This window comes from Ahaetulla prasina, chromosome 7, assembly GCF_028640845.1.
Source record: "Ahaetulla prasina isolate Xishuangbanna chromosome 7, ASM2864084v1, whole genome shotgun sequence".
NCBI classification, from domain to species: Eukaryota; Metazoa; Chordata; class Lepidosauria; order Squamata; family Colubridae; genus Ahaetulla; species Ahaetulla prasina.
The window spans coordinates 10,983,904-11,105,799 of NC_080545.1; the positions used below are offsets into that span (position 1 = coordinate 10,983,904).

The 121,896-nt window shown below is 44.2% G+C and overlaps 1 protein-coding gene across 8 annotated transcripts; it reads left to right on the forward strand.

The window, feature by feature from the left end:
- The first annotated feature begins 2,299 nt into the window (after positions 1-2,299).
- NTF3 (neurotrophin 3) lies at positions 2,300-104,113 on the forward strand. 8 transcript variants are annotated; one of them, XM_058191053.1, is made up of 5 exons: positions 3,730-3,887; positions 73,818-74,023; positions 96,887-96,973; positions 102,416-102,521; positions 103,240-104,113. In XM_058191053.1, exons 4-5 carry the CDS (start codon positions 102,519-102,521, stop codon positions 104,020-104,022), a joined length of 786 nt encoding a protein of 261 aa, XP_058047036.1. In that variant the 5' UTR covers positions 3,730-3,887; positions 73,818-74,023; positions 96,887-96,973; positions 102,416-102,518; the 3' UTR covers positions 104,023-104,113. The 8 variants fall into 8 exon arrangements, with proteins under 8 accessions (XP_058047033.1, XP_058047034.1, XP_058047036.1 ...); XM_058191052.1 differs by lacking the exon at positions 96,887-96,973; XM_058191050.1 differs by lacking the exons at positions 3,730-3,887; positions 96,887-96,973; positions 102,416-102,521 and adding an exon at positions 2,300-2,610.
- Positions 104,114-121,896: the final 17,783 nt, after the last annotated feature.

Sequence of the window (121,896 nt, forward strand, 5' to 3'; positions counted from 1 at the left end):
GAGACCCCTGCCTTAGACTGTCTCCTGTAGACCTCACCCCATTCCTAAGAGGTCTGTAAGGGGCGTGCATAAGCGCACCAGCCTAATGTTTTCTTTTATTTGTATCCTTTACATGTGTTTATAATTATGTTTACACTTGAATCTGTCATAAAATACATGCTTGACAAGTAAAATAAATAAAAATAAATAAATAAATTGTAGGATAACCAGATTTTATTTATTTATTTATTTACAGCTGATGCAAAGGAAAACCATTCGGTTGTTTTGTCCTTGCAGGGGGTAGAAAACAGGCTCATCTTAAAGGCTGAGGATCCGGTTACAAAACTTCTTGTGTGGGGGGGGGGGGATAGGAGACGCTACACATTAGCCGAATATTGCTCCCTGCCCCTTGGATGAGACGGGCAGCTCTGGGCTGCAAAATATCAGATTCTTCACGGACTTTTTGCTAAAACAAGAGTGGAAGTTTCTGATCTCTCTTTTGTTGCCATTTCAAAGTTCCACAAAATTTTTACAATCTGGGGGAGTGCGGGGGGCGGGGGAAGGATTTCTAAAGAAAAGCCAAAGAAAACCGGTGGAATTGGGAATTTTTGCAAAAACTTTTCTTCCCTCTAATGATTACGTTTTTGGGTTGTAAAGAGGAATGTAATCCTCAGTCTCAGATAAGGTTCTAGTAGAAGAGTGAGGTATATACAGTAGTGGCCAAAATTATCGAAACCTTTTGGGAAAGTGTATTTTTGAGGTTTGATGGCTAATAACGCCACTTTTTTTGGGGGGGGGAGTTTCAAGATCATCCTATTCCACTGCTGGAATGGCCTGGGATTAGCCCAGACCTTAACCCAATTGAAAATCCATGGAGCTCACTAAAGTAACTTTATTTATTTATTTATTTACATTTATATCCCGCCCTTCTCCGAAGACTCAGGGCGTCTTACAGTGTGTAAGGCAATAGTCTCATTCTATTTGTATATTTACAAAGTCAACTTATTGCCCCCCCAACAATCTGGGTCCTCATTTTACCTACCTTATAAAGGATGGAAGGCTGAGTCAACCTTGGGCCTAGTGGGACTAGAACCTGCAGTAATTGCAGGCAGCTGTGTTTTAATAACAGGCTTCTTACAGCCTGAGCCACACTGCCACTGACTTGTTAGTCAGAAGTGACCAAGCAATAAAATTCAGTTCATAGAAGCCATCCTTCAATCCTGGTTTCACATTAGAACAGCTGCAGAACTAAAAGACTTGCTTCACTTCATGGGAAGATGTTGTAAGGCTGTAATTCATGCTAAAGGTTACCCAACTAAGTATTAACTGACAGGGTGATAATTTTTGTATATCTCATTTTTTCTACGTGTTTCACTTTTCTTCTTTATATTATAACTGCTATTCTAATAGCAAATCCTTTGTAAAAGTTATTGCATTACATTTTTGATTAAATTATCTTTCCATTGATATATCATTTTATGGTCCTACTAAAAAAAAAAAAGTGGTGTTATTAGCTAGTTTTAGAAAAGACACTTTCTCTTAAAGGTTTCGACAATTTTGGCCACTACTGTATAAATGGTGGGGAGGATTCTTCATTTTTGGACCCAGCAAACATAGTTAGTGTATTCGGTAGAAAGATGGGGAGTAGACCTTTCAAAAGGAGTAAAATAAAGAATACTTCTGGAAAAAAAAAAGATTTTTTGCTCACTTGAAATGAATGCACAAATCTTTCTCTGCTTTGAGAAATGTTTCTAACATCCCCCCCCTTGAATTAAGTATCAGAAATGTGACAAATGACAATGGAAAAGTAACTGGGAAAAAAACAACCTGCTTAAATTAATGGCAATTGTCTACAGACGTCAGCAGTTCAAGCCTTTTAATATTTGCGATGGCCCTGATCCAAGGGTGAAATCCAGCAAGTTCTGACAGGTTTTCTGAAGAACCGGTAGCGGAAATTTTGAGTAGTTCGGAGAACCGGCAAATGCCACCTCTAGCTGGCCCCAGAGTGGGGTGAGAATGGGGATTTTGCCGTATCCTTCCCCTGGAGTGGGGTAGGAATGGAGATTTTGCAATATCCTTCCCCCTCGAGTGGTGTGGGAATGGGGATTTTACAGTATCCTTCCCCTGGATTGGGATGGGAATGGAGATTTTACAATAGCCTTCCCCTACCACGCCCACCAAGCCACACCCACAGAACCGGCAGAAAAAAAACCTGAAACCCACCACTGACCTAGCTCCTAATTCTAACCACCAGGCTGCGCCACCTGTCTCTGGCTCAGGGTTAACCCCACCCCACCCCACGGGGGGCGGAAAGTTGTGCCTGCCGCAGCTTTCTGCGAGATGTCCGCTTGGTTGGCAAAGCAATGATGGCTAAGGGGAAAATCGACCCTGGGTTATTGGGTCCGCGCCTTCCGCACGTGTAAATGAAGCGAAAGACCCAGGTTGCTTCTTAGAAGATGCAGTATGGCTCTATTCGGCTCCCCCACCCCACGCCACCCCAAGCCTCCTCCCTGCAGGGGATGCCCGGGGCGGCCATGGCGGGTTGATCTCACCCGGAGGGGCAGACAGACCAGCCTCCGGCAGAAGGCAGGAAAAGTCGCGGACATTTCTCGGTGGAAAGGAGACCCCGAGGTGAGTCAGAGAAGCGTGGCTGCTCCCGGAGCAGACAGCGGGAGCCGAACGAGAGAATTAGAGGGGCGGGGAACCCCTCCGCTCTTCTGGGTGAGAAACAGGGGTTGCGTGGGGGGGGGGTTGCGGAAAGGGGCTGCTCGGTCGGGCCGGATCATCCTCTTTCCCCCGGGGGGGCGAATTTTCTCTGCTGCGAATCCGTGGTTGGCCCGCGAGGCGATGGGTCGATCTTTGAGGCCAGAGAGAGAGAGAGAGCGAGAGCGAGCGATCCAGTAACAGTAACAGAGTTGGAAGGGACCTTGGAGGTCATCTAGTCCAACCCCCAGCTGGCGCAAGAGAACTGCCGACCTTTCCTCATCAACAAGTTTTCCTCCACCTAGCCGGGCTCCGGGGCTCGATCGGCCAAAGAAAGCTGGGGCCACCGCGTCCGGTTTTCCACGCTGGTCGGACAACGCCGCCCCTTGGAAGGGCAGAAAAGAACGGCTGCCTGCCCCACGGTCAAGGCGGCAGTAGCAGCAGCTTCGGAGCGAGGCTTGGCTTGGAAGAGAGCGGCGCCAAGCCGGGCGATCCTTTCCTCCTGCCCCGTGGGTGGGTGGGTGGGTAGAAGCAGCCTTTGCCCGGTGGTCCGTCTTCTTCTTCTTCTTCTTCTTCTTCTTCTTCTTCTTCTTCTTCTTCTTCTTCTTCTTCTTCTTCTTCTTCTTCTTCTTCTTCTTCTTCTTCTTCTTCTTCTTCTTCTTCTTCTTCTCCTCCCTCTCCCTCTCCCTCTCCCTCTCTCTCTCCCTCTCCTTCTCCCTCTCCCTCTCCTTCTCCTTCTCCTTCTCCTCCTCTTGCGCCGGGCTCGGGGCTTCCCTCCCTCCGCCCCTTCCTCCTCTTTTCATGCCGCCCCCAATCCCGGCGAGGTTCCCCACCACCCCGGATGCCAGGCTCGCTTCTCCCGCGGTAAGACGCCCCCCACCCAAGAAAAAGCCGGTCGGTTGGGAGGGGGGAAGATCCCGAGCTCTGGGGGCGCGGGGGGGAGGGGGGGAGAGGGTCTGGGGAGGGGGGAGGAAGGGAGGGAGGGAGGCGCCTGACTGCCCGCCCGCCCCTCCTCAACTTGGAGGCGGGGGGCGCCCTCGTCCCCTCCGATAGGCTTCCAAGGGAGGCCGGCTGGCAGGCAGGCGCGAGTCGGTGAGCGGCGGGCCCGGGCAGCAAAGGGAGCCTCGCCCGGCCCGCCAGCCTCCCCGGTTGAGTCTCAGGCAGGCGGGTGGAGGTTGCTCCTTCCAAGCTTCGCGGGACTCCAGGTAAACTTCGCTTTAAGCTCCGCCGCCGCTGCTTCCCTTCGTCCCTTGCCCCAGCTGTGGGGGATCTCTTCCCCTCTGAGAGGCGGGAAATGCGATCTCCCTTTGGATCGCTTCCCCTCCGTCCTGGCGCAAGGTCGAGCGAAGGTTTCCAACGGGGAGGAGGAGACCCGGGAAGGCTTCCCTTCTCGGGGCAGCCTCGGAAAACCCAACTCGGGAAGGGAAGGACAAGCGAGCCCACCGCGCTGATCTCTCTCCAGAATGCCCTTCTCTTCTTTGGTGCTGAAGACTCGGATCGGATCCCGCGGTAGAAAACAGGCGCAAGGACGGGGGCGCTTAGTCAGGGGGTTTGCAGGGGCTGGGAGTAGTGTGTGTGGGGGGGGTCTTTCGTGGTGGTACGTGCAAATGAGCGCAGGGCGGGGAGGGGGCCACAGGGCAGGTCCAAGGAAATGAGTGCAAAAGTGCGTGGGGGGGGGCGAAGAGACCTCCTGATGCCCGCCCTCCGGGGAAGTCCGGCCGGGCGCGCTGCAGGGTTTAGTATGGGGTGGCTTGCGCGGAGCGCCCAGCCTCGAAGGGGTGGGGATGGGGATGGGGGGTTCGTGCGAAGGCAAAAAAAAAAGAAAAGAAAAAAGAAAGAAAGAAAGAAAGAAAGAAAGAAAGAAAGAAAGAAAGAAAGAAAGAGATTCTACAGCTCAAATCCCCAGCTCGAAGACTCAAATGCTCCTGGAAAAAAACACAAAACACAAAATCCCGCTTTTGATAGCTTGAAGGGAGTTTTCTAAGGATCTCAGGAGGCTGTCGCGAAGTTGCGCCTGCTGGAAGGGCCAAGGAGCGCGCAAAGAAGAGCAAAACCCAACTTTGCGCGCGGGAGTTTAAGCGGCGCCGCCCTCCTCTCCTCCTCCTCCTCCTTTCCCTTCCATCTTCACTTTCTAGGTGGAGCTTTGGGGGAGGGGAGGGGAGGGGAGGGGAAGGGAGAGGCGCTTTCACCTCCTCCAATCCCTTCCTCCTTCTCCTTTTTCCACCTGAAAACCACAGTCACCAACGCGAAACTATTCGGAGAAGTTGCCTGTCCGGGATCTGCCAGCCACCTTATAAAGGGCGCAAGGGAAAGCTGGGGGGCGGTGGTGGTTTTCGGTGGAAAAGCCGAAAGAGACTTTGAATGGGAAACGGTCCCCGAGCGAAGGCTATTTGCGGGGACCGCCGCCGGGCTGGAAGGTTATGGCTGAGAGTCGGAGGTGGAAATGAGCAAGGCGGCGGCGCAGGCTCGGGGTAAGCTTTGCGCCTTTCGCGCGGAATCCTTTCAAACAAAGCGCTCCGGGCTGAACTCGGCGCGCGGGGAAGGTTGGGGGTGGAGTGGTGGGGGGCGCAGGGCCGTCTTCACAGCATTATGAGCCCCCCACGGGCAAAGCAGTCTACTGGGACCCGCTTAAGACAACGTCTCGCCGTAAAAACAACAACAACGTGAAATGGTCGATACAATTAAACATCTATTTATCAGTGTTGATTTCCATTCACGCATGTTAGTATTATTATTATTATTTTTAAATGCGGTAAAAGGTAAGAAATACGTGGCTGCATTTCTATGAGACAAGGTGCGCTGAAGGGTTAACTTATACACAGATAAGTAAGGGGGCCCCTATGCTTGTGTGGGTCACGGGGCAAGTGCCCATCAGGCCAATGCCTTAAGATAGGGTTCACCTGTGGAATCCTTGCAGTGGGGGAGAGAAGCAGGAGGGGTGGGTGGGAGAAAGAAGAGCATCTCAATTGGGGGTGGGAGACAGAGAAAAAAAAGTGTGTGTGTGTGTGACATTGCTGAAAGCGATTTTGCGGATATTTTTTTTTCTTGAACATGCCTTCCAGGCTGTGGATGTGGAGGGGTGGAGGCCTTATTTAGTTCCCCTCCCCTACCCCGGAGAGCTCAACAATTCTTGCAAAACTTCCCGCCCGGGCGAGTAACTCGGGATTCGAACCAGCAGTGGTTCGTAAAAGGCGCAAGTTATAAAGCCCAGCCGTATTGAGAAGGGCGCTCCTCCACGTGTAAAACAGGTGGTTTTGTTCTGCCCCCCCCCCTTCCTCCACCAGTCTGTGAAGTCTCTTTTGTTCCTTAAAAAAAAAAAAAGGTGACTGGCGTTTCTAGAGAGGAATCTTCCAGGCAGGCTAAGAGTGCAGTTCCTGGTAGCTATTTTCGTAGAAATGCCGCCCCCCCCCCCCGCGTAAGGAGATTGTCTGCCTTCTAGGCTTGGATTAAGACCTGGTCTCAGGTCTTCGCTGCTCTCTCGCCTGTCATGTTTAACGGAGGATTTGGTGTGTGTGTGTGTATGTGTAGATTCTCTCTTGGAGATGTGCTCTCAACTTGGAGCTCCGGTGGGACGGACAGAAGTGAGGGAGGTGCAAGAGGTTACAAGAACCTAAATGGTGGTTCTGAGTATGGTTCTGCTTGGAGCCGAAGAGTGTCGGATGGTGTCATTTTGAGCTTCGACTCCGTGGCTACCTTGGTTTTAATTCTTAACCATAGCCGGTTAACATCGATCGGCTGTCAAGCTCAGGAAAGAAGGAGTCCAGGCATTTCAGATGAATATGGGTTGATTGTATGCTAATGCTCTCTACAAGAATCTGAGCTACTAAAGGTCAAAGCAAATTGGAAGGGGATAAGAGACAATGGAATTCAAGGTGGGTTGGACTTGAATCTCTTGTGGGGGCGAAGGGACTCGAGACTGATGACACACTTGATCCCACCCTCTGGTTCAAGCCTGATCATCTCCTACACCCAGTTCCATTTCAGTTGCTATCGGCCGTGTTTGGCAGGGAGAAGGGAGAGCCAGTCCTGGCTGCCCCAGCATATGAGTTGATGAAAGTCACTCTCGGATGCCTCCTGTAGACAAACTGGCTGCTTTTCTTTAGACAAATATTTGGGGGGGAACAATTATAGCTCTTGTGTCCATTTTGGGCGTGTTGCTGTGTTGTGTTAGGAGGTGTGTGACGTAACTCTGAGCCCTGACAATATTACAGGAGTGTTGCTAATAATGCTGACAAAAGTCTTCCGACTGGAAAATGAAAGCCCGTGCTGCCTGGGTATTGTGGTGGTTGTTGAGGTTTAGAACGTTGTTGTGGTTGCTGCTGAGGACTAGTGTGCGACGTCGGGTGGGCGTGGCCAACTCGACGTCACTCACTTCCACCAGTCACATGACCGCCTACCCACGCCTACCCAGCCTCTCATTAGGGCAGAGAACCGGTTTTTAAAAAATATCGGGAATCACGAAACCCTTTTTTTAAAAAAATTTGCATTTATATCCTGCCCTTCTCCGAAGACTCAGGGCGGCTTACATTGTGTAAGGCAATAGTCTCATCCATTTGTATATTATATACAAAGTCAACTTGTATTGCCCCCCCCCAACAATCTGGGTCCTCATTTTACCTACCTTATAAAGGATGGAAGGCTGAGTCAACCTTGGGCCTGGTGGGACTCGAACCTGCAGTAATTGTAATTGCAGGCAGCTGTGTTAATAACAGACTGCATTTGCCTGTTGAGCCACAAGACATCTCTCCCTCCCTCCCTCCCTCTCTCTCCCTCTCCCCCTCTCTTTGTTTCTCTCTGTCTCTGCCCTGACCGCTTCTTCATCCCCTGCCATCATCCTTACCTTCTCAGGCCAGGCAAGAAGTGACTGGGAGGGGAGAGTGAGGGGTGTGGCCAGCCAGTGGTGGGATCACCTGACAAGGAGCCAAAGCAGAGGGCCCAAAGAGCCGCATGCGGCTCCAGAGCCGCAGGTTGCTGACATCCGGCATAGACAGCAAAGAGTCTAGAAAGCAGGAAGTACTTGACTTCATCCGGTACCTATTCCTTACTCTGCAAAGAAGGAAATACTTTTTATTCAGGGTCTCTGTTCCCACTACAGTTGAGTTTGGGGCAGGACCCAAATCACAGGGGCACACCAGATGTTTCTGTTTACGTCCTGTAACTCAGTGACCCACAAACTTTGAGGCACCAGGGATTTGTTTCTGTGGAGAGATTTTTTTCCGTGGACCATTGGGGAGTGGTTTCGTGTGCTGCCTGCATCCAATGGATGGGACTTCATTTGTTTGCGTGGACAGGTTGCTGGTCCGTGGACCGGGGTTTGGGAACCACTGCTGTAAATCATCCCAACATACCATCCCATCATATTCCAAACTAATATGTGGCAAAAATACAAATACAAGTCCTCAACTTACAAACACAATAGAGGCCCACAGTTCTGTGGTTAAGTGAGATATTGGTTGGATGAGTTTTTCCCGATTTTATGACCTTTCTTGCCACAGTTAAGTGAACTTCTTCTTCTTCTTCTTCTTCTTCTTCTTCTTCTTCTTCTTCTTCTTCTTCTTCTTCTTCTTCTTCTTCTTCTTCTTCTTCTTCTTCTTCTTCTTCTTCTTCTTCTTCTCCTTCTCCTTCTCCTTCTCCTTCTCCTTCTCCTCCTCCTCCTCCTCCTCCTCCTCCTCCTCCTCCTCCTCCTCCTCCTCCTCCTTCTGTCCTCGGACATTGGCAATCATGTTGGTGATCCTATTTTTGTCAACAGCCGCATGAAAAAATGCTGCTGAGTTTTGTCCAAACCGGTCCCTTAGGTTTTGAAGCCATGATGTTCTTCTTCTGCCTGGACCTCGTTTGCCTTCAATCTTTCCCCGGAAGATTAAGTGAAGGATGCTGTATTTTCCTAGGTGTCGCATCCCATGTCCAAAATATTCTAACTTTTGCTTTTTAATAGCTTTGATGATTTCCTTTGGCTTTCCCAGGCAGCTTATCCCCTCCTTATTTGTGATTTTGTCAACCCAGCTAATACGTAACAGCCGCCTGTAAGTGAACCACTCCAGTTGGTAAATTAGTAACCCGGTTGTTAAATGAACCTGGCTTCCCCATTGATTTTGTGTGTCAAGTGGTCGCAAAAGGGCGGGTTATCTGAGCTTGGGACACAGTCGCTGTGTGTCCCACAGTCCCATAAATATGAACCAGGGGCCAAGTGTCTGAATTTTGATTGTATGATCATCGGGTTGCTGCAACGGTCATCACTGTGAAAAACGGTCCTAAGTCGCTTTTTTTCAGTGCTGTGTAACTTTGAATGGTCAGTAAAGGAATGGTTGTAAGTCGAGGACTATCTGTATTAGGCTGATGGAAGGGAGGACAAAAAGAGGATTCTTGTTGTTCAGCTCTTATTGTTTGAAGACTTTAAAGATGCATTAGCAAGAACTTGGCTGGCTGGCTGGCTGGATAATTGTCCAGTAGGCTCAGAGGGTTGGTTATAGAGTAGAGTAGAGTAGAGTAGAATAGAATAGAATAGAATAGAAAAGAAAATATGGAATGGAATGGAATGGAATGGAATGGAATGGAATGGAATAGAATAGAATAGAATAGAATAGAATAGAATAGAATAGAATAGAATAGAATAGAATAGAAAATGTGGAATGGAATGGACTGGAATAGAATAGAAAAGAAAAGAAAATATGGAATGGAATTGAATGGAATGGAATAGGATAGGATAGGATAGAAAATGTGGAATGGAATAGAATATGGATCTCCAACTTTGGCAACTTTAAGATTTGTGGACTTCAACTCCCAGCAAAGCTGGTTTAGGAACTCTGGGAATTGAAGTTCACAAGTTTTAAAGTTGCCAAGGTTGGAGACCCCTGGAATAGAATAGAATAGAATAGAATAGAATGAAATGGAAAATGTGGAATGGAATAGAATGGAATGGAATGGAATGGAATAGAATAGAATAGAGAAGAGAAGAGAAGAGAAGAGAAGAGAAGAGAAGAGAAGAGAAAAAAGAAAATGTGGAATGGAATGGAATGGAATGGAATGGAATAGAGAAGAGAAGAGAAGAGAAGAGAAGAGAAGAGAAGAGAAGAGAAGAGAAGAGAAAAAAGAAAATGTGGAATGGAATGGAATAGAATAGAATAGAATAGAATAGGGATCTCCAAACTTGGCAACTTTAAGATTTGTGGACTTCAACTCCCAGCAAAGCTGGTTTAGGAACTCTGGGAATTGAAGTCCACAAGTTTTAAAGTTGCCAAGGTTGGAGACCCCTAGAATAGAATAGAATAGAATGAAATGGAAAATGTGGAATGGAGTGGAGTGGAGTGGAATAGAATAGAATAGAATAGAATAGAATAGAATAGAATAGAATAGAATAGAATAGAATAGAATAGAATAGAATAGGAATAGAATAGAGAAGAGAAGAGAAGAGAAGAGAAAAAAGAAAATGTGGAATGGAATGGAATGGAATGGAATGGAATGGAATGGAATGGAATGGAATGGAATAGAATAGGGATCTCCAAATTTGGCAACTTTAAGATTTGTGGACTTCAACTCCCAGCAAAGCTGGTTTAGGAACTCTGGGAATTGAAGTCCACAAGTTTTAAAGTTGCCAAGGTTGGAGACCCCTGGAATGGAATAGAATAGAATAGAATAGAATAGAATAGAATAGAATAGAATAGAATAGAACCTTTGAGGTCTTCTAGTCCACCCCCCTGTTCAAGCAGGAGACCCTATACCATTTCAGACAAGTGACTGTCCAGCCTTTCCTTAAAAGCCCCCAGTGTTGGAGCATCCACAACTTCTGGAGGCAAGCGGTTCCACTGGTTAACTGTCCTCCCTGTTAGGAAGTTTCTCCTTAATTCCAGGTTGTTTTTCTCCTTGATTAGTTGCCCTCCATTGTTTCTTGTCATGCCCTCAGTTGCTTTGGAGAATAACTTGAGCCCCTCTTCTCTGTGTCAGCCCCTCAAATACTGAAATACTGCTATCCTGTCACCCCTACTTCTTCTTTTCTTTAGCCGAATCTTAGAGCAGGCCAGGGAAATATTTATTAGTTGTTGTTTTTTTATTAGTAAATGTAAACCCTGCCTTTCCACTTAAACAAGTTTTTTTTTTTTGAGTAGCTTATAGTAAGTGGAACAAAATACAGAACCTGGGGGCAAAAAAACCCCAGTGCCTTTAACAGTAGCGTCATTAAAGTCAGCCAACTGTTCAAAGCTCGGAAGATCGATGAGATCTTGCTCCTTGTCTCCATCTTGGGAGCTTGGGGTCCAAACGCATTTTCCTTTGAAGCCCCTCTTAACTGTCTGAGCTCTATGAGCTCTAAGTTGTACCTTGATGAACGTATCTTTTCTTTTATGTACACTGAGAGCGTATGCACCAAGACAAATTCCTTGTGTGTCCAATCACACTTGGCCAATAAAATATTCTATTCTATTCTATTCTATTCTATTCTATTCTATTCTATTCTATTCCATTCCATTCCATTCCATTCCATTCCATTCCATTCCATTCTATTCTATTCTATTCTATTCTATTCTATTCTATTCTATTCTATTCCATTCTATTCCATTCTATTCTATTCTACAAAGGAGAAGATACTCACCCTGGATACTAGAAAGTGAAGTTTCTTTTCTCCTAGTAAGAAGAGAGCCCGTAGGTCGTTACTTGAAGAAGTGCTCCCTGTGGATCATCAGGCTCCCAGCTATATTATTTAATTTGTATCTTGCTTCTGTTTTTTGTTTTTTTTAACAAATAACTCAAGGCGGCAAACATATCCAACACACCTCCTTCCTCCTATTTTTCCTCCACAGCCAGTGGTGGGATTCAGCCACTTCGCACCACTTAGGGAGAACCGGTTGTTAACTTTCTGAGCAGTTTGGCAAACCGGTTGTTGGAAGAAATCAATAGGGCAGAGAACCGGTTGTTCAATTACTTGAATCCCACCACTGCCCACAGCAACAACTCTGTGAAGTGAGTTTGGGCTGAGAGAGAGCGACTACCGTATTTTTTGGACTATAAGATGCACTTTTTTGTCTCGGAAAAGGAGCTGAAAATGTCTGTGTGTCTTATAGACGGAATATTGCCAAAGCCCCGCCCACCCACCGGCTGTTTTTTTTTTGGCCTCCGCATGCCCCGTTTTCGGGCCTTCTGTAGGCCTTTTTTGGGGCAGTTTTTGGGGCTTTTTCAGCTCATTTTTTGAGGTTTTTTGGGGGGCCATTTTCAAGGCTCTTTTCGGCCCTTTTGGGGGGTTTTCTCAGCCCATTTTTGAGGCTTTTTTGGGTCCTTTTTGAAGTTTTTTTTAGTCCAACTTCGAGGTTTTTTCCAGCTGTTTTTTTTTTCTCCCGGCCCATTTTCGAGCCTTTTTTTGGCCCGTTTTTGGGGTTGGGACCTGTATGACTGAGAATCTCTACAGACTTTTAGCTATCCAATTTGGGATGGACACCCTTGGAATGGTGTGGGAGTAGGAATGGATTCCCAGAGGAAAAAAATTGCAGACTACAGGAACCAGGAGCACCACTTAGGTGACCCTGAGGACACATATAAACCTCCAAGTGCTTCAACAACCCTCTAAAAGGATGCAAATGATCAGCTGTCTACAAGGAATATAAATCTTTCCATTCCCCACCGTTGAGGCAGAGCGGAAGAAGCTTCTTGGATGAGAAGCGAAATGTCTTCAAAACAAAAAACGAAACAAGAAAGTCCAGTTGCCTCCTGAAAAAACACCTTTGGGACTTTCAGTTGTTCTCTCTTATTTGGCCCATCGTCAAGATTAGAGAGTCCTTTATGGTTGGAATTAGATGGCACAGAGGAGGTGAAGATTGGTATCACCACCAGCCTATTCCAAAGATCTGCCTGACCTCATCCGACAGCTTTCTGTGGGTGCCAGACAGAACGGAGATCAAGACGGAACCCTGTAAAAAACAATAATCCAGATACTGAACAAAATTATTATATCTGTCATCTAACTTCACATATATCTCTTCTCTCGGTCACCGATGCCCTGGTTATCTCCTGTATGGACTATTGCAATCCGCTCTATGTGGGTCTACCCTTGGAAGAGTATCCAGGCAGTGGTGGGATTCAAATAATTTAACAACTGGTTCTCTGCCCTAATGACCAGCTGGGTAGGCGTGGCTCGGTGGTCATGTGACCGTGTGGGTGTGGCCAACTCAACGTCACTCACGTTGATGAGGTGCTTCGCTTTAGCTGTTACAATGTAATAAGGGTTAACCCGAGAGGCAGTTTCTGTAAGCAGGGCAATAAAGATGAGGCTAGAAACACTACCAGAATGTTTCCTTCCTGCCTTCCTTACAGGATTAGCCCTGTAAAGTGAAAAACAAAACAAAACAAAATAAGATTTCTTCCAACAACCAGTTTTCCAAACTGCTTAGAAAGTTAATCTTAACAAACGGTTCTCCCGAATAGGTGCGAACTGGCTGAATCCCACCACTGTATCCAGGGCCACACAAGCAATTTTTGGCACACCCCCACCCCCACCCAAGGATGGCACATGTAACAGCTTAGTTGTGGGAGCTACACTGGGTGCTGGTTTGCTTCTGGGTCCAATTCAAGGTGTTGATTATTACCGTTAAAGCCCTACATGGCATGGGGACCAGGTTACCTGAGAAATCAACTCATCCCCATCATGTCAGCCTCTTCCACCTGGTCAGGAAGGGAATGATGGACCCTATCATTTAAACTCGTGTCAAACTCGTTTTCATTGAGGGCTGCATCAGGGTTGTGTTTGACCTCGGGGGTGGGGGCGTGGGGGGAGTGGGCAGGGTGGGGGTGGCCAGCTAAACATCACTCATGTGGTGGTGGGGGGCTGTGGTGTACCCAAGTGCTCTGCCAGCAAAAGCAGGCTCCTGAGCTCTGTTTTCAGCTGCGACAGCCTCCTGCAACCCTGTCGGTGAAAACGGAATTCTGGAGGGCTGCACATAGCCCCCCCAAGCTCGATCTTTGCTGGCAGCACAGTGGTGGATTTCAATTTTTTTTTACTACCGGTTCTGTGGGGGTGGCTTGGTGGGCATGGCATGCCTTGGTGGGCGTGGCAGGGGAAGGATATTGTAAAATCTCCATTTCCTCCCTATTGTTGTGATGCAGGCCCAAGTAGGTAGTAGGAAACTCAGTCAATGTAAAAACAAACAAACTTTATTAGCACAGCTGAGAATTAAATCATTCTCAGTGTAGTCCAAACTAAATTAAAGCAAATTCCTCCCAACACAAATTCTTCAGCCTTATCACCAACCTTTGGTTCCAATTAGGCAAACTGCCAAAGGCCCTTCTTGGCAAAAGTTCAGAAGATGCCGATACGAAACAAAGGCAACAAGACAAAAGCTATCAACGTTGTTTTCCGGCAAAGAGCCCAAACACCGTTGCTGGTCTTTTAACCCTTTGGGAGGGGCCAATCATCTCTTGGCCCTACTCCCAAGTCGTCTTCTTTGCTTGAGCTGCTCTTGCCTTCTGACAGCTCTTCTCATGCGTGCATTAGGAACAGGCTCCTCCTTCCTCTGCCTCACTACTGTCAGCCTCTGGAGGTTCTGGAGTCTGCACATCACTCCCCAATGGCCCTGGCTCCACCTCTGCCTCCGGCACAGAGCCCTCATCCGGGCTTTCCCTAGCCTCCAAGACTGGCCCATGCTCTTCCTCAACTTCACCACTGTTTGACTCCGTTGCCAGCTCCGCAGGCTGCTGGCGGACCACAACACCAACCAACTGGGACTTGGGAGGCAGAGAATAGATGGGGGCAGGGCCAGCCAGAATTTTTACTACCGGTTCTCCGAACTACTCAAAATTTCCGCTATCAGTTCTCCTTCTCCAGAACTGCTCAGAACCTGCTGAAACCCATTTCTGGTCATAACGGTGAAAAAAAAAACAGTCAGAAGTCTCATTTTTCAGTGCCGTTGTAACTTGGAACAGTCCCTAAATGAGCTGTTGTAAGTCAAGGAATAATGGTATGTCTCCTGCTTGAGTTTCAATTCATCGGGGTAGTGGTCGGCCAAGCGGAGAGAGTTGGCTGTCAGATTCTCAGGAACGAGAATAGTAGGATATTGTACGGATGGACCGTTGGTGGCTGCAGGTCACAATGTTGATCTGAACGGCGATCAGACACTAATGAAACGAGTGTTGAGTTTTTTGCTCAGGCCTTGAACTGGCAGGTGTCTGGTTGAAAAAAAAATCAATCTGTCACATACTTTTAACGGGGTCAGAGCCCTCTTCCAATCCATGAAGGTTTTATAATCCTGTTTAGCCTGCTCTGATTGTTCTTTTCGGGAGTTTTGAGAACTGCTTCCAATTCCTGAAGAACCTGATTGACTGCAAGATACTAAAGTCAGGGGTGACTATTTATTTATTTATTTATTTTATTTATTTTGTGAAGTACAAATATATATAGAATATATATAAGTATAAGCATGAATTGAATACAAAAAATGAATACAACTAAAGGGAATATTAGGACAGGGACGGTAGGCACGCTGGTGCTCTTATGCATGCCCCTTACAGACCTCTTAGGAATGGGGTGAGGTCAACAGTAGACAGTCTTAGGTTAAAGTTTTGAGGATTTTAGGATGAGACCACGGAGTCAGGTAGTGCATTCCAGGCATTAGCAACTCTGTTACTGAAGTCCTATTTTCTGCAATTGAGATTGGAGCGGTTCACTTTAAGTTTGTATCTATTGTGCGCTCGTGTATTGTTGTGGTTGAAGCTGAAGTAGTCATTGACAGGTAGGACATTGTAGCAGATGATTTTATGAGCTATGCTCAGGTTATATTGAAGGTGGCGTAGTTCTAAATTTTCTAAACCCAGAATTTCAAGTCTGGTGGCATAAGGTATATTTTATTGCGAGCAAAGGAGTGGAGGACTCTTCTCGTGAAATATTTCTGGACGCGCTCAAATGTATTAATGTCCGATATGCAGTGTGGGTTCCAGACAGATGAGCTGTATTCGAGAATTGGTCTAGCAAATGTTTTGTATGCTCTGGTTAGTAGCGTAATCTTACTGGAGAAGAAGCTACGCAAGATTAGGTTTACAACTCTTAATGCCTTTTTGGCAATGTTGTTACAGTGGGCTTTGGCACTTAGATCATTTGGTATGAGTACTCCAAGGTCCTTGACAGAGTGAGGGTCATCTGTGATTATGCCGAGGGAGAAAGTGTGGGAGCTGGCAATGAGTGTGCATCATTGAATGGGTCGTTGGCTGTGTTGCACAGCTGGGAGCAAAGAGGGTGACCCAATTATCCTGGGATAATTAGCAGCAGAGGTATTGTTCCGGCAAATCATGAACACGCTCTGTTTGCGTATCTAATTGGGAAAGTGGAGACATGTTCTCAAGATGGTATCTTCGATAGGCTGCACCAGAACTCCGCGTTGAATGGAAACCTTCTCCACCAGGGATTAATGCTGTCTCGCAAGCCTGTTATGCAATTGGAAACTGTGCTTCAGAAAGAATTGGGCCATGTTGCAAACTGAGGCCAGAGAGGGAAGAAAAAGAGCTTTGAACACAGAACATAGAATAATGGAAGGGAACTCAGAGGTCTTCTAGTCCAGGGGTCTCCAACCTTGGCAACTTTAAGACTTGTGGACTTCAACTCCCAGTTGAAGCAAAGCTGGCTGAGGGATTCTGGGAGTTGAAGTCCACAAGTCTTAAAGTTGCCAAGGTTGGAGACCCCTGTTCTAGTCCAACCCCATGCTCATTGGTTGTCCAATCTCTTTTTCCAAAAGTTAAAATACACAATACAAAAAACCCACAATACACAAAAGCAAAAAATATATAAAACAAACAAAGACAGATGCATCGAAATTACAATACTCAGAACAGCTTTTTCTACATCGGTATCTCTATTTAACCTCTATGTGCAGATTATACTTCTAAGTATCTCTGTCTTAAATTAACATCCTTATTTAAATTATCTTAAACTCTATTCAGAATTCAATCTCATAGCAAAAATCTCCCTTAAGTTTTATGGTTACTCTCCAGCCAGGAATACCATCTATTCCATATTCAATAGTACTCAGTATCTTCCCTCTCCTTCATTTCCATAGATAATCTATTTCTGCACATTCATATAAGGTAAAGGTAAAGGTTCCCCTCGCACAAACATGCTAGTCGTTGCTGACTCTAGGGGGCGGTGCTCATCTCCGTTTCAAAGCCAAAGAGCCAGCGCTGTCCGAAGATGTCTCCGTGGTCATGTGGCCGGCATGATTCAACGCCAAAGGCGCACGGAACGCTGTTACCTTCCCACCAAAGGTGGTCCCTAGTTTTTCTACTTACATTTTTTAAGTGTTTTCGAAACTGCTAGGTTGGCAGAAGCTGGGACAAGTTGTCGTGTCCCACTCCTCCGCTGATGGCCGGGTCAGGGAAATCCGAATCAGGTGTGCCTCTGCAGCTCTGCCAAAGTCCTAGCAAAGTCCTCAGGGCAGGCAGGAGACCAGAAAGTGACTTCAGCAAGATATGTTTAGACTTTGCCTGACTCAGAGACTGCCAGAAAGCAGATCCTTTATATAGGCCATGGGGTGTGGCTCCATGACTCAGCACTTATCCAGGCCTGCCCCTCCCTTCCTTCTGTTGCCTCCGCCTATCAAGTCTTCTGACGCGAGGGTCACTCCAGTCTGCAGCTGTTGGCAATTGACCTTCCTCAGGCTCACATGCTGTGGAGGAGGGGGAGGGGTCTAGTTGCTCCGTTTGCCTGGGCATGGAGCCAGAGCTGGGGGCTGGAGGTATTTCTTCCTCTTCAGCCTGTCTGGGCATGGAGCCAGGGCTGGGGCCGGGAGGCATACTAGGACATTCCTCCGTGTTCGGAAGCAGATAAGAAGACCCCGGCTGAGGTGAGATTGGACGAAACACAACACAAGTAACAGGAGCTCACCCCGTTACATGGCAGCACTAGGGATTCAAACCGCTGAGCTGCCGACCTTTCGATCGACAAGCTCAACGTCCTAGCCCCTGAGCCACTGCGTCCCTCCTGCACATTCATATTATAATTTGGTCCGGTGGGATATCTGGATGTTTCCAATTCTGTGCTATCACAATTCTACTTGCCGTCAATATGTGTAATGTGATATATTGTATATTTTTTTCCCTTTCCCCCTCCAATCTGTTTTTGAAAGCCTGAGGTGATGGAGCTCCCACAACTTCTGAAGGCCAGCTGTTCCGTTGGTTGACTGCTCTAACCATTAGGAATTGTCTCTTTAGTTCTTGGTTGCTTCTCTCCTTGCTTAGTTCCCATCCATTGTTTCTTGTCTTGCCTTTTGGTGCTTTTGATGAATAGCAAACATCTCCGGTGGCTCAGTGGACATGGAACCACTGATCGGTTCAAATTTGGGAAAGGTGTCCGGCAAGGCTGTATACTATTGCCCTGCCTATTTAACTTATATGCAGAGCACATCATGAGAAAGGCGGGGCTAGATGAATCACAAATTGGAATTAAGATTGCTGGGAGAAATATCAACAACCTCCGATATGCAGATGATACCACTCTAATGGCAGAAAGTGAAGAGGAACTAAAGAGCCTCTTGATGCAGGTGAAGGAGGAGAGTGCAAAAGTTGGCTTGAAACTCAACATTAAGACAACAAAGATCATGGCATACGACCCTCTCAATTCCTGGCAGATAGATGGGGAAGAAATGGAGGTAGTGACAGATTTTATTTTCCCGGGGTCCAAGATCACCGCAGATGGGGACCGCAGACATTCCTCTGAACTTTAGAACTCCGTCGCCTCCGACAGGACCTGTGTTTAACTCATAGAATCATCTATTACAATGTCCTTCCTGTCAAAGACTACTTCATCTTCAGTCACAACAATAGAAGAGCAAACAATAGATTTAAACTTAATATTAACTGCTCCAAACTTGATTGCAGAAAATATGACTTCAGTAACAGAGTTGTTAATGCTTGGAATACACTACCTGACTCTGTGATCTCTTCTCAAAGTCCCCAAAGCTTTAACCAAAAACTGTCTACTATTGACCTCACCCCTTTCCTAAGAGGTCTATAAGGGGCGTGCATAAGAGCACAAACGTGCCTACCGTTCCTGTCCTACTGCTTCCTTCATTATATACAATTTATATAGTTATTACATGCTTATACTCATATATATACTTATATGTTGTATAGATACTTCATGCTTATGCTTATGTATACTGTTATGACAAATAATAAATAAATAAATAAATAAGAAATTAAAAGATGCTTGCTCCTGGGGAGGAAAGCTATGGCAAATCTAGACAGCATACTAAAAAGCAGAGACATCACCCTGCCAACAAAAGTGCGTTTGGTCAAGGCTCTGGTTTTCCCAGTTGCAATGTATGGCTGTGAAGGTTGGACCATAAGAAAGGCTGGGTGCCAAAGAATTGAGGCCTTTGAACTCTGGTGCTGGAGAAGACTCCTGCGAGTCCCTTGGACTGCAAGGTGATCCAACCGGTCAGTCCTAGAGGAGATCAACCCTGACTGCTCTTTAGAGGGCCAGATCCTGAAGAGGAAACTCAAATACTTTGGCCACCTAATGAGAAGGAAGGACTCACTGGAGAAGAGCCAAATGCTGGGAAAGATTGAGGGCAAAAGAAGAACGGGACGACAGAGAACAAGGTGGCTGGATGGAGTCATTGAAGCAGTTTGTTATGTCTTGCCCGCCCTCAGAGCAGCCGGGGCCTTCTTATCTGCTCCCGAACACGGAGGAATGTATGCATCCCGGCCCAAGTCCTGACTCCATGCCCAGGCAAACGGAGCAGCTAGACCCCTCCCCCTCCTCCACAGCATGTGAGCCTGAGGAGGGTTTATTACCAACAGCTGATTGGAGTGACCCTCGCATCAGAAGATTGGATAGGCGGAGGCAACAGAAGGAAGGGAGGGGCAGGCCTTAATGAGTGCTGAGTCATGGAGCCACACCCCATGGCCTATATAAAGGATCTGCTTTCTGGCAGTCTCTGAGTCAGGCAAAGTCGAACTTATCTTGCTGAAGTCACTTACTGGTCTCCTGCCTGCTCTGAGGACTTTGCTAGGACTTTGGGCAGAGCTGCAGAGGCAAGCCTGATTCGGATTTCCCTGACCCGGCCGTCAGCGGAGGAGTGGGACACGACACAGTTGGTGTAAGCTTCAATGGACTCCAGAGGATGGTAGAGGACAGGAAGGCCTGGAAGAACATTGTCCTTGGGGTCACAATGGGTTGGACATGATTTTGCAACTAACAGCAACAACCGGTGGCTCGTGCAGTTTACTGGCACCATTGCATGTACCTCAGGTTAGGTTATCAAAACCCTTCATCTTCAAACGCTTCCTCATAAAACAGGTTCACCCCAGGTATGGTGTAACAGCTGGAACTCAGGAATATCGGAGGCAACAGAAAGTCCGTTCCTCTCGTGAAACCACCCACACCTGTGGCCCAAGAATTCGGTCAAACGCCGTGAGGTCTATTTAGTCGCAGAAGCCCAAAATAGGCTAGGGAGGAATGCCATCCAATTGCCGTCAATCTGTCAGGAGATCCAAAACCGCATAGAGCAGAGGTGTCAAACTCAAGCCCGCGGGCCAGATGTAGGACAGAGTTGAGTATTCTAGTAGAGTACTCTGTTATTCTAGTAGAACTAGAATAACAAGAGTTGGAAGGGACCTTGGAGATCTTCTAGTCCAACCCCTTGCCTAGGCAGAAACCCTACACCACTTCAGACAAATGGTTATCCAACCTCTTCTTAAAAACTGCCAGTGTTGGAGCATTCGCAACTTTTGCAGGCAAGTTGTTCCACTGATTAATTATTCTTATTGTCAGGAAATTTCTCCTTAATTCTAAGTTGCTTCTCTCCTTGATTAGTTTCCACCCATTGCTTCTTGTCCTGCCCACAGGTGCTTTGGAGAATAGCTTGACTCCCTCTTCTTTGTGGCAACCCCTGAGATATTGGAACACAACTATCATGTCACCCCACTCCTTCTTTTCATTAAACTAGACATACCCACTTCCTGCAACCGTTCTTCATATGTTTTAGCCTCAGCCCCTTCATCCTCTCTGTTGCTCTTCTCTGCACTCTTTCTAGAGTCTCCACATCTTTTTTACTTCGTGACGACCAAAACTGGATGCAGTATCCCAAGTGTGGCCTTACCAAGGTATGATAAAGTGCTATTAACACGTCACGTGATCTTTATTCTATCCCTCTGATTATGCAGCTTACAATTGTGTTGGCTTTTTTGGCAGCTGCTGGCCTATGATGTGGTCAGATCTGGCCCGTGGGGCTCTCCTGATCTAACCAGTGCGAAGAAGAAAAATCAGGCCAGCGTAGCTTCGTCCCTGTCTACTCAATACGAAGAGGAAACATGCCAGCAGTTTGGGGAGTGGCGTCAAGCTGGCCACGCCCACCCAGTCAGCCACGCCCACCTGCCCCCCCCCTCCAAGGTCAACCACAACCCTGATGTGGCCCTCAATGAAATTTAGTTTGGCACTCCTGGCCTAGAGGGCGTCGGCCAAGAATTTTGGCCATTCGTAGCTCCATTTGCCTTCCTTTTTTTTTTCCCCTTGAATTTATATCCCGCCCTTCTCCGAAGACTCAGGGCGGCTTACACTATGTTAAGCAATAGTCTTCATCCATTTGTATATTATATACAAAGTCAACTTTTATTGCCCCCAACAATCTGGGTCCTCATTTTACCTACCTTATAAAGGATGGAAGGCTAACTTCCGGTTTGGCACCGTAGGTGATGGCGGTGATCTTTACGATCACCAACCTCTGGATTATGTGGAATCGCTAGGACAGCTTAAATCTGCTGTCCAGCGGTTCGGAAAACCCCCTCTTCGGGAGAAGGAGAAGGGGTGAGCTGAGGGCAGAGGTTGAATTTCCCTAAAGCCCCTGAGAAAAAAGGGGTTTGAAGGGTTAAGTTCCCTCCAGTAACCCGAAGTGCTCCAGATCCGAGGATTCTTCTGCTTTGGCGGAACCAATCACCACGACCAAACGCCGAGATTTATTTTGGACAATAAAGGATTATACCGGACAGAACGAAAGTGGGAGAACTTTATGCAAGTAGCCAAGCCGATTCCCCGATACTTTGTAACAAGCTTGAAAACAGTAAAAAAATGGAGGCGAATTGTTAACAAGTTATTGGAAAGCGAAAGCGATACTTTCAGCGTTTGTCTGCAGTTGGTAATTTGCATGTTACTTGCTGCTTTTACTCTTTAACTCTTTGCTGCCTGCTGATAGAATCTAGGGGAGATTTTTAAATACTGCTTTAAAAGACTGTGTTTTTTAGAGGTTAAGAAGATTTAAAGTGAATATTAAGTTGGAAATAAATAAATATATAATTTTATAGAAGATGGCAGCCAAACAATTAAAGTCTACTGTAACAAAGAGCTCTGGAACTTTATCAGCTGGTGCCTCTCCAGCTCATACAGCAGAGACTAGAACATTGAATTTAGAGGCGTTACAAGAGAACTTAAAAGGCTTTATAGAAGAAAAATTTAAAGTAATAACTGATGAGATGTCTGAAATGAAAGAGCAGATATCAGAAATTCAAGTGGGAAATAAAGAAGTTAAAGAAGGATTTGTAATGGCAGTACAAAGTTTGGCAACGAATGTGATTTTATTGGAGGAGGAGGTTGAAGAAATTAAGCAACATAATTTAAAATTAGAAAATAAAATGGATGAATTTCAAAGTAAAATGGAAAAACAGAGGATGAAATAGTTTTGATACAATATAGAAATATGGAATTTGCTCTTAGAATTCGAGGTTTGAAAGAAAATAAGGAAGAGAATTTAAGGAAATTTTTCTGAAGTATTTGCTGAGATATTAGCAGCTCGTCCAGCAGATGTGGCTTATCAAATTGATAAAATATATCGTGTGAATTCTTGGATAGCAAGGCAAAAAAGTTGCCAAGGGATGTTGTTATTTATTTTACAAACAGAACAGTGAGAAATCAGATTTTGCAAGCTTCATATAAGGGGAGAAGATTCAGATTGCTGGTCAAGATATTTTGATATTAAAGGAAATTCCACCAAAATGTTAAGGGCTAGGAAGGAATTTGCCTTCCTGGTGAATGAACTTAAAAAACATCAGATTGAATATAGATGGGATATTCCAACTGGTATAATAGTATATTATGCAGGGAAAGTACATCGTTTCAATACGGTTGGAAAAGCAAGAGAATTTTATGTTGAGGTATTAAAAGTTGGAAGTCTTCCCCCATTGGAAGCTAGAAGAAGGGAGGCTGAAGTGAAGGAAAGAGAAGTGAAGCAGGTACAAGAACAGATTGTGATGGAAGAAGATTTATTACAAGTGTTGGAAATACCTACGACGGGTTTAGATTCAAAAGAACAAAGGTTGACAAGAGCTGCTGCTAAACGCAAGGAACAAGAGATGAAGGCACAACAACAACTGGCAACTACTACAACGGAAACAGTGGAGGAGCAAGGCCTAAAGTAAAATGTGATCTGCGGCTGGTGTTCCAAAAGTTTCCTATCTTGGAATGTTAATGGCCTGAATTCACCGTAGAAGAGAAGGAAAGTATTTCATTATTTGAAACAATTTAAAATGACATTACCTGTTTACAAGAAACACATATTAGATCTTGCTAAATGTTGAGATGCGATTGTGAAGATGCTACTTATTACCATATATGGTGGACTTGTAAAAAAGTTAAAGCATTTTGGATTAAAGTATGGTGGATCATGCAGAATATTTTGAAAAAGAAGATTAAGTTTACTCCGCAGTTCTTTCTACTAGGAATAATTATGGACTATACAGCTATAGAGACTAAATTGATTTTGAACTTAATAACAGTCGCAAGACTTTTGATTGCTCAGTATTGGAAGAAAGAAGAATTACCTACAATCAAGAATGGACACTCAAAGTATCAAATCTGGCAGAGATGACAAAAATCTCCGCTTACTTGAAAGACTATACACTAGAAAAATATATTTTAGAATGGAAAATGTGGATTGATTATATTTAAAATAAGTATCAGATAAAAAAAATATCGAATAGCATATGAGTAAATTTAGGAAATATTTTGTATTAGATATATTTTTGAAGGAGAGGGGAATTGAGAGTGTGACTAAGTGTGGTGTGACTAGAGATTATAATTTAGGAATTATTTTGGATTATGATTGTTAGTTTTGATACCCTGCATTTTGTTCTGGGAAGTCGGGATGGGGGTGGGGGTAAGGGGAGGGAATTGGGGGCCTTGGTAGAGATGGAGTGATGGTTAATGTACAGGGATTATTGAAGAAATATAATTAATGTAGGATCGGGTCTGCATAGTTACCATTTTAGAACGGTGAGGAGGGAGAAAAGAGAGAGTAGGAGGTAGGAAAGAGGAGAAGAGGAAGGAAGAGGGATAGTAGAGGGAGAAGGAAGGTGTAGGGTGGAGGGAGGAGCGGATGTAGATAAGAGAAGGAGAGGAAGGTTTGGAAAGTAAAAGAAGGTAGAAGAGGGAAGAGTGTTAAAAAGGGGGGTGGTGACTGGGCAAGCCCGACTAATTGTATATAACTGTACATTGGATGAATTATTTGATGTGATTGTAAAAATAAAACTTTTTATAAAAAAAAAAAAAAAAAAGGATGGAAGGCTGAGTCAACCTTGGGCCTGGTGGGATTTGAACCTGCAGTAATTGCAAGCAGCTGCTGTTAATAACAGACTGTCTTAGCAGTCTGAGCCACCAGAGGCCCTGGTTCTTGATGGTGTAATAAGAGCATTTGCATCTACGTAGCCCAGATGTTGTTATGCTTTAGTCTGGATCTATGCCGGCTTCGCCTGTGCATTCTGACTCTTGGCTGCTCACTTACCTGTCTCTCCAGGACTCAGTTTTCATGTATCAACATCTCCATTTATGAGAAAGTCCCAAGGTTCAAACCAGGAGGCAAAAGCCAATTGGCCAGTCAAAAGCTAGTAGAGAATACTTAAAACAGACATTCTTGTCCTCAAACTCCAGAGTAAAGCTCAAATGAAAAGGGTCAGCAGTCAGAGCTGTCTACCTAGCAGTGAATTTTCCAGAAGTGTAGGAGTGTTGCCTAAATAACATGCTTGCATCAAGAGCTTCTCTCCCATCCATGCCCAGAAGCATTTGAGGATATTTGAGAGCTGCCACAAAGAAGAGGAGGGCAACCTATTTTTCCAAACTACCAGAAGGCAGGACAAGAAGCTACGGATGGAAATCAATCAAGGAGAGAAGCAACCTAGAACTAAGGAGAAACTTCCTAACACTGAGAGCAATTAACCAGCGGAATGGCTTGCCTTCAGATGTTCCATCACTGGAGGCTTTCAAGAAGAGACTGGACAGCTACTTGTCCAGAATAATATAGGATCTCCTGCTCAAGGTGGACTAGAAGACCTCAGGGGTGAAATGCTACCGGATCGGACCGGATCGGGCGAGTAGGTAGCAGAGTTTGGTTCTGGTTCGCCAATCTGGTAGCAATCGCTGGCTGGCCACGCCCCCGAACCAGTCCACGGCCCGCAGTCCAGCCTTCGCAACACCGGAACACCGGGAAGGCAGCTCGCCACCTTCTCGCCCTCAGGTCAGGGGCCGGGACCCATTCCCCGAGGCCCCGGAGCCGCCGCCTTCCCCAACCGGGTCAGGGAATGCACCATTCCCCAACTCTGGCCTTTCCCCGGAGCTGCTGCCTGCTCTTCCTTCGCCCACTTGCTGCCCGCTCGCCGCCTGTTCCCCCTTCACCTTTGGTCAGGGCCCAGGGATGCCTCATTCTCCTGAGATCCCGGAACCACCCCCTGCTTGCCGCCTGCCTCAACCGGGTCAGGGACATTCCCTGCATTCCCTGACACCAGCCTTGTCCCGGAGCCGCCACCCACTCTTCGTCCGCCACGCAGCATATACTTACTTTCTTCCAGCGGCTGGCTGCCAGGAAAGGCAAGAGTCCAAAAGTTAGAGTCCTTCTCCTTGAATCTGCCACCACCATTGCTGTGTGTTCCATGCACCGACTGCGCAAGCGCACACCTGTTTATTTCATTTATTTATCAGCGGCAGGTTGGGTGTGCGCTTGCACAGCTGGCGCATAGAACAAGGCGGCATATTCAAGGAGAGGAACTCCGGTAACTTTTGGACGCTTGCCTTTCCCGGCAGCCAGCCACTGGAGGAAAGTGAGTATATGCCGCGTGGCGAAGGAAGAGCGGGCAGCGGCTCCGGGACAAGGCTGTTGTCGGGGAATGGTGCATTCCCCGACCCGGTTGAGGAAGCGGCGAGCAGAGGGTGACTCCGGGGCCTCAGGGAATGGGGCATCCCTGGGCTCTGGGCCCTGACCAAAGGCGAAGGGCGAGCAGACGGCGAGCGGGCAGTGAGTGGGCGGCAGCTCTGGAGAAAGGCCGGAGTTGGGGAATGGTACATTCCCCGACCCTGTTGAGGCAGGTGGCGGCTCCGGGGCCTAGGTGAAGGGAGAACAGGTGGCGAGGGAAAGGGAAAAGAATTTTTTTCCCCTACTGGGTTCTGTGGGCATGGCTTGGTGGGGGAGTTGTGACTGAGTGGGCATGGCTGTGAGTGACATTGAGTTGGCCACGCCCACTCAGTCACAGGACCCACCCACCCACCAAGCCACACCCACAGAGTAGGTAGCAAAAAAATTTAGATTTCAACCCTGGAAGACCTCCAAGGTCCCGTCCATCTCTGCTATTCTATGGTCTTACGCTTGATATATAAAGACTCAGATGCTTTTAGAGGCCTTCTTGTAAGGGATGCGATGGCTCAGGGGCTAAAACGCTGAGCTTGTCGATCGAAAGGTCGGCAGTTCAGCGGTTCGAATCCCTAGTGCTGCCGTGTGATGGGGTGAGCTCCCGTTACTTGTCCCAGCTTCTGCCAACCTAGCAGTTCGAAAGCACGTAAAAAATGCAAGTAGAAAAAATAGGGACCGCCTTTGGTGGGAAGGGAACAGCGTTCCGTGCGCCTTCGGCGTTGAATCATGGCGGCCAAATGACCATGGAGACGTCTTCGGACAGCGCTGGCTCTTTGGCTTTGAAATGGAGATGAGCACCGCCCCCTAGAGTCGGGAACAACTAGCACATATTAGCACCTTTACCTTATGGCGGGGATTTCAATAGTCTGTTCCTTCATCTCCTGAACTTTTGTCTTCCAGAGGGCAGCAGCATCAACATATCTATGAACTTGAGTTTTTGCTTTAGTTTCAGGGCCAGAATTGCCCAAATCTGAGAACCAGGAATGGGAAGGAGGTGGGGGGTGTGTGTGTCTAACTACTAGATTCAAGTACCGTTAGATCAAATTTACCAATTGCTTTAGTTCAGGGTTACCAGATCCAGGCTGAAAAAATCTGGACTATAAGGGTGAGAAAGAATTTCTGGTACAGTATGTCTTTGTTGCTATCTAGTGGACTCCTGGACTAATGCTACTCAGATCTCTTTCCCCCTATTTTTCCCCCCTCCTCTTCTTTTTTTTTAAATTTGAATTTATATCCCGCCTTTCTCCGAAGACTCAGGGCGGCTTACATTGTGTAAGGTAATAGTCTCATCCATTTGTATATTATATACAAAGTCAACTTGTATTGCCCCCCCAACAATCTGGGTCCTCATTTTACCTACCTTATAAAGGATGGAAGGCTGAGTCAACCTTGGGCCTTGTGGGACTGGAACCTGCAGTAATTGTAATTGCAGGCAGCTGTGTTAATAACAGACTGCATTAGCCTGTTGAGCCACAAGAGGCCCTTAAGGAAGATTTGGCTAATGGGGCAGTGAACAAGGCTGTAGAGTTGGCAAAAGTTCAAGAATAATATATTGGATCTGCATGAGAATTGAGTGGAGAGGGGGACTAGATGAGCACATGGAGACCTAGGCTGCATGAAGGAAGGAAAGAAAAAGAGAGAGCGAGGAAGGGAGAAAGAAAGGAAGGAAGGAAAAAAGAGAAAGAGAGAAAGAGAAAGGAAGTAAGGGAGAAATTAAGAAAGAGAAAGGAAGGAAGGAAGGGGAAAAAAAGAGAAAAAAGAGAAAGAGAAAAAGAAAAAGAAAGAGAAAGAGAAAGGAAGTAAGGGAGAAATTAAGAAAGAGAAAGGAAGGAAGGAAGGAAGGGAAAAGGGAAAAAGAAAAAGAGAAAGAGAGAAAGAGAAAAGAAAGAGAAAGGGAGAAATTAAGAAAGAGAAAGGAAGGAAGGAAGAAAGAAGGAAGGAAGGAAAGAGAAAGAGAAAAGAAATAAGGAGAAATTAAGAAAGAGGAAAGAAGGAAGGAAGGAAGGAAGGAAGGAAGGAGAAAAGAGAAAGAGAAAAGAAAGATAAAGGAAATAAGGAGAAATTAAGAAAGAGAAAGCAAGGAAGGAAGGAAGGAAGAAAGAAGGAAAGAGAAAGAGAAAAGAAAGAAAAGAGAAAGAGAAAGGAGAAATTAAGAAAGAGAAAGGAAGGAAGGAAGGAAGGAAGGGAAAAAGAGAAAGAGAAAAGAAATAAGGGAGAAATTAAGAAAGAGGAAAGAAGGAAGGAAGGAAGGAAGGAAGGAAGGAAGGAGAAAAGAGAAAGAGAAAAAGAAAGATAAAGGAAATAAGGGAGAAATTAAGAAAGAGAAAGCAAGGAAGGAAGGAAGGAAGAAAGAAGGAAAGAGAAACTAAAATAAATTGCTGTGAGTTGCCCAAAAGTGCCAGAAATATTTAAACAGGGAAAAACCACATCATGTGAAGAATGTCCTTAGGCTTAGTGGAACATAACATCCTCCTTGTAATCCAGCAAGAGTTGGTTTCTGAAGGTCACCAGTTAGTCATTTCTGAGTATTCACAAGTACATTCAGAGCCTGATAATAGACTTATCTTCTTCCCTGACATCTGGAAGCGAACTGTCCTATTTTGACGATAAATGGTTATGGAAATAATATACTTCTCTGGGGCAAAAACTGAATGTACCCTTCGGGTAAACCTAGTAATGTCAACTTTGGATATTGTACTCTACATCAGGGGTCTCCAGCCTTGGCAACTCTAAGACTTGTGGACTTCAACTCCCAGAATTCCTCAGCCAGCTTTACTTGTGGACTTCAACTCCCAGAATTCCTCAGCCAGAATTCCTCAGCCAGCTTTGCTTGTGGACTTCAACTCCCAGAATTCCTCAGCCAGCTTTGCTTGTGGACTTCAACTCCCAGAATTCCTCAGCCAGTTTGCTTGTGGACTTCAACTCCCAGAATTCCTCAGCCAGCTTTACTTGTGGACTTCAACTCCCAGAATTCCTCAGCCAGCTTTGCTTGTGGACTTCAACTCCTAGAATTCCTCAGCCAGCTTTGCTTGTGGACTTCAACTCCCAGAATTCCTCAGCCAGTTTGCTTGTGGACTTCAACTCCCAGAATTCCTCAGCCAGCTTTGCTTGTGGACTTCAACTCCTAGAATTCCTCAGCCAGCTTTGCTTGTGGACTTCAACTCCCAGAATTCCTCAGCCAGTTTGCTTGTGGACTTCAACTCCCAGAATTCCTCAGCCAGTTTGCTTGTGGACTTCAACTCCTAGAATTCCTCAGCCAGCTTTGCTGGCTGAGGAATTCTGGGAGTTGAAGTCCACAAGTCTTAAAGTTGCCAAGGTTGGAGCCCCCTGCTCTACATCTGTTAGGGGCTATTGTTCTAGTCACGGTCACTAAACAAACTTTGTAAATCAAAAGTTCTGTACTACAAGTGGTCCTTGACTTACAACAGTTCATTTAGTGACCGTTCAAAGTTAACAACAGCACTGAAAAAAAAAGCCATTAATGACCATTTTTCATACTTGCAAACAGTTGCAGCATGGTCATGTGAATCAAAATTCAGTAGCTTGGCAACTGATTCATCTTTATGACCGTTGCAGTGTCCCGGGGTCACGTGATCACCTTTTGTGACTTTCTGGCCAGCGAGGTCAATGGGGAAAGCCAGATTCACTTAACAACCGCGTTACCAACTTAATAACTGCCTCGCTTAGCAATGGAAACGTTGGGCTCAATTGTGGTCGTAAGTCGAGGACTAGCTCTATTTATTTTTCTGCAGTTTCTACGCTGTTGCTTATATCGGTGGCTAGGATTGAGTAGATATTGGAGAGATCAACATGTGATTATTTTATGTGGCGTGTTCGTGTTTTGTTGTAGGGAGCAAAGCGTCGTGTCTATAATTACAACTGGAGAGAAGCCATCAATGACCTTCTCACAGCTGTTGTTTGTTTGTTTGTTTGTGTGAGCTGATGCTCTTCCATCCTACTAAAGGTCATGGCATAGCTATTCCTCTCTGAAGCAATGGGTCCCTCAAATAACATTTGTCGGAAAGATTGGTTGGGTTACTCATTGAGTTTCCACAACTAAGTGGGACTCGAATCTTAAGCGTCGCACCCCATTGGCTCTTTCGTTTCCAATCTGCTGAGGTTCCAGAACATCTAGAATAGGGGTCTCCAACTTTAACAACTTTAAGCCTTGTGGACTTCAACTCCCAGAATTCCTCAGCCAGCTTTGCTGGCTGAGGTATTCTGGGAGTTGAAGTCCACAAGTCTTAAAGTTGCCAAGGTTGGAGACCCCTGATCTAGAACAGAGGTCTCCAAACTTGGCAACAAGTAGACTTCAACTCCCAGAATTCCTCAGCCAGCTAACTCTCCTTGGCCATGCTCTGGGGAGTTGGCTGGTTGAGAGGACTTGGAAGTTGAAACCACGCTGGCTGGGGAATTCTGGGTGTTTAAATCCACTGATGCCATGTGGAAATATACCTGAGTTCTAGATCAGGAGTCTCTAAATTTGGCAAGTTTAAGACTTGTTGACTTCAATTCCCAGAATTCCTCAGCTACAAACTCTCGTCAGCCACCCCAGGGGGAAGTTGGCTGGCTGAGGGGAGTTGGCTGGTTGGGGAATTCTGGGAGTTGAAGTCCACAGATGCAGTGTGGAAATAGACCTCGGTTCCAGACCAGGGCTCTCCAAACTTGGCAACTTTTAAGACTTGTAGACTTCAACTCCCAGAATTCCTCAGCGAGCCATGCTGCATGGATGAGGGGAGTTGGAAATTGAACCCATGCTGGCTGGGGAATTCTGGGAGTTGAAGTCCACCACTGCATTGTGGAAGTATTCCAGGGCACTCCAAACTTGGCAACTTTAAGACTTGTAGACTTCAACTCCCAGAATTCCCCAGTCAGCATGGGTTGAACTTCCAACTTCCTTCAGTCAGCCAATTCTCTCCCAGCATAGCTGAGGGGAGTTAGCTGGCTGAGGAATTCTGGGAATTGAAGTCTACAAGTCTTAAAAGTTGCCAAGTTTGGAGACGCCAGATCTACAACCTAGGTATACTTCCACACTGCATCTATGGACTTCAATTCCCAGAATTCCTCAGTCAGCTATGCTAGCTGGCTGAAGAAAGTTAGACGTTGAACCCTGGGGAATTCTGGGAGCTGAAGTCCCCAAGTCTTAAAGCAGCCAAGTTTGGAGAGCCCTGGCCTAGAACCCAGGCAGTGGTGGGATTCAAATAATTTAACAGCCGGTTCTCTGCCCTAATGACCAGCTGAGTAGGTGCGGCTCAGTGGTCATGTGACTATGTGGGCGTGGCCAACTCAACATCACTCACGTCGATGGACACTTCACCTTAGCTGTTACAATGTAATAAGGGTTAACCAGAGAGGCAGTTTCTGTAAGCAGGGCAATAAAGATTAGGCTAGAAATAACACCGGAATGTTTCCTTCCTGCCTTCCTTACAGGATTAACCCTGTAAAGTGGAAAAAAATAAAATAAGATTTCTTCCAACAACCGGTTCTCCGAACTGCTTAGAAAGTTAACAACCGGTTCTCCCGAATAGGTGCGAACTGGCTGAATCCCACCACTGAACCCAGGTATACTTGCACCCTGCAGCTGTTGAACATGTGAAGCGTCTTTTTTGTTGTTTTTTTTTTTAAATTCCCTTGACTTGTAATTAAAATGGAACTTCCAAACAGCATGCAAACCAGAACCATCGTGATTCCAACAGCCACTTGCTGTGTTTCTGGAAAAGGAAATGAGCTGATGAGTACATTTGGTATTTCGAAAGGATGTTGCGGGCTTTTTGCAAAATGCCACATGCAGCCGCAAAACATTCTTTTGCCAGATGGTCTGCGCGGGTCCCTTCTGCATCCTTGAGGCCGCTGATCGCTCCTTCTCTGTTACTCCGAGAGAGGCCAGGCAGGAATACTTGCGAAGAAAACCAGCGCTGGATCCAGCCAGCTTTTTCGTTTCCCCAAGAAGGTTCCCTCTGGGGACGATAAGGTTTCGAGGAGGTCGACATACAATATGACTTTTTAGAATTAAACAAGATTTAGGCCACCCACTGTGAAGAGACGGGCATCGGCGGAGATGCGGAGAGGCCTCCTTTGCTGATTTGGGGGAAAGAGTGCAACGCGGTTCGAACCGACTTGAATTTCGGACAGGCACCTCGTTGGTTAAATGGGGCCGCAACCAAATAGCATCCTTATGATGTCCACAAATGGCTGTCCGTCAGTTTCCAGCCAGAGCTGAGAGATACTAACCAGGGGTGCTATTCAGCAGGTTCTGACAGGTTCTGGAGAACCGGTAGTGGAAATTTTGAGTAGTTCGGAGAACCGGCAAATACCACCTCTGGCTGGTCCCAGAGTGGGGTGGGAATGTGGATTTTGCAGTATCCTTCCCTTGGAGTTGGGTGGGAATGTGGATTTTGCAGTATCCTTACCGTAGAGTGGGGAGGGAATGTGGATTTTGCAGTATCCTTCCCTGGAGTGGGGTGGGAATGGGGATTTTACAATATCCTTCCCCAGGAGTGGGGTGGGAATGGGGATTTTGCAATATTCTTCCCCTGGAGTGGGGTGGGAACGGGGATTTTGCAGTATCCTTCCCCTGGAGTAGGTGGGAATGGAGATTTTGCAGTATCCTTCCCTGCCACGCCCACTAAGACACGCCACGCCCACCAAGACACGCCCACAGAACTGGTAGTAAAAAAATTTGAATTCCACCACTGAAACTAACTCTCAAAAAGAGTTGAGGGTTGGTTAGTTGAAGGGCCACCCCTTCCTGCCAACATTCACTCATTGGAACATGTTTTCCTATTTTTATTTTTGTTTTCTTATTTTATTTACAATTTTTATAAATAACTTAAGGCAGTGAACATAACTCAATACTCTTTCCTCCTCCTACTTTTTTCCTACAACAACTCTGTGAGGTAGGTTGGGATTAGAGATAGCGACTGGCCTGAAGTCACCCAGCTGGTTTTTAGGCCTAAAGAGGGATTAAAACACACAGTCTAGCCGGTGCCTTAACCGCTAGACCGGACTGCTTCTCCTGTTTGCCCTTTGAGACAGGAGAGCGATTTGTTGCTCCTTCCTTCCTTAGTTGCATCCTGTTAAGGAACTTTTGCAGTCCTTGACCAAGATGTAAAAATGCTTTACCAAATGCACCCAAATGATACGCGTAGAATGTAAATGGGAGCTGGAAGGGACCTCAAAGATCATCCATTGTGCAGGAAAAACAACGAACGCCAGACAATCTTACTTTTTATTCCACTTCCAGTATAAGCATCATCAGATAATTGTCCTGTCTTGTCCTGTCCTGTCCTCTTTTCTGACAGCTCCAGTTGAGATCATTTGTGTGAAATGGCATAGAGTTTCCTGCTTGAGCAAGGGGTTTGACTTGAAGACCTCCAAAGTCTCATCCAACTCTATGGCTCTCTTCTCTTCTCTTCTCCTCTCCTCTCCTCTCCTCTCCTCTCCTCTCCTCTCCTCTCCTCTCCTCTCCTCTCCTCTCCTCTCTTCTCTCTTCTCTCCTCTCTTCTCTCCACTCCTCTCCTCTCCCCTCCCCTCCCCTCCCCTCCCTTCTCCTCTCCTCTCCTCTCTCTTCTTTTCTCTCCTTTCTTCTCTTCTCTTCTCTTCTTCCTTCTCTTCTCTTCTCTTCTCTTCTCTTCTCTTTTCTTCTCTTCCCTTCCTTTCCCCTTCCCTTCCCTCCCCTCCCCTCCCCTCTCTTCTTTTCTCCTCTCCTCTCCCCTTCCCCTTCCCCCTCCTCTCCTCTCTTTTCTTCCATTATCTTAGTTCCTCTTAGTCCCTGTGGTTGATTTAACACTAAAACAATCACTCCAGTTGGCAGTTCTATATTTCATCAAGTACTGATCTTCCAACCATTCCTTCATAGTCCACCCCACTGGGAAGCTATTCTTGATATGGTCCATTGAAATAAAGGATAGCAACCTAGGAAGACCATTGCAATTATACATTTTTTTTCCCTGAATGCCATTTTCTTTCTTTCTTTCTTTTTTTCTCTGTTGTGCAGTTTCATATTGTTTATTTGGCTCTGTTATCATTTGCTTTGGAAAGCTTTCCGCAAAAGAGCGTTATTATTTTTTCCCCTGTGGCAGTTTTGTCCATAATAGTCAATTTTAGATTGGTGCAAAATAAGGCGCAGTTGCCAGAAACTTGAGTCATGGAGGTTTCATTCCTTCAGAATAATTGCTATAATTCCCTTGATTTGATGTCATCATCCTTTTTTTTTTTATTAATCTAGGAATGTGCCAAATATTTGGTTTCAAATGATTTCAAGTGTGTACAGTGGTGGGTTTCCATTTTTTTTACTACCGGTTCTGTGGGTGTGGCTTGGTGGGCGTGGCAGGGGAAGGATACTGTAAAATCCCCATTTCCTCCCAATCAGCTGGGACTCAGGAGGCAGAGAATAGAGGGGGCGGGGCCAGTCAGAATTTTTACTACCGGTTCTCCAGAACTTCTCAAAATTTCTGCTACCGGTTCTCCAGAACTGGTCAGAACCTGCTGAAACCCCACCTCTGAATGTGTAACTTCCTAAGACTTCAGAAAAGTCTCCTTTTGCCTGAAATACCCTTGCTGTCAGCCTCCACTCCAAACTTCGTATCTCTTTGTACTCCTTATATTCAGTTGTTAGATAGCATGGGATTGTATTTCTAATGTAAATAGATATTGGATTCAAGTTAAGTAGAGAGGGGCCTTTAAGAGTGTCGGTCTGACATAATTAAGGTGGGTGGGGAGATTAATGTTTTGAATTCAACAGGAATGTTTGAGCGCGAACTCTAACGGACATTGCATTCCTGATATGATTGACAACCAGAGACCTGCGGAAGAAGAGTACCATGGGATCCCAGGAAGGAGCTGGCATTGGACCAGACCTGATGATCTTTTGGGAAAGAGGAGGGAGGAATAGGGTGATACAGATTGTCAGCCATATTTTGTCTCAGATTCAACTTAGCACTGCTGCTATCCAGATGTAACTAGTAAAAGTACTTTTCTTTATTTGCAAATGAAGTCAAGGTGTATTCTTTCCTAGATATAATCAGAGGCAGCCTGACACTTGCTTTAAATGTGAAATGGGCTGTTCTAAACATTTTGGAAGTACAGATAGTCCTCGACTTACAATGTTTCATTTAGTGACTGTTCGAAGTTCCAACAGTGCTGACGAAAAGTGATTTATGATCGTGTTTCCACGCTTAACGACCATTGCAGCATCCCCATGGTCACGTGTTCAAAACTCAGACGTTTGGAAACTGACTCGTACTTATGACGATTGCAGAGTTCCCAGGGATCCTGTAATCCCGTTTTGCGACCTCCTGACGAGCAAGGTCAATGGGGAAGCCGGATTCGCTGACCGTGTTACTAAGTTAGCGACGGCAGCGATTTGTTTGACAACTGTGGCAAAGAAGGTCATAAAATGGGGCAAACCTCGCTTAATGAACGTCTCACTTAGCAACAGAAATTTTGGGCTCAGTTGTGGCCCTAAATTGAGGACTTCTTGTATTCTCAGTCGAATACAGAGGCCCTCAAAGAACGTCGGTGTTTCAAGCTAGAAACATGTCCACAATTCTTTCAATATGATGGTTCCTGCTTGAAGGTCTGCAGCAAAATATTTTATGCACTCCAGTCATTTGTCTCAGTTGTCCTTTATTTGCCCTAAAAACCGGGGAGCTGGTGGAGAGAGAGATAAAAGTATTATGGCAAGCACAATATCTTGCTCAAGAGAAGCGGGAAATGCAATTTTGAATGTTGAGGGCACAAGGTGCTAATATACCACGAGGAGGCTACAACGGTCGCAAGTGTGAAAAACGGTCATAAGTCCCTTTTTTTCAGTGCCGTGGTAACTTCAGACAATCACTAAATGAATGGTTATAAGTCAAGACTACTAGACTCTGGCAAATATTTTTTTTTAACACGCAGCTGAAGTTGAAGTCAAAGAAGGAACAGCAGCAGCAAGAATTGTATTTGTGCAACATTGGGAAATATCTAGGGAAGAAGATATTATTAAAAAAATATTGGACTGTGCAGAGATGGACAGATTAACACTAAAGATAAAAGCAAAAGAAACACAGAATATTTTCGAACTTGGGACTTGTTTTATCAATGGCTGGATAAAAGGGATAGAAATAAGGAACTTAATAGGTATTAGAACTGCAGAAAAAACTATTACTACCAACCTGCCTTCCGTTGAGGACCTGTATACAGCACGAGTCAAAAAGAGGGCTGTGAAAATATTTACAGATCCCTCACATCCTGGACATAAATTGTTTCAACTCCTACCCCCAAAACGAAGCTATAAAGCACTGCACACCAGAACAATTAGACACAAGGACAATTTTTCCCCAAATGCCATCACTCTGCTAAACAAATAATTCCCTCAACACTGTTGAACTATTCACCAAGCCTGCATTACTATTACTATTAATCTTCTCATCGTTCCTATCACCCATCTTCTCCCACTTATGACTGTATGACTGTAACTTGCTGCTGTATCCTTATGATTATATTGATTGTTTCCTAGTATGATTCGATTGCTTATTTGTACCCTATGACTATCATTAAGTGTTGTACCTTATGATTCTTAACGAACGTATCTTGTCTTTTTATGTACGCTGAGAGCGTATGCACCAAAGACAAATTCCTTGTGTGTCCAATCACACTTGGCCAATAAAGAATTGTAATCTAATTCTAATCTAATTACTAGGTAAATGAATTGACCCAGGCAGTACGCTGCTCATTAAACACATATTGTATATAAAGAGAAAATAATTTTTTTTATATATATATATAGGTCTTTGGTTGTTCGGGTTTTCTCCCGTGTAAAATTGGAAGTGTCTTGGCGACGTTTCGACGAAGTCTCATTCGTCATCTTCAGGCTTCAGCTTCGTGCTTCTGGGAGCAATGTGTGATCGCAGCTGTTTCTTCCTTTTAACTGCTAGTGGGGGTTTGAACTGATTGGGTGGGAGCTTGGCTGTGCTCTGATTGGATGGGGGTTTTCTGTGCTCTGATTGGCTGGGGGTGTGTCCTGTGTTGGTGGGGGCTTGGTTGTGCTCAGTCTAGTCTGTGCTGCAGGGGGATTTGAGCTGGTGAGCTGCATAGCTGTTGTTTGGCTTTGTGGTCGTGCTACATCTTCATAGTGGGTGTCAGTCTGCTGCATGAATGGATTGGAGGGGTTTGAAATGGCTAATGTTGCAGCTGCGGTCTGGCTTCTGGTCCTTGGTCGTGCTTCATGATCAGTGTGGGTTTGGGTCTGCTTTCTGGGTGGATGTGCGGTGGTGACATCCTGTGTGGACCTTGTGAGTGTGGGTCTGGTGTCATTCCTCGTGTTAGGGACTCGTTTGTCAATAAGGGCGGGTTTCCAAATGGCTGGTAGGCGGGAGGTGTCATCTCGTTTGTTCATGCTGTGTGGGCGTTTTTCTATCTCAATGGCTTCTCTGATTATTCTGTTGTTAAAGTGTTCAGTTTTGGCGATAGTTCTGGTCTTTTTAAAGTCAATATCATGTCCTGTGACTTTAAAGTGTTGGACCAGGGAAGAAGTTGGTTCCTCTTTTTTGAATGAGTTCTTGTGTTCTTCAAAACACCTGAGGGTAGAATAAGAAGCAATGGGTGGAAACTGATCAAGGAAAGAAGCAACTTAGAACTAAGGAGAAATTTCCTGACAGTTAGAACAATTAATCAGTGGAACGACTTGCCTGCAGAAGTTGTGAATGCTCCAACACTGGAAATTTTTAAGAAAATGTTGGATAACCATCTGACTGAGGTGGTGTAGGGTTTCCTGCCTGAGCAGGGGGTTGGACTAGAAGGCCTCCAAGGTCCCTTCCAACTCTGTTGTTATATTATATTATATAAACATGATTTATTTATTTGTAAGGGGTTATTTTTATATTTAAGGCATGAAAAATTAAGTTTGGTCTACGTGTTATTTACAAATCAATGCAGAAAAAGGGTGCTTGCTCATATACAAACGTCTATCCAATCTCGGGCTCACAGTTAGTTTGATCTGATTTGGGAGTTTAGCGCCTTGGTTGCAATCAAATGGTTGAATCATCTGAAAAGCCAAACTTGTGTGGCCCACAATAGAGTAGTCTTTTGCATTTCATTAAGGCCTAGTTTGAACTCAGCCTGAAGTCTCAAGCGTTCTGAAAACACGGCACTCTTGCTCATCTGCTGCTCTACATCTGGCTGGTTTCACAAGTTCATGGGAAACATCTGAAAAGCAGCTGCAGACTTTTTTTAAAATCTAAAAAACAGTCCTCCACTGAATCATGAGGCTTCAGTTGCTCTTCCTGTATATTTTCTTCCGTCAACAGAAGGTCAGAAACGGAGATAAAATATCCTTCTTTTCTTGGTGGAGACAAAAATTAGTCCCGTGAATTAGGAGGAAGGCAGTTTAGGATCAATCATCTAATCGTCTGATTTTTTTTTTGTTTTGGGGGGGGAAGGGAAACTATTTTTCTTTTGGTGAGGGGAAACCTTGCGTTCATGCGCCTAGCTTCTTACGGGGGTGCGGCCCCCATTGTCTTTTCTTCTGGATCCAATTTTCTGCTTCTGTGTGACTTATGGGGCCCTTTGCAATGAGATCGTATTGTCTTTAAAAAAATGGGTTGAAGTGGAAAAAAAAAACCCACTATCAAAGAGATTTAAGAAGAGTATGTGAAACGTACAGCTTGCAAAAACACTTAAGGCAAAAATCAAACTCAGGGCATCGTGGACTTTGTTCTGCCAGATGAACTTCTAGGCAAGGAGTAGAAGTGGAGTCTACGCAGCTTCATGAATTAACCAGTAAAGGAGGCCAGTAAGACAAAAAGATACTACGACCCTAACTTGCAGGATAAGACGATGCAATTCAGGTAGTCCTTGGCTTACAACAGCCCGTTTAGTGACCAATCGACATTATAATGGCCCTGAAAAAGGTGACTTATGACCAGAGTTATTGTATTATTGTATTAATTTATTATTTGATTATTCTCTTTTATTCGTTTTATTTTTTCGATATGAGGTTTTTATATTCCTGTAAGCGGTGGTGGGATTCAAATAAGTTAACAACCGGTTCTCTGCCCTAATGACCGGATGTGGCCATGCTGGGTGTGGCTAGGGGGTGTGACAGGCAGCACTCAGCCTCCTGCACGCCCCCCTGGGAGCAAAAACCGAATACCTCTCACCGACCCGTGCGCTCTCACAGAGAGGGACTCCTCAGGGTGCCGTCGGCGCGACAGTGTCGTCTGGCGACGCCCAGGGGAAGGGCCTTCTCTGTGGGGGCTCCCGCCCTCTGGAACGAACTCCCCCCAGGACTCCGTCAACTTCCGGACTTCCGAACCTTTCGCCGCGAGCTTAAAACTCACTTATTCATCTGCGCGAGACTGGGTTAGTTTTTTAAGTCTATGGGTTTTTAATGGGTTTTATTTTAAATTTTTAATTGTGGCCAATTTAATAAGTTTTTTAATTGTATTTTAATCGTATTTATAGTGTATTGTGTATTTTTACCTGGCTGTGAACCGCCCTGAGTCCTTCGGGAGAAGGGCGGTATACAAATTTAAATAATAAATAAAATAAATAAATAAATAAAAAACGGGCCACGAGGGGGGGGGGAACACGCCACCCTCCCTGCACCCCATTTTTGGCCTAGTAGGTGGGGGGCGCTGCATCCCCCTTGCCCCGTTTTTGGCCTAGTAGGCCACCCTGCAGCCTCCTGGGAGCAAAAACGGGCCACGGGAGGGGGTGCACTCCCCTGTGTCCTGTTTTGGGCCTAGTAGGCCTTCCTGCACTTACCTGGGAGCCAAAACGTGGGGACTTCTGAAAGGGGCGGGGCATGGAGGGGTGGGGCGGGGCCAGCCAGCAATTTAACAACCAGTTTGGCCAAAGTGGTGCGAACCGGTTGAATCCCACCGCTGCCTGTAAGCCACCTTGAGTCGCCATGGGTGAATAGGTGGCAATATAAATTTCCTAAGTAAATAATTCCCATGGTCACTTGATCAAAATTCAGATGATTGGCAACTGGATTCATATTTATGATGGTTGCGGAGTCCCAGAGTCACGTAATCCCCTTTTGTGACCCTCTGACCGGCAAAGTCAAAAGGGGAAGCCCAATTCGCTTAACAACCATGTTACTAACTGAACAACTGCGCTGATTCCTTTAACAACTGTGGCAAGGAAGGTTGTGAAAGGGGGCAAAATTCACTTAACAGACGTCTCACTTAGCAACGCAAGTTGGGAGCTCAATTGCGGTCATAAATTGAGAACTACCTGTACAACAGGGCACTTGACGTAATTTTTCCTCTGGTTCTGTTCATAAACTTGCTGCATCTGGTAATCATATTCAATTGAAGGTAGGATCAGAAGGTGGACCTGCTTCGTCATGGACAGAGTCTTTCCTGATCTGAAAACTGAGGCCATCTTTAAGGATGGTGGAAAGCTGCTTAGAATGATCTAGGCCAGGCCTCTGATACAATATACAATATTGTTAATCCTCTTGATTTTTCAAGAGGCTCCAGCACTACTTGGATTGATGTCCCCAAAAGTGCTTTTTCAAGAGGCAGCTGGACTTCCTGGTTTTTCCCGGAAGGCGTTTCACTTCTCATTCAAGAAGCTTCTTCAGCTCTGACTGGATGGTGGGGAATGGAAGGATTGATATACTTCAGGGGTCTCCAACCTTGTCAACTTTAAGACTTGTGGACTTCAACTCCCAGAATCTGGGAGTTGAAGTCCACAAGTCTTAAAGTTGACAAGGTTGGAGACCCCTGATATACTTGGATTGATACCTTGTAGATTTGGGTCTCCAGGAGTCACACGTGGCAGTGAGAGTTGGACTGTAAGGAAGGCTGAGCGCCGAGGAACGGATGCTTTTGAATTTGTGGCGTTGCGATGGCTGGATTCTGTTTTTCCAACCGTCCGAGGGTCTGTTGTCGGCGATGGTTTTCCGATGGAGCAGATTGTTGATCAGCCCCCATCTCCTGCCTGGTCCAGTCCCCCCAGAAAACGCCTCACCTTGCTTCAATCAAAAGGAGCAAACCCCCTACCCCTCCCATAAGCTTCCGTATGGCTGGATGGATCTCCTCCTTCTCCATGTGTTTTAAGGTTCTTAATTGCCCAGAGAAAAGGCCCTTCGCGAACACTTGGAAACAATGTTTGAAGTGCCAGGATTTTTTTTTTAAGACCCAAAAGGAGTGAATCTCTTTTTCCAATTAAACGCTGTGTAAAGATTGCACGTAGACACAGCCTGGGTCTGCCTGAGGCGAGAGGAAGGGAGCCAGAGAGAGGTGCTGAATGCTGCAGAAGAAGGACGTATGAGATTCAGAGAAGGAGGGGCCTTTGTCCTGGGCCTGCAAGGGTCTTGAGATGACCCTCAATCCAAGTGCTGGAGATGGTGTTTTATGGATGGGTTAGGATAATATGTAATGCAATATCGGTATATAGCAGATTTCAATTCTTGGGATGGTCATTCTGAAAACCGCTCGGCAAAACATGTCAGCATTGCAATTCTCATGATTTTGTAAGCTTTGACAGCAATTACCAATTTCCTTCCTTCCTTCCTTCCTTCCTTCCTTCCTTCCTTCCTTCCTTCCTTCCTTTCTTTCTTTTTCCTTCCTTCCTTCTCTTTCCCTCCCTTTTCTTTCTTTCTTTCTTTCTTTCTTTCTTTCTTTCTTTCTCTCTCCTTCCTTCCTTCCTTCCTTCCTTCCTTCCTTCCTTCCTTCCTTCTTTCTTTCTCTGTCTTTCTTTCTCCTTCCTTCCTTCCTTCCTCTCTTCCTTCCTTCTTCCTCCCTTTTCTTACTCTCTATTTTCCTTCCTTCCTTCCTCTCTTTCTCTTCTTTCTTTCTTTCTTTCTTTCTTTTCCTTCCTTCCTTCCTTCTCTTTCCTCCCTTTTCTTTCTTTCTTTCTTTCTTTCTTTCTTTCTTTCTTTCTTTCTTTCTTTCTTTCTCCTTCCTTCCTTCCTTCCTTTCTTCTTTCTTTCTCTTTCTTTCTCCTTCCTTCCTTCCTCTTCTTCCTTCCTTCTCTTCCTCCCTTTTCTTTCTCTCTTTCCTTCCTTCCTTCCCTTCCTCTCTCTCCTTCCTTCTTTCTTGAATCCTTCAGTCATTAACTGGCATAATTTAACATCTGTACATAACTATCATATTTAATACAGCAAAACTTCAGTATTTACAACCCAATGCCTTTTCCACCTGGAAGGATTAACTAATTATTTAAAAAGAATCGTCTTACTTGAAAAAAAGAAAGAAAGAAAGATCAAGCAAATCCACTGTTATTAATAGAGGACTCCTATCTGTAAAACATTGGAAAAATATTTTTGCAAGCCTATATAGGATAGTTTTCAGTAAGAATATCCAGTGTGTACCAGTTTATTTGAAACAGAGTACTGTGGTGCTTGATTTATAACAGGACAAATAGAAGGGGAAAAAATACATTTTCCAGACAATGAGATTACTTGACCTTATTAGAGACATTTTAAGGAATACTTACAGAAAGGTAATATTAGTGATCGATGCAGAAATTACAATTTCTGAATAATTGTATAATATTATAGAAATATATAATACATGTATAAATGTTTAATAATTGTATAATAATAATAATAATAATAATAATAATAATATTTAAAAGATTTCACTCTTTTTCTTCCCCGGGAATTTATATTTAATGAAGAGCTTTGGGTGATTTTATTATGAAGACGTTACAATATCATTGCAGGCCATATTATCTGATTCTTCCCAAATCATGTTAATAATGCAAAAGACTAGATAGAAAGGAGAAGATATAAGAGAAATTGATTGAACAATATAAAATAATTATAATATTTTTTCATAATAGGAGAATTGGAAAAGAGACTAGGAAATTGCTCTAAAACAGTAAAAAAAAAAACCTAGAATAAAATAAAAAATAGAGAATTTCATTTTTGGGGGGAGATTCCTAATACCCACTTTTGGCCAGTGTGTGTTTGGATAGACATTGGAAATGGATGCCAAGGCCATCTGTGAGGTGTAGACCATCAACAAGTTGACATGGACACCTGGAGTAAAGGAGGAGGAAGAAGAAGAAGAGGAAGGGGAAGGAGGAGGAGGAGAAGAAGAAAAAGAAGGAGGAGGAGGAGAGAAGGAGGAGGAGGAGAAAAGAAGGAGGAGGAGAAAGAGAAGGGGAAGGAGAAAAGAAGAAGGAGAAAAGAAGGAGGAGGAGGAAGAAGAAGAAGAAGAAGAAGAAGAAGAAGAAGAAGAAGAAGAAGAAGAAGAAGAAGAAGAAGAAGAAGAAGAAGAAGAAGAAGAAGAAGAAGAAGAAGAAATAATTCTTCAATATTATTCAGGTCTTACACATCTTACTTATACATCTCTTCTGCTTCTTTAACTAGAGGTATAATCACATCCAATTAATATACAGCCCAGCCTCCCTGCGCATTAACATCTTGGCACAAACATAATTATAGGAAGTATATTAAGGAATGTACATCTCTATCTACACGTAAAAGTGGAATTTAGTTCCTTTTCTTCCAAAAAACTCTCTCCATGCTTGCATACTTCGGAGCTGGCAAGCCCATGCCTGTCCCTTGGATTTGTGGCCTGAATGGAGGCTTCCACCCTCAATGACTTCACTGTTTAACATCCAACATCGCACAGTAGGAAGGAAGCGTGTTTGGATCCTCCTTGGACCATCTCAGCCAACTTCAGCACCCTGCTGTGTGGCCAAGTGTTTTGTGTTGCTTTCTTTCCCGCCACCTCCGGGGAAAACTTTGGATGATGGAGATAATGTGCTTATGACAAACCAAGTTCTTTGGAATAGTTCTTTGGAATATCCCTTTTATTTTGTTTTGGATACCAAGGCGTAGACTGCCACTCTCAAAGGCAACAAACAGGATAAATTGACTCGGAGAAGCGTACATGATAATTGATGTATCGAATGTTACACTTGTTTTCTCAACTTTTTTTTCTTTCTTTCCTTTTTTTTCCCCTCTTTCCCTTCCCTTTTGCTGCCTGCTTCAGAAATTCCTTTCCCTTTGTCCTCATATGTTCCACATTAATGGGCTCCCCTGCCCTCCCTCCTCCTTTCTGTGCCCAATGTTTTTCTCATCTTGAGAGAGTTCATTGTTTTTTGCTGTAAAAATGTTTGGCCGCAAACTTCAAACCACTTTCGTGGGATGGCACTGAAATTTCAAGGAAGCCAATCCGAGAGGCACGTTTTAGAATAGAATAGAATAGAATAGAATAGAATAGAATAGAATAGAATAAAACAGAACAGAACGGAACAGAACAGAACAGAACAGAACAGAACAGAACAGAACAGAACAGAACAGAACAGAATAGAATAGAATAGAATAGAATTTATTGGCCAAGTGTGATTGGACACACAAGGAATTTGTTTTGGTACATACGCACTCAGTGTACATAAAAGAAAAAGAAAAAAACATACCTTCATCAAAGGTACAACATTTACAACACAAATGATGGTCATAGGTTGCAATTTAACCCTTAATGATAGCAACAAAAAGTTACAGTCGTACAGTCATAAGTGGAAAGAGATGGGTAATGGGAACGATGAGAAGGTTAATAGTAGTACAGATTTAGTAAATAGTTTGACAGTGTTGAGGGAATTATTTGTTTAGCAAAGTGATGGCGTTTGGGAAAAAGCTGTTCTTGTGTCTAGTTGTTCTGGTGTGCAATGCTCTATAGCGTCATTTTGAGGGTAGGAGTTGAAACAGATTATATCCTAGATGTGAGGGATCTGTAAATATTTTCACGGCCCTCTTCTTGATTCTTAATTAATTAATTAATTAATTAATTAATTAAGAGGAAGAAAAGCAGCTTGGGAAGGTGTCTTCGGCAGTGCAGACCCTTCTCGTTGACAAAAGTCTCATGTGGTTAAGGGTCGCAACTGAGCCCAAAATTCCTGTTGCTCAGCGAGACAGTTGGTAAGTGTGTTTTTCCCCGTTTTACAGCCCGAGTTGTTAAGTGAACCACTGCAGTTGTTAAGCTAATGAGACTGTTGTTAAGAGATCTATCTATCTATCTATCTATCTATCTATCTATCTATCTATCTATCTATCTATCTATCTATCTATCTATCTATCTATCTATCTATCTATCTATCTATCCTATCTATGTCATCTATCTATATCCATGATGGTGAGCCTATGGCACGCGATAGCCATATCAGTGGGCATGCGAGCTCAGCTCCGGCACGCATGTGTGTGCCGGCCAGCTGATTTTTGGGCCTTGTGGGCCCAACCACAAGTAGGGGCTGTTTCCTGCCTCTGGAAGACCTCAGGGTGGTGGTGGGGAAGGCCCATTTTTCTCTCTCACCTGGTTCCAGAGCCTCTCTAGGAGTCGCAGGGGGTGGGGCGGGGAGAAAACAGCCTTCCCCATCCCCCCTGAAGATTCTCCAGAGGCCGAAAATGGCCCGTTTGCCAACTTCCGGTCCCAAATGGGCCATTTTTGGCCTCCGGAAGATCTCCAAGGGGTGGGGAGTGGAGACCATTTTCACACACACACACACACACACCCCGACTCCTAGAAAGGCTCTGGGGCCAGGTGAGAGAGAAAATGGGCCTACCGGGCCATTGCGTGCCAGGAGTCGGGGGAGTGGGGAGGTCGTACACACAAGTGCGGGGGCGGGGTGCATAGAATTATGGGTGTGGGCATGTGTGCTACCCCCCCTCATCCTGGCACGCGATGACAAAAAGATTAGCCATCACTGATCTATCTATCTATCTATCTATCCATCCATCCATCCATCCATCCATCCATCCATCCAAGTATTTTTTAAAACCTCAAATTAAAAACTAGAGGAAGGAGAAAAGTAGAAAAAAGAAACATGGAATAAAAAATATCAGTAAATGAACAGGAAGCTTACAATCAACGTGAAATTTGAAGTGCGTCATTTCATTAACTCACAGATTAGCAGCTGATTGTGTAGAACTAAGTTTGATTTATTTATTTATTGGATTTGTGTCCCGCCCGTCTTGTCTAGATGGGAACTCTGGGTTCAAACCCTCCCCACCACCATTTTAATACCATTGTCCTCTATCGTTATCATTATTTCAAATATAAATGACAGTAATCATATAAAAAGGGAAAAAAAGAGAAAGGAAAAACAGAAAGAAGAGGAAACGTTTCAATACAAACAGTAATGATTTAATTTTAAGTTCCGTCCCATTGTACGCTGGCTGATAATTACATCAGGGTTTATAAATGTTGGAATTATTTCTAGTTGCAGTCCTTACGTCAATTGTTTGCTCTTTAAAAATCAGCCTGTAAGTGTATATCTTGCTGTGTGATGTATGATATATATGGGATATTATCAGGCATGAAAAAAACAGGTCCTTATTTGAAAGTTCAGTTTAACTGATTTATTGCTTAAAGTCTGTGCACAGAATCTTCTCAACTAACAATCCGCACCTGGTTACGGTTATGTTTTTAGTGGCAATCAAGGTGGTTGGATTTTGTTTGTGGCTACCTAAGGATACCTAAGGGACGCGGTGGCTCAGGGGCTAGGACGTTGAGCTTGTCGATCGAAAGGTCGGCAGTTCAGCGGTTCGAATCCCTAGTGCTGCCGTGTAATGGGGTGAGCTCCCATTACTTGTCCCAGCTTCTGCCAACCTAGCAGTTTCGAAAGCACGTAAAAATGCAAGTAGAAAAAAATAGGGACCACCTTTGGTGGGAAGGTAACAGCGTTCCGTGCACCTTTGGTGTTAAGTCATGCCGGCCACATGACCACGGAGACGTCTTCGGACAGCGCTGGCTCTTCGGCTTTGAAACGGAGATGAGCACCGCCCCCTAGAGTCAGCAACGACTAGCACATATGTGCGAGGGGAACCTTTACCTTTACCTTTAAGGATATTAGGCAAGGGTGGAATTCAAAAATTTTAGTAAGGGGTTCTCTGCCTGGTAGCTCGGTGGGTGTGGCCATGTTGGGCGTGGCCTAGTCAACCTCCTGCACCACAGCGGGAGGGGGGCGTTTTTGCCCTTCCCGGGCTCCAGAGGCTTTCCTCAAGCCTCCAGGAGGGCAAAAATGGCCTCCAGAGGCCCTCTGAAGCCTGGAAACAGGCCCATTTTCCCGTTTTTAGGAAAATGAACTTCTGATAGGCCCATTTTTTGTCCTCCCTGAGCCTCCGTGTGCGCCCTGCACTTACCTGCATCCAAAACGGGCCGTATGGGGACTCCTGGAAGGGGCAGGGCAGAATGGAGTGGGATTTGGGGGTTCTCTGAACGGCACAGAATCTTAGCTAGAGGTTCTCCCGAACCCCTGCAAACCCCCAGCAGCCCAGCCCTGGTTCTAGGCTGATACCTCTTTTTAATCCTCCACAGCTCTGCCTGCCCTTCTCCGACAGATATATATTCTTGCTTAAATTTTGGTCCAGGTTCTCTGCTGAACAGTGTTAATTTTGCCATTGCTGCATTCAATCTTTAATTTCCCCAGTCTAATTTTGTTAGCAAAGAGTTTCTCTTCTAATATTGTGCCAGATTGAGCCTTGTAGCTGTCAGCCTACATCATAAAATATTACAATACTGTTATTTAAGCGTTCCGGGACATTTCCCTAATTTTAAAAACGAGGTTTCAATTCAAACTTTGCTTTTAACATGTTTTGAATAACACCATATTTCTTCCCTGTTCTTTTAATTTTCATGCAGCTACCACATACGTTAAAATGCTCCTTCTGCATCATAACATTACACATATGTATTATACAATGTATTCATTTTTTTAAAAACCCGTTGACGGGCTCACACGGTGTCTATAAAACACTTTGCGTTTCTCTTGAGTTATTGTGTGGGAGGAAATTTTATTGATTTTTGTTCCCCGCATCATGCGTTCCGTTGTGGCACTGTAATTGTTTTGTCAAAATTTTGCAACCACTTTATCATAACCTTTTAACTTGTTCTGTCTCCGGGTCATAATTTCATCGTACTGTGTATTTATGAGTGTGTGCACGCGCCTCTATCTTAGTAGGTGGTCTTGGTTCTGGGTAAGTGTTTTTTTCATTTGCCTTATTCTTAAGGATCATTGTTTTTGTTCTTCCAGCAATTGGTAAATTCATTAACGATGCTAGATTTCAGACTTGAGCGGATAATTTCGGCTGTCTCTCTAGATTGTTTCTAGGAGTCTTGGATGCATCCTAGCGAGACTCATTTCAATGGGTTTTCGAGCCAAACTGTAAACTGTTCAGCATCCCTACTTTTCCGTTTGAAACAAACTTATAGGATGTTGGGGAAACCAGGATTTGTTTTGAAGGAAGCGTATTAATTCTTCCTCAACCGCTTTCTTTGATATTTCTTTTCTTTTTTTTTTAAATAAAGAGCCTCACAGGAATGGAGAATGGCCGGCCTACGCATTCCTCCTGTGTTCCCTTCAGTCTGTTTGGGTTTTTTTGTTTGTTTAAAAAAAAAGTGAAATTCCCTTGTTGTTTTTCCACTTTCTGTCCTCATTTATCCGCTCTTTAATTTCATCTGGCACAGCTGTTGTTCCTTTTTGTCTCCTCAGTTGGGAAGACGCCATTTTTCCCCCCTCTCAAGGGACCGGTCCTACCTCTAGCATCCTCGCTAAATCTACTGGTATCAGGGCTGAATTTTCCCTTCGCACGAAGCCCCTTGACTTCTGGCTGCCCTTAAATTCATTTTCACCTCATTTCAGGGGATTTAATCCACTGGGTCTCCTTGAATATTGATTGGGTTACCTGGATTTGCTTGCCTTATAGCTCAGAAAATATCCAAAGTGTGCCTCTGTGGTCTCTTCCCATAATCCTAAAAGCTTTAACCAAAAACTGCCTACTATTGACCTCACCCCATTCCTAAGAGGACCATAAGGGGCGTGCATAAGCGCACAAACGTCCCTACCCTTCCTGTCCTATTGTTTTTCTTTTCTTCTTCCTATATATATATTGATGCTTATACCTCCTAATATTTACTCATATATATGTTTATATACTATATCATCTTTTTGTATGATACTTATATATATTGTTGTGACAAAATAAATAAATAAAATAAATAAATAAATAAAATCTGTTGGAGAGTTACGGTACATCTCATTGGTCAGTGCCAATGCTTGGATCTAGCCATCGCAAAACTTTTGTCTCTTATCCACAAATGAAGTGTGTAGCTCCAGCTAGACCTTGACTTAGGACCACAGTCGCGCCCAAACTTTCTGTGGCTAAGCGAGACATCGGTCAAAGGGGATTTACTTCATTTTACAACCTTTCTCGCCGCAGAGTGGTTTATTTATTTATATTTATTTATTTGATTTGATTTTTATACCGCCCTTCTCCCGAAGGACTCAGGGCGGTGTACAGGCAAGATAAAATCAGCAATACAAATATACAGGTTAAAATACCATTTAAAAAACTTATTTAAAATTAGCCTGAAATTAAAATTACCGTAAACTAAAAACCCCGTTTAAAAATTAATAAAATTTCACATTAAAAATCCAATTTAAGCCAGCCCTGCGCGAATAAAGAGATGTGTCTTCAGTTCGCGACGGAATGTCCGAAGGTCAGGTATTTGACGTAGACCCGGGGGAAGCTCGTTCCAGAGTGTGGGAGCCCCCACAGAAAAGGCCCTTCCCCTGGGGGCCGCCAGCCGACATTCTTTGGCGGACGGCACCCTGAGAAGTCCCTCTCTATGGGAGCGTACGGGTCGGTGGGAGGCATGTGGTATCAGCAGGCGGTCCCGTAAGTACCCAGGTTAAGTGGCTCACTGAAGTTGTTAAGTTAGTAAGACCGTTGTTAAGTGAATCTGGCTTCCCCATTGACTTCGCTTGTCAGAAGGTCGCAGAAGGGGATGACGTGACCCTGGGATGCTACAACCGTCAGTTGCCAAGGGTCTGAATTTTGATCACATGACCTTGGGGATGCTGCAATGGTCATAAGTGTGAAAACGGTTATAAGTCACTTTTGTCAGTGCCGCTGGGACTTTGAACGGTCACTAAATGAACTGTTGTAAGTGGAGGACTCCCTGTGTTCTGTTTGTAGGGTCCTTGCTGCTCTCTGAGCTTGGTTGTTCTTTTTACATTTCACTACCCAACTAGGTAATTTCATCAGCGTTAGTAGGGAGTGAGGTTTGCTTTCACTTTATATACCAGTGGTTTGTTCTGTCAGTGTTGGTGAGAATATTTTTGGTGGTTCCTTATTTAGGCTGTTGTTTGCTGTTTAATTGTTATCTATATTGGCTAGTTCCTTGATTGGGTATTGTTTGTTTCTTGATTGTCAGTCTAATGTTAATTAATTAATTAATTAATTTTGTCACAACATTATATATAAACACATATAATGAAAGAAAACAATAGGACAGGAACGGTAGGCACTGTTGTGCATTTATGCACGCCCCTTATAGTCCTCTTAGGAATGGGGTGAGGTCAATATTAGACAGTTTTTGGTTAAAGATTTTGGGAGTTTGAGAAGAGACCACAGAGTCAGGTAGTGAGTTCCAAGCATTAACAACTCTGTTACAGAAGTCATATTTTCTGCAATCAAGGTTGAAGCGGTTGACATTAAGTTTGAATCTATTGTTTGCTCTTGTATTATTGCGATTGAAGCTGCAGTAGTCTTTAACAGGAAGGACATTGCAATAGATGATTCTGTGTGTTAAACACAGGTCTTGTCTGAGTTGGCGGAGTTCTAAGTTTTCTAATTCCAGGATTTCAAGTCTGGAGGTATTTCAAGTCAATATTAAGCTTTGTTTATCTGGGTATTGATTGCTGCCGAGGAGGTGGTGTTGTCTTTGTGGGGGTAATAAGTTACATATTTAGTATGCTTACTTCTTCTACAGATGCCCGTTTCCATCAACTTTCTGTTTGAAGATCACTCCACTGGATTACAAGATTTTTAGAGCCTGGATTGAATCTCCATCCTGGCTTTTGTTCTGGATCTCTTATTTGCTCAGGTTTCAGTTGTAGCTTGTTGGAACCTATTGCCAATGGAACGCACATTCCCTTGTAGGTTTTCTGGCTTTCAGCACAACTTGTACCTGGAGATAATCGTATTTTCTTGAGGTTTCTGCTGGGTTGACTTCCTATTACCCAGCAACTCTGCTCTTGTGTGTAGTTTTTGAGGCATGAACTTTTACCTACATGTCCTCCTTCTAATCTTTCTGACTTCGGTAGGCCTGATAACGCTTGGTTCCTTCCTGCACTCTCATTGCCAAATGGCCCCTTTTCCCATGTTGGATATTCAGAAACCGTGTCTCGTCATCCTGTGAGAATTGATCTACTAGATGTTTCTTACTTTTCTCAGGTAATGCAGTCAGTCCTTGGCTTACAACCAAAATTGGGTGCAACATTTCCATGTCTAAGTAATAGCAACAGCACTTAGACTTATATACCACTTCACAGTGCTTTACAGCCCTCTCTAAGCGGTTTTACAGAGTCATCCTCTTGCCCCCAACAATCTGGGTCCTCATTTTACCCACCTCGGAAGGATGGAAGGCTGAGTCAACCTTGAGCTGGTCAGGATCAAACTTCTGGCAGTGGAGAGAGATAGCCTGCAACATTGCATTGTAACAAGTCCACCATTATGGCTTCCTTCCTTCCTTCCTTCCTTCCTTCCTTCCTTCCTTCCTTCCTTCCTTCCTTCCTTCCTTCCTTCCTTCCTTCCTTCCTTCCTTCCTTCCTTTCTTTTTCTTTCGTTCACAAGCAATAGCACTTAGATTTATATACTGCTTCACAGTGCTATACAGCCCTCTCTAAGCAGTTTTTAGAGAGTCATCCTCTTGCCCCCAACAATCTGGGTCCTCATTTTACCGACTTCGGAAGGATGGAAGGCTGAGTCAACCTTGAGTTGATCAGGATCAAACTTCTGGCAGTGGGGAGAGATATCCTGCAACATTGCATTGTAACAAGTCCACCACTATGGCTTCTTTCCTTCCTTCCTTCCTTCCTTCCTTCCTTCCTTCCTTCCTTCCTTCCTTCCTTCCTTCCTTCCTTCCTTCCTTTTTCTTTCGTTCACAAGCAATAGCACTTAGATTTATATACCGCTTCACAGTGCTTTTACAGCCCTCTCTAAGCAGTTTTTAGAGAGTCATCCTCTTGCCCACAACAATCTGGGTCCTCATTTGACCGACCTCGGAAGGATGGAAGGCTGAGTCAACCTTGAGTTTGGTGAGATTCAAACTGCCAAACTTCTGGCGGCCGGTGATCAGCAGAAGTAGCCTTCAGTATGGCATTCTAACCACTGCGCCATCGCTCTACTGTAATTACCGTAATTTTCCACTGATTAACTGTTCTCACTTTTAGGAAATTTCTCCTGCGTTCTAATTTGGTTCTCTCCTTGCTTAATTTCCATCTGTTGTTTCTTGTGCTGCCTTCAGATCAGAGATGGGGTTTCAGCAGGTTCTGACAGTTCTGGAGAACCGGTAGCGGAAATTTTGAGTAGTTCTGAGAACTGGTAGTTCTCCGACTGGCCTCGCCCCCATCTATTCTCTGCCTCCGGAGTCTCAGCTGATCGGGAGGAAATGGGGATTTTGCAGTAACCTTCCCTTGGATTGGGGAGGGAATGGAGGTTTTGCAGTATCCTTCCCCTGACATGCCCATCAAGCCATGCCCACCAAACCCTGCCATGCAATGCCCACCAAGCCACACTCACAGAACCGGTAGTAAAATTTTTTGAAACCCACCACTGCTTCAGATGCTTGGAAAACAGATTAAGCCCCCCCCTTCTTTGTGGCAGCCCTTCAAATATTGGAACACTGCTATCATGTCTCCCTTAGTTCTTCTTTTCACTAGACTAGACAAACCCAATTCTTGCAAATTCCAGCCCCCTAATCATCTTTATCACTCTTTTCTGCATGCTTTCCAGAATCTCAACATTTTTTTTTAATAATATGGTGACCAAAACTGGATGCAGTATTCTAAATGTGATCTTACTAAGACTTTATAAAGCTGTATTAACAATAGCAATAGCACTTAGACTTATATATATCGCTTCACAGTGTTTTACAGCCCTCTCTAAGCAGTTTTACAGAGTCAGCATCTTGCCTCCAACAATCTGGGTCCTCATTTTACCGACCTCGGAAGGATGGAAGGCTGAGTCAACCTTGAACCAGTGAGAATCGAACTGCTGACAGTGGGCAGAATCAGCCTGCAATACTCACTGTGTCACCAGGAAGAAGAATGAGAAAGGGAATTATAGAGAAAGGAAGGAAGGAAGGAAGGAAGGAAGGAAGGAAGGAAGGAAGGAAGGAAGGAAGGAAGGAAGGAAATATTAGCAATAGCACTTAGACTTATATACCACTTCACAGTGCTTCACAGCCCCTCTCTAAGCAGTTTACAGAGTCAGCCTATTGCCCCCATCAATCTGGGTCCTCATTTTACCGACCTCGGAAGGATGGGAGGCCGAGTCAACCATGAATCGGTGAGGCTTGAACTGTCAAACTGCAGGCAGCCGGCAGGCAGCAGAAGTACCGCATTCTAACCACCACGGCTCAGTACTAGTCCTTCCTGTGATCTTGATTCTATCCTTTTGTTAGGAAGGAAGCATTTCAATGATGGGATTCAGCCAGTTCGCACCCCTTCGGGAGAACCGGTTGTTAGCCTTCTAAGCAGTTTGGAGAACCGGTTGTTGGAAGAAATCATATTCTCCATGCTTTGGAGAATAGGTCGGCCTCCTTGTCTTTAACCGCCCCTCAAATATTGGAAGACTGCTCTCATGTCACGGTTAGTCCTTCTCTTCATTAACATATCAAACGTATTTCCTCTGCCAAGTTTTGCAGTCGCAATCATATCTTGAAGGGGGTGAGAATCTTGCTTGGCTGCAAGGGAAATAGCTCTGCTCTAACAGCCTGTCTGCATTTTTCATGTCAGAATCCAAAGTATGTGCGTTCTTTGCCAGAAAGTGAGGACTTGCATTTTCCTCAGTGAAAACTGTGAGCCTCTTCCTGTTACTCACCCATCCTACAGTCTTTGACATGAGATGCCATGTTCTGCTCTGCAAGGCCCGGGCAGAGGATTGGCACAGATGGTGGCTTTGGGCCAGGCCAGGAAGACCACCAAAGAAGGAACTGGATCTTAAATTCATGAGAAAGAGCCGACAAGCTGTTCAGAAGCAACTTCATGCCCTCTACATACACGTAGCCCTCTATAGCAGGTCTCCAACCTTGGAAACTTTAAGACTTGTGGACTTCAACTCTCAGAATTCCTCAGCCAGCTTTGCTCTATAGAACAGCATCAGCAAGATATATATAATATAATATAACAACAGAGTTGGAAGGGACCTTGGAGGCCTTCTAGTCCAACCCCCTGCCCAGGCAGGAAACCCTACACCATCTCAGACAGATGGTTATCCAACTTTTTCTTAAAAATTTCCAGTGTTGGAGCATATCTAAGGCCGAAGGATTGAAATTAAATTTAACAATTTAACCTGGGTTTTTAGAATAGAGTAGAGTAGAGTAGAGTAGAGTAGAGTAGAATAGAGTAGAGTAGAATAGAATAGAATAGAATAGAATAGAATAGAATAGAATAGAATAGAATAGAATAGAATAGAATTTTTTATTGGCCAAGTGTGATTGGACACACAAGGAATTTGTCTTTGGTGCAGATGCTCTCAGTGTACATAAAAGAAAAGATACGTTCATCAAGAATCATAAGGTACAACACTTAATGATAGTCATAGGGTACAAATAAGCAATCAGGAAACAATCAATATCAATATAAATTGTAAGGATACAAGCAACAAAGTTACAGTCATACAGTCATAAGTGGAAGGAGATGGGTGATGGAAACGATGAGAAGATTAATAGTAGTGCAGACTTAGTGAATGGTTTGACAGTGTTAAGGGAATTATTTGTTTAGCAGAGTGATGGCATTCAGGGAAAAACTGTTCTAGTGTCTAGTTGTTCTGGTGTGCAGTGCTCTATAGTGTCGTTTTGAGGGTAGGAGTTGAAACAGTTTATGTCCAGGATGTGAGAGGTCTGTAAATATTTTCCCAACCCTCTTTTTGACTCATGCAGTATACAGGTCCTCAATGGAAGGCAGGTTGGTAGCCATTGTTTTTTCTGCAGTTCTAATTATCCTCTGAAGTCTGTGTCTGTCTTGTTGGGTTGCAGAACCGAACCAGACAGTTATAGAGGTGCAGATGACAGACTCAATAATTCCTCTGTAGAACTGGATCAGCAGCTCCTTGGGCAGTTTGAGCTTTCTGAGTTCTGGAGACCAGGAGAGGAAAAATATTTCATATTGTATTTGTTTGCTCCGCTAGTTTTGTTTCTTCATATGTAGGTTTCTGTTTCTTCCATTTTTTGTAAGGCACTTAGGTTTTTTTGGGGAGCATCTCTGAATGTTAAGGATTTGTGAGGGTTTGAATTTATTCAACAGATGTATGTTTTGCCAGGCTTAAGGGAAGTACTGGTAGTCCTTGAGTTATGACCATGATTGAGCCCAAAATTTATATTGCTAAATGAAACATTCGTTAAGTGGGGTTTGCCCCATTTTACACCTTTTCTTGCCAGTGTTATTATTTTATAAAGTTTTTACTGATTTTATTACAGCAACACAACACAACACAAACATAGGTAACATAAACACATAATATGTGCTTTCTTTTTACATGTCAGTTTCATTCCATCTACTCTCTTCTTTATATATTCCCTTTTTTCCTTTATTTTATTGTCTTTCTCTATCGTCTCTTTATATCTCGTTCTATTTATTTACAATAGTTTACACGTTTGTCATCTTCTCTTCTCCATCATTTATTCCGATTTATTTTTCCTATTCTCTAACCACTCGTACCACTTGGTCCCTACTTGATAATATTCTGCCTCTTCCTTTCCTTTTATTTCTTTCGTTGGTTTATCCATCTCTGCACTGTCCAGAATTTTCTCGATTATTTCTTCCTCTGTTGGTACGTTTTCCTTTTTTCCCCAAAACTGTGCATAGACAGTCCTTGCAGCCGTGATTATGTGTAATATCAAATGCTGAATTTCTTTACTGCAGGTTCTGATTAATATCCCAAGTAAAAACGTCTCTGGTTTCAAGTCTTGCCACCGTTGTTAAGTGAAGCGTTGCATTTGTAAAGTCAGTACGATGGCTGTTAAATGAATCTGGAGTCCCCATTGACTTTGTTAGTCTGAAGGTCACCAAGGGGGATCACATGACCCTGGGATACTGCAACCGTCATAAGTATGAGCCTGTTGCCAAGCACCCCAACTCATTCTTTTCAGTAGACTAGACATAACTCAGTTCCTGCAACCGTTCTTCGTATGTTTTAGCCTCCAGTCCCCTAATCATCTTTGTTGCTCTTCTCTGCACTCTTTCTCACCATATGGGCCTCTGGTGGCTCAGCAGACTAAGTCTGTCTGTTATTAACACAGCTGCTTGCAATTACTGCAAGTTCAAGTCCCACCAGGCCCAAGGTTGACTCAACCTTCCATCCTTTATAAGGTAGGTAAAATGAGGACCCAGATTGTTGGGGGGGCAATAAAGTTGACTTTGTATATAATATAAAAATGGATGAAGACTATTGCTTAACACAGTGTAAGCCGCCCTGAGTCTTCGGAGAAGGGCGAGATATAAATTCAAATAAAAATAAAAATAAAATAAAATACGAGATTTCAGCTGCCTCAATAGATCCTCTCAGAGACAAAGTAGCAAAGTCTCACTATATACCAGTTACTTTATTGTAGTTTCCGTTCTATTCCCTCCCCTTTAATTCACCTCTACCGTTTTCACAAAGAGGACAAACTAAAGAAGATTTCAACAGAATTAGTTTTAAGCATCTTCTCCCATTCCTACATCCAGTTGCCACGATGTAAAAAAGATGTGGAAACTCTAGAAAGAGTGCAGAGAAGAGCAACAAAGATGATGAGGGGACTGGAGGCTAAAACATAGGAAGAACGGTTGCAGGAACTCAGTATGCCTAGTTTAATGAAAAGAAGGACTAGGGGAGACATGATAGCAGTGTTTCAATATCTCAGGGGTTGCCACAAAGAAGAAGGAGTCGGGCTGTTCTCCAAAGCACCTGAGGGTAGAACAAGAGGCAATGGTTGGAAACTAATCAAGGAGAGAAGCAACTTAGAACTAAGGAGAAATTTCCTGACGGTTAGAACAATTAATCAGTGGAACAACTTGCCTGCAAAAGTTGCGAATGCTCCAACACTGGAAATTTTTAAGAAAATGTTGGATAGCCATTTGTCTGAAGTGGTGTAGGGTTTCCCACAGTGGTGGGTTCTAACTGGTGTTACCACCGGTTTACTTCACGCATGTGCTTTGCGCGTGATCGGTTCGCACTAACTCATTCAGAGGCTGAACAGCTGAGGCATTGCAACCCACTCTACCGCGAGGTTCAACTGGGCTAAAAATGGAGGAATAAAGGTAGGTATAGTGCAGTGGCAGGTGGGATGGCCCAGATGATGGTCGGAGTGAACCGGTTCACAGTCACTTCACCATCTCTGCTACCGGCTCTCCCAAACTGGGGACAACCGGTAGCAACCCACCAAAGTCTGTTATTCTATTCCATTCCATTCCATTCCATTCCGTTCCGTTCCGTTCCGTTCCGTTCCGTTCCGTTCCGTTCCGTTCCGTTCCGTTCCGTTCCGTTCCGTTCTGTTCCGTTCCGTTCTGTTCTGTTCTGTTCTATTCTATTCTAATCTAATCTATTCCTTCCATTCCATTCCATTCCATTCCATTCCATTCTATTCTATTCTATTCTATTTTATTCCATTCCATTCTATTCCATATTTTCTATTCTGTTCTGTTCTGTTCTGTTCATTACGGCAAGAAAATAAAGTTGAGAAATCTACATATGTGGGACTATTGGCAAGCTTTAGGATGGTAACAGACCAAGTCATGAGGAAATCCTCTTAGCTTTTCAGTTATTCCACTTTTTGTGTATGTGTGTGTGCAAGGAAAAGTTTCTGGTCTGTTCCAGCTGAATTTTTCAGTTCTGGGATATTGGAAAGGCTTGTGGAGCTCATTGCGAAGATGTACCAAGATGGCCATGTTTGTGGGGCAGCGACTTGATTCCCACACTTTTTATTTGACTTGAGCATAAATGCCAACTGGTTGCCTTAATGAGAAACCACAGTTCTATTTTCAGTTCCTTCTGTGTAGTTCGATTTTAACGTGAGGGGTAACATTTTGGACTCTTCCACTTCACAAACGATCCGCATTAAAGAGCTGCTACCTGGGAATTAATGGCCGTCGTAGCTGTTTTTGATATGCACTCGTGGAAAAGTTACGTTCTCTTTGAGACAAGTCAGCTTCGGAATTTACACCATGTGAAAATACCATAGACAATCTGTTAACTTTTTACCACAACCCTGTGTTTTTTTAAAAAAATAAAATTTATTTATAGAAGGCTGGAGAGCCCACTTCTAGTCTAGCTTTCTTGGCACAGCAGTTTCTGTGAAGAGAAATGTGGCCGTTGGCGTCCTTAGATGGGACGAGAGCATTCAGTCACGCAGCTTCGCTATCTGAGAGCTAAATTTGGACAGCCAGAGGCTCCGAGAAGACGCTAAAGAGGACAGCTAAAATAATAATAAAAAAAATTGATAAGTTATTCCCATTAAAGTAGAAGTTCACCCAGAAACCATTGAATATTACAATGAAAAACAAGACTAAAAATAAAAGTCAACTTAAAAATAGCAAAACGTGAAACAGGAATAATAAAGTATAGGTAATCCTCGGCTTGCAGCCATTCATTTAGTGACCAAAGTTACAACAGCATTGAAAAAAGTGACTTATAAAAAGTATAAACATAATTTGGATACGTGAAAAGAGTACGTAAAAAGGAATATTAGGACAGGGACGGTAGGCATGCAGGTGCGCTTATGCACGTCCCTTGCAGACTTCTTAGGAATGGGGTGAGGTCAACAGTAGACAGTTTAAGCTTAAAGTTTTCAGTTTTTTTTTAATACTTACAACTGTTGTAGCATCCCCCATCGTCAAAATCGGAATGCTTGGAAACTGGCATGTCCTTATGATAGTTGCAGTGTCCCGAGGTCATGGGACCACCATTTGTAAACCCAGCTGGCTTCTGACAAACAAAGTCAATGAGGGAAGACAGATTTGCTTAAGGACCCCATGATTCACGTCCCAACTGCAGTGATTCACTTAACAATTACGGCAAGAAAGGTAATAAAAGGCGGGCACAACTCATTTAATGATTGCTCTGCTTAGCAATGGAAATTTTGAGCTCCCTTGTGGTCATAAGCCAACCTGTACGGTAATTTGAAGCAGCAGGATAGGAGAGGAGAAGAGAAGAGAGGATAGAAAATATGGAATGGAATAGAAATATGGACTAGACGGGACTGGACTGGACTGGGATGGAATAGGAAATATGGACTGGATTAGACTAGACTAGACTGGACTGGACTGGACTTGAATTATTGACCAAGAGTGATTAGACACATACGGAATTTGTCTCTGATGTAGAAGTTTTCAGTGTGGATGTAAAGTAACAGCAACAACAACAACAATACCTAAATTAAATTGAATTTTATTAATTTTAAATTCTTATTAATTAATAGGGTTTTTAGTTTATTGTATATTTTTACTTCTCAGGCTAATTTTAAAATAAGTTTTTTAATTGCATTTTAAATTGTATATTGTATTATCTGTTTTATTTTTGCCTGTACACTGCCCTGAGTCCTTCGGGAGAAGGGCGGTATAAAAATCAAATAAATAAATAAAATAAAATAAATAAATACCACCAATAAGAGGGGGTAATAGAGAAGATGAAAAAGATAATAATATTACTACAGTCCTACAACACGGGTAAATATCCTTAGGCATAAGACAGTGCTGTGGGAATTAGGTATTCAGCAGAATGATGGCACAAGGGCAAAAAACTATCTTTATGTCAACTTGTTTTGGCATGCAATGCCCTATAGCCATGATGGCGAACCTATGGCACATGTGCCCAAAATGGCATACAAAGCCGTGTTGCCCGGCACACATGGCCTTGTCGTCTGGGTTTCTGGCACATGTGTGCGGGTGACGATCAGCTGTCCTTTGCGTGCACGGCAGTGCCGAAAACCGGTGCGCGCATGCACCCCAGCCAGCTGATTGTCGGGTGTGCATGTGTGCTAGAACCTGGAAGTTCGGCTTTTCCTACGAGTGAATGCACGCACACGTTTCTGCGCGACCGAAATGTGCCAAAAAGGTTCGCCATCGCTGCCCTATAGCATCTTCCTGGGGGGAGCAGCTGATATAATTTATGTCCAGGATGTGAAGGATCTGTTGAAATGGCCCCCATTATTTAGGTGGTTGACTTAATGGGTCCCCTAACCATGGTTTATTCTTAGCCAGGCTTAGTATTATATGTTGTGTGAATGTTCCCATTAATACCTGCAGATTCTGAGGCCAAGACCTGTTCTGTCCCCCTCGCCTCAGTCCAAGCGATGGCTTAATTAGCCGGCACTATCAACTCAGGCAGCAAGCTAGTGAGCTTCTGACAAGTGTCTCTGTTATCTCCCTTGATGCCGATGAGTCAACAAACAGTACTTCAGCTCTAGTCAAGCAGTTGATTTGCCTGCTACGAAGAGGCATAGCAACCCTTGCTGCTTTTATATCCTGTGGGGTGTGGCTCCATGACTCAGCACTTCCTAGGCCTGCCCCACCCCTGCTTCTGTTGTTCCCGCCTCTCCTGCCTACGAAACCTAGGGTCCAGCCAGGCCTGACTGCCATCAGCTGGGTCTGGAGGCGTGGCCTGGGAGGGGAAGAGTCAGGGGACGGAGGCCTCATTATCTCCTCCACCTGGCCTGCCTCTGGCTCCTAGAGTTGAGCCAGGGAAGCCGGTGCTCCTGAGGTAAGTCCTGATGGCCCTTCCCCCTCACTTTCCAAGTCACTTTCTGGCAGGGGCCCTGGCTCGGGGGATGCAGACACAACAAGACCCTTGAAAAAATGGCTGGTTCTTTGGCAAATTCTTCTACCTAGACCAGAGATCTCCAACTTTGTCAATTTTAAGACTTGTGGACTTTGCTGGCTGAGGGATTCTGGGAGTTAAAGTCCACAAGTCTTAAAGTTGACAAAGTTGGAGATCCCTGACCTAGACTGCACTTATTTCTTATGGAAACCCATTGAATTTAAGTGATTTTTAGAGATTTTTTCCCACCTCCCTTTTTGTAAGTTTTGAATGTCATCTTTGTCCATTTTAAAAAATTCAATTGTTTCAAAATTTGGATTATTTCTTTATTGGACACCCTGTTCTTCATTTCCTCTTTCTAACAGCTGTTGATTCAACAACATATACTAATGACAGGCAAATGACTCATTACTGCTTAATTCATCCTAACTGTTTCAGCAAAGCAATGTCTCCTTTGAAAATATGTGTTTTTTTTCTTCATTTCTTGGCATCTTTCTTCAACGCTATCTTTAAATCCATGCCACCGTTTCAAGAAAAGCGGCTAAGGTGGATAAGCTTTTCCCCTCAATGTTTTATTACCCAAGAAAAAAATTACTTTTGGAAAATCTGTGGGGGTATCTGTCTTACACGAATGAGAATCAGAAACTAATTAAAAAAAATAAGACAGCATATGGTTTATTTTAACGAGCCCTTAGAATTCAGCCCAGAATGGTTTCTGCTTGAAGGACAAAACCTTTTGTCTTCTCCCAGTTGTCCAAAAAGCTGCATTTCACTGCAGCTCAAGAGAAGTCCTGTATCCAAGGGTGGGATTGAAAAATTTTAGCAACTGGTTGCTGGGTGGGCATGGCCATGGGGGCGTGGCCTATTCGGCTTCCTGCATCATGGGGGGGTCATTTTTGCCCTCCCCAGGCTCCGGAGGCTTTCCTTGAGCCTTGGGGAGGTCAAAAACAGCCTCCCCCGGGCTCTGGAGGCTCTCTGGACGCTGGAAACGGGCCTGTTTCTGGACTTCTGGTACTTCTGGTAGGCCTGTTTTTTGTCCTCCCCAGGCTCCAGCAGGTTTCCTTGAGCCCCCGGAGTTCGAAAATGGCCTCCCCCTGGCTCCGGAGGCCCTCTGGAGGCCAGAAACATTACTCCCACATCCTACAGTCATTTCCGGACTTTTGGAACTTCCAGGAGGACCGTTTTTCTCCCTCCCAGAGCCTCCCCATAGGCTCTGTACTTACCTCGCATCCAAAATGGGCCGCATGGAGACTTCTGAGAGGGGCGGGGGAGGCGGGGCGGGTGGGGCCAGCCAGTCCTTGCAACTATCGGTTCGGCAAACCAGATGTAAAATTAGCATCCAGTTTTTCCAAACCGGTCCAAACCGGCTGAATCCCACCCCTGCCTGTATCACACTTCACCAAGCAGAAGGTCCAGACAGGTTGGTGGGTATGTAATTTTGTCCTTAAATCAAGGGGACACAATTGCAGATTTAAAGGAAAGGCTGGGGAATGTCAAAGACCCATCGCCATCAAATTGCCCCGACTGTGCCATTACAGGTAGCCCTTGACTTACAACTGTTCATTTAGTGACCATTCAAAGGTATCAAGGTGCTGAAAAAAAGTGACTCATTGTCGTGTCCCACTCCTCTGCTGATGTCCGGGTCAGGGAAATCCGAATCAGGCGTGCCTCTGCAGCTCTGCCAAAGTCCTAGCAAAGTCCTCAGGGCAGGCAGGAGACCAGAAAGTGACTTCAGCAAGATATGTTTAGACTTTGCCTGACTCAGAGAATGCCAGAAAGCAGGTCCTTTATATAGGCCATGGGGTGTGGCTCCATGGCTCAGCACTTATCCAGGCCTGCCCCTCCCTTCCTTCTGTTGCCTCCGTCTATCAAGTCTTCTGACGCCAGGGTCACTCCAGTCTGCAGCTGTTGGCAATTGACCTCCCTCAGGCTCACATGCTGTGGAGGAGGGGGAGGGGTCTAGTTGCTCCGTTTGCCTGGGCATGGAGCCAGAGCTGGGGGCTGGAGATACTTCCTCCTCTTCAGCCTGTCTGGGCATGGAGCCAGGGCTGGGGCCAGGAGGCATACTAGGACATTCCTCCGTGTTCGGAAGCAGATAAGAAGGCCCCGGCTGTGGTGAGATTGGACGAGACACAACACTCATGACCCTTTTCACACTTATGACCATTGCAGCATCCCCATGGTCATGGGATCAAAATTCAAATGCTTGACAATTGACTCATATTTATGACGGTTGCAGTGTCCCCAGGGTCATGTGATCCCCTTTTGCGACCTTCTGACCAGCCAGGTCAATGGGGAAGACAGATTCATTCAACAACCTTTAAATTTTCAATCAATTCACCTTGAATATCCCCACCAGCATCTCTCTCCCCCTTTGTCCCACCCAGCCTCCCTCCCTTTGTCTTCCTCTCTCCCTTTCCCTCTCCCTCTTTCTCTCCCTCTCTCCGTCTCACACACACACACGCACACACAAAACCTGAAATATTAGCTGCTTAGTATTGTTGGAAGAAATATCCTTCTGGGTTCAGTTCCAAGTGGGGAGAAAGACACTGGAAACATGGTGGCTGTTTGGAAAGATGGTTTTTAATGGCGGACAGGACCACGCGGTTTTAGATCCTGGACAAAAAGGGAAAAGATGCTGAGAATGCCTGGGTTTTACGCCCTCCCCGGCTTTTGAATTTGAGCTTGTATTCTGATTTGTTGTCAGACTCCCATGGGGGCCAACTTTGTAGGTTGTCTTTGTCCCAGGCTTGGTTGACTCTTTCTGGGTGATGATGTAATGAAAGGGCTTTGGGCAATTCCTACTATGGCTCTGCTAGAGGGAGATATATCTTTGTTATATAGAATAGACTGGTCCAGGCCTTAATGGCCCATTGACAAAAGTGGGGGGAGGGCTGAGTTTCTGCCTCCCTTTTAGGGGAAATATTCTGCCCTTTTAATATTTCCTAAAATATTTCTCTAGGAGATGGGTGGCTGCTAACTTCCTACAGTATTGAACTTAGTTCAATTGAGCTATTCTTGAGTGTGCTTTATTTCCATCATACATCACGTTCAGCAACCAATTTTTAATTCCGCATTCATGCAATACATTCCCTAATTCAAGCCTAACTCTTTTATAGAAGACTTTCTCTACACCAACAACAATGTGCAATCAATTCTACCATCCTACAGTTCTCAATGACCTCCTGAAGAGCTGAAGTAATTTGCAAAACTACTTTTCCGGAACAAGGTTGCATTGCCTTTCCCAAACGTTATTCATGGCCATCTCTTTGAAGGAATTTTGTTTTCATCAACAGCGACAAAAATGTGTCCCACAGCTGCCTGGACACATTGAACAAATTAATTAATTAATCCCCTTGTAGTCATTGTATCCACTCTTGTTCTTTGTAGGAAAGCAAGACTGTGTTATTCCAGTTAATTTGTCAACCTTAGCAAGTTCCAACAGTCTGGACTACAACTCCCAGAATTCCTCAGCCAGCCTAAGATAGCTGGCTGAGGAATTCTGGGAGTTGAAGTCAAGACAGCTTAAAATTTCCAAGGTGGTGAAACCCAGTAGTAAAATCCTCCCCTGTTTGCCACGGGTTCGCTGCCCACGCATGCATGATACACGCCAAACATGCGCTGCATGCACACACGTGTGCGGTACGCACCAAATATGCACCTCATGTGGAAAAAGGAGGCTTGGGAATGTAAGTAGAACAGCAAGCGGGGAACAGCTGTGCCACGCGATTTAGATTCGCTAGAAAGTAGGATTTCCTCCTTCCTAGTGAACTTAAACTGCGCAGCACAGCTGATCGTTGGAAATTCCGGTTCGGATAAACTGGTAGCTTTTATCACTACCGGTTCACCCGAACCGGTGTGAACCGGTAGCATTTCACCACAGGGCGAAACGCTGGGTTATTCCAGTTCTCTTTCACACAAACAGAACAATTCGCACAACCAATCCTCAAGCAATCACCCTCAACTCTGAATCTTTCTTCAGCTACTTCGTTCATATCTGTAGAATTACATTTTTCTGATGTTCTCACTAACCCTTGTAGAGGTCATCTCAGTCCCACTCTTGACATACATTGTAGAAATCTCTCAAATATTCACTCCAGCATTCCTTTCCATCTGTTTCTTCTCAAATGAGTTTCTTGCTTTTATTTTTAATACCAGTTCCTCTGCTGGGAGTTCCTTATTTAGCTCTCTTTTCACATTTCCAAAACTATTTTTTTTTTTTAAATTCCCATTAGGATCAGTCTGAATTTTCATGCCTTATCTCTTCTTCTCTCTTTTTGACTCTTGCCACTGTTGTTTTCTCTCCATGCCCTTTTTTTCAATATATTTCTCATCCGAATTTTTCGCAACAGTCCTTTGCAAGGATTTGTTTTATGTACATTTTTCTTATTTGTGGTCTCCTTCACTTCCGCCTTCCATCAAAAGCACACAAGCGAGAATAGTACAAAATTTGAGATATTTTGCCAGTATGTAGGGGGAAAAAAATACTAAAAAAGCCCATAGATACAGAATGACAAGAGTTGGAAGGGACCTCGGAGGTCTTCTAGTCCAACCCCCTGCTCAGGCAAGAAACCCTACACCACTTCAGACAAATGGTTGTCCAATCTCTTCTTAAAAACGTCCAGTGTTGGAGCATTTACAACTTTTGGAGGCAAGTTGTTCCACTGGTTAATTGTTCTAACTGTCAGGAAATTTCTCCTTAGTTCTAGGTTGCTTCTCTCCTTGATTAGTTTCCATCTCTTGCTCTTTGTCCTGCCTTCAGGTGCTTTGGAGCGGGGGTCTTCAACCTTGGCAACTTGAAGACTTGTGGACTCCAACTCCAAGTTGAAGTCCACAAGTCTTCAAGTTGCCAAGGTTAGAGACTCCTGCTTTGGAGAATAGCTTGACTCCCTCTTCTTTGTGGCAGCCCCTGAGATACTGGAAGACTGCTATCATGTCTCCCCTAGTCTTCTTTTCATCAAACCAGACATACCCATTTGTGCAACCGTTCAGCATACTGTACGTTTTAACCTCCAGTCCCCTAATCATCTTTGTCACTCTTCTCTGTACTCTTGCTAGAGTCTCAATATCTTTTTGGTTTCATGGTGACCAAAACTGGATGCAATATTCCATATATGGCCTTACCAGTGCAGTATAAAGTGGTATTAATGCTTCACATGATCTTCTTACAGCCTTGGACTGTATTGGATTTTTTGGCAAACTGCAGCATTCTATTGGCTCATATTTAAGTGATTGTTCACTAAGATTACCAGATCTCTCTCACAGTTACTGCCAAAGAGCTGAGTTCCACCTATGCTATACCTGTGCGTTTCTTAACTAAGTGCAACTTCCCATTTGTGTAACGTCACCCACTTCTGGTGCATCCTATAAGAAATTCTTTTCCCCTTTTCCCAGAAATTTCCACATTCTCCTTTCCTTTTTGTTTCTTTGGAAGTTGACTCAGTCACGAATCCTTTTTTTTCATGCAGAATTGATTTTGCTTGCCAGAAGGTCACAAAAGGGGATCACATGACCCTGGGATGCTGACATTGTCATAAGTACATGCCAATTGTCAAGCATCCTGATTTTGAGCACGCGACCGTAGGAATGCTGCTATGGTCATAAGCATTGGTGGTATTCAGCCCGTTCGGACCGGTTCGAGCGAACCGGTAGTAGCGACCTGCGGGTGTATGCCGTCCTATTTAGCCATGTTTTCGAAGCAGCGCGCGCGAGCAAAGCTCACATTTTCAGTGCACGGCGAACCGGTGGTAAAATTATCTGAAACCCACCTCTGGTCATAACTGTGAAAAACAGTCATAAATCACTTTTTCCAATGTTGCTGTAACTTTGAACAGTCGCTAAAAATAAAAAACAGTCGCATATGCTCTCAGTGTACATAAAAGAAAAGATGAATGTATCTTCTCTTTTAGCCTATGCACCAAGACAAATTCCTTGTGTGTCCAATCACACTTGGCCAATCAAAATTCTATTCTATTCTATTCTAAACAAATGGTTGTAAGAGAAGGACTAGCTACACATGGACAAGCCCCTGCCGTTTTCTTGATGTTTTGGTGGTTTGCCCTTGCGCCCTTCTTAAAGCTGAGAGAAGGAGGCTGGGCTAAAGTCTCCAGCAAACTTTGTGCCTAAGCCAGGATTAGAACTCAGAGTCTCATGCCATAACCACTAGACCATACTGATTCTCTTAGGGGAGTGATGGTGAACCTTTTGGGCACTAAGTGCCCAAACTGGAATGCGCATGCAAGTATATGCAGGTGTGCACGCCGAAGCGCTGGAAACCCAAAAACATGCGCACGCCGGCCAGCTGGTCTTTGGGTTTCCAGCACATGCATGTGTGCCGGCCAGCTGATCTTCACGCGTGCCAGAGCACCGGAAACCCAAAGATCACCTGGCACGCATGCCTGTTTTTCGGCCGGTTTTGGCTGTTTTTCGGGCCATTTTCAGGCCATTTTTGGGCCGTTTTCAGGAAGTTTTTCAGCCCTTGAAAACGGCCCTGAAAATAGTCCAAAAATGCCTCAAAAAAGGCCTGTTTTTGGACCATTTTGGGCTGCTTTTTTTGGCTGTTTTCAGCTGCAAAGACCAGCTGGCTGCACACCGGAAACCAGACGGCACGCATGCCTAAGAGAGCGCTCTGCATGCCATCTCTGGCACAGCTGCCATAGGTTCGCCAACATGGTCTTAGGGTGAATGACTAAGGCTCTTGTATATGAACATTTATTTATTGACCAGATTAAGAGGTTGCTTGCATATTGCTATATCGGTAAAGACTCTCACAGCAGTTATTAATTAGCTCTTCGAATGGTTAGATGAACAGTTTTAATTCCTGTAAAGAAATTAGAGGCTAATAGTTTGGTCATGGCAGGATGCAAGTCGTAATCATTCCCAGGTCAACCTAGAAGAGGAAGGAATTGATGGAGCTAAAGGAATTTGGGAACCGATTCCCAGAGGGATGAGATGGGAGAGTGAAAAGCAAATTTTGTTCCAGCCAGAAACTTTGGTGAACCCCGTTCATGTCTTTTACAAATAGCATTATGTTGTTTAAATAGTTTTCTAATTATGTGTAGCCCTTTTATGGATAGGCAAGTCAAGGATACTTGAGAATGGTGATTATACAGTTAGTCCTCGAATTATGACCACAATTCAGCCCGAAATTTCCATTATGACAGTTAAATGTTTATGGAGATTTTCAGTCATTCAGGTCAAGATGCTTTTTCAGGAGGCAACTGGACTTTCTTGTTTTTTCTTTTGAAGACGTTTCGTTTTTCATCCAAGAAGCTTCTTCAGCTCTGACTGGATGTTGGAGAACAGAAGGATTTATTATTCCTTGCAGATAGCTGGTCATTTGCATCCTTTTAGAGGGTCGTTGAAGCGCTTGGAGGTTTATCTGTGTCCTCAGGGTCACCTGAGTTAGTACTTCTGGTTCCTGTAGTCTGCAATTTTTTTCCTCTGGAAATCCATTCCTATTCCCACACTATTCCAAGGGCCTTCATCCCAAATTGTACACCTAAAAGTCTGTAGAGATTCTCAGCCACCCAGGTCATGGTTATCCCAAAGGTGCTTTTTCAAGAGTCAACTGGACTTTTTGGTTCTTCTTTTGAAGATGTTGCGCTTCTCATCCAAGAGGCTTCTTCAGCTCTGAATAAGCTTCTTGGATGAGAAGCGAAATGTCTTCAAAGAAAAAAACAAAACAGAAAATCCAGTTGCCTCTTGAAAAAACACCTTTGAGACATTTTGACAGTTAGGGTTAGGGGCAGAGATTGGATTCACATAATTTACCTACCAGTTCACCTAGCACTGAAAATGTGAATGCGTGCCCGGCCTTCTGTACATGTGCTTTGCTCATGTGTGCCCCTTCTGCGCATGCGCCTGGCCTCAAAAACATGCCTAAATAGGGCAGCATAGAGCCCAGGTAGACGGGCCTACCTGCGATTTCTGCTACCAGTTCGCTTGAACCGGTCTGAACCGGCTGAAGATCACCTCTGGTTCAGGGTTTCATGAGGCAATTGGACTTTCTGGTTGTTAAGTGAATTTCCCTCTATTTTACGACCTTTCTTGCCATGGTGGTTAAGTCAATCACTGTGGTTGTTAAATTAGTAACCTGGATGTAAAGTGAATCTGGTTTTCCCATTGACTTTGCTTCTCAGAAGGTCACAAAATGGGATCACATGATCCTAGGACAGGGGTCTGCAAACTTGGCTCTTTTAAGACTTGTGGACTTCAACTCCCAGAGTTCCTCAGCCAGGAAAGCTAGCTGAGGAACTTTGGGAGTTGAAGTTGAAGTCCACAAGTCTGCCTTAGGACACTGCAACCATCAGTGGCCAAGCATCCGAATTATGATTATGTGACTGCAGCAGGGGTGAAATGCTCCCGGTTCGGACCGGATCGCTCGGTAGCGATGGAGGCGGGTGGTTCGGAGAACCAGTAGTAAAAATCCCTGCCTTCCCCCAGCTGAGCCACGCAATCATCAGAGGTGTTTTTTTTAACTTTTAAAAGCATTTTTTCTTCGGCTGAAAAAATGCTTTTAAAAGTAAAAAAAAAAGCCTCTGATGATCGCGCATCTGAGCTGGGATCGTCAGAGCCTTTTAAAAGCATTTTTTCTACAGCCTCTTTGGCTGAAGAGGTTGTAAAAAATGCTTTTAAAAGGCTCTGACGATCCCAGCTGAGTTGCCTGATTGTCAGAGTCTTTTAAAAGCATTTTTAACAACAACTTCGGCCAAAGAGGTTGTAGAAAAAATGCTTTTAAAAGTAAAAAAAAAAAAGTTGGCCACGCCCACCCAGTCACATTAACCCCCCCACACACACACCAAGCCACGCCCACAGAACCAGTAGTAACATATTTTACATTTCACCACTAGACCAGAGGGATGCTGGAATGGTTGTACGTGAGAAAAATAGTCATGTCATTTTTTTCAGTGCTGTTGTAATTTTGATCGGTCACTTCACAAAGGGTTGTAATTCAAGGACTACCTAGCTATACACCTTTTTAGGATTCTCTTTCTATGTTCTCAGGTAAACTGTGAAAGGCATTATCCATATTCTGGATTCAGCAGGTGTTGTGCTGAGTTTTCCCCCCTGTGTTGTCTGAGAAGTTTTCATGACGGCATCCTGCCCCGTCTCTTCCCTGCACTTAAATTTGGAGAAAGCAAACATCTGGATTTATTCCTGCTATCTGGAAAGCAGGCTGTGGAATTCCATACTTAAAAAAAAAAAAAAGCCTCTGATGATCGAGCATCTGAGCTGGGATCGTCAGAGCCTTTTAAAAGCATTTTTTCTACAGCCTCTTTGGCTGAAGAGGTTGTAATAAATGCTTTTAAAAGGCTCTGACGATCCCAGCTGAGTTGCCTGATCGTCAGAGTCTTTTAAAAGCATTTTTGACAACAGCTTCAGCCAAAGAGGTTGTAGAAAAAATGCTTTTAAAAGTAAAAAAAAGAAGTTGGCCATGCCCACCCAGTCACATTACCCCCCCCCCACACACACACACCAAGCCACGCCCACAGAACCAGTAATAACATATTTTACATTTCACCACTAGACCAGAGGGATGCTGGAACGGTTGTACGTGAGAAAAATAGTCATGTCATTTTTTTCAGTGCTGTTGTAATTTTGATCGGTCACTTCACAAAGGGTTGTAATTCAAGGACTACCTAGCTATACACCTTTTTAGGATTCTCTTTCTATGTTCTCAGGTAAATTGTGAAAGGCATTATCCATATTCTGGATTCAGCAAGTGTTGTGCTGAGTTTTCCCCCTTGTGTTGTCTGAGAAGTTTTCATGACGGCATCCTGCCCCGTCTCTTCCCTGCACTTAAATTTGGAGAAAGCAAACATCTGGATTTATTCCTGCTATCTGGAAAGCAGGCTGTGGAATTCCATACTTAAAAAAAAAAAAAAGGAAGCGTTACATAACCCGGGGTTAATAGCAATCATATTTTACAAGATTTTTGATAGCTGTTTTGCATCTCTTTCCAAGTGGAAAATAGCAAAACAATCTCATCCTTGTTCTTTCCTGATTGCGATTGCCGTTTGATGTGAAGGAATTATGCTGCTGTAAAGAAGTACGTTATATAATTTGGTGGCTCTTACGTGTCCTCAGGGCCTGCTCTTAGAAGAAGTCCTACTTATCCTTCTGCCTCTGATTGTGGTTGACCCCACAGAGTCACTTAAGAAAGCCGTAGATGTCTTTGACCCAAAGGTGTTTTTTCAAGAGGCAACTGGATTTTCTGTTTTTTCTTTGAAGACATTTCGCTTCTCATCCAAGAAGCTTCTTCAGCTCAAGAAGGTTCTTGGATGAGAGTTGAAGAAGCTTCTCGGATGAGACTTGAAGAAGCTTCTTGGATGAGAATTGAAGAAGCTTCTTGGATGAGAGTTGAAGAAGCTTCTTGGATGAGAATTGAAGAAGCTTCTTGGATGAGAGTTGAAGAAGTTTCTTGGATGAGAGTTGAAGAAGCTTCTTGGATGAGAGTTGAAGAAGCTTCTTGGATGAGAATTGAAGAAGCTTCTTGGATGAGAGTTGAAGAAGTTTCTTGGATGAGAATTGAAGAAGCTTCTCGGATGAGACCTGTAGAAGCTTCTTGAATGAGAGTTGAAGAAGTTTCTTGGATGAGAGTTGTAGAAGCTTCTCAGATGAGAAGAAAAATGTCTTCAAAGAAAAACCAGAAAGTCCAATTACCTCTTGAAAGGAAAACCCCTTTGGGACAACTGTGACCTGGATGACTGAGGATCTCCACAGACATTTAGATGTTGCTGAGCGGTAGTCATAACTTTCACCCAGAAGGGTTTTGTGTACATGTATCATGAATACCTTGTCAGAAAGATGTGTGGTCTCTGTCCCTTGAATCCTCCAATTGGGTTCTCTATGCTTAGTGTGAAAAATTTTGCACTAGAGTTTGTCTAATTACTAAAACAGAGCCTCAGATGCGAACCTGCTGTTTTGGAATCTGGCATAGCCAATCCAAATTGCGATTCTATTCACACCCAAATGAATTTAAGCAGAGCAGCTTTCCGGAAAAGTGTTAAGAAACTGGCTCTGCCATTCGGCCTGGGGAGGGAGTCCAAGAATGCTATGCAACCCTGGGAGTGGTTGGTAGGTTGAAGGTGCTCCCTTTGCCTTTTAAACTTTCTAAACGGTCCTTTTTACTGTTTTAATCAGGTTTTCAAATTGTTTTACAGCTTTTATATTGTTTTACTGTAAACTGCCCAGAGGCATGAAGTGTGATGGGCCCTACAGAAATTAGATAGATGATAGATAGATAGATAGATAGATAGATAGATAGATAGATAGATAGATAGATAGATAGATAGATAGATAGATAGATAGATAGATGGAATGTGGCTGGCTGGCTGGATATGTATGTGTGTGTGATAGATCGATAGATCGATAGATCGATAGATAGATAGATAGATGAATGATAGATAGATAGATAGATAGATAGATAGATGATAGACTTAGATATAGTTATAGATGATATAGATATAGATAGATATAGATAGATAGATCTAGATACAGATACAGATGATATAGATGATAGATATAGATATAGATATAGATAGAGATAGATAGACATAATAAACAGGTAGATGATAGATGATAGATAGATGGATGGATAGATAGATAGATAGATATAGGTAGGTAGGTAGATAGATAGATGCTAGATGGATGGATGGATAGATAGATAGATAGATAGATAGATGCATGGTAGATGGATGGATGGATAGATAGATAGATAGATAGATAGATAGATAGATAGATAGATGATAGATAGATAGATAGATAGATAGATAGATAGATAGATAGATAGATAGATAGATAGATAGATGGAATGTGGCTGGCTGGCTGGATATGTGTGTGTGTGTGATAGATCGATAGATCGATAGATCGATAGATCGATAGATCGATAGATCGATAGATAGATAGATAGATAGATAGATAGATAGATAGATAGATAGATGGTAGATGGATGGATGGATAGATAAATGGATAGATAGATGCTGGAGGTATGGATAGATAGATAGATAGATAGATAGATAGATAGATAGATAGATAGATAGATAGATAGATAAATGGATAGATAGATGCTGGAGGTATGGATAGATAGATAGATAGATAGATAGATAGATAGATAGATAGATAGATAGATAGATAGATGCATGCTAGATGGATGGATGGGTAGATAAATGGATAGATAAATGGTAGATAGATAGATAGATGATAGATAGATAGATAGATAGATAGATAGATAGATAGATAGATAGATAGATAGATAGATGGAATGTGGCTGGCTGGCTGGATATGTATGTGTGTGTGATAGATAGATAGATAGATAGATAGATAGATAGATAGATAGATAGATAGATAGATAGATAGATAGATAGATAGATCGATAGATCTAGATACAGATACAGATGATATAGATATAGATGATATAGATATAGATATAGATATAGATATAGATATAGATATAGATAGACATAATAAACAGGTAGATGATAGAATGATAGATGGGTGGGTGGATAGATATAGGTAGGTAGGTAGGTAGATAGATAGATAGATGCTAGATGGATGGATGGATAGATAGATAGATAGATAGATAGATGCATGGTAGATGGATGGATGGATAGATAAATGGATAGATAGATGCTGGAGGTATGGATAGATAGATAGATAGATAGATAGATAGATAGATAGATAGATAGATAGATAGATGATAGATAGATAGATAGATAGATAGATAGATAGATAGATAGATAGATAGATGTAAGACAGACAGGCAGAGAGAGAGAGAGAGAAAGAGAGAGAGAGAGAGAGAGAGATTGACAGGGCTTCTGTTTGTGGTCCTTGCCAGAGGGTGATTTTATGGGGTGGATGGAGTCAAATAAAGGCCAAAGCACCGCCGGTTCTTTGAACACAAAGTCATATTTCAGCCTACCATGTGGCTCCAATTATTGTCATTTTCTTAAGATTCGGGGGAGAGCGTGGAAGAGCTGAAGCTACCCGAGCAGAAAGCAAAGGGAGCACAGGTATCTTCAAACAAGGCATTTAGGGGTTACCTTGTGAGCATAGCTGGTCTGTGGGATGCTGTGAGAGTCTTCTTTCTGTTCAATCGATGGACATGTTGATTCAACGGAGAATTTACATCCAGCCTTTCTCTACTGCAACACTCAAGTGAAGGAGTTAGAGGGAAATGAAGTCGCTTTAAAGTTTGTGGGGTGATGACGAGTCCATCCAGATTCTCAGAGGCCTTTCTTTATTTCCCTTCCTTTTAGGAATTCAGACTCTACTGCTCCAGGCTCTGTTCTTCATCTCCTCCTCCTCCTCCTCCTCTCCTGCTTTCGGGAATTCCCCACTGACCCGTCAATGCTGCAGAGTTACCTGGAGGCGGAGGAGGCAAAGGTCTCCCAACCAGATGCAAGAAAGGCATTCTCTTAAAGGTCAGAGAAGGGACCAAAGACCCCCAGCCACCTCCTGCAAGGTAAGAGAGAGCAAAGCTTTAAAAGAAACTCATTTTATACTCACAACGGAGGCAGGAAACACACACACACACACACATACTCCATCTCGCAAGGAAGAATGTGTACCATCTGTCAACTCGCAGAGCATCCCTGGCCTGGTCTCGAGTTGCCATAAGCAGGGGGGGGGATGGGAAATCGATTGAAATGGCACGGAAGCAAAGATAGATACACATTCCAGACATCTCTCTCTCAAGGCTGTCTCCCAGGGTTACCCACAGCGGTCGGAGGGGAGTGATCTCTACAACCTGAGAAAGTGCTCCGTTGGTGAATGTGATTGATGACGCACCTTGGGGGAGAGAGGGGAAACAGGGTCATGATTGGGGCCGTGAATTACATAGGGTCAGAGCTGGCTTCACTGGGGAACATGCGGGACATGAAGCTCCTAATAAATAACTGGATTTCTTTTGAAGCTTGGCTCGAGGCTCATGATTTAATTAGGGCATTCGTCAGAACACCAGTGGCCTGGTGAAACTGCCAACTAGAGAAGAAGAGGAAAACCCAATAGCTTGATGGTCCAATTCAGATGCTCATGGGATCCCCAACACACCAAGATCTGTCCCCTTGTCTGCCTACCTTCTGAGACTTTCCCGACATTTTGCAGTATCATAGAACCATGATTGCGAACCTATGGCACGCGTGCCACTTCGGAGCCATGTCGCCTGGTGTGCGTGGTGTCACCCAGGTTTCTGGTGCGCATGCGCGTGCAATGATCAGCTGGCCTTTTTGCATGTAGCTGTGCCGGAAACTGGAATAGCTGATCTTCCGTTTTCCTGACCGTCATGCTAGCTGACCGTCGTCCGCGCATGCGCGCCAGAAACCCAGAAGAGAAGCTGGCTGAAACCGGCAATTCAGTAGCTAAAACCGGAAGTTCATTTTCGGGTGCATGCATGCGCCCTGGGAAACTCCACTTCCTGGTTGTGGCCCAGATGTGCGGGTGTGCTCGCAATCGGTGCCAAAAAGGTTCACCATCACTGACATAGAATAACTAAATTGGAAGGGCCTTTGGAGGTCATCTAGTCCAGCAGTCACCAACTGGTGATCCATGGACCACTGGTGGTTCGCAAAAAAATTTTTGATGGTCCGCAGAAAAATTATTTGCATTTTTAATATTGCATTAAATCAGGGGTCCTCAAACTATGGCCCCTGGGACAGATTCGTGCAATGAATGTTTGTGTTGCTGCAGAGAGTCTCCCCCTTTGGGGTCTTTTTGTGCAGGTCAGAGGGCAGAAATTCCAACTTGGGGTCTGCTTCAGCCTCCTGGTGCGCCGGGCTTTGGGCGAATGCTGGATGGAAGCATCACTAGTGGCGAAAAGCCAGAGGGCCTTGTTCCAGTGGGACTGCATCATGGCCTGGAACTGGCTGACCATCTCAGCCCACTGAGCCTCCAGGTGCCATTACCTGGCCTTGCACTCCTGCAGGTCTTCCCTCTGCTTGGAAAGCCTATGCTCCTGTGAGGGGCTTCTGCTGAGCCTCCTTCTCGGTCATGTCCAATTTGAACTTAGCCAGCTGTTTTGCCAACTCTTTCTCATGGTGGCTGCTTAGCTCCAACAACTGCTTCCTGCCGGGGCCCTATGAAGCCCGGTTGGGTGGACAGGTAAGGAGTGAGTGGGAGGAGAAAGGCAAGTAGAGTCCCGCAAGGCGCCCCTCAATGTGAGTGACATGCCCACCCAGTCACATGCCTACCTAGCCACGCCCACCCAGCCGGTCATTAGGCAGATCATATTAATGGTCCGCGGGATTTAAAATTATGAATTTAGTGGTCCCTGAGGTCCGAAAGGTTGGGGACCCCTGATCTAATCCAATTCCTGGCACAAGCAGGTCTATATATAGAAGTCTATATATTAAGAGTCTATATATTTTTTAAAAAAATCAGATACTAGACCGGTATTGGCCTCAGCTTACAGCTGGTCGCGATGTGATCCGCAGTTTGATGTGGGACCCCACAGTCACACTGTGGGGAGATGCTAAGCCCTATTGATACAGAAAGTCCAGGCAGATGCCTTGCGAGGTGCGAATCGTATTCAGGGTTGTCCATTGCTGGTACGATAGTTCAAAGCCTTAATCCTGTTCTGACCCAGCTGCCCAAACACGACAAACCTTCTGAAGTGAACTCAAAGATTCCTTTAATTAGGAGTGCTGGCAGCCTGGCAAAAAGTTTCTCTCTCAACGCAGGCTAACAAGTCTGTCTGGCCGGAAGATGATTAGTTGTCTGCCACATCTCTTCATCACTGCCCCCTGCCTTTTATCCCCATAGCTAGGGTGGGGCTTTGTTAGCAGCGGTGGCTCTTCCTTCCCAAGGATCGGCCCATAGATTTCCACTGCTCTCCTCTCCTCTGCCTTCTGCACATCCGCACGTCAGGCACTGGACCCAGTTGTTCCTCCTCTTCCTCATCAGCCACCTCCAGACCTGGGGGCTGTTGACTCTCCATCTGAGGGATGATGGATAGTCCAGGCTCCACCTCTGTCTCTTTCTCTCTCTCTCTGACAGCTCCATTCCCTCTTCCCCCTACTGTGGTCTGCCGGCAGCCTGTGGAGCTGGCAGCAGAGTCGGACAGTGAGGAGGCTGGGGAGGAACATGGGCCAGTCCTGGAGGCTGGGGAAGGCTTAGACAAGGGCTCTGCATCGGAAGCAGAGATGGGGCCAGGGCCATCTGGGAGATATGTGCTGACTCTGGAGCCTCCAGAGTGTGACATCAGTGAGGCAGAGGAACAGGGGGAACCTGTTCCCAGTTTGCGCATGCGCAGAGCTGCCAGAAGGCAAGAACAGTTAAGACAAAAAGGGCGACTCTGGAGTAAGGCTTGGAGATGATTGGCCTCTCCCATAAGACAAAGGAGGAGCAAAGGCACAGGAGCCTTTGCAGGAAGCAACTTTGATCGTTCTGGTCGGTTTAAATTCTGAAGTTCCGTTTTGACTCTGTGTTCCATGTGGCCTTGCAAAGCTAATTGCCAATTAGGTCTTTGGCAACATGTTGAGGGAGATAAAGGTGGGTGTTTATCAGCCTTAACCTGAAGGACTGTGGCAGGCTTCTGTCGGACTCTTTACAACTATTTGTGACTCATTACGGGCTGTAAATGAACAGAATTCACAGCCGTTGAAATAAAAAGAGGGTTGTTGGGACTAATTGTATACTTTTTTTTTTTAAGAACGTATCTTTTCTTTTATGTACACTGAGAGCATATGCACCAAGACAAATTCCTTGTGTGTCCAGTCACACTTGGCCAATAAAAAATTCTATTCTATTCTATTCTATTCTATTCTATTCTATTCTATTCTATTCTATTCTATTCTATTCTATTCTATTCTATAAAAACATCTTCCATTCGAATTTCAATACAATGTGTCGGTGTGTGAATTACATTTTTGATGCAAAACAATAATGATCTATCATTAACTTATTTAATCATCCATTTTATCATCTAACTGTAATCAAATATTTTAATCAATTAATTTCTGAATAATCGTTCTGGAACCAGTATTTTATCTTATCACCCTATTTTATCCATCATTTTAAAACAATTTTATCATTCATTTATATCCAAGTCATTCTCACCAATAATTTTTAACTTATTAAAAACCAAACTCTTCTTTATCATAATTTCCTTTCTAGCCATTGGTAAAATAAGTCCCATACTTTGTAAAATTGCTTATCTTCCTGTTCTCTAATTTCAAGCGCCAATTTACTCATTTCTGCGCAGTCCATCATTTTCTTAATCATTTCATCTTGCAATGGCCATTTCTCATTTTTCCAATTCCTTGCAAATACAATTCTAGCTGCTGATACTACATTCGCAATCAAATAGCTCAATTCTCTAGTATAGGTTTCAGGTATCATTCCCAGTAGAAAAACTTCTGGTTTAAAGTCTCTGTGTTTCTTTATTCGTTTTCTCCAACCGTGTATGTATTTTAGACCAGCATCTTTTGTGTACTTTTTTTCCCTTTTTTTCATAAAAAAGTGTTATTTTTACACTCATATAAAAACAGCTCATCCAATGTACAGTTATATACAATTAGTCGGGCTTGCCCAGTCACCACCCCCGTTTTTAACACTCTTCCCTCTTCTACCTTCTTCTACTTTCCAGACCTTCCTCTCCTTCTCTTATCTACATCCTCTCCTCCCTCCACCCTACACCTTCCTTCTCCCTCTTCTACCCCTCTTCCTTCCTCTTCTCCTCTTTCCTACCTCCTACTCTCTCCTCTTTTCTCCCTCCCCACCGTTCTAAAATGGTAACTGGGCAGACCCGACCCTACATTAATTATATTTATACATCTTCAATAATCCCTGTACATTAACCATCACTCCATCCTCTACCCTCAACTCCCCCAATTCCCCTCCTTGTCTCAGGAAGCCTAGGTCAGAACAGAGCTCTCAGGTTGCCTTGATGCTGACCTTAACACCCATGCCTCATCCTCCTCCTCTGATTAAGCTGCTGGAGGGCCCGGCGGCCAACGGGCCATAACAAATCTCTGCTTACTCTTTTTGATCTTGAGCTCAATGCGTGCAAATCAGGAGAAAAACTAGCGGTATCTTAACTGTCTGGAGCAGACCCCTTCCTCATGTATCTCCCATAAATGCCAACTATCATGGTTGTTCAGTTGGGGTTCAATATTAGCTTGCAAGTCTGTCCAAATATATGGGTAGTCCTCAGCTTATGACCACAATTGAACCCAAAATTTAAATTGCTAAATGAGAAATGTGCTAAGTAAGTTTTGCCCCATTTTATGACTTTTCTTGCCACGTTTGTTAAGTGAATCATCACAGTTGTTAAATTAGCCGCAAGGCTGCTGAGTGAATCTGGCTTGGTTTTCCTCGTCAGAAGGTTGCAAAAGATGACATCGGGACACTGCAACCGTCGTAAATACGAGTCAGTTGCCGAATGCCTGAATTTTGATCACGTGACCATGGGGATGCTGCAGCGGTCACAAGTGTGGAAAAAAATGTCATCGGTCGCTTTTTTCAGTGCCGTTGTAACTTCGAATGGTCACTAAATGAACTGCCGTAAGTCCAGGACTATCTGTAGATACTTCCTCAATTCTGCCGCCCTGGAACTCCAAGGTCTGGATTGCCTCATAAATACCCTGTTTCCCTGAAAATAAGACGTTCCCTGATAAAAAGCCCAGTCGCGCTTCTGAGCGCATGCGCTAAAATAAGCCGCCCCCGAAAATAAGCCCTCCCTCAAAATAAGCCCTCCCCGAAAATATTTAAATGCATGCGCAGCTGATTCCCGCCATTTCCTCTGGGCAGGGTTAGGGAGACAGAGCTAGAAATCAGGTAAGACGGCAAGAGGAACCCCGTCTTGCTCCACGCCCCCCCAAAATAATAAGACTGCCCCAAAAATAAGGCCAAGCACTTATTTCGGGGTTCAAAAAAATATAAAACAGGGTCTTATTTTTGGGGAAACACGGTATGTTGTGAAGCTGTTTACAACTCACGACGGCTATAGTTCCAATCTCATAAAGGAAAAAGAAAGTTTAACTTAAAAGAATCTGCAACTTTGGGGTGGGAAGGGCCAAAGGCCACCATATTAATCTTTGTGGGGACTTTATTCAGAAGTGAGACTCGGCTAGTTCAGGCTGGTTCACCCGAATCAGTAGTGGAAATCGCAGGTGGGCCCACCCAAGTGCTCCACCTCTATGCCATCTTATTTAGGCATATTTTTGAGGTACATGCACGGAAGACACATGTGGAAGCAAAGCACATGCGTGGAAGGACGGGCGCATGTGCAGAAGGCAAGCATGTTAAGGGCAATCTGGGTTCACAACCAAGGTTGTGGACTGTTGAGCAGAGTACCCTACGCATGAAAACGACTGAGACTGGTTGTATACAATAACAGTCACTTGCAGACAAACTGGGGTTTGATATTCCTTTACTTTCAGGGAAAAGTCAAAGTCATAGTCCAAAAACAATTCCAGGTCATACACATATAAAGTCAGTCAGGGATGTTACAAAGTCTTCTTACCAACATAGACTTGTACAACAAACAAGGTCTTCTTTCAGTTCAATTCACAACAGTCAGTATCTTGAGGAATCAGTAACTAGCCATGATCAAGCAACGATCATAAAGCTCAAATATACAGTTGCAGCATGTCTTCAGCTTACAATGCTGTAGCGTCCCTATAGATTCCCCGCAAGCCATAATTTAGTAGTCCTTTTATACATTGACTACAGAGCTCAACCAATCAGGATGCTTGCATGATGCAGCACAGCCTTAAAGCAATACCATGCCTTTATACAAACATACATAGTTAGTTTATATATTGCCTGGCCAACTAGTTAGGCAAATGACAATTTCCTGACAAAGCGCATGGATGAAGCGAGCATGTGCACACGGCGAACCAGTAGTAACATAATGTGAAACCCACCGCTGACTTTATTCCAAAAAGCAAGCGAGGCCAGGACAAAAAAGGAATTTAGAGGCTAATTCGTCAATAAGATTCTCACTAAAAATAACTATTTGGCAGCAAAGAATTGGACGTCTGTAGGAGTTGCCGTTGAGGTTTTTAACTGGCGAAGCTGCGCATTTATTAAATGAAAAGCTTTCTTCGCACTTAAATTCTCCTTCAAACTGGAAAGAGAGATCAGATGATGGACTGAAGAAGCAGACATTTCAATTTCTCGCCGGATTCCAGACTTCTAAAGTCGCGGATTCTGTAGATAATTTTAAAAGACAGAACACCTGTTGGCTGGGTTTGAGAAAAAGGATTGGGTCCATGAATAATGGAGCCGAGGGGCTTTTTTCTTTCTTTCTTTTTCATCTCTATGGGCCAGTTTTCTGTGTAATCTCATCTAACTGGGATGAAAGCTGCTTGGTAAATTCCAGGAGATTTTATGCCCTTTTTTAAAATAGAAACGGGCAGACTTTATTTTAATGTTACCCTGCCATGATGTTCGTGGTTTTAAAATTATTTTTTTAATTTTTTGGGGGGAGGAATGATAGAAATGTTTGGCTTTTGCGGAGGGAATGTCAGGCCCAGTTCAGCTGGAACATCAAATTTAGCTAAAAGTATGAAAGCACATTTCCCAGTGTTAAGCATAAAGCCACACAAACAGAGAGCCAGTTTGGTTTAGTGGTGAAGACACTAAAGGAGTTCTAGTCTTGCTTTAGGCATGAAAGCCAGCTGTGTGATTTTGGGTCAATCACCAGGAGACTGGGAGTTCAACTCAGTAGTGGGATTCAAATAATTTAAGAACCGGTTCTTTGCCCTAATGACTGTCTAGGTGGGTGTGGCCCTAGTGGACATGGCCAGGGGGTGTGACAGACAGCACTCGACCTCCTGCAGCACCCTGGGAGCAAAAATGGGTCGTGGGGGAGCCGTGCTGCATCCCCCGGGCTCCATTTTGGGCTTAGTAGGCTTCCCTGCACTTGCCTGGGAGCCAAAACAGGGTGTGTGGAGACTTCTAGAAGGGGCAGGGAGGGGCTGGGCCAGCCAGCAATTTAACAAGCGAGTGGGCCGAAGTGGTGCGAACCAGATGAATCCCACCACTGTTCTAGTCCTGCCTTAGGCATGAAAGCTGGCTGAGCCAATTACCTGGAGACGGTGAGTTCTAGTCCCGCCTTAGGCATGAAAGCTGGCTGAGTGTCTCTGGGCCAATCACCTGGAGACTGGGAGTTCTAGTCCCGCCTTAGCTATGAAAGCTGGCTGAGTGACTCTGGGCCAATCACCTGGAGACTGGGAGTTCTAGTCCCACCTTAGCTATGAAAGCTGGCTGAGTGACTCTAGGCCAATCACCTGGAGACTAGGAGTTCTAGTCCCACCTTAGGTATGAAAGCTGGCTGAGTGACTTTGGGCCAATCACCTGGAGACTGTGAGTTCTAATCCCGCCTTAGGCATGAAAGCCGTCTGAGTGATTCTGGGCCAATCACCTGGAGACAATGAGTTCTAGTCCCGCCTTAGGCATGAAAGCCGTCTGAGTGACTCTGGGCCAATTACCTGGAGACGGTGAGTTTTAGTCCCACCTTAGGCATGAAAGCTAGCTGAGTGACTCTGGGCCAATCACCTGGACACGGTGAGTTCTAGTCCCGCCTTAGGCATGAAAGCCGTCTGAGTGACTCTGGGCCAATCACCCAGAGTGAACTGGGAGTTCTAGTCCCGCCTTAGGCATGAAAGCCGTCTGAGTGACTCTGGGCCAATCACCTGGAGACAGTGAGTTCTAGTCCCGCCTTAGGCATGAAAGCCGTCTGAGTGACTCTGGGCCAATCACCTGGAGACTGTGAGTTCTAATCCCGCCTTAGGCATGGAAGCCATCTGACTGACTCTGGGCCAATCACCTGGAGACTGTGAGTTCTAATCCCGCTTTAGGCATGGAAGCCATCTGAGTGACTCTGGGCCAATCACCTAGAGACTGTGAGTTCTAGTCCTGCCTTGGCTAAGTGACTTGGGGCCAGTCCCTCTCTCTCAGCCCAATTCACCTCACAGGGTGGTTGTTGTTGAGAAATAGGAGAGGAAGGATTAATAAGCACCTTTACTGCCTTGAATTATATAAAGAAATAACAAAGGCCCGATATAAATAAAATAAATTATAAACACTCGATGGTGGACGTGGTGCCAAGGTGACCTTTATTCTCCGGAGTTAACTTTACTACTTCCCCGTCGAAGTAGGTTTATGCCAGTTTCTTGGTGCAGGAAGTGAGAATGGAAACAACCACCACCACCACCACATGCATAACTATCTTGTAAATGGGTCTGGCCGCGAAGCGAGCAAGGTGCAGAAATTAGCTTGTCTAAAAGAAGGACAAGGTTTTTTTTTTGCCTATCAACCATTCATGTCAGGTGCGAAGAATTGGGGCCACACGTGAAGGCCCGGTTAAGCGGATTTACTGCTCATGCCTATACATCAGAATTTTTTTTTTAAATTTACATTTATATCCCGCCCTTCTCCGAAGACTCAGGGCGGCTTACATTGTGTAAGGCAATAGCCTCATTCTATTTGTATATTTACAAAGTCAACTTATTGCCCCAACAATCTGGGTCCTCATTTTACCTACCTTATAAAGGATGGAAGGCTGAGTCAACCTTGGGCCTGGTGGGACTCGAGCCTGCAGTAATTGCAAGCAGCTGTGTTTTAATAACAGGCTATCTTACAGCCTGAGCCACCCACTGCATTTAGTCAACCAAATGCAGCACTAATTTGGTGCCTGATAAGAGAGAACGGAATTCAAGAGGGGTTGAACAGAACTTTTGTGGGAACGTAATGATTCTAGGCTGATGATTCACTAGACTCTTCCCACAGTCCCAGCCTGTTTTTCTCCTACATTTCGCATGTCTGCTCCACAGGCACATGAGCTTTAGCAGCTCCCCGCTACAGGTAGTCCTCGACTTACAACAGTCCATTTAGTGACCATTCGAAAGGCACTGGAAAAAAAAGTGACTGATGGACACTTTTCACACTTACGACCGATGCAACATCTACCGTGGTCAGGTGATGCAAATTCAGATGCTTGGCAACCGACTCCTATTTATGACCGTTGTAGTTTCCCAGGGGGGCGGTCACATGTTCCCCTTTTACGAGTTTCTGACCAGCAAAGTCAAATTTCTCCTCGTCTGGGACATTTTTTTTGAAGGAAGCCTAGGAGGCCATTCATCCGGGAGATTTAAAACTCTTCCAAATAAATTGTTACTCCGTGCCCAAGTTTCAATAGTCTCCAGCTTCAGCTTTGACCCTTCACTTTATTTTTTGAACTATGGGCCATCCTTTTAGCGCCAAAAAGCTCTGACTTTTTCTTTTTTTTTGAAGTGACCTCTTTCTGTTTCTGCCTTTAGGACAAAAATACTCCAAAATGTCAGGACCAGGGCAGAAATAATAGCGGTGGTAACCAGAAATATGTCCAAATGGTAAAAGAACGAGAAATCTTGTAAAGTTCAGAGTTCATCAACAAAGGCAGGGCAGAGACAGGCTATCCAATGGACCCTGGACAAAAATAAAGGGGGCTTTTTTTTGGTGGGGTGATGATGGTGGGACGCTGGAGGGCCGATTGTTTACATCTAAAGAGGTTCCATTTCAGGAGCTGAGCAATCGGGACGTAACCACAGAATAAACTGGAGGAGGACCAGATGTTCCAGTTCCTTTACTCCTTTTCTATTTTAGAGTCATCGTTTGGCAAAGCGAGTTAGAAAAAAGAATCATCCCCACAAGCCGGCTACTTTCTAATGAAATAAAAAGGCACTTTCTAAGCAATTCCATATTCTGGAGGCTTGAAAATAATTGCGCTGAAATATTAAGTATCGTCTCCCCAATTTCTTTCTTTTTTTTTTAAAAAAAGCAGATTTGGTTGGGTTTGTTTCCAAGTCTCGGCCCTGTGTACGCCATCTAAAAACGGTTATATACATATATATATATTTTCTTCCCACTGTTGTTAAGTGAATTGCTGCAGCTGGTAAGTTAGTAAGACGGTTGTTAAGTGAATCTGGCTTCCTCATTGACTTTGCTTGTAAAAAAGTCGCAAAAGGGGATCACGTGACCCCAAGAGGATGCGACCGTCATAAGTATGAAACTGTTTTTTTTTTTTTTTTGTTTACATTTATACCCCACCCTTCTCCGAAGACTCAGGGCGGCTTACAGTGTATAAGGCAATAGTCTCATTCTATTTGTATATTTTTACAAAGTCAACTTATTGCCCCCCCAACAATCTGGGTCCTCATTTTACCTACCTTATAAAGGATGGAAGGCTGAGTCAACCTTGGGCCGGGCTCGAACCTGCAGTAATTGCAGGCTTTGTGTTCTTAATAACAGGCTGTTCTTAATAACAGGCCTTACCAGCCTGCGCCATTCACCGGCCCTGTTGTGTCTTGCCCGCTCTCACCGCAGCCGGGGCCTTCTTATCTGCTTCCGAACGCGGAGGAATATCCTAGTATGCCTCCCGGCCCCAGCCCTGGCTCCATGCCCAGACAGGCTGCGGAGGAGGGAGCATCTCCCGGCCCCAGCCCTGGCTCCATGCCCAGACAGGCTGAGGAGGAGGAAGCACCTCCCGGCCCCAGCCCTGGCTCCATGCCCAGGCAAACGGAGCAACTAGACCCCTCCCCCTCCCCCACAGCATGTGAGACTGAGGGAGGTCAATTACCAACAGCTGCCGACTGGAGTGACCCTCGCGTCAGAAGACTTGATAGGCGGCGGCAACAGAAGGAAGGGAGGGGCAGGCCTGGATAAGTGCTGAGTCATGGAGCCACACCCCATGGCCTATATAAAGGATCTGCTTTCTGGCATTCTCTGAGTCAGGCAAAGTCGAACATATCTTGCTGAAGTCACTTTCTGGTCTCCTGCCTGCCCTGAGGACTTTGCTAGGACTTTGGCAGAGCTGCAGAGGCACGCCTGATTCGGATTTCCCTGACCCGGCCGTCAGCGGAGGAGTGGGACACGACAGAAACAGTTGCCAAGTGTCTGAATTTTGATCACGTGACCATGGGGATGCGGCAAAGGTCATAACTGTGAAAAACGGTCATAAGTCACTTTTTTTTTTTAGAGAAGCTGGAACTTTGAACGGTCACTAAACAAATGGTTGTAAGTCAAGGACTGCCTGTATTAAAGGGTAAGATGATGTAGGCCCCGGTTTGGGGTGCTGCTCATAGAACGTGTAAATTTGACTGGTTGCTAAATGAATGGTTGTAACTCAAGGACTAACTGAATGAATTAAAGTGGGTTCTCTTGCCTGAGCAAGGGGTTGGACTAGAAGACCTCGGAGGTCCCTTCCAGCTCTGCTATTGTGTCTCTCTGTATGTGTATGTGTAATATGTGAATCAGTGGGATCTCCTGCTTTTGCAGGGGGTTGGATTAGATGACCTCCAGGATCCCGTCCAGCTCTGCTATTCTCTCTCTCTCTCTTTCTCTGTATGTGTAAGTGAATCTGAGGTTGGACTAGATACAGAGGAGGGTTTCAGCAGGTTCTGACCAGTTCTGGAGAACCAGTAGCGGAAATTTTGAGTAGTTTGGAGAACCGATAGTAAAAATTCTGACTGGTCCCACCCCTATCTAATTTCTGCCTCCCGAGTCCCAGCTGACCAGGAGGAAATGGGGGTTTTGTAGTAACCTTCCCCTGGATTGGGGAGGGAATGGAGATTTTACGGTATCCTTCCCCTGGAGTTGGTTGGGAATGGAGACTTTACAATATCCTTCCTCTGGAGTGGGGAGGGAATGGAGATTTTACAGTATCTTTCGCCTGGAGTTGGTTGGGAATGGAGATTTTACAGTATCCTTCCCCTGACATGCCCATCAAGCCACACCCACAGAACTGATAGTAAAAAAATTTGAAACCCACCATTGGACTAGAAGACCTCGGAGGTCCCTTCCAGTTCTGCTATTCTCTCTCTCTGTTTGTACGTCAGAGGTGGGTTTCAACAGGTTCTGACCAGTTCTGGAGAACCGGTAGCGGAAATTTTGAGTAGTTCGGAGAACTGGTAAATACCACCTGTGGCTGGCCGCGCCCCCATCTATTCTCTGCCTCCTGAGTCCCAGCTGATCAGGAGGAAATGGGGATTTTGCAGTAACCTACCCCTGGAGTGGGGAGGGAATGGAGATTTTGCAGTATCCTTCCCCTGCCACGCCCACCAAGCCACACCCACAGAAGCGATAGTAAAAAAAATTGAAACCCACCACTGGGCTAGAAGACCTCGGAGGTCCCTTCCCGTTCTGCTATTCTCTCTCTCTCTGTGTGTACGTGTAATATGTGAATCAAGAAGGGAGGGGAAGCATGCAAGTGAGATGCCCCGAGGACAGTTTGAGCCCTCTGTTTCCATCCCTTAGACATTCTGCTAATTTCCAAAGATTCTTCAGTAGCTGGTTTCTCGTCTTTCTTTCTCTGGATTTCTTTCTCTTGTTTCTTTTGCTCTGGGACAACCGAGAGGGTGATACATGTGGCTGGCGGGCAAAACATTTCTCTATATATATATTTTTTTAAAAAAAGAAAGACAAGGCTTTATATTGTAAGCAGTGGAGTTCTAACTTGCCAAGAACAGGCTGGGTTGTTGGATGTGGTAACATGACGAGAGCTGTTCTCCTGCGTGACTGAGGCTTTGTCATGGATTTTAAGCTCTCCTTGGTCCTCCTCCCTTTGATCTTTAGAAAAAGGTTGGTTGTAAGGTGGTTGCTTCTCCAGCATAGGAAGCATCAGATCTGGCGGCAGAGTAGAAATATAATTGTCATTGGATCCTATTTTTCTTGGGTGCCAGAAAAGTTTCTTCTGGGAAGAAATGTGTTGGATCTGTCTGCCTGTCATTCTTTCTTTCTTTCTTTCTTTCTTTCTTTCTTTCTTTCTTTCTTTCTTTCTTTCTTTCTTTCTTTCTTTCTTTCTTTCTTTCTTTCTTTCTTTCTTTCTTTCTTTCTTTCTTTCTTTCTTTCTTTCTTTCCTTCCTTCCTCCCTCCCTCCCTCCCTCCCACCCCTTCCCTTTCTCCCTTTCTCCCGCCCTCCCACCTTCCTTCCTTCCTCCCTCCCTCCCTTCCTTTCTTCCCTCCCTCTCCATTTCCTTCCTTCCTTCTCCCTTCCCTCCCTCCCTCCCTTTCCTTCCCTTTCCTTCCTTCCCTTCCTTCCCTTCCTCTCTTCCGTCCTCTCCTTCCTTCCTTCCTCCCTTCCTCTCCATTTCCTTCCTTCCTTCTCCTTCCTTCCTCCTCCCTTTCCTTTTCTCTCTCTTCCCTTCCCTTCCCTTCCCTTCCCTTCCCTTCCCTTCCCTCTCTTCCGTCCCTCTCCCTTCCCTTCCCTTCCCTTCCCTCCCTTCCTCTCCATTTCCTTCCTTCCTTCCTTCTCCCTTCCCTTCCCTTCCTCCCTCGCTCCCTTCCCTTCCCTTCCCTTCCCTTCCCTTCCCTTCCCTTCCCTTCCCTTCCCTTCCCTTCCCTCCCTTCCTCTCCATTTCCTTCCTTCCTTCTCCCTTCCCTTCCCTTCCTCCCTCGCTCCCTTCCCTTCCCTTCCCTTCCTCCTTCTGCCTTGCCTTGCTTTCTTTTTCCTTTTCTTCTTGTGTTCCCCAAAGATGTTAAGAGGAAATACTTCCTTCTGCTCAGTTGTCAAGAAAGTCACTGTTAGGTGACTGCAGACTTTGGGAGATTTTTAAGGCAGCTCATCGGGGCATCCATCTAAATGTTGAGTAGTCAGGACAAACAGACCCATCCTTTCCTGCCCATGGAGCTTTCAAGAAGAGGCTGTTGCCAAAGTTATATAACCCCAGGGAGCCAGAGTTTCACCCAGCAATTAAACTGTTTTTCAACATCCACAGGATGATGAATTCTGATTGTTCTCCAAGAGTCAAGGGGTAGGTAAAGGATATCCAAAAAATGTTACCTGTTCCTTCAAGGTTGGGGGAATGGAAAGATGGAGATTATTCCTTTCCAATGCCTACGAGTAGCATGAGGTTCTTTGATTCCTTTCTTGCAACGCAGTCCTAGCACTGATGACGTTACCTCGTTGGGTAATGAAACGTCTACAAGAAAACAAGCAGGCTCAGAGAGCACCAAGGACCCTTCATTTCAACCCTGAGCTACAAATATTCTCCTTTATTGCTACCGTGTAAAAACTGCGGGAGAAAATCTGTTTACTTTCTTAGTTTGCACAGAATCAAGTATGGGAGAAAGTACATTTATTGCATCTTAAGCAAACAACCCCAAACTCCCAGCAGTGTTGTAAATGTCGACACAGCTTCCTCCTGCTTAACCTTTCCAGGGCATTTTCTCCTTCCTTATAAAAGGCAGGTCTCAGGACTGTCTTGTGGCTAAGAAGCAGAACTGAAGTCTGATTTTGCAAGAGATCTGAGAATATCGATCTTGGAAAAGAAGTTAGCCCCACCAATTCAGTTGAGGACATTGTTTAGATTAGGGTACAGATCAGTGGTGGGTTGCAAAAATTTTTTACTACTGGTTCTGTGGGTGTGGCTTGGTGGGTGTAGCAGGGGAAGGATACTGTAAAGTCTCCATTCCCTCCCCATTCCAGGGGAAGGATACTGTAAAATCTCCATTCCCTCCCCACTCCAGAGGAAGGATACTGTAAAATCTCCATTCCCTCCCCACTCCAGAGGAAGGATACTGTAAAATCTCCATTCCCTCCCCACTCCAGGGGAAGGTTACTGCAAAATCCCCATTCCTTCCCCACTCCAGGCGAAGGTTACTGCAAAATCCCCATTTCCTCCCAATCAGCTGGGACTCGGGCGGCAGAGAATAGATGGAGGCGGGGCCAGTCAGAATTTTTACTACCGGTTCTCCAAATTACTCAAAATTTCCGCTACCGGTTCTCCAGAACTGGTCAGAACCTGCTGAAACCCACCTCCAGTACAAATTCTTATCTATCCCAAAGGTGCCTTTTCGGGAGGCAACTGGACTTTCTTGTTTTTTCTTTTGAAGACATTTCGCTTCTCATCCCAGAAGCTTCTTCAGCTCTGACAGAATGGTGGGGAACAGAAGGATTTATATTCCTTGCAAGACAGCTGGTCATTTGCATCCTTTTAGAGAGTCGTTGACCACTCTGTTGCTGAAGTCGTATTTTCTGCAATCGAGTTTGAAGCGGTTTACCTTGAATTTGTATCGATTGTTTGCCTGTGTAGTATTGTGGTTAAAATGGAAGAAGTTGTTGACAGGCAAGACGGTGTAGCAGACAGTTTTTTGTACTATGCTTAAATCGGACCGCAGGCAGCGCAATTTCAGATTGTCCAAGCCCAAAATTTTAAGCCTGGTGGCATAGGGAATTCTACAGTGAGTAGAGGAGTACTCTTCTCGTGAAACACCTCTGGACCCGCTCGATTGTGTTAATGTCAGAAATACAGTGTGGGTTCCAGGCGGACGAGCTGTATTCAAGAATTGGTCTGGCAAAGGTTTTGTATGCCTTAGTTAGCAATACAATATTACCAGAGAAGAAACTTCGCAAAATTAGCTTAACAATTCTTAGTGCCTTTTTGGCAATGCTGTTACAGTGAGTTCTGGGGGGGGCTTAGATCGTTTGAGATGAGTACTCCTAAGTTATCTAGTACTGATAATAGTTGTATGGAATATTCAAGACAGATGGATTATTTGGGAAGGAGATAGAGCCGAGTCCGGATTCTAGACACCATGAAAACTCTTTGTGGGACTTTGGATCAGTTCCACTCTTACTTGGCTGTTGTTGTAGGCTTGAAACAAGAGGAAAAACTTGTATGTGCTGCCTTCAGCTCCTGAAGGAAAGATTGGATTTCAATCTAATAAATAAAGGAAGCAAGCAAGTCAGAAAGCAATGATGAAAATTCCTTTTAATTACAGAACACATACACAGGCTTAACCATAATTTTAACTGGAAAACGGAGCATTTTAGACCAAGTTAAAAAAAAAAAAGAAGCTAGAGAATTCCTGGAAGACCGGAACTCAGACAAATCAATCATCCACGGGCACACTGAGATAAACAACATCTACATACCATTCAAAAGAGACAATCGACAAGCCAAAAGGAAAGCATAAAGACCACAATACGTCCTCACCAGCAAACAATCACCAGATGAGCAAAGGTCGACACCAAGATTAACATTAGACCAACAATCAAGAAGCAAACAATATGCCAATCAAGGAACTATTAACTAAGACAAACAAGCTAATAGTAAACAACAACCCAATCAAGGAATTACCAAGACCATTCCAACCAACACTGATGGGGCAAACTGCTAGTATATAGACAGAGAACAAAGCCCTTTCTTCCAGCACTGATGATGTTACTTAGTTTGATAATGAAATAGGGGCCGGAATAGCTCAAGCTGGTAAAGCCTGTTATTAAGAACACAGAGCCTGCAATTACTGCAGGTTCAAGCCCGGCCCAAGGTTGACTCAGCCTTCCATCCTTTATAAGGTAGGTAAAATGAGGACCCAGATTGTTGGGGGGGCAATAAGTTGACTTTGTAAAAATATACAAATAGAATGAGACTATTGCCTTATACACTGTAAGCCGCCCTGAGTCTTCGGAGAAGGGCGGGGTATAAATGTAAACAAAAAAAAAAAGTCTGCAAGAAAAGAACCAAACTTCGAAGGGCATCAAGGACCCAGCAAGTGAGTGTAATTGAAGTTTCGGTGACTGACAAACATGTTGGTCCTATGCACCCAGTGATACGTCCCTATGTTGTTACTGATGAAATACCTTCATGGAATAACAGAGTTGGAAGGGACCTTGGAGGTCATCTAGTCCAACCCGCTACTCGATCAGGAGAGTCTATACTATTTCAGACAAATGGCTGTCCAGTTTCTTCTTGAAAGCCTCCAGAGATGGAGCACCAGTGGTGGGATTCAGCCGGTTTGGGCCGGTTCGAGTGAACCGGTTGTTAAATTGCTGGCTGGCCCCTCCCCTCCCCTCCCTGCCCCTTCCAGGAGTCCCCACACACACCTCTTTTTGGCTCCCAGGTAAGTGCAGGGAGCCCTACCAGGCCCAAAATGGGGCACTGGGGATGTGGCACCATCCCCGCCATGGCCCATTTGTGCTCCCAGGAGGCTGCAAGGAGGCCTACTAGGCCCGAAATGGGGTGCCCCCCATGGGCCGTTTTTGTTCACACGGGGGTGCAAGAGGACAAGTGCTGCCTTTCACACCCCCTGGCCACGCCCACCATGGCCACGCCCACCCACTCAGTCTTTAGGGCAGAGAACCAGTTATTCAATTATTTGAATCCCACCACTGTGGAGCACCCACAACTTCTGAAGGCAAAGCCGTTCCACTGTTTGATTGTTCTCACCATTAGGAAATTTTTCTAATAGTTCTAGGATAATCCAGATCGCCTTGTTTTCATTGCTGTCGGTTTCCTTTCTTTCCTTACTCTGAAACAAAGCACGTCTCCTTGCCGTTTCACTTGGGCAGTTCTACGGGAAGGAAATGTCTTATATCAAAAACGTCATCAAACAAGCACAACAAAGAACGTTCATTCTGCGCCAACTCAGAAAGCTCAAACTGCCCAAGGAGCTGCTGATCCAGTTCTACAGAGGAATTATTGAGTCTGTCATCTGCACCACTATAACTGTCTGGTTCGGTTCTGCAACCCAACAAGACAGACACAGACTTCAGAGGATCATTAGAACTGCAGAAAAAACAATGGCTACCAACCTGCCTTCCATTGAGGACCTGTATACTGCACGAATCAAGAAGAGGGCCGTGAAAATATTTATAGACCCCTTGTATCTTGGACATAAACTGTTTCAATTCCTACCTTCAAAACAATGCTACAGAGCACTGCACATCAGAACAACTAGACACAAGAACAGTTTCTTCCCGAATGCCATCACTCTGCTAAACAAATAATTCCCTCAACACTGTCAAACTATTCACTAAGTCTGCACTACTATTAATCTTCTCATCGTTCCCACCACCCATCTCCTTCCACTTATGACTGTATGACTATAACTTCGTTGCCTGTAACCTTATGATTTATATTGATACTGATTATTTCTTGATTGCTTATTAGTACCCTATGACTATCATTAAGTGTTGTACCTTATGATTCTTGATGAAAGTATCTTTTCTTTTATGTACACTGAGAGCATATGCACCAAAGCATATGTCCAATCACACTTGGCCAATAAAGAATTCTATTCTATTCTATTCTATTCTATTCTATTCTATTCTATTCTATTCTAGTCTAGTCTAGTCTAGTCTAGTCTAGTCTAGTCTAGTCTAGTCTAGTCTAGTCCAGTCCATTCCATTCCATTCCATTCCATTCCATTCCATTCCATATTTTCTGTTCTGTTCTGTTCTGTTCCGTTCCGTTCCGTTCCGTTCCGTTCCATTCCATTCCATTCCATTCCATTCCATTCCATTCTATTCCATATTTTCTATTCTATTCTATTCTATTCTATTCTATTCTATTCTATTCTATTCTATTCTATTCTATTCTATTCTATTCTATTCTATTCTACATGTATTGGTGTTTTTTGTTTTGGTTTGCATCACGGATTGAAATGGAAAATTCAGGAGGTTCATCCAAAGAATTTCTCCTCTGTTCTTAAAGTTCACAGATGTGAATAAGAAATTGATCCTCGGTGGATCCTACAAAGAACCAAAAAAATCCCAGACAGAAGGACCATTTCTTTGCTAATAAACAAAGCTTCGTAGCGGTTAACAATGGGAGCCATTTCTCTTCCCACAGAAGTCCATGCCCAAAGATGCTGTTTTTAATGGAGATGCCTCTCTAAAAGTTTTATTTATGACCGAAGAAAGAAATGGAAGGAATGCTAATTCAACTGCAGATGACACAAAATTGGATCGGCGAGCTGAATACCCTGGATAATAGAAATAAAATTATCTTAATGGTTTATAGAAATGGGCTGACAAGAACAAGAATCAAATTTAATAGAGAAATGTGGTGTTCTTCACTTTGGAAACAGAAAACAAATGTCGAGCCATAGCTTGGTAATAATACTTGTGAAAAAAAACAAATCCTCAGTTTGTTGCAAAACTGGACTGGAATGTAGCTACAAAAGAAAAGGCAGAAATTTCCAATTTATTTTATTTGGTGTTCCTTAATCAGTCAAAGGCATGCTATGCTCAGCTCTGGGCAACCTGTAAGAGATTTGGAAAAAGTGACCCAGACAAGACAATAAGGGCTTTGCGGGGCTATCCTTGGGAAAGGATATCTGTTGGAAAACACTCTTCAAATTCTTTATTCAACTTAAAATTTAATATTATAAGTGATAGGAATTATAGAGTAATAAAGGATAATGGGACAAGAAGGATATAAATATTATAAAAGGAATTGGGAGAAAATGTAACTATTAGGAGATCACCGCTACGAAACAGTTGTGAAAACAGAATGTACTTTATGCGTTTTGTGTTTGTTATGTTGTGTTGTGTTATAAATTGCTATTTTTTTTAAAAAATGGTAGATTTTGAAATAGGGAAGGGGACTTCTCCCCATCCCTCCCCTGGTACACCTGGTGAAAACAATTAAATTGGTAGGCAAAAGCTGTTTCAATGGTCCCTCCTTTAATTTCTGTGACATCTGTTTGAACCTTATTTTTCTCTGTGATTGTAATGCCAACTTTGCTTCGTTGTCACAGGAGCTGCTGGGGCTTAGCATTATTGGAAAAAATAATTCAACATGTAAATATGAGGGGGATATTTTTGAAAAATATATCTGAAGACTTTTGGGAAGTCTTATTCTTTCTCAGATTAAAATAAAAGGCATACATGCAGAGTGAGCTTGTAGTACTCACAGCTTCTTATGAAGGAGCCTTTACAGTTAGGATCAAATTCTACAGAATTTGAGGACAAGTTAAGGAAATGCAACTTTTCTGAAGTAAAATATGACGTGCATATCTATCCTTATACGATTTGCTCTGCTCGATTATTGCAAGTGCTGCTCAACTTGCAACAGTTCATTCAGTGACTGTTCGAAGTTACGACGGCACTGGACTTATGACAGCAGCATTCCCATGATCTTGTGATCAAAATTCAGTTGCTTGGCCAAAATTCAGATCCTGGTTCATATTTATGACCACTGCTGTTTCTTAAGGTCACGCGATCCCCTTTTAGCAACCTTCTGGCAAGCAAAGTCAACGGGGAAGCCAGATTCACAACCAGGTTACTCATTGAACAACTGCAGGGTTCACTTAACAAATGTGGCAAGAAATGTCGTAAAATGGGGTCAAAACTCACTTAACAAATGTCTCACTTAGCAACATAAATCCTGGGCTCAATTGTGGTTGTAAGTTGAGGACTACCTTTATTTCTCTAAATAATTTTTTTTTTAAGAAAAAGAAATAATGTGGGAATTTAGTTCCAAGTATGTTTTTTAAAAATTAAAAACGCCCTGAGTTTTTCACCCTCCCCGAGCCTCCGTGCGTGCCCTGCATTTACTTGCATTCAAAATGGGCTCCTTGGGGACTCCTGGGAGGGGTGGGGAGGGGTAGGAGGGGCCAGCCAGGAGTGAGATTTGTGGGTTCTCCAAATTGCACAGAATCTTAGCTAGAGGTTCTCCCGAACCCCTGCGAACCCCCAGCAGCCCACTCCTGCCTAGCGGTAAGTTACTTATTCTGAAACGTTTACTCCTTTTCTTGGTGGTTTTAAAGCTCAACTAGAACCGAAGCAGCAACTCCACAGAAGTTATTAAAATGGAGATTGAGGAAATAATTTCAGCCATAAGATGCCATCAATTGTTGGCCTCTTCAATTTTATTTATTTATTTAATTTAATTTAATTTAATTTTTATACCACCCTTCTCCCAAAGGACTCAGGGCGGTTCACAGCCAATAATAATAATAATAATAATAATAATAATAATAATAATAATAATAATAATAATAATAATAATAATAATAATAATAATATTTTTATTTATAGACCGCCCTTCTCCCGAAGGACTCAGTACAGCCACAAGTAAAATACAGAAAGAAAACAACAGTACAAAACTAAAAACAACCCTTAAAAAACCTATTAAATTTGGCTACTTATAGATAAAAATATCATCATCATCTTTTAACGACCCCATAATCCAGAGGTTTCAGCAGGTTCTGACCAGTTCTGGAGAACCGGTAGCAGAAATTTTGAGTAGTTCGGAGAACCGGTAGTAAAAATTCTGACTGACCATTTATTCTCTGCCTCCTGAGTCCCAGCTGATTGGGAAGAAATGGGGATTTTATAATAATAATAACAACAACAACAACAACAACAACAACAACAGAGTTGGAAGGGACCTTGGAGGTCTTCTAGTCCAACCCCCTGCTGAGGCAGGAAACCTTACACCACTTCAGACAAATGGTTATGCAACATCTTCTTAAAAACTTCCAGTGTTGGAGCATTTACAACTTCTGCAGGCAAGTTGTTCCACTTATTGATTGTTCTCAATGTCAGGAAATTTCTCCTTAGTTCTAGGTTGCTTCTCTCCTTGATTAGTTTCCACCCATTGCTTCTTGTCCTGCCCTCAGGTGCTTTGGAGAATAGTTTGACTCCCTCTTCTTTGTGGCAACCCCTGAGATATTGGAACACTGCTATCATGTCTCCCCTAGTCCTTCTTTTCATTAAACTAGACATACCGAGTTCCTGCAATTTTGCAGTAACCTTCCCTGGGAGTGGGGTGGGAATGGAGATTTTACAGTATCCTTCCCCTGGAGTGGGGTGGGAATGGAGATTTTACAGTATCCTTCCCCTGTCACACCCACCCAGCCATGCCACACCCACCAAGCCACACCCCCAGAACCGGTAGTAAAAAAAATTGAAACCCACCAATACCATAATCCCTTGCAGAGTGGAGTCTGGGCAAGAGTGTTTTAATGGCCGGATGCCCTTCCTGTCACCAAGGCGGAGTTTTGTTCAGCAGGTATATATTCCCATTGTGCTCAGAGAAAGAGAGAGAAATACTTGCCTCTACCGAAGATCGAACTCACAGCCTCCTGACTGTGAGGCGAGAGCTCCACCTCTAGGCCACTGCACCGCTCCTGGAACTTGACTAAATTGATTAGATTGATTAAAAAAATTGATCTAATTGGTTAGGAAGTGAGAGCGAAGGTTCCTTCTCTGAGCTTGTTGGGTTGGCTTCCGAACGTTTCGTTACCAGGCTGGGTAACATCTTCAGTGGAGTTTAGGAGATGTCAGTGTCTTTTGATAGGACTTATATCAGGTTGCATCGTGTCAGGGTCATTGGGGGTGAAGCACTGGTTGGCAGTGGGCCGATCCAGGGCGAACCGGTAGCAACCCACCACTGCACTAAACGAATGATTGCAACTCAAGGACCACCTGTAGGTAGTACAGCAACTTCACAGTGTCCTGTTTTTCCATCCCTGGAAATCAGACCACCCCAAACCCAAGATTCCAGTCCAGGTGATGCTCTTTCTTTCTTTCTTTCTTTCTTTCTTTCTTTCTTTCTTTCTTTTCTTTTCTTTTCTTTTCTTTTCTTTTCTTTTCTTTTCTTCTTTAATTTAAAAGGTGAAGCCAAGACCAGGAATCTTCCGTCATCCTTACAAGGTGGTGCTGTGGAGAGCAGATCAAAGTTCTGGAAGTTTGTAGAAAGAGGTGAGGAGCCGTCCTGCTTGGGAGGGGACAAAAGCAGAGCCAGAAGCTTGGAGGAAGAGAGGTAGCGATAGGAGCTCAGGAGATCTGAAGAGTAAATGAGGAGAATCCAACAGGAAAAGGGAGAAGAAACTCATTTTGGAAGCTAACTGAAAGTGGCATTTGAGGTTGTTTAGAGAGGCATCGGATGGCGTGAACATTCAATTTCTAGCAATTTATTTCAAGAGTTAGCAATCTATTTTGTCAAGGAATGAGCGTGATGCCAACTCCCGATAGCCCCATTAGCCTTCCTCTTTCGCATTTGTCTCCTCCTAGGCAACTAAAGAGGTGTGTGTTTGTGTACATGTTTTCCCTCAACACACATACACACACACACACACACACACACACACACTATGCTGCATCCATCTGCGGATAAAAGCGAAGAGCGGAGAGGGAAAAATTTCTCACCTCTTCAAAACTAGCTAATGCGGTGATGAGGTTAGAAAGGATCAGAACTGATTTTGGAAGCTAACTGAAGATGGCATTTGAGGTTTATTTAGAAGGGAATTGGCTTGGTGTGAACATTTATTTTCTAGCAATTTATTTCAGAGTTAGCGCCGTTTTGTTTTTTTTTGCAAGCAATGAGCTTGACGCCAACTCCTGATAGGCCCATTAGCCTTTCTCTTTGCGTTTGTCGTCTCCTAAAGAGGTGTGTGTTTATGTTTTTCCTCTGAACATACACACACACACACACACAAAACGCTGCATCCTTTTGGGCAGAGGTGGGCATCATGTACTGTAACCACCAGTTTTCCCAGCACTGGAAATGTGAGCATGTGCATCCACGCTTGCGGGCGGCGTCACAAAATACAGCGATTCGCTCGCACCTGCCATCCGCACATGCGTGCAGCATAAAAAAAGCACGGCAATTCGCTCACGCCTGCCTTCTGCACATGCACGTGGCGTCAAAAACACAGCGATATAGGACGAGATTGCATCCAGGTGGCTACAACCGGTTTGTCTGAACCGGTCCGAACCGGCAGAAGCCCAACACCACATCTGGGGATAAAAATGAAACTTGACAAGAGAAAAATCTTTCTCCTCTTCAAAAGTGGCTAATGTGGTGATGGGTTTAGAATAGAATAGAATAGAATAGAATAGAATAGAATAGAATAGAATAGAATAGAATTTTTATTGGCCAAGTGTGATTGGACACACAAGGAATTTGTCTTGGTGCATATGCTCTCAGTGTACATAAAAGAAAAGATACGTTCATCAAGGTACAACATTTACAACACAATTGATGGTCAATATATCAATATAAATCATAAGGATTGCCAGCAATAAAGTTACAGTCATACAGTCATAAGTGGAAAGAGATTGGTGATGGGAACTATGAAACAATTAATAGTAGTACAGATTCAGTAAATAGTCTGACAGTGTTGATGGAATTATTTGTTTAGCAGAGTGATGGCCTTCGGGGAAAAACAGTTCTTGTGTCTAGTTGTTCTGGTGTGCAGTGCTCTATAGCGTCGTTTTGAGGGTAGGAGTTGAAACAGTTTATGTCCAGGATGCAAGGGGTCTGCGAATATTTTCACGGCCCTGTTCTTGGTTCGTGCAGTATACAGGTCCTCAATGGAAGGCAGGTTGGTAGCAATTATTTTTTCTGCAGTTCTAATTATCCTCTGAAGTCTGTGTTTTTCTTGTTGGGTTGCAGAACCGAACCAGACAGTTATAGAGGTGCAAATGACAGACTCAATAATTCCTCTGTAGAATTGGATCAGCAGTTTAGAAGAGAATACCTAAAATATAAATAGAAACAGCGTACTTAATGGGCCAGGAGTTTTGCAAACAAGCGAGCAGTTAAAGTTTTGCAAACAAGCGACACGTTAAAGTTTTCCATGAATCCATGATCTTCAAACTTGTTCTGGTTCTCATCAGGACAACTATTTCATCCGTGGAAAATGCTGCGGTCATGAAGGTTTTTGTCTTAGGCATCTTAATCCGTCTGAAATGCTAATTATTTTACTTAAAAGACAGTGTTGGAACTGACCACTGGTGCTAGGGCCCTGGCGTTCACCGCACACTTAGCGTAGAGGGCAAAGGATTGTAGGAGGGGAACACAATCCAGAAATTGGATGATGTGGCCGGAATGTTCCTGCATTAGAAAGCTGATGGGGGAATGCAGAGCTGAACTTTTTCCCGTGGGAAAAAATAAATAGAAATTCCTACATCTTCAGGACAAACCACACGGTCTTGATGCTTAGGGGTTCTTCATAAGGAAGGGGCATTTATTTTCCCTGGCTTGTCCTTGAACTAATGTAGTTGAGAATTGACAGCATGAAACACACCAAAAACTACGCTCAAATTTGCCGGCCTGCAGATCTGACATTGGATTTAAGAACTGAATGGCCAGGGACTTTTGAAACAGTCCTAAGAGCAAAATTGTTCATCAGAGAAACAACAACTAGAATTTGTTTTGGTTACACAACTAATTCCGGTCATCGGGCATTCCTATTTTTAGCCTCTTTGTGAAAGCCGGGTTGCTATTTACAAACAAGTTATTCTAATTTGATGACTTGCTACTACTTTAAATCTAGAGACACACTTTTAAATACCCCTGGCATTCCTCCCCCCTCTCCCAACACATTTCTATTCTTACACAACAATGAAATATTTTATGACAAATGAAGGACCGGTATATTTTCTTAAAAGTGTCATTTGTTTTGTTAAAAACGAAAAAATCACATCTAAACAAAATATAGAGTGTATTGTGGTTTTTTTACCATAAAAGGCAATCTGCGGAGTGATAGAATTTGACTTATTCTTGTGTCAGGGGTGGCATTATGGAAAGCTAGATTTTCTCTTCCAAATCTAGCTAATGTTTTATTGTGAAATGTATACTTTGAGTAATAGGGACACGGTGGCTCAGGGGCTAGGACGTTGAGGCTTGTCGATCGAAAGGTCGGCAGCTCGGCGGTTCGAATCCCTAGTGCTGCCGTGTAACCGGGTGAGCTCCCATTACTTGTCCCAGCTTCTGCCAACCTAGCAGTTTCAAAAGCACGTAAAAATTCAAGTAGAAAAATAGGGAGCACCTTTGGTGGGAAGGTCACAGCGTTCCGTGCGCCTTTGGCGTTGAGTCATGCCGGCCACATGACCACAGAGACGTCTTCGGACAGCGCTGGCTCTTCGGTTTTGAAACAGAGATGAGCACTGCCCCTTAGAGTCGGGAATGACTAGCACATATGTGCGAGGGGAATCTTTAACTTTAGCTATACTTTGAGTGGGTAGGTGGGGGGGGACTCATTCATTTAGACCAAGAATCTGCAAGAATGAGATGTTGCCTAAATTTCGGAAAAACTGAGCTGAAAAATGCCACAAAAAGGGCCGAAAAAAGGCCTGAAAATAAGGCATGTGGAGCCCAAAAAACGGCCGGCGGGTGGGCAGGGCTTCGGCAATGTTCAGTCTATAAGACACACAGACATTTTCACCCCCTTTCGGCAGACAAAAAAGTACATCTGAAAAATATGGTAGTTTCCATCCATTGCTTCTTGTCTTGTCTTCTGGTGCTTTGGAGAATAATTTGACCCCCTCTTCTTTGTGGCACCCCTCAAATATTGGAATAGTGCTATCATGTCTCCCCTAGTCCTTCTTTTCACTAGAATAGAATAGAATAGAATTTATTGGCCAAGTGTGATTGGACACACAAGGAATTTGTCTTTGTGCAGATGCTCTCAGTATACATAAAAGAAAAGATACGTTCATCAAGGTACAACATTTACAACACAATTGATGATCAATATATCAATATAAATCATAAGGATTGCCAGCAACAAGTTATAGTCATACAGTCATAAATGGAAAGAGATTGGTGATGGGAACTATGAAACGATTAATAGTAGTGCAGATTCAGTAAATAGTCTGACAGTGTTGATGGAATTATTTGTTTAGCAGAGTGATGGCCTTCGGGAAAAAGCTGTTCTTGTGTCTAGTTGTTCTGGTGTGCAGTGCTCTATAGCGTCGTTTTGAGGGTAGGAGTTGAAACAGTTTATATCCTGGATGTGAGGGGTCTGTAAATATTTTCATGGCCCTCTTCTTGATTCGTGCAGTATACAGGTCCTCAATGGAAGGCAAGTTGGTAGCAATTATTTTTTCTGCAGTTCTAATTATCCTCTGAAGTCTGTGTTTGGACATATTCAATTTCTGCAACCGTTTTTCAAATGTTTTAGATTCCAGCCACCTAAAACATCTTCATTGCTCTTTTCTGTGCATATCACTCAGTGGTGGGTTTCAAAATATTTTTAATACCGGTTCTGTGGGTGTGGCTTGGTGGGCGTGGCGTGGCTTGGTGGGCGTGGCATGGCTTGGTGGGCGTGGCAGGGGAAGGATACTGCAAAATCCCCATTTCCTCCCAATCAGCTGGGACTCAGGTGGCAGAGAATAGATGGGGGCGGGGCCAGTCAGAATTTTTACTACTGGTTCTCCGAACTACTCAAAATGTCCGCTACCGGTTCTCCAGAACTGGTCGGAACCTGCTGAAACCCACCTCTGATATCATCCCTGCTGCCATCATGTATATCAGCGCATATCATTAGTGCTGGCGTCATGCCTCATCAGCACCAGCACTGATGATGTTACCTAGTTGGGTAATGAAACATCTGCAAGAAAACAACCAAGCTCAGAGACCACCAAGGACCCTTCGTGTTTCTTGTTCATAACCTATAGGGCAAGGTTGGACAAACTCCAGTCTTGTACAATCTATAGATTGCTGCTATTATTATTATTATTATTATTATTATTATTATTATTATTATTATTATTATTATTATTATTATTATTATTATTATTATTATTATTATTATTATTATTTGCATATCCAAGCCAACCAATGTGTTTTAAATTTGTAGAGCAAGCGCATTTGTGGCATCGCTACAAGCGATTTGAATAATACGATATTTTCTGAAATACTTTCAAATTCTCTGAATTAATCCAAGTTAAGTCATCTAGAGTGTGCTGTCCACATTATGTCTGGACCATTTGTGAATCATGCCAAAAGTTTAAATATCTTTGTAACATTCCTACAACTAGTCCATTTTGGCTGTTTTACCCAATTGAGGATTGCGGTTTTATTTTCCGCCTATGTTTGATCTGTCGCTAATCATATAAGTGTGTATATAATTGCATCCTTAAATGGTATAATTAAGTTAGATGTTTCCCATTCTGGTTTACTGCCTTCATTGGTGGGATTGGGTTAGGGTGGGAGGAGCTGCAGGCTAATGAGACCAAGTCATGCATTGAGCATTCCCAAACAGCACAGAAAATGTCAAGGAAGAGCTTGGGAACTGTGGTTTTCAGTTGTGGTCGTGTGTCTTTTGTAATCTAGTGTCAGTTGCAGTTTTCCAATCCATTCACACATTAATGCTTCTCACTTTCCCTCCACCAAATTCCCTTCCGGATTGTAAGGTCTGAGTAGAAATCAAGCACGGATTATCTAAAGCAGGGATCTCCAAACTTGGCAACTTTAAGACACTTGTGGACTTCAACTCCCAGAATTCCCCTGCCAGCCATGGTAACTTGATTTCAATCAGATGTTTTACAGGATCGCTTGTGATAGTTGGGCTTGCTAAGAGTTGACACGGATACGTCAACGCCTAATGAAAAGCTTGGATTTGAGACCCGAGTGTCACATGACGGGATGAGCTCCTGTTCCTTGCTCCAGCTGCTGCCCAACCTAGCAGTTCAAAAGCATGTAATCGCAAATAGATAAATAGGTACCACTTCGGTGGGAGGATAGCAGTGTTCTGTGCACCTTGGCCTATAGTCATACTAGCCACATGACTACAGAAATATCTTTAGACAATGCTGGCTCCCTTGGCTAAGAAACAGAGAAACAGAGATGGGCACTGCCCCCATCAGAAGGATGGAAGGCTGAGTCAACCTTGAGCCTGGTGAGATTCGAACTGCCAAATTGCAGTCAGCCAGCACTCGGCAGAAGTAGCCTGCAGTACTGCACTCTAACCACTGCGCCACTGCGGCTCGTGCACAGATAACATGGACAACAGTCTTAGGATAAAGTGACCATATCAGGTTTGAATGTTGGGTGAGCTCCAACAGGAACTCGCTCGTCTGTGACAACAGTTAAGCAGCTTCACATCACTACATGGATACCTTCCTTTGTGCCTTGTGGCTTTTCTACTGAGAAATAACAGTTTTAAAAAGTTTAGAAACTCTGGGTGGATTCGGGGTGTAAGCTCATGTGATTAAGTTGCCTCTCAATTCTTTTTCAGACCTTACATGTGAACAAGGTGATGTCCATCTTGTTTTCTGTGACCTTTCTGGCTTTTCTCTGTGGCATCCAATCGACCAGCATGGACCAAGGGAGTTTATCAGAAGATTCCATGAATTCCTTCCTTAAAACGTTGATTCAAGCTGGCATTTGGAAAAACAAGATCCCCAAGCAGACGGCCAGAACGAAGGACGGCGTGCCAACCCCAGTGAAGAAAACCGAGGTTGAACCAGAGTTGACTACAAGCCAAGATATTAGATTGGGTTTCCAGCCTGTCGTTTCGTTGGATGCAGAATTACTGAGGCAGCAGAGACGGTTCAGTTCTCCCCGGGTACTCCTGAGTGAAAATACCCCCCTGGAGCCCCCTCCCTTGTACCTGATGGAGGAGCCCATGGTGCTGAACCGAACGTCTCGCCGGAAGAGGTATACCGAAGGGAAAACCCACCGTGGGGAATATTCTGTGTGCGACAGCGAGAGCCGATGGGTCACGGACAAAACCTCCGCTGTGGACATCCGAGGACACCAGGTGACTGTCCTGGGCGAAATCCGAATGGGCCCATCTCCGGTCAAACAATATTTTTACGAAACGAGGTGTAAGCAAGCCAAGCCTGCCAAAAGCGGTTGTCGTGGTATCGATGACAAGCACTGGAATTCCCAGTGTAAAACCTCACAAACATTTGTGCGCGCATTGACTTCAGAGAACAGTAAACTTGTAGCCTGGCGATGGATCAGAATAGACACTTCGTGTGTGTGCGCCTTGTCCAGGAAAATCGGGCGAACATAAGTTCGTTTTCTCTCTGCCATATAAGTTATTATGACTAAATTATATGATATGCATGTAGCATATAAAGGTTTCTATTGTTTATATATTATAAGTGGTCCTTATTTATTAAAGTCCAGCCAAGTACTATCTCTCTCGTGATAAAGAACAGTAAAGAATGGATGTATACCAGTGGCAACATCATTTCTCATTTCTGTTTGTGATTTCAGCTCCTCCATAAACTACTTACAAAACTTTTAGGAAATATCAGTATTTTTACACTCAAGATGTTCATTCGGGTGACCATTAAGTGAGAGGTTTAAAAGATGATGAGAATATCCATTCAGTCATGTCTGATACTGGGTGGTGATTCTATGGGCCAGATCTATCCACCTCTTCTGATCTTGCACTACTTGTGTTAAAAGACATGGGTTCAAAGGTAAAAAAGATGTGGAGACTCTAGAAAGAGTGCAGAGAAGAGCAACAAAGATGATTAGGGGACTGGAGGCTAAAACATATGAAGAACGGTTGCAGGAACTGGGTATGTCTAGTTTAATGAAAAGATGGACTAGGGGAGACATGATAGCAGTGTTCCAATATCTCAGGGGTTGCCACAAAGAAGAGGGAGTCAAACTATTCTCCAAAGCACCTGAGGGTAGAACAAGAAGCAATGGGTGGAAACTAATCAAGGAGAGAAGCAACTTAGAACTAAGGAGAAAATTCCTGACAATTAGAACAATTAGTCAGTGGAACAACTTGCCTCCAGAAGTTGCGAATGCTCCAACACTGGAAGTTTTTAAGAAGATGTTGGATAACCATTTGTCTGAAGTGGTGTGGGGTTTCCTGGCTAAGCAGGGGGTTGGACTAGAAGACCTCCGAGGTCCCTTCCAACTCCGTTATTCTATTCTATCTAAATAAGTTGCTGAGACTCCTAGAGTTGGGAACGACTAGCACCTGTGCGAGGAGAATCTTTACCTTCACCTTAGTCTCTTGTTAAAAACCTCCAGTGTGGAGCACCCATGATTTCTGGAGGCAAGCTGTTCCACTGTTTGGTCGTCCTCACTGTTAGGAAAGTTCTCCTTAGTTCTAAGTGGCTTCTCTCTTTGATCAGTTTCCAACCATTGCTTCTTGTCCTGCCTTCATTCCCCCTCCCACCAATTAACCCCAACTGTCAATAACTGTCCTTCCATCTCCCACAGCATCCAATACAACTGATGAAGCTTCTGGGAATAGAAGAAACAAGTCTTGTCTTTTTCTTCCTCCTCAAAAAAAAATAAAAAATCAAAAATCAGCGCATTACCTTTTCAAAAATAAAGCCACTTTTGATTCTCTCCAGTATGCTGTGTTTTACCATGAAGCTCACCAGGAGTGAAATCTAAAAAAATTTCCCTACTGGTTCTGTGGGTGTGGCTTAATTGGTGGGCGTGGTTCGGTGGTCAGGTGACTGAATGGGCATGGCCAATAATAATAAACAATAAAAATAATAAAATATACAAAACTTGGGAGCGAACCCGTCTACCTTCTTTAAAAATAGAGGCACCGGTCTACTAATTGCCTTTTTTTGGGATGCACCGGTCTACCTTCTTTAAAAATAGAGGCACTGGTCTACTAATTGCCTTTTTTTGGGAGGCACCAGTCTACCTCCTTTAAAAATAGAGGCACCGGTCTACTAGCCGCCTACAGCGCTAATCAGCTGTAATGCAGCCCTTTGAAGCACCGCGGCAGTCATTTAAGGCCATTTGCAGCTATATCACCACCGAGAGCTTTAGGGACAGAGAAGAGGAACAGTGAGGTGTGGGTGGTGGTGATGGTGGGGGGCAGGGATTTTTGCTACCGGTTCTCCGAACTACCCACTCCCATCGCTACCGGTTCGCACGATCCGGTCCAAACCGGGAGCATTTCATTCCTGAAACTCACCCATAAAAATGGCTAAGAAAGGTCAGCCGTTCGGTCATTCGGCTGTTCGAATCCCTAGTATAGATCTCCTGCGTCAGCAGGGGGTTGGACTAGATGACCTCCAAGGTACCTTCCAACTCTGTTACTGTCTCCCATTCATGTTCTGGAATTAGGGCAAATAATCTTACAATGTTAAGTTTAGATTTTAGGGTTTTTTTGTAAACACATCTGTGACGGCAGTTCGTGTTGCCTTGTTTTGTTTTTTGAAGCCAAGAAAAATATTAAACAATTTGTAATGAAAACTTTAGAGTGTCCAAAAAAAACAACAACAAAACTTTTAAAAGGATCATTAATATAAATATTTAAAAGCTGGATTTCCTGAAAATAAGGCTTTTAAAAAAATTATTTTGGAGCCCTTTTCCAGGATTTTCCTTTCCTGAACGTTTGGTTGATTTTGGCTGCTCTGTTAATTGGTTTACAATTCAAATGCAGGAACAAGTTCAATTTCTGGAATGCACATCAAACCAAAACCAATTCCAAAAGTTTACAAACTTTTGAAAAAAGCTTAATGAGAGAAGATACGAAGAATATTGGTTCCCACGCATTGTACTGACTGTAGAACAAAAGGATCAGACAAGTTAATCCATTCTAGATCTTTAACCCATTTGTAATGTCCCAAAATCAAAATACTAGTCATACTTCAGCTGGTTATTCCCCTGCTCCCATTTTTAAAACAATCCTTAAACTTGTAGTTAAAAGGTTGTTTTCCCCCCCACTAAGGATTGAAGAAAACTCACATGGTCCTGTAAAATACATCAACCCAAAGGTTCCCAGTATCTGAAAAGCAGCTGACAAGCTATTTCCGACAATGATTAGAAACGAAAGTGTGTGAATTTAGCGTCCTTTCAAAGGAGATGTCCATTGAGCAAGATGGCCCAATTCTCTTGTCTCCCAGAGCTCTAAACCCACCAAATAACCCTGTTTTGCAGTTTTCTCACTGGGAGCACTTGTGGGTGATCTCATATCCTCTCCTTATCCAGAAAGGAATTATGAAGAATTGACCTATTTACCATCTCCACCATTTAGTGGAGCCATTCTCTGTTCATTTTCTTTCCCAGAACCCAGCCCATTAGAGTAGACTTCAAAGAAGTGGAGGGTTTTTCACAGATGAAAGCTTCCCGGTCCAGTTAGAGTCACTTGCAGTGGTGGGATTCAGCCGGTTCGGTCAAACAGGTAGTTAAATTGCTGGGTGGCCCTGCCCCGCCCCTTCCAGGAATCCCACGTGCCCAGTGGTGGGATTCAGCCAGTTCGCACCACTTCGGGAGAACCGGTTGTTAACTTTCTGAGCAGTTTGGTAAACCGGTTGTTGGAAGAAATCATTAGGGCAGAGAAGTGGTTGTTAAATTACTTGAATCCCACCACCGCACGTGCCCCATTAAGAGGACAACTAGGCCCAAAATGGGGCGTGGCAGTGGGGGCGGCGGCGGTGTGCCCCCCTCATAGCCCATTTTTGCTCCCAGGAGGCTGCAGGGAGGCCTCCTAGGCCCCAAATAGGGCACGGGTGTGTATGTCCCCCCCGTGGCTCGTTTTCACTCCCAGGAGGCTGCAGGGAGGCCTACTAGGCCCAAAACAGGGCACGGGGGGGCGTGTCCTCCCGTGGCCTGTTTTTGCTCCTGGCGGGGTGCAGGAGGCTGAGTGCTGCCTGTCACACCCCCCTGGCCACGCCCACCATGGCCACGCCCACCCAGCAGGTCATTAGGGCAGAGAACCGGTTGTTAGATTATTTGAATCCCACCACTTGATAGCAAGATGGACAGCATATACATTTAAAAGAGAGGGGGGAGAGAGGGAGAGAGAGAGAGAGAGAGAGAGAGAGAGAGAGAGAGAGAGAAAGAAGGAAGGAAGAGGGGGAGAGAGATGGCTTAACGATCTGAGTCGGTGGTGAAATCCAAACTTTTTTACTATCGGTTCTGTGGTCATGGCTTTGTAGGCCTGGTGTGGCTTGGTGGGCATGGCAGGGGAAGGATATTGCAAAATCTCCATTCCCTCCCCACTCCTGGGGGAAGGATATTGCAAAATCTCCATTCCCATCCCACTCTGGGGCCAGCCAGAGGTGGTATTTGCCGGTTCTCCGAACTACTCAAAATTTCCACTACCGGTTCTCCAGAACCTGTCAGAACCTGTTGGAGTTCACTCCTGATCTGAGTAGATGGAAGAAGCCAGCTTCTGGGGATGAATAGAAAACGAGAATGTCCATGATTGTCTTCTGTGAAATGCCAATTATTCTCCATGTGTGGCTGACATCAAGAAGTTACAGGAAAAAAGAATTTAAATAGAATAGAATAGAATAGAATTTTTATTGGCCAAGTGTGATTGGACACACAAGGAATTTGTCTTTGGTGCATAGGCTCTCAGTGTACATAAAAGAAAAGATACCTTCATCAAGGTACAAATAGTTCAAGCAGGGGGAAATTTGAGGGCTGGACAGAGCTATCTAAAGAGACTAGATGGGGATCTCTTGATATATATATAAAAAAAAGTGGTGCGGGAATGCTGCACTTTAATTTAATTTATTACATTTATATGCCATTTTATTCCCAGTGACTGGGAAGCTTACACACTTTAACACAATCATGAGAAGAAGTGGAGAGAAGCAGGGGTGGGGTTGAAAAAAATTAGCAACCAGTTCGCTGCCCAGTTGCTGGGTGGGCGTGGCCATGGGGGTGTGGCCTAGCTGGCTTCCTGCACCATAGTGGCGGCTGAGGGCGGGGGACGTTTTTCCCTTGGGAAAAAGAATAAATACATTTTTTGAAAGAGCTGTGTTTAATTCACATTTTATATAAATATTCATCTTATTTACTTATTTGTGCACCAGCCTAGAAACCAGGAAACGTTGAGTTTTAGTCCCACCTTAGCTCTGAAAACCAGCTGGGAGACTGTGAGTTCTAGTCCCACCTTAGGTCTGAAAACCAACTGAGACTGTGAGTTCTAGTCCCACCTTAGCTCTGAAAACCAGCTGGGAGACTGTGAGTTCTAGTCCCACCTTAGCTCTGAAAACCAACTGGGAGACTGTGAGTTCTAGTCCCACCTTAGCTCTGAAAACCAGCTGGGAGACTGTGAGTTCTAGTCCCACCTTAGCTCTGAAAACCAGCTGGGAGACTGTGAGTTCTAGTCCCACCTTAGCTCTGAAAACCAGCCGGGAGACTGTGAGTTCTAGTCCCACCTTAGCTTTGAAAACCAGCTGGGAGACTGTGAGTTCTAGTCCCACCTTAGCTCTGAAAACCAACTGGGAGACTGTGAGTTCTAGTCCCACCTTAGCTCTGAAAACCAACTGGGAGACTGAGTTCTAGTCCCACCTTAGCTCTGAAAACCAACTGGGAGACTGTGAGTTCTAGTCCCACCTTAGCTCTGAAAACCAGCTGGGAGACTGTGAGTTCTAGTCCCACCTTAGCTCTGAAAACCAACTGGGAGACTGTGAGTTCTAGTCCCACCTTAGCTCTGAAAACCAGCTGAGCCAGTCCCTTTCCCTCTGCCCAGCCCACCTTACAGGGTTGTTGTTGTGGGGGAAAATAGGAGGAGGAAGATGTGTTGAACATGTTTGCCGCCTTGAGTTATTTGTAAAAATAATAAAGGCAGGATACAAATAAATAAATAAATAAATAATAATTCAGAAGGAATAATTTGCAGGCATGACCTTTCAGTCAAAATGGTGACACAACAGTGTACGTTAAGAAAGAGGGACTCCTTTTGTGCACTTAAATTAAAATTAAATCGACACTGAAGCTAAACACAGTGGAATGGAGAAGAGAGTCTAAAAATACCAAACCAGCTATGGCTAAACAAACAAACAAACAAACCCCAGAAAGCTGAATTTTGGAAGATTCGGAAGAGACGAATGGAAACAAGGAATGCTGGAACGGGAACTAACTAACAACACTCTGTATCAGTTATGTCTCTGATTCATCTTGCATAAATAAAATGTCTGCAAAGGCTGTGGTCCTTAACACTCACAATTTCCTGTCATCTTGGAGGCTGAGTGAACGCAGAAAGCCTTTAGCGTGTAGGAAAGATGTTGTTGTGTCTTGCCCGCTCTCACCGCAGCCGGGGTCTGCTTATCTGCTTCCGAACGCTGAAGAATGTCCTCCCGGCCCCAGCCCTGGCTCCATGCCCAGACAGGCTGAGGAGGGGGCATCTCCCGGTCCCAGCCCTGGCTCCATGCCCAAGCAGGCTGCAGAGGAGGGAGCACCCCCTGGCCCCAGCCCTGGCTCCATGCAGCTAGACCCCTCCCCCTCCTCCACAGCATGTGAGCCTGAGGAAGGTTTATTTCCAACAGCTGCTGATTGGAGTGACCCTCGCATCAGAAGACTGGATAGGCGGAGGCAACAGAAGGAAGGGAGGGGCAGGCCTTAATGAGTGCTGAGTCATGGAGCCACACCCCATGGCCTATATAAAGGATCTGCTTTCTGGCAGTCTCTGAGTCAGGCAAAGTCGAACTTATCTTGCTGAAGTCACTTTCTGGTCTCCTGCCTGCTCTGAGGACTTTGCTAGGACTTTGGGCAGAGCTGCAGAGGGAAGCCTGATTCGGATTTCCCTGACCCGGCCGTCAGTGGAGTGGAACACGACAGATGTAGATTTATTGGCCAATGGAATTCGACTGCATTTTGAGGCACCAAATCTAGTCGTTTTCAGGAGGTACTTTGGAAATTGCAAATTTATTTATTTATTTATTTATTTGTTTATTTATTTAATTTATTTATTTATTTATTTTGTCACACAGTATATATAAGCATAAGCATGAAATAACTATACAATATATAAGCATATATATGAGTATGTAATAACTATATTAATTGGATACAATCAAAGGGAACATTAGGACAGGAACGGTAGGCACGCTGGTGCTCTTATGCACGCCCCTTACAGACCTCTTAGGAATGGGGTGAGGTCAATAGTAGACAGCTTTTGGTTGAAGCTTTGGGGATTTGGGGAAGAGACCACAGAGTCTGGTAGTGCATTCCAGGCATGAACAACTCTGTTGCTGAAGTCATATTTTCTGCAATCAAGATTGGAGTGGTTCACATTAAGCTTAAATCTATTGTGTGCTCGTGTATTGTTGCAATTGAAGCTGAGGTAGTCTTCGAGAGGAAGGACATTGTAATAGATGATTTTATGAGTTAAACTCAGGTCATGTCATTGACACCTCGGAGAAAGAAGAGAAAAAAAGAAACACGATGATTACAGATTTGACCTAGAATCATTCATTTAGTGACCGTTTGATGTTACAAGGGCACTAAAAAAACTGATTTATGACCAGTGGTGGGATTCAAATAATTTAACAACCGGTTCTCTGCCCTAATGACTGGATGGGTGGGCGTGGCCATGGTGGGTGTGGCTAGGGATGTGACAGGCAGCACTCGGCCTCCTGCACCCCCCTGGGAGCAAAAAGGACCCCCCTGCGCCCCATTTTGGGCCTAGTAGGCCTCTCTGCAGCCTCCTGGGAGTAAAAACGGGCTGCGGAGGGGGAGGGCATGCCACACACCCTCACATCCCGTTTTGGGCATAGGAGGTCTCCCTGCACTTACCTGGGAGCCAAAATCGGGTGCACGGGGACTCCTGGAAGGGGCGGGGCCAGCCAGCAATTTAACTACCGATTCACCTGAACTGGTCCGAACCGGCTAAATCCCACCACTGCTTATGACTGTTTTTCATACTTACGACCTTTGCAGCATCCCCAAGGTCATGCGATCAAAATTCAGGGATTTGGCAACTGGCTCATATTTATGACTGTTGCAGTGTCCTGGGGTCAATGTGATCTCTTTTTGCCACCTTCTGACCAGGAATGTCAATGGGGAAGCGAGGATTCACTTAATGACCGTGTTACTATTTTAACAACTGCAGCCGTTCACTTTGACCAGAAAAGTTGTAAAATGGGGCGAAACTCAAGTTAACTGTCTCACTTAGGAATGGAAATTTTGGACCCCAACTGTGGTTGTAAGTCGAGGACTAACTGTAATAAGAACTCCGTGAGGAAGATGGGTGGCTAAGAAGTGCAAAAAACAAAACAAAACAAATTATTATTATTATTATTATTATTATTATTATTATTATTATTATTATTATTATTATTATTATTATTATTATTATTAATAATAATAATAATAATAATAATAATAATAATAATAATAATAATAATAATAATAAAATAAAATAAAATAAAATTTATTTAGAAGTCTTGGAATTCATGTCAACATTCAATGATTCATAAGTTCATCAGAATTTAAAATGTCGATCACAACCTATTGGTTGTTTTACTAATTCTTTCATTGTTTTCTTGCATTTTTACATGTTATTTCTAATTGGTTAAAGTAATTAATGAAAAAAAAGAGGGAGGAAAAAATAATAATGACAATTAATACCAGCGTTTTGAATGTGTTGCAGGTTTCGGTTTAGTCTCCAGGCCTTTAATCATCCTAGTTGATCTTCTCTGCACTTTTTTTTTTTTAAATGTAAGTATCTTACATAAAAGAAAGTCTAAGATATTTTCCTCTACTAAATCAAGCCGATTGGTTTATCTGAGGTAGCCCTACTTGAAAGAGATCTAATTCATGAACTTATTCCAGAAGTCAAATAAAATGTCAGAGGACAGGCCTCCAGAATACCACATGTTCTCATAAAATATATCCAAAAGGCCCTTTTCGTTTGTTTACTATGTAAAGGCTTCGTCATTCTGCCATCTGTCATCCATTGTAACCTAATACGGGCTAAGTATTTTACCGAGCAAATCCCCCTCACACAGCCTTTCAGCCTTCGCTTTTCACTTCTAAAACACAAGCGTGAATTCTGCTCCCATTTTGGGGGCGAATTAGATGCCTGGAACGATGAGCCTAGACGTCATGAGATCCTATTACCTTTACGTGGTTGTGTTTTGAAATGTTTCTAATGGGATTCGGCATTTAAAAACAAAGCAAACAATGGATTAAAAGGAGGGGGGGGGAAAAACACCACGCCTCTATTTCAACCACCTTGTTGTAAACTGCTACTCATAGGCCGTAACAAGAGGGCCTCTTTCTTTCTGCAGCTGCAGATCATAGGAAGGAGCTTGCATGAAGAGAGGAGTGGTTCTTCTAGAAAAGATCTGAGACGCCAAGAAGGAGGACTCAGCATGTAGAGACAAGCCTGGGCTATTTCCTCATTTGTACCCATCGGGAAGTGCTAAATCCCTTTCCGTGTTAGTCCAGTGTTGGATCTGTACCAGCACCAACCGCTCCAAAATTGTTTGGGCTTGACCATGCCAAGACATGGATGGAAGCCATGTGTTTACAAGCTTGGAAGCCCGATCATCTCTTCTGACCAGATTCCAAAGAAGTGTGGAATCTATTCAAGAATCAGGATGTTGGAAGAAAATATCCATCTGGGTTCAGTTCCAAGCCGGGAGAAACACATTTGGAAACATGGAGTGCCTATTGGAAAGAGGGTTTAATGATGAAGTGGAAGCCCCAAAGCACATGGTTCCGGTGCAGCTGACCACGTGGAGTTGGTTTTTATACCTTCTCTCGGGCTTTGAACTTGAGCTTCCTGTTCCTGTGCAAGAACATGATTCTATTGGCTGTTGTCAGACTCCCATGGGGTTATGTAGGGGTCAAAGCTGGCTCTATAGGCAAAGTACAAATCCTAGGTGTTTGTCTGAGCTAAGTTTGGTTGAGGTTGGTTGGCGATGGTGCAACTGAGATGATGCAACGAAGAGGGCTTGTGTTCTGAAAGGGTGTTGGGCAATTCCTATTATGGCTTAATGGCTTTGCCCTGGTCTGGATCTTGAGTGAGGGCTAATCCTATCATTCTGCCTGATTCTGCCTTTGTTCAAAATGGATTACTTACCAGATTTGCATTTCTTAAAGCTGGCCACAGCTCAGTATCTGCTTGGGGAGGCGGGGAGCTGGGACTCTGAGTTTATGTCTCCCTTAAGATTTATTTCTCTTTTAGGAGAAATATTTCATCCTGCCTTTTTTAATATTATTCAAAATATTTCATTCTTCTAGGACGGGGTGTCGGGGGGGGGGAATGGCTTCTCAAAAGGGGAAACAAATCTTCTCCTTAACTCATTGAGTTCTCTTAACTCAGAATCGTGGTCAAGGGAGGAGGGGGAGATCCATTTCTGTGATCGATAGCTTCCACCGGGCCGGGGATGCTGGGGGTTTGCAGGGGTTCGCAGGGATTCAGGAGAACCTCTAGCTAAGATTCTGTGCAGTTCAGAGAACCCCCACATGCAATTCCTGGCTGGCCCCGCCCACCCTGCTCCGCCCCTCCCAGGAGTCCCCACGCGGCCCATTTTGGATGCAGATAAGTGCAGGGTGCACGCGGAGGCTCGGGGAGGGCGAAAAACGGGCCTACCAGAAGTTTGGGAAATCTGGCCTTCAGAGGGCCTCCGGAGACTGGGGAGATCATTTTCACCCTACCGGAGGCTTGAGGAGAGCCTCTGGAGCCCAGGGAGGGCAATACCCACCCACCCGCCATGGTGCAGGAGGCCGACTAGGCCACACCCACCATGGCCATGCCTACCCAGCAACCAGGCAGAGAACCCCTTGCTGAAAATGTTGAAGCAATGTTGAAGAAAATAGCCTGCCCCACCCCCCAGAGGCTCTCTGGAGGCCAGAAATGACTCATTTCCCAACTTCTGGTGGGCCCAGAAGGCCCGTCTTTCATCCTCCTCAGGCTCCAGAAGCTTTTTGGAGCCTGGGAAGGGCGAAAACAGTCTCGCCCACCCCCTGGAGGCCCTCCGGAGGCCGAAAACGCCCTCCCAGAGCCTCCACGCGAGCCTTGTACTTACCTGGCATCCAAAATGGGCCGTGTGGAGACTCCTGGGAGGGGAGGTACAGCCGAAAATCGGCTGACCGGCACGTGCATGCACACTGGAGCTGAGGTAGGGCAATGGCTCGGGTGCCCGCAGATATGGCTCCTCATGCCACTTGTGGCACGCGTGCCATAGGTCATGCCATCACGGATATAGGGTTTCCCGTCTGAGCAGGGAGATGGACTAGAACAGTGAACCTATGGCACACAGAGCCCTCTCTGTGGGCACATGTGCCATTGCCAGCTGGTTTACGGCCAGCTAGTTTTCTCAGGCACTGGAGTACCTGAAAACGGCCAAAAAACAGGCCTTTTGGGGGGGGGGCATTTTTCAGCTGTTGTTCAGGCCAAAAAACGGTCCAGAAAATGGTCGATAAACGGCCAAAAAGCAGGCATGTGTGCACTGGCCAGCTGGCCTTCACGTTTCTGGTGCTCCAGCACATGTGAAGACCAGCTGGCCAGCATACATGCACACGCTGGAAAGCCGAAGTCCAGCTGGCCGGCACACGCACACACATGCACCTGTGTTCCAGTTTGGACACTCGGTATCGAAAAGTTTCACCATCACTGGACTAGAAGACCTCCCAGGTTTCTTCCAGCTCTGTTATTCTGTTGTGGAAACATCTTTCTGCCAAGTCCCCCATGATGTTCCTTCATCTCATCCTCAGCTGAGAATAAGACAGTTCTGAGTCATTCTTTGCTGGACTGATGTTAGGAAATATTTTATATTATCCTCCTAGGAGACTGGAGGCTAAAACATATGAAGAACTGTTTGCAGGAACTGGGTATGTCTAGTTTAATGAAAAGAAAAACTAGGGGAGACATGATAGCAGTGTTCCAGTATCTCAAGGGCTGCCACAAAGAAGAGGAAGTCAAGCTATTGTCCAAAGCACCTGAAGGCAGGAGAAGAAGCAATGAGTGGAAACTAATCAAGGAGAGAAGCAACTTAGAACTAAGGAGAAATTTCCTGACAGTTAGAACAATTAATCAGTGGAGCGACTTGCCTGCAGAAGTTGTGAATGCTCCAACACTGGAAATTTTTAAGAAAATGTCGGATAACCATCTGTCTGAGATGGTGTAGGGTCTCCTGCCTGGGCAAGGGGTTGGACTAGAAGGCCTCCAAGGTCCCTTCCAACTCTGTTGTTATTATTATTTCCCCCTTATTCTGATCCCATCCAAAGGCATCCTTAAAGCGTAGAAAATCTGCTAGGCTTTGTCACCCATTACCTTGGAGGAAAGCCAGAAGACCAGTGAAGACTTGGAAGAGAAGACCGGGGAGAAGATCTGGCGATGTCAACGCAGAAAGGGGTGGAAATGAGAGCAGCATTTAGCAGTGGGGAAAGCACCAAAATTAAATTGAAAATTAAATTAAATTTGGGGGTACAAATCACTATTTGTTTATGTACGGGATACAAATTAAATGGCCACAGAAACATCGCATTGCTGCCATAAAAGCTACTACAGCCAATGTTTAGTCTAACCCATGAGAATGTCAGATTGTACCAGACAAGAAGCCGAAATTAGAAATTACGGGATCGAAATCCATCGCCCCCTATAGAAGGCGCCCCCAAGCATTTCACTGCTCAAAACCTCTGGATGGCGTAATGGAAAGCTTTTTTTCTCATTTTAAACCGGGAGTGAGGAATGATGGCCCTTTGATGACCTGTGGACTTCAACTCCCAGAATTCCTGAGTCAGCCACATTCGCATGCTGGATCAAGAATTCTGGGAGTTGAAGTCCGCAAGTCAAAAAAAAAAAAGGGGGGGCCATAGTTCCTCACCTCTGTTTTAAACAAATGGAGATAGATATTCAGTTGGGTCTCCTTGAACATTGTCTGGGAGGACCAATGGAGATCCTTCTCCAAAGCTGTATCTTCATTTTTTCCCCACCAGTTGGGGAGGAGAAGAAGGCCTCAAAAGGAGCCACATATATTCTGTATAAAGGTAAAGGTAAAGGTTCCCCTCGCGCATATGTGCTAGTCGTTTTGATCTCTAGGGGGCGGTGCTCATCTTTGTTTCAAAGCCGAAGAGCCAGCGCTGTCAGAAGACGTCTCAGTGGTCATGTGATCGGCATGACTCAATGCCAAAGGTGCACGGAACGCTGTTCCCTTCCCATCAGAGGTGGTCCCTATTTTTCTACTTGCATTTTTTACCTGCTTTCGAACTACTAGGTTGGCAGAAGCTGGGACAAGTAATGGGACCTCACCCCGTTATGAGGCACTAGGGATTCGAACCGCTGAACTGCCGATCTTTTGATTGACAAACTCAGTGTCTTAGCCACTGAGCCACCGTGTCCCCAATGTTCTGTATAGGTTGACCCTAAAATAGATTTTTAAATCAATGGCAAAGTTTGCTTTGCTTGCCTGTATTCCTTTCTGACAAAAACAGATTCTGAGCCCTCAAAATTCTTCCATCAGTGCAATTACTGGTTTGTCCTTGACTTATGATTATTAACAGAGCAGCGGTTACACATATTCTTACCAACGGTTCGTCATGTGCGCGCACACTTGCTTCACACATGCGTTCCGCACATGCATTCTGCACCTGCACTTTGCTCACTTGCATGCTGTTCTGTCTCCTTCCCCACTTCAGACCCACGAGTTGGCCTTCAGCCAGTGGATTCACGGCTCTTATCAGTCCTGGCAGAGAAATCGCAGCTGCCTGCCAAAGTTCAAACAAATGACTCACATAGCAAGACTTTCAGCTCTTTTTGAAACGGATCAGCTAAACTTTGCTTCCCGTGGAGTGAGAGCAGTCCCAAAGCAGTCCCAAAGCTCCTTATATATCCTTTTGATGACGCCACCTCTCTAATCTTCTGAAGTGCGGGTCAAGCCAAGCTTGATTATTATTATTATCAGCTGGGTCTGAAGGCGTAGCCTGGGGAAGGGAGGAATCAGGGGATGATGGCCTCATTACATCCTCCGAGTGGTCTGGTTCTGGCTCCTGGAGCTGAGCCAAAGGAATCAGTGCTCCCGAGGTAAGTCTTACCGGCCCTTCCCCCTCACTTTCGGAGTCACTTTTGGGCATGGGGCCAGGTTCGGGGGCTGGAGTCACAACACATGCCTTCCCCGCATGCGCCCAGCCTCGAAAACATTGTTAAATAGGACAGCATTACATCCGCCCACAATCACCATAACCAGTTCTCTCGAACCAGATCATGACATGGCCATAATGGGCAGGCTCTGTTACAGCTGGTTCAGACTGGAAAATTTTCTCATGGACCACCAGTGGTCCACAAACCACCAGTTGGTGACTACTGCTTTAAAGCTCCTCCATGCTTTTTCATGTTGCAATGGTTGCATATTCACAATGGATTAGACCTCTAGTGGCTTGGCCATTTCTTTTCTTCTCAGTCCCACTGCCAACTCCTCTATGGTTGCAAATTTTTTTCTCATTTTTTTACATGCAGTAGTGGCCAAAATTGTGGAAACCTCTTGGGAAAAGTGTATTTTTGAGGTTTGATGGCTAATAACACCACTTTTTTTTTTTTTTGAGTTTCAAGATAATCCTATTCTGCTGCTGAAATGGCCTGGGAATAGCTCAGACCTTCACCCAATTGAAAATCTATGGAGCCCACTAAAGAAACTTGTTAGTCAGAAGCTACTCAGCAGTAAAACCCAGTTAATAGAAGCAACCATTCAATCTTGGTTTCACATTAGAACAGCTGCAGAACTTAAAAACTTGGTTCACTCCATGGGAAGACGCTGTAAGGCTGTAATTCATGCTAAAGGTTACCCAACTAAGTATTAACTGACGTGGTGATAATTTTTGTATATCTCGTTTTTTCTGTGGTGATCATTTTTGTATCTCTCATTTTTTCTACGTGTTTCACTTTTCTTCGTTATACTGTAACTCCTATTCTAATAGAAAATCCTTCATAAAAGTGATTGCACTGCGTTCTTGATTAAATTATCTTTCCATTGATATAGGTATATTTTATGGTACTACTCCAAAAAAAAAAAAAAGTGGTGTTATTCGCTAGTTTTAGAAAATACACTTTTCCCAAAACGTTTCCACAATTTTGGCCACTACTGTATAATGTACCAGTAGAATGCAAAGCTACTTTTTAAAAAAAAGAAAGAAAGAAAGAAAGAAAGAAAGAAAGAAAGAAAGAAAGAAAGAAAGAAAGAAAGAAAGAAAGAAAGAAAGAAAGAAAGGACACGCTTTTGTATCTGGAAATGTTTGTTGTCTAAATTTTGAGACAGAGTAATGGCAAAGAAGGACGTGGAATTTGCTGGCAAGAAGGAAGCCCGAGCTCTTGATTGCATTGGCAGATGCTCAATGGTGGTCAAGAGAGTTGGAAAATTACTGAAGGCAATTTAGTTTGCACCCAAAGCACCCTCCCTTTCAGTCCCTATATTCAGAGCACACAAACACACACACACGCACACACACACACCGCTTGGCTCAAACTAGGTCTTGATCAGAGGTGAAATCCAGCAGGTTCTGACAGGTTCTGGAGAACCGGTAGAGGAAATTTTGAGCAGTTTGGAGAATTGGAAAATACCACCTCTGGCTGGCCCCAGAGTGGGGAGGGAATGGAGATTTTGCAGTATCCTTCCCCCCCAGGAGTGGGGAGGGAATGGGGATTTTGCACTATCCTTCCCCCTGGAGTGGGGTTGGAACGGGGATTTTGCACTATCCTTCCCCCCAGGAGTGGGGAGGGAATTGGGATTTCGCAGTATCCTTCCATGATATCCAACATCAGGGTCTTCTCCAAAGACTCCTCTCTTCTCATTTGGTGGCCAAAGTAGTTGAGTTTCAGCTTCAGTGTCTGTCCTTCCAAAGGACAGTTAGGACTGATTTCCTTGAGGATTGATTGGTTTGGATCTTCTTGCAATTCAAGGAGCTATCAAGAGTCTTCCCCAACATCACAATTCAAAACTATCCCGTTTTCGGCACTCGGCCTTCCTTATGGTGCGACTCTCACAGACACTTTCTGATATTCCTTTCAGCAAATCTTTGGCTTCATTGGTCATATATAGTCCTGAAAGAAGACAATCAGTAGTTAGACTCTAGGTTTTGGGGATACTTAGATAGATAAGGCCTCTGGTGGCTCAGACTGCTAAGACAGTCTGTTATTAACACAGCTGCTTGCAATTACTGCAGGTTCAAGTCCCACCAGGTCCAAGGTTGACTCAGCCTTCCATCCTTTATAAGGTAGGTAAAATGAGGACCCAGATTGTTGGGGGCAATAAATTGACTTTGTATATAATATACAAATGGATGAAGACTATTGCTTAACACAGTGTAAGCCGCCCTGAGTCTTCAGAGAAGGGCGGGATATAAATGCAAATAATAATAAAAAAAGATAGGTAGGTAGGTAGGTAGGTAGGTAGGTAGGTAGGTAGGTAGGTAGATAGATAGATAGATAGATAGATAGATAGATAGATAGATAGATAGATAGATAAAAGATAGATATAATTCTTTATTAGCCAAGTGTGATTGGACACACAAGGACTTTGTCTTTGGTGCATATGCTTGCAGTGTACATAAAAAGAAAAGATACATTCGTCAAGATTCATAAGGTACAAGACTTAATGATAGTCATAGGATACAAATAAGCAATCAAATCATACTAGGAAACAATATCAATATAAAGAATGCAAGCAACAAAGTTACAGTCATGCAGTCATAAGTGGGAGGAGATGGGTGATAGGAACGATTGAGAAGACTAATAGTAATGTAGACTTAGTGAATAGTGTTGAGGGAATTATTTGTTTAGCAGAGTGATGGCGTTCGGGAAAAAGCTGTTCTTGTGTCTAGTTGTTCTGGTGTGCAGTGCTCTGTAGCATCGTTTTGTGGGTAGGAGTTGAAACAGTTTATGTCCAGGATGTGAGGGGTCTGTAAATATTTTCACATCCCTCTTTTTGACTTATGCAGTATACAGGTCCTCAATGGAAGGCAGGTTGGTAGCCACTGGTTTTTCCTGCAGTTCTAATTATCCTCTGAAGTCTCTGTCTGTCTTCTTGGGTTGCACAACCAAACCAGACCGTTATAGAGGTGCAAATGATCCACAGTACATGGTTTGGTGTTTTTTTTAAATCAATTGATTGCATTGTTGTTATTTCTTGGTGGTTTTTTTTTAAAAAAAGTAGTACAAAAGTCACCATCATATTTTCCTAGCGAAGGGCCAGGCTATTCATTTTCTTCAATAATTAAACACATGTTACAGCTAAAGCAATTCAGATAAGTGCTCTGGTCAACCGGGGTCAAGTGTATTCAAGATGGCCCAACTGAATGATCTCAGCAGGGCTGTGGATGGTTTTGCAAAGAAGCCATTAATACGAGTGGACCGCAGGAAGCCTGGCAGAAGATAATGACCCCCAGCGAGCAGGAATGGAAACTTGAATCCCTATAAGAGGGAAATCAGATTAGATTTCATGGTGTGTGTGTGTGGTTTTTTTTGTGTGCGTGTGTATGTGTGTGCACTTGCTTAAGCCTTCGTTCCCCACCCCCACTTAAGTCGAAGGGAAAGCAGATTAGAAGAACAAAACGACTGTGGAGGGGGAAAAAAAAAGGTCACTCGTTTTCTCAAGCGACAATGAAACCTTACGAGTTTGTTGTCATAAAAGAAAGGCAGAGCCTGATCTTTTCTAAATCTTTTTCATGTCGACTTCAGACAGTCAGGGAAATTGCTAGGGTGTGTGTGAGCAGAGCAAGCCGTCATCTAAGGAGACAGAGAACATGGCAGAGGCGGGAGACGTGTACGTTTGTGTGTGTGTCTTTCAACCTAGCCAAAACCACACCTGCCTCTCCACACAGCACAATCCCATACAAAGGATACAAATTACATCTGGCTGTTATTGTTCTGGGCAGCCAAAAAAAAAAGTAGTAGACTCTACAAAAGCGTTGGCACGATCAAAGTCCGCGTCGAACGGACTACCAATGCAGAGGAAGTAGATGGGTAAACTTTGATGAAAGTACAGGTGAAGATCAGTACAGAGAACATCCATCTCTAAAGAGAAAGAAGGGAAGACAGGAGAGGAAAAAAGTTGGAGAAATTCACCTTAAAGGAAGAATTTATAAACCAAGGCTGCACAGAATAGAATTTGAAAAGGGCCTCTGTGCCTCAACAGACTAAGACAGTATGTTATTAACAGCAGCTGCTTGCAATTACTGCAGGTTCAAGTCCCACCAGGCCCAAGGTTGACTCAGC

Bases quoted from the DNA above. Each gene is read 5' to 3' on its own strand.
- NTF3 (XM_058191046.1), top strand. From the start codon at position 4,146: ATGCCCTTCTCTTCTTTGGTGCTGAAGACTCGGATCGGATCCCGCG. The intron at 4,192-73,817 runs GTAGAAAACAGG...CCTTCCTTTTAG, and splicing joins GACTCGGATCGGATCCCGCG to GAATTCAGACTCTACTGCTC. The intron at 74,024-103,239 runs GTAAGAGAGAGC...ATTCTTTTTCAG, and splicing joins CCCCAGCCACCTCCTGCAAG to ACCTTACATGTGAACAAGGT.